General features: G+C 42.0%; 1 protein-coding gene and 2 long non-coding RNA genes across 3 annotated transcripts; 1 reads left to right on the top strand and 2 right to left on the bottom strand.

The window, feature by feature from the left end:
- Window positions 1–32,174: 32,174 nt before the first annotated feature.
- Window positions 32,175–32,591, bottom strand: LOC113028604 (uncharacterized). The gene is made up of 3 exons (XR_003273248.1): window positions 32,509–32,591; window positions 32,269–32,438; window positions 32,175–32,189 (listed from the first exon to the last, which is right to left on the bottom strand). It is a non-coding gene; the product is annotated as an uncharacterized LOC113028604 (long non-coding RNA).
- Window positions 32,592–37,215: 4,624 nt separating this feature from the next.
- LOC113030172 (GDNF family receptor alpha-4-like) lies at window positions 37,216–118,231 on the top strand. Its single transcript, XM_026181348.1, has 8 exons — window positions 37,216–37,698; window positions 71,766–72,062; window positions 83,646–83,717; window positions 91,406–91,760; window positions 99,236–99,345; window positions 101,976–102,110; window positions 103,176–103,312; window positions 116,346–118,231. Exons 1-8 carry the CDS (start codon window positions 37,635–37,637, stop codon window positions 116,565–116,567), a joined length of 1,392 nt encoding a protein of 463 aa, XP_026037133.1. The 5' UTR covers window positions 37,216–37,634; the 3' UTR covers window positions 116,568–118,231.
- An 18,120-nt stretch (window positions 118,232–136,351) lies between these two features.
- On the bottom strand, window positions 136,352–138,819 carry LOC113028598 (uncharacterized). The gene is made up of 3 exons (XR_003273246.1): window positions 138,303–138,819; window positions 137,829–137,924; window positions 136,352–137,065 (listed from the first exon to the last, which is right to left on the bottom strand). It is a non-coding gene; the product is annotated as an uncharacterized LOC113028598 (long non-coding RNA).
- Between the last annotated feature and the right edge of the window lie 5,360 nt (window positions 138,820–144,179).

Genomic DNA, 144,179 nt, shown 5'->3' with positions numbered 1-144,179 from the left:
CCAGCTTTCATGCTTTATTCATGGTTTATTCATGGTTGCTGTTTTAACAATGCCCAGTTGCAGCTTTGCAGCTCTCAACCACACACATCACCAACTACAACAACAACAACACATGCAGAGCACAGGTTATAAGCTGGCGAGGCGTGATTGTAGATGCACATGTGCATGTGTGTTGAGTTTCCTGTTTTACTTTGAAAGTCTGTGTGTTATGTCAGGGTATTCAGGTTGCGTTCTCCCTGTCTCATCATGCTTATTAGGTTCAGCTGTCTCTCCCTTCTGTGTGCAGTTTCCTTGTTTCCCGTTGTGCTTATACAGTGTGTGTTTTCTCTTGCTCGTCACTGGTCTGTCTGTGCTACCTCCATGCTTCTCTCCCATCTTGTCAACCCCCCGTGTTACCTCTGCTCTAAGTCAGCTCACATTTCAGGTTTGTTGCTTCTGGTTCCTCGTTTCTTAGATTTCCCAGTTTAGGTTTTAGTTTCTGTCCATGCCATCTCCGTTTCTGTTTGTATCCTCACCTTGCAAATAAAGCTCACTCGCATCACAGCCAGTCCCTGCATGTTGGGTCCTTCACTCATTACTCCACACGTTTGCTGCCGCAGCCGTGACAGCAATTCTAAGTGGCTGTATCTGTATCAGGACCAATTTAAAGCTCTGCTGGAGGACATTATGTTGCTTGATGGAAAAAACAAACTGTCTTCTGATTTAACTTTTTAGATTTCAGAACCAACCCATGCAGTTAATGCAGTTTTCTCAATCAAAGAAATTAGCATGATTTCTTTTAACACAGTCAGTTTACATCAGGGATGAGGTGCCGGGTATCATCACTGATTTGATTCTGGTTCGAAAAGTCCCGATTTGATTGAATTCAATTTGGACTCAGAAGTCTTGTAATTATGATCATTTATCAGTACATATCCATATTTTATATAAAACAAAGCTGACACTTGTGAGACTTCATCAGAGGTGTAAGCATCAAAGCAGATGCCTTTGTGTCAAAGTAACTGGATACATTTAAAAATGGAGTTTTCATCTAAAAATGCTCTGCGTCCACACTACCGTTTTCAGTCGTTTCCAAAGAGTTGTTCATCCACACTGCAGATGACACTGCTTACCCCCACAGTAAGAACGACCTCACAAAACTCATAATTACAACAAAATTAAAGGCTATAAGGCTTAAGTACAGACACGCGGTAGACTCCAGATGGAAGAGTAGCATGCCTGTATTTTGAACCTTGCGAATAGCACTTCTCCTTCGCCCTGTAGTTTTTGCTCCAATCTCCTGCTATAGCCAGTCAGGACTAGTCTACAGAGACTCAACACAGACGTGACAGGCTGAATGCAACGTTGTCATCATACAGGCAAGAGAGGCTTAAAAGAAAATTATCAAATGAAGGACAGGTTATTACACTTGCACAGGAAGATCTCAAGCTGAGGAGGCAGACTTTTGAGAGAACGGAGGCTGCAAACAGAGAGTTTTCTGAAAACACTGGCAGACTGACATCAAACATTGAAAAACTTACAAATTCAGTTACAGAGGTATTTCAGCGAATGAGACAATCAATGGCCCAGACTCCATTTGTTGCACCACCAGCACATTACACCTCAACCTCAGCAGCATGGTTACTTCTCTGCTCCAGTTGTTGCCTCTGCCCCCTCTTCAGTAGCAACTACACCGACACCACCACAGCACCATGAAGATGCTGAGTATCTTTACTCTGACAAACAGTAGTCATGTCTTTAATAAGCTAAATTGCTTGTTAAAAAGAACATTTATTTGTTATTGTCAGGGCCCTGGGACTGGGCGACCCAGGATCCCTGAGCAGTCATGTATTGTATTATATTATTATTATTATTATTATTATTATTATTGTTGTTGTGTATTTTGGTGTTGCTCCCCCTTCCCTGTGCTTGTGTATATATGTGTGTGTGGGTGGCTGAGCACTTGTTTATAGGCGGCGTCAGGCCTGGAGGGTGTGGCCCTGCAAGGGGACTGGCCACACCCGAAGCCACACACCTGCTGCTGATCAGGCCTCGTCGGGGGAGCTACTTAAGAGAGTCTTGGAGCTCCCACCGACGTGGGATCATTCCTTGAGACTCCACGTTAGTCGTCCCATTGAACTGAGTTAATGTGTGTAAGTGTATGCCCGCGGTTATTTGTCCTGACGGCTGCGTCTATTGTTTCCCGCAGGAGGAGCGTGGAAGGCACGAAGAGCAGCGAGCACCGGGGGGTGCTGACACGGGAGCGGAGAGCACAGAGACACGAACTATTGACGCAGAGACACGACACGGGAGTCTGGGAGAACACGGGGATTTATTGTTGTTTTTGTTCCACTCTGTAAATAAACACACTGCTTGAACTTTGAGCTCCGCGCCTGGGTCCTCCTCCTTCCCCACATCCCCACGGTCTGCCAGCCAGACCGTGACAGTTATTGTTGGTTTAATTCTTTCCTGTAGCCATGGCTACACCATTAGCCCTGTGTTAAGGTTGTTTTATGGACTTTGGCTCTTTTTTGATGTTGTTTTCTGACAGACATTTAAAGTTCATATAAAAGTGAAAAGTTACTTTTCGAACATTTTTAGTTTCAGCCCGTTCTGGTAAATTCCTGCTGACACTGATTTCATTTTCACTTGTTTGTTTGACAGAGTGGATTTTTCAGCAGTAACACTTCTGCTGCGTATGTTGATGTTCACAAAAAATACATTACACAATAAATGAATGTTTATAAGCAACATATAGTTTGTTTATTTCTTCACTGTAGTGCTTTATACAGTTCTGATATGTAACAGGACTGAATTAACACTTTCCAGTAGCATAACACTCGAGATATTGTTTCATGTTCACAGAAAACTGTAGTTTAATCACACAAGCTCAGTGCCATCCAAACTGGATTTTGCTAGTTATTTGTCTTGAGTATAATGACTGTCACAATCTTTTTTGCATTAACACTTTTCAGCCTAAGCACTTAACAATACATAACATTAAGCTTGTTTGACTGAGCTTGTGTCAGATTGCATTTACAGTAAATGGAAACATATGTGGGTCCCAGGTGAAATGTGATAGCCCTGCACACTTCTCTGATTATTTTTAGACACAGTTTGTCCGGCTAATCCAAATGCGTTCGCCGTTTTCCGCAGTCTGCCTTCATCACTTAAACAGTACAGCGAGCAAGAAAACTTTGTAACAACGTCCACCGGTGATCTTAATCGTGTTGTCTGGCCTTGAATGTAACGTTGTAACAGTTCACTCAGATGATACAGTCTCTCGTCATTCTAAAGTTCTCGCGCCACTCCTCGAGCACAGCAGTCCCACACACAAAGTTATCCCACCACGCACAGCTCCAGATCCAAATAATGCAGAAAATAGAGATCTTTCATGGTAAACTGGTCTTGAAGTGCAGTGAGAGAGAGCTGTGCAGAAAGTGTGATTTTATTGTGATAGAAGCAAAACAGTGAAGGTGAGACAAAATTCATAACAATGTTTTTCAAACGTGAAGCGTCGTTTCGATCTTCTTCTGCTGCTGTTTCAGTGAATTTTTTGTTGGAGTGACGAAACCTGCAGCTTCAGAATCTGTGAGATGTCTAGTGTCAGCACCCAAGGGCATATCCATGTACGTGACTCGAGGGTCAAGCTTTGTGTTTACATCTTTTTGCGAAATCTATCAATCACATCTTAAATGGACTCCAGAACGCCAAGATAATGAGCCGCAGGTGAGTGATGATTTGCAGGCGTGCCGGCCAGAGGCAGGAAACTGCAGTGAGGTCCGCCTCAGCAGGAGAGAGAGAGCAGAAACAAAAACAAACACTGACGTGTCCGAGAGACACCGGAGAGGTACGGGGACCATGACATGGATAATATTATGTATAATATTTTATGTTATAAGGCAAATGGTCCCACCATTTGGTTTCACACCACAGCTCAGGTTTTCAGGGATTCTTAGTGTACTCAACTGAATGGCCAAACACAGCGGTGTTTCATTCAAAGAAACTGACGTGTCTTTGTCATCTAAATAATCTGCTTCTCCTCAGGCTGCACTGCTTGTAGATATGTGCACCAGGTGGTTAGAGAGCTGTCCTGTTTTCTCCTCTGTCACACATGTATGTAAGCATCTCCCACATTCTGTCTTTGTGTTTATCAAGTCTTTCAGATGAATTCTTTATCATCATTTTCAAGTACATATATTTGTACAGGATATGAAAACATCTATGAGCATCTTGGTTTTTTCCCCCTCAGAGTCAAATTAGTTTGTAAAAAATCTGTCAGTCTGTCACTAAGAAGTGAAAGCTGCTTGCTGACAGCAGATCCTCGGCCGCAGGGCCTTGTTTGACACACACACACTCACAGGCCAAAACTGTAAGAAACACACAGAATGTGGCGTGCATAACATCTGTGTGTACATGTTTGCACGGTATGCTTATACTCTGCCACACCCCCTCCACACACAGCTGTGCTCTTTGCTTCCTTCACCTAAACATCAGTGGGGGTGATCTGTCTTCTGTAGTTTTACCTGAGGGTGAGCTGCAAGCGCCAGCAAGCTGTTGGCTGTCACTCCCTATCACTTTTCAATCCTCATTCCCCTCTGATACACACAAACCAAGCCAGGCTGCGCCAACTCTTTAAAGACTTTAAAGTCATCAGACTGCAGTTCAACACCTGCTCCATAACGAATGGATGTTGATGTAAGGATACCTTGCATGTTTTTCATCTTTATTGCCCCTTACTTTATTTTGTAATTGAAGGAAACGGTTTCCAAGGCCTAATCCGTGGATCGGCTTCCTCCGAGGCGTGGACGTCTATCAGCAGAGAATGTCCCTTAGTCTGTAACACAGTCAAATATATTCTCAAGTAATATTCAAGCATGCCATTCAGCGTGTTAGTACGAGCAGCTCGGGAGCAGCTTGGGAGAACAAGAAAACAGAGACTGCTTTAGATTGTCTTCCCAAAGTGACTCAACTTTATTCACAAGTACAACAGTTTATATAGAGGGTAAAATTCATGAGACAGCAGATTATCAGTTTAAACCAGTACAGACCAAGATAAGGCAGCGTCTTCCTGCCCTTGGGTGAAGAAGCATCCTTTGTGTAGTTTATTAGTTCAGCTACAATTGTGATTATCTCAGCGACATATTTTCAAGGCACAAAACGAAGAGTTCTTTCATTAGTGAAATCTGAAACAAACCATTTGGCCTTCAACAGGCGTCTAAAAGATTAAGAAACTAATGTAGCTGAGGGAGTGATCTCTGTGGTATTTCAACCTTGTACCAGCCTGTGATTCTCACACATCAATTCTTGGGTCAAAGAGAAAAATAACTAAAACAAAGGGGCCTTATTGAATGACAGAGTTTTCCTGTATAATGTCACTATAAAACAATATCCAGTAAATGCTCCCATGGTGCTAAAATACCTAACAGTAATTACTTCTCCCTTTTTGTTTTTAATAGGAAAATGTTTCTACTGCAAAACTCCTTAGCCTACCTAACACGACATGTTTCAGAATAATTTAATTTAGTTCAGTTTGATTTTGTTTATATTGTGCCAAATCACAACAAGAGTTGCCTCAAGCTGCTTTATAAATACCCTACAATAATACAAAGGAAACAAAGACAAAACACCCCAGTAATCATAAAACAGCAAGAAATCTCTAGCAGAATCAGGCTCAGCAGCTCTGAACACCACATCCAGAACACTTTGGATTTTGTGGAGAAGGTGAGAGACATCATGGAGGCAGATGAAACCATGGTCTTGTACGATGTCACATCTCTCTTTGCCTGTCTTCCAGTCACTGAAGCAGTGAAGGTAGCTTGTAAGAGGTTACAGGATGACCCCGACCTCAGCAACAGGCCCACTCTCAGCCCAACCCAAGTGTGTTTGCTCTTGGAACTGCGTCTTCATTCCAGATATTTCACATACAAGGGTCAGTACTGCAGGCAGAAACATGAGTGTGCCACGGGCTCCCCAGTTTCACCCACTGTGCCCAGTTTGCACACGGAAAAGGTGGAAAACAGGGCTCTGTTATCCTACCCTAGAAGACCACCATGTATGTGGATGACACCTAGATGAAAATTAATTCTCAGGATGGACCGTAATTCACTGATCACATTAACTTAGTAGACAAACACATCAAGTTCACCAGGGAGGATATAAATAGTGACTAGCCTTTATAGACTGTGAGATTTCCATCAGTAATCGGGTACATTTAAAAGTTGATGTGTACTGTAAACCAACCCATATGGATCAGTATTTAAGGTTTGACGCTCATCATCCACTGGAGCACTAAAACACCATCCCCACAGGCACAGCAGCCAGGGAAGGAGAAGAACATCACATCAAAAGACCCTGAGTAAATGTGGTTATTCCTGCTGGACATTTAAATTCTTAACGGGTCAGAATTTTACTGGCCTGAGGAATACACAGGCCTGTGAAAAAAAATAAAATAAAGACAAACAAACAAAAACACCACTGCTTTAATTTTACATTTTAAAATATTATGTGAGGGCATCCAAAACAGTGTAGAGCAAACCACGGAAGCCCCAGAAAAGTGCAATCAAACGTTGAGTTTATTAAATGGTAAATGGCCTGTATTTATATAGCGCTTTTCTAGTCCCTAAGGACCCCAAAGCGCTTTACATATCCAGTCATCCACCCATTCACTCACACATTCACTCATTGGTGATGGCAGCTACATTGTAGCCACAGCCACCCTGGGGCGCACAGCTCAGCCGGCGAGGCTGCCGGACACTGGCGCCACCGGGCCCTCTGACCACCACCAGTAGGCAACGGGTGAAGTGTCTTGCCCAAGGACACAACGACCGGGACTGTCCAAGCCAGGGCTCGAACCGGCAACCTTCCGCAAGGCAAGGCGAACTCCCAACTCTTGAGCCACGATCGCCCTACACACAGGAGAAAACATCAACATACGTCCTCTGACCAAAATACATGTTGTGGATACTTTTTAATAGCTATAAGCAGACGTAGAACTTCTCTTTTCTATAACACCTTCCATTGCAGTTATCCTTCTATGCACTAGTCCTTTCACAATAGACTGTCTGGACTCGCGCCAGACAGAGCTTGAGACCCTCTGTAGACTGATGCAACAACTCTCAATGAGCACAAATATTTATGCAATGTGTATAAAATACTTCTGGCTGTACCTGTAATAAAAGTAAACATAATAAAAGGATCCTTAAATGAAGATCTTCAATAAACAACTTTAATGCAATCTCAATACTGTGAGAAATATCATTAAATGGAATGATGCTGTAAAGAATGTTATTAATGCAGGTATAATGATGCAGATTATATGGCAGCAATAAAAGAATTTCTGTATCTCCACAATATTGAAGCACTCGGAAAAGATCTCAAGATTCCTGTATTTGGCTAATAACTGGTGTCATAGCCCATCACCACTGTTCAGTGATGGTCATTTGCAGTGGACATAGATAGCCTCCTTTACCGCTCCTATGTCTTCTTGGTCCAGAAAGAGTGTCCTTTGTCTTTTAAGTGCAGGTGTACAGCTGAGTCTTGTCCCGTGAAGGTGGCTCTCTTGTGCTGTGCCATGAACTTTGGCACAGCACAAGGTCTGGGCACTCTGACCAGCCCGAGTATGATAATCCAGTTTAGACTTAAGAACAGCCTTAGACAAAAACTGGTTCATCCCGAGGCCAGAACTCCTAACAGCGTTAGGAGCGTTAGGAAACAGCGTTCCCTTTGCCTCCTTGCATTTTGCACATATGCCCATTATATTTTTATTATAAAAAAGAGTTACTTTTGTTAGTATGAGGTGAACTGGACTAATTTGTAAAAACCTTTCAGAGACCATTCTAACGTGTAAATCAATAATTGTCTTTCTTAGATCTTCATTAAATTCCTCCATTTGTTGTTCTAGTGGTTAATACAATGAGTGCAATGAAAGTCCTGAAATAAATCCAAACTTGTGCACCCAATTCTTTTTCAAAGTGCATACAGATATATAGACAGTATGCTCTACAATAGTCCCACTTTGGACTTTCAATGATTTCTTGAAACAGTTCCTTTTCCAAAGTTACTATGACATTCATGCCCATGTATGTAAGCTTCACAACTGTATACACAATGGATCACACAAAAACTTTTTAAATGAATTATTAACTATATTAATTGAGAAATGTTGTTGCATAGCTGCTTCCCTAAACAGACTCAGCTCCCTTACCGTTTGCCACGACCCCCGTAAGTCCAATATGCCTTCATGTGTCTACCTGCACTGACATGCAAACACCACACAGATGTTGGAGTAAGAGGAAGCCCTTCTTTTGGTGCTTCCTCTTCTGAGGAGCTCCGAGGAATTGATGGGGGAAAACCATTTTATGGGCTGGACACAAACCCTGACATCGAGTCAGTCAAGTGTTTTAAATCATGTGAAGTTGTTGATTTTTTTTATGTTTGTTTTTTGGTAGATTCTGTTTTTTAATTACGATTCAAGATCTCTAAATAGACTAGCCTGTGCCATCAGTTACCACAGGCCAGTCTATGATGAACCTGGCTATTAAGGGCAGTTCACTTGAAGCACCTAACACCTAGCCCATGATTAACCTGTGTTGGGTTCATAATGTGCAACATGAGCAATAGCAAGTCCTCAAAAATACCATGCATCTGTTGCTCTGTGTCATTGTTGTAGGTACATCTGATAGAAGCATGAGAAATCATTTAAAATTAATCTATTTCAAAAAGATCAGAGTCCAGTCACCGAACACATTGGTGAGGCAAGAAAAAATAACCGTTGTTCATCTTATAATGGGTCTTGTTGGAGACTTTCAGTTTATCCAATACAGAGTCTTCAGATTTTTGACTCCTCTTGCCTTCCTCTTAAATTTAATTTCTTACAACTTGCTACCTTTCATTAAAAGAAGGTATGAACAGCAGGTGGATGGGGTGCTTTGATTCAGTTCAGTTACATTCAGTTCTATTTATATAACGGCAATTCACAACAACAGCTGCCTTGAGGTTTTTTAATTGGGTAAGGTAAAGACCTTACAACAATGAGTATGACGGCTGAGAAAGTGCACGTTGGAAAAAGGTTTGAAAACATTGCAAACGTTTGCAATGAAAAATATTTTTTCCCTTTCGCTTCCAAATCCAGGCCTGATTTTAGGGAAATATTACATGCAATACTTAAAAAAAACCACATGAATATATGTGATGTAATACTTCAAAACAATGTTTAAAAAAATACAATAAAAACAGCGGTTCCACTGGCTCCTGGCATACTGATCTAACTAAGAACCCTTCATTGGGTTCTTTTGTTTCTTTGTAATGTACTGTTATGTTAAATCTTTTAAAATACAATTAAGCATCAGGAGCCATGTGCACACCTCGGTGTTCCTCCTCGTTAATGATTTATCAATTTCTTCTGCTGTCATTTGAACAAAAACATATACCTGCTCCCCTTGTGTTTTACTTAAGCTTATTAATCAGTAAAGGTAAACATATGGTATATTGTAAGAATGTGTCTTTATGGTTTCACCATAACAAACTATATTTGTTTCATATTTCTTCATTCTCATCTTCGCCTTTGCCTGCTTGATTTCAGAGATCTTCCTTCCTTCGTTTAGTCATCCGTGCACCGAGTTATTTGTCTCTTACTGAGACACGTCTTGCTCTATTCCATTAGCAACATTAATGAACTCAGTAAATCCACTGAAGGGACTCGTTGTGAATAACAAAACCTTTAACACACTCTGCATTTTGATGTGAATGAAGTTCTTCTTCAACCACATCAACATCAAACTGTGGGGACAATTACTTTTTACTACATCATGCTATGGGACAGTGCAAATTCTGTTTAGGGATGATTTGCCAGTTGTTTTTAACTCCACCTACAATAAAGGAGTATAGGTGTTCCACTAGCTGTTTACCTTATCATGCCAGTGATCGCTGATACTCCTGACAAAGGCTCTAACCATGACCCTAAACTAGATAAGTAGTTATGAAAGTGGGTTGGATGTTAGATTTAAATGCTTCTGTTCCACTGGAAAGATGAAATGATGTAGAAAATGTAACAATGTCCATGTCGATACATGAAACTACTATTTCCAACCTACTTATTTTCAGGGTTTCACTTGTGCTCATTTTGTGTGTGTGCGTGTATTTTGTGTGTGTTGTGTTGTGCTGTGCTGTATGTAGTGCCGACGCGGGACAGTTTCTAATTTCATTGTACTATGACTGTGCAATGACAGTAAAGAGCTATAACAGACAGAGCAATGTTTCGTACGGAGCAACCGATTGAGACAGTGGTCATAAAAAGACAAGGAGCTCAACATAATCAGAACGGTCCTCTGCATGAATGTTGACGTCCCCAACAGTGATGATCTTGCCCAACTTGTCTTCTCCTCCAGAAATCTGAGGTGTTGAGAGAAAAGAACTGTTACGTTTCGGTGTGTCAGTGTTTTGTTTTTGCGTGACTGTTATGTATTTCCTGCTTTACTTTGAAAGTCTGTGTTATTTTAGTGTGTTCAGTTTACGTTTTCCCTGTCTCGTCAGTTCTAATTTGCCCCAGCTGTGTTTCCCTCCTGTGGTCCATTCCCTGATTGCTCCTTCTATGTATTTAAGCCTTGTGTTTCAGTGTGTCATGGTCGCGATCTCCCCCGTGTTGTAAATAGTTTGGTGTTTTGTTGTAAATAAATAGTTTGTTGTAAATACTTTCGTTTCGGGATTTTGGTGGTGAGCTTTAGTGGGGTTTTTGTGTGTGTTTTTTTTCTTTATTTTTACTTTTTTTCGTGTTGCACTCCGGTTGCCTAGGCCGGGGTGTAACAAGAACAGTCTGCAAAATCCAGCTTCTCTGTACAGAACAAGTCATTTCAAATATATAAGACTTGTTTGCAATTGAGTGAGCATTAATTATCACCATTTTAACGTTGAGACCCACTGGGAAAGGTGTCTCAATGTGAAGGGCCTGGAACAGAACCCAGACTGAGGAGCAGGTTGCACAGCAAATCAGAGTTCCTGCTGGGATGAGCACTGGCTTTACAGACTTTCAGATGACAGCCCGGGTGGTAAACACAAGCGGACATGGAGATCAGTCTCAGGCGAATCTACCCGCCAGCAGCCCAGGAATGAAGCTCCTGCAGATCTGTTTCTCTCTGAAGCCAATAAAGCAGTTCAAGAAAACCAGCTCTCCTCCCCTGATTCCTCCGATGAGTGTTTTTTGTTTTTGTGTTGAATTAAAATTAAAAGTTTGATTAAAAAATTAAATAAAAGCAAGAATGCCTGCTTTTGTAACAGAACAAATACACAGGCAGTTATAAGGCTTCTCATAAAAAGGGTTTATCAACACACACAGCATTCATATTTGCCAAGTAAAGCTAAAATATGAGACGATAAATGATAATAAATTAAGAGCCATTTGGGAGTCAAAAGAGCAAGCTCTTCTTTGGGAGCCGTGGCACTAGCTCCCAAAGTGCCAAGAGCTAAACTTCCCATCACTAGTGCCGGGAGGCCCCTGTTTTCACTCTAGCGAGCCTTTACCTCCCGGTCTGCTATCGAGCTGGTGGGGCAGCCGACGTCTCTGAAAACGTCAGAGCACTTTTGCATATGTGATGGCATTCACCAAGGAGCAAATACAGAATTTGGTGCTACTGCTCATTAAGTGTGGCCCACTTATTAACCATTTAAAATGGCAGAAAGTTGTGTCCCAGGTGCAGGGAGCTTCAATGTAGAAATGGTTATTTATTTACTTATTTTTTTATCTTGAATGGCTAGATGATGATGTCATATGACATGAAAGTCCTCTTTTCTAAGTCTTGCTATCTCTGACCCTCCCCAAATGGAAATAAACAACGTTTGACACACAACAGAAGCCACATATATGTCTCTCCTGCCAGCTGCAGCATCTATATTTAAAACTTGTATTCACCCCAGTCTCCACCTCCCTCTGGGGTGTTGTGTGGGTGATCAGTCTGACAGACGGTGGCTAATTCACCAGGTGATAAGACATGTCATTGGGTTTTTGTGCTCCATGGCCGTTGCTACCGTGCATAATCTGACCTCCTGCATGTTGCCATGAGTGCTGCTGGTCAATATTAGCTCTGCAGTCGCTGACTCACAAGGACATGTTTGTTCACCCTACACCCCCCTCCCCACCCCCACCACCACAGAAAACAAATACACATGGTGGTGAGGGTTCTGATAGTAGCGTTGAAACAGTCACTCACAACACCTGTGGAAGCAATAAAACACAGTAGCAGCAGATGTTTGACAAAAGAAAAGTAGTGTTGGAGTCAACTGTCTCTCTCTCTGTCATACATGTGTGTTTGTTGTTATAATGTGTGCATTAAGAAAACAAATTTCATATGAGAATTTAGGAAGCTGGAAGGGGTGGGCTGGGTGAGTGTTTCAGCTCATATCCTGTTTGTGCAGTTCTACAAGGGCAGCAAAGTAGCAGCTCGCTGGCTTTAGATTGTTTGTCATTTGACATCTCAAGTGGAACTAACAAGCCCATAAAACGGTAACAAGAGGAAGATGGAAAGGGGTGGGGGGGCAACCTGGGAATCAGAGGGAGACACTGGTGGAGCTGACACTGGTGGATAGCTGGGTAGAACCAAAAAATATGAGAGAAAATTAGATGTGTAGGTGTGAGATATAAGACGTGGCTGAGTGGGAGTGGGAGGGAGGGAGGAGGAGAAATCTGTTAAATTGTTTTCTGAGATTTAGTAGCAATATCAGCATGAAACAACCAGATATTATTCTGATCATTTTGTCCCTTTCTCTTACCACAGCAGCAATAGAAAACAGATAGAGCAGGTGTGTTGAAATGAACACTGACCACTTAGTGTTTGCTTCAGTAGGGGAGACCGGGGGTAGTTGTAACATTTTTGACATTTCTGTCTTTAAATTGGAGCTCTTTTAAGGTAGTGGATTCAAAATGTAATGTAAAGGATTTACATGTCTCTGCTATTAAATAGTGCAGCTATTTTCTCTGCAGCACAATTACCCATTACATGGTATGGCCTCAAACACAAAGAGTGAAATGTTACAATTAACCCCATAGTCTGGGTTAGTTGTAACATATCCTGGGGTAAAATGTAACACAATGAAATAAGGGTACTAACAAAACATTAACATGTAATCTTTGTTTATTCAACACATGAATGCACTTAGAGCCATTTATGTAGCCGTGTGTGTGTGTGTGTGTGTGTGTGTGTGTGTGTGTGTGTGTGTGTGTGTGTGTGTGTGTGTGTGTGTGTGTGAACATATTCCAACCCCCCCAAAGAAGACAAATTATGGAATTTTCTGCAACTGAATATTTCATTAATTTTGGTTGGTCTTCCTTGAGTTTGGCCTCATTGGCTCAGTGGGCATTATAACCTACAACTCTTGCACCAATTTTGAACATAACAATGAAGCTGAAAAAATGTAGTTGTTCACCAGCATCGCAATTCCATTACTTTTTATCCTGGCTTACCTTGGTGTGGTTTGCAAAGTGCTTCAGAAAGATGAGGAAATCTGTTTCTTGCACCCATCCTGATTTATTTCCACTACCAGTACTTCCTACTGGTCCATCTCTGACACAGTGGTCTGCATAATGTATGTGTGGGAACACAAACAGTGGAGGAATTGTGTTGCCAATGGCATTAACCGCATATACAAAGGTGACCAGTGAACCTCTCTCTGCTGATGTCGTTGCCCCAACTTGTTTAATATAAGTTAAAGTAATAGTGTGGTAAGTTGTAACATCTGCATTATTGTTACAACTAACCCAGACTGTTGCTGTTACAACTGACCCAGACTCCTATAGCCATGAACTAGCTAACATTACAGCCAATGGCTAAACATTAGCACTAAAGACTTACACAGAATATATCCCCATAGGCATACAAATAACATAATTTAAGTTTGATGAGTTTAACTGCAAAGCAGATAATGCTATTAGAAATTGAAATAAAGTAGAAAAACTTACTTTTTGCCATACAAATTACTTTTTTTCATGTTAAATTGTCTGTGTTTGACAAAATGTGCTGATTTTTCACATGTGATAGCAGAACTGAGTTGGGCATGCACAGGATGAGTCACATCATTTGAAACTTAGCCCTGATTGGAGAAATTGGAAGTGTTGCAACTGACCCACGTTACAACTATCCCCGGTCTCCCCTACATCAGCTGTAGTTTTTATGTAGTTCCACAACTTCCATGAAGCCCTGAGACCCTGTGTGGATCACAACTTTACCACGTTCTACCAAAGTGGACATAATAGTGTGAAACACTATTACTAATGCTCTATTAAAAATATTTAAGCAGTAGTTTGATATTAAGAGCATTACATCAGATCCATGCATTTTAAATGGTGGATCCAGGTGTGTGGTTTTGTGCAGGTTTATGCCTCTTGGCACATTGTTTGGATTGCAGTGTATGACTGCATTGAGTCCTGTCTCCCTACAATCGGTGAGATTTCTCTCTAACTCTGAAGGTATGAAGTCTCCAGTGAGCTTAGCTTAACAGTGGTCAAGACTAAACACATATCACTGTGTAATGTGTAAGCTTTCTTTTTCAATGTCAAGTTTATATTATTGTATGCTTAAATACTGGACTTCACAGTTTTGGATGTGTCTGTCCCAAATTACACATCCCGATTAATTTTCACAAGAAAGAAAGTCTGGTGAAAATTCCAAGCAAATATTATCTTTAACAGTTTTTGTGATAATCATGTTCAAACAGTGTGTAAGGAAGAATGGCATGAAAGTGGATGAACTGTGTAGAAAAAACTGAATATCTAAAACCACGTTTGATATATGAAACTTAAATTAACAGTAATTATCATATATTCTATGTTCAAAATTTGGACCACAAAATATTAATGAGCAGAAAAATGTTTTCTTATGATTTTCTGATTTAAGGTGGATAGACTCAGTTGTTGGAAGTTTCCAAGTTATAATTGAAGAACCATCTGGAAACTCCAGAATTTTGTTTTATGTGGGTATGTACTGATATTTCTGTTTTTATGGTTTATGCTTGTCATGTTTACTCAATCCAGCATGTGGCTCCATCGGGCCCCTTCAGGGGGGGGTGCCCTCAACCTCTGGGCCTGGGGTTCGGTCCACTCTGGCACATCTGGCTACCGGCGGAGCTCACGGGCACGTTGCTGCAACCTCCTCTGGCTTCTGCTCCGTGGCTGCTTGGTGACCCTCATCTGGGGCTCTCCTCAGCTCTTTCCGGGAGGGTGGCACAGCTGCCCCTCCGCTGGTCTTCCTTGGACTCTTGTGCTCTGGGGGTCTCTGGATGTCTGGAGCCTAATCTCCTTCATAGCTGCTTCATGGACAGGCTATGGCTCGCACACCCTCTAGCAGATCATTACATGAAGGAACCTTTTTTAAATACAAGCGTGCTCATGCTCACAGGTGTACACACGGGTGCTCACACACACAAACCCTCTAGCAGATCTTCTACCGTGTTACTTATAACAGAGATGCATCTCTGCTTGTGGTGCAGCGGGTTGGGTTACGGTCTGATATTCTTTGGTTTTTCTATAGTCTCAGGTGGAATGGTTGGCTGGCTTCCCTTACTGGGCTCGCCTCAGGTGGTGTCCCCCATGATTTCATCCTTTCTAAACCTGCTTTTTACAGTTGAGTGCTGGGCTGCAGTGGTTCTTTGTCAGATCATTGTTGGCAATGAAATCATGGCAATTGGAAAATCCCTCATCAGGAGCATCTGGCAACTCCCAACCAAGGCTGCTTCTTTCTTCATCCAGCTTGTCAAAGAAAGGATTTCCCCTCCTCACCAGCCTGCACACTCTCTTCTTGGAACTCTCATGGATTTTTAGTGCGCCACCAGCCAGCCACACACTCCCTCCACCCCTTCTGTTGCATGCAAATCAAGTACGACTGACTTTGTAAATTCCATCTCTCTTTGCCAGCACAGTATCTCTACTGGACATCTGTTAATTCTGTTTCTTCTTTGGCAGCGCTCCTATGTCTGCATAACCTCGCCTTTGCTTACCCACTAGTCACTTTCCATTCCCTCATTGTAAATAAACAATGACAGGGGACTTGATCCTTGAGCTGTACCAGTTTTTGGCACAGCGTGTTTTGGGGTTTGAAAGTCACAGAGACACCATGTTTAGTGTTTCCTCATGTGTCAGGAGTATCGGAAGAGCTGAGACTGATTTTCTCTCAAGGTTTTCACTTGGGCAGCAGTTGTCCTTCTCTCCTGGATCGTGCAGAGCTTTTTTTAGGAGCCTTCCCAGCTTTGACAAATGTTCAGCTGGGATCACCACATTTACTCAGGGGTTTCTTGATATGAGCTTCTGTCAAGAAGCCAATATGATAACCTTATGTGGAGGTCCAGCTTTTCAGATCCAATCCAAATCAAATCACTCAAAGAGATCCTGGAAAAGAGTAGGATTCTTAAAACAGAGTTTATTATACAGTGTCATACAGGGCCTTGCAGAGACGTTTAAACGGGCGGGTGCTCAAGCTCCTCTGCAGGTGCCTGGTGTCATATGAACAGCAAAAACAGTACAAACACAGTGAGACAACACATAGCAAGCAAGCATAGCAAAGTGAACCCCGGGGTGTAGAGCCTTTAAGCACAAACAGCAGAGACACATAAAATGACAGCCAGGAAAGTGCCGGTCGGGGCATATCTGACCCTCTTCCTGCTGTTTGGTAACTTTCCATTCCTTGTTTTTTACTTGGACCGTATTCATTTTAAACTAATAAGTATTTTCTCAACTCTACAAATGTCAATATTATCTCAATTATCCATGCAACATGTTTGTCAATACTTTCCCCAATCAGTTATCAATCCTGCTTGCGCTTTGATCCTTTCTTAATCTCCAACACTTGTGCTACTACTCCATAACTTTCCAGGCGCTATTCCCAGCATCCATCATTTTAATTGGGTCCCTTTCACAGTTTTATGGTCAGAGCAACTCCAAGAGTCCGCAAAACTACAGACATCAAACCGACTGCAGAGCAAAAACATTTAATCCCCCTGCCAACTTTGTCAGGTTTGCTCTCAGCGGTCGGCTACTGTATCCGTCAAGGAAGGGTTTTTCACAACTTTTGGCAACGGAGAGCGCCAGGTGCAACCTTCTGGCAGCAAAGACGGGCAGAGAGGCTCCCAGGTGCATCTTAGCAGGGCCACGTTTATTTAACCCTGTGTTTGGACTTGTCACCATTGGCCATAACACAATCAAAGGTTACTTATTATTATCTTACTATTCATCTCTGATTGAAGAAAACAAGAACAACTCTCTTCAGCACTGTAGACAGCTTAAGAAAAGGTCAGAGCTCCGTTGAGCCAAACATTCCTTTAACCTTGAGTAGTAATCTCTTCACAGTGCTTCTGTATCACTATATACATATGAACAAACAGAAAAAATATATGTATCATATGTGTATGAGTTCAGGGTGGTCATGGCTTTTGGGAAGAAAGTGTTCTTGATTCTGCTGTGCCTCCTGAAGTCAACAATCACCTCTTCGGTTTTGTTAGTGTTCAGCACCAGGTTGTTCTCTGAACACCAGGCTGCCAACTTCAGGACCTCCTCTCTGTAGTCTTCCTCGTCTCCCTTTGAGATGAGTCCGAGTACCGTGGTATCATGAGTAAACTTGATGATGAGATTATTGTTGTGGGTCGAACTGCAGTCGTGGGTGTAGAGAGGATACAGGAGGGGGCTCAGCACACAGCCGTGTGGGGAGCCGTGCACAGTGTGCAAGTGGAGGAGAGATGAGGGCCGAGTCTTACAGTCTGGGGCTGGTTTGTGAGAAAGTCCTTTATCCAGGCACATGTGAGAGGGGGGAGGCCAAAAGTGACCAGTTTGGTGATGAGGATGCCCGGAATGATTGTGCTGATGGCTGAGCTGTAGTCCACAAAGAGCATTCGGACGTAGCTTTGCCACTATTCCAGGTGGCTCAGCACAGAGTGGAGGGCTATGGCGATGGCGTCTTGTGTGGATCTGTTCATGCGATATACAAACTGGTGGGGGTCAAGGTCTCGGGGGAGGTAGTCCTTGATGTGCTGGAGGAATAGTCTCTCGAAGCATTTCATGATTACTGGTGTGAGGGCCACAGGGCAGTAATCATTCAGGCTACTGATGGGAGACGTCTTCGGCACTGGGATGATTGTGGCTGATTTTAGACAGGATGGGATGGCTGCCTGATCCAGTGAGAGGTTGAAGATGAGGGTGAGCTGGTGTGTGCATGCTCTTAGTAGCTTGCTAGGTACTCCGTCTGGACTGGAAGCCTTCCTGGGGTATCACACACTGACATCATGTTCTGTTACAGCCATGTACCACAGGCCTTCAAGCTGGCATTAATTAAACCATCACTTAAATAATCAGAATCAGATACTTTATTGATCCCCAGGGGAAATTATGTTGGTTACAGTGCTCCAATACAAACAGTAAGAAAATCAGACAATACAAGAAGTATGAAATAGAACAATATATACATATAAGTCACTTACTAATAAATGTCTGAATATGAAAGAATTACAGTTTACAGTGTGTTAGGTGGATGAGTTGTACAGGGAGATGGCCGTACAGTACAGTGGTGCTTTTTGGCCATCTCCATGGCTAGCCAGCACGTGATGGAGTGGGTGGGAGGTATTATCCAACACTGTCTTTATCCTGGACAACATTCGCCTCTCTGACACCACCCTAAGAGAGTCCAGCTCCGTGATCAAATGATCTTCTAATGTCCTCTGGTCGTGGACTCATCTCTGTGCTTGTCCAGCGTTCGATACTGTTGACTGTTGAAATGGTAAATAAACTGGTTCTTATATAGAGCTTTTCTACTCTATCGGAGAACTCAAAGCTGTTTAATGCAATTTGCCTCATTCACCCTGTTGTGATATTTTGATACCATGGTAGCATTTACAGGATATTGTTTTATAGTGATATTATACAGGAAAACTGTTACTCAATAAGGCCCATTTACTAGTTGTTTTTCTCTTTCTCTGTGACCCAAGAATTAATGTGTAAGAATCACAGGCTGGTACCAAGGTCGAAAATACCACAGAGATCACTTCCTTATTCCCATCCTCCCTTCTTTATCTCTTAGAAAAAGGCTCGTTAAAGGCCAGGTGGTTTGTTTCAGAATTCACTAATGAAAGAACTCTGTATTCTATGTCTAGGAGTGTATTTTGCTGGGATGATCATAAATTGTAGCTGAACTGATAAACTACACAAAGGATACTTCTTTGCTCAGAAGGCAGGAAGACGTTTCCTTATTTGGTCTGTACCGGTTTGAACTGAGAATCTGCTGACACACGAACCTTTTTCCTCTATATAAACTGTTGTCTGATGAATAAACCTTTGAGTTGATTTTGGGAAAGCAACCTGAAGCAGTCTGTGTTTCCTTGTTCTCCCAAGCTACTCCCGACGCTGTAACTAACCTGCTGAACGGCATACTTGAGTGTTACTTTGAATAATTTTGAATCTTATAGGGTAAAGACTGTTAGGATGCCTGGGTCATCGACCCAGGGTTTTTGAGTTTATGATATTATTTATACTGTCTAGTTTTTGGTTTCTTTGAGTTCTGTCTTATGGCTTAGGTCTCTGTCTTCTTTAGTTGCTCTGTCTCCCCTATCACCTGCATCCCCTTGTCTAGTTCGCGTCTATGTGTATCTTAAGTTCCTATATCCCCGTGTTCAGTCAGTGTTTGTGTCTGCCCTGTTCCCACGTCTCTGTTCCCTTTGTAGTGCCTGCATGTGAGTCTGTGTCTTTGTTCAGTCTGTGTTATGTGTTTCCTGTTTTACTTTGAAGGTCTCCGTCTTTTCTCAGTGTGTTCAGTTTACGCTTCTTTGGTCTCGTCAGTTCTGATTTGCCCCAGCTGTGTTTCCCTTCTGTTACTCATTTCCTGATTGCTCCCTCTGTGTATTTAAGCCCTGTGTTTCTTAGTGTCTGTGTCGTGATCTACCGTTTATTTTGCTGTGTGTTTTGTCAAAGTTTATTTTGGACCTTTTTCCCCCAGTTATGTTATGTTTGAGTTCAGCATTAAAGCTGTTTTGGTTTAAGTTCTGTCTCCGGAGTCTGCACCTTGGGTCCTATTCCTGTCTGCACACAGCCACACCTAACAGAAGATCGCGACCAGAACATGGACCCAGCAGACTCCGTGTGGTATCAGCGACCCGCAGTTTCTGCCTTCCTCAAGGAGATCGTGAGGGAGGAAGCTGAGCATGCCTAGGAGCTCCAGTCACCCTTTTATGGGTCACGTTTGGCTTTGGGAGGGCCCCGCAGCCTCCAAACTGCCATGGCTACGGCCGAGCCAGCGTCTATGCCTCGGGCGATCAGGTTGAGCACGTGCTCCTTCTCTCCAGTCGCTACACCTCCGCCTTCACCCCTGGATTACCAGTCCGACAAGAGAGTTAAGCGGCGGAGGAAGAGAGATTATGTGACACCGGACGTTTGACTCACTCCGCTGCAGTCCTTCGCTCTGTTTTTGGGTCTGCCACGTTCTGAGCTTCACAAACTCTCTGCTTCCTCATCGCAGCCCGGTCCTTTGGAGGATTTGCAGCCCAGTTCGCCACCTCCCACTTCCCGGAGGAGGCGATGCTCACACCGTCACCACTCTTTTTCTGCGGAGCAACGCCCGGTGGTGAGTTGTGATTGCTGTCGTTCCTCGGAGCCGGAAAAAAAACAATCATATGAACACTGCTAAGACTGAGACTATTAAGACTGTTAGACGTGGTGGTGGTAGGAAGTTAAAAAACGTTTTAGAAGAGTCTGTGTTTGCTGAGCCTGCTCCTTCGCACCATTGTGTTCCTGCTCCCAGGGCAGCTCAGGCCCAGCATTCCCCTGCACCTGTTTCAGTGCTTCAGGTGAGGGAGGCTGAGGTCCAGCTGGTCCCTGCTCAGGTGTCTAGGCTGGCTGAGCCTCTGCCTGTCGCTGCACCCGTACCAGCTCCTCGGGTGGGGACTGCAGCTGCCCAGCCGTTGACTGTGCCTGTCCCGGCTCCCAGGGTGAGGATGACCGGGAACCAGTTAGCTCCTGCACCCGTACCTTCTCCTCGGGTGGGAGTGGCTGGTGTCCGGCAGGTACTTGCACCTGTTTCTGTCCTCGCTGGAGGCTCGGGTGAGCCCGTCCAGCAGTTTTCCGTAGGCTCGGAAGACATAGCTCAGCTTAGTGCTCATCCACCACCTCACCCACCATTACTACCATCTTTACAACAGTCGATACATATTAGACTTCTCTCCATAGCTCAGACATTAGCTCACCTATCGGCTCAGTCACCTGCTCAGTTACCGCCTCAGTTGTTTGCTCAGCCACCTGTTTCCGCTGGAAGCTCCGAGGAACCGCTTCAGCCGTCTCTTCCTGCTGGAAGATCCGAGGGGCCAGTTCAGCCACCTGTCTCTGCTGGAGGGTCCGAGGGGCCCGGTCAGCCACCTGTCTCCGCTGGAGGGTCCGAGGGGCCCGGTCAGCCACCTGTCTCCGCTGGAGGGCCCGAGGAGCCCGTTCAGCCTCACGCCTCGTCAGCTGGAGGGCCCGAGGAGCCCGTTCAGCCACCACCGGCTCCACCGCCTGGTCCGGCCTCCGAGTCTGCAGCTCCGCCTGGTCCGGCCTCAGCCTCTGCAGCTCCGCCTGGTCCGGCCTCCGAGTGTTCAGCTTCGTCTGCTCCTGAGGTCTCCATGCTGTCTGTTCCTGCACGTCCTGTCCGGCCTGCACGTCCTGTCCGGCCTGCACGTCCTGCACGCACGTCCTGCTCGTCCCGTCCGGCCTGCTCGTCCTGCTCGTCCTGCACGTCCTGCTCGTCCCGTCCGGCCTGCTCATCCTGCACGTCCTGCTCGTCCCGTCCGGCCTGCACGTCCTGCTCGTCCCGTCCGGCCTGCTCGTCCCGCACGTCCTGCACGTCCTGTCCGGCCGATGACTGGACGTCATTGCTGTCATGGCCGGCCTCCTGATCTGCTCGGTCGCCGTCGGTGCCTCCCGCCCGGCCGGCCTCCTGATCTGCTCCGTCGCCACCGGTGCCTCCCACCTGGCCGGCCTCCTGACCTGTTTTCTGGGCTCTTGGACCATCAGCCTCCGGGCTGCCCCCCTGACCTGCCCGGGTTTGGACTGTTGTGCCGTTAGCCTCCGGGCCGGCCCCCCTGAACTTTTTTGAGACTATTGCCTGGGCCTCTGCGCTTTTCGTGAGCTCTTTTGTTTGTTTGCTTTTGGACTATGCCTGGGCCTTGGTGCTGTTGTTTTGGACTTTGTTCCTGTGTTTTCTTCTGTTGCTTTCCAGGCTACGTTGTTTGTTCTTTCTTTTTTTGTTTTGGCTCCTTGTTTTGTTTCCATGCCTCGGCGGAAACCCGGGACGGAGATTTCTTTCCCTTTCACACCTATTTGGACAAGCACTTCTTTCTATGCTCTTTCTATGTAAGTGCTTTCTATCTAAGCGGTATTCATACTCCTATGGTTAGATATGAGAGCCACCTTAGCATCTTGCCCAAGCAGTAGTAAGCGACCTGCTCTACCACCTGAGCTACATCAACCCGTATTGAAGTATTGAAGGTACTGCACTGCAGTGGTTTGAAATGTATCTATCTAAATAGACTCCAGTTAGTGTGTTAGGAGGTGTCTCCATTTACGTTAGTGTCATGGTCCTGTGGCCATGACTGAGTGACTTTATGTTTATGTTCTTTATTGTTATTACTTTCATTATTATTCGTGGCTGTTTTGGGATGGTTTGTGTTTGGGATTTTAGACACTGGGTTCTGGGTTTGTGCTCCCTCTGTTGGTCCCTGGTGTTAGTGTTCCCCTGTCTCGTCAGGTTAATCAGGTCCAGCTGTTTCCCCCACCTGTGTGTGATTTCCCAGTGTCTCTCTGTGTACTTATAGTGTGTGTTTTCCTCTGCTCCTCGTCGCGTCGTCTGTGTTCATACCCTGTGAAATCCCCTGCGTGCTCTCCCTGCTGTTCTCCCTTCATGTTCAGGTTTGCCACTCCTTTGTGTAGTTTATCCCAGTTTAGTTCGTCCTTAGTTCTGTTTGCCATCTCCACTTTATGTTCAGTATTGTCAATAAATCACCTTCACATCTAAGGAAGCGCTGTGTTTGAGTCCTCCTTTCCACTCTTCACACGGCCGCTGCCCTGAGCCGTGACAGTTAGCGTCATTTATGGAGATCCACAGGTTTCCACGCTAGGATCAATTCTCTTTATATTATACATGCAGGGTATGTATAATATAAACAGGGTATGCATTGATTATGCAGTGTGGGTAGACATAGCATACATTTTCACTGATATGCCCTGTCTACCCAACTTTATCTGTCCATGAAGCCAGGTAACACACACCAGTTAGTTAAACTGCAGACCCGTCTTTGCTGCCAGAAGGTTGCACCTGGCACTCTCCGACCAGGACTTAAAGACCTGGATGACCTCTAATTTTCTACTTCTAAATTCAGATAAGTTACTGTACTCATACCTAAAAATCGTAGAAATATGGTTTTTATCCAAAAGCTTACTCTGGATGAAATCACCTTGTCCTGCAGTAAAATTCTGAGAAAGCTTCAAGTCATTTTTGACCAGGATATGTCCTTCAGTGCACATATTAAACAATTTGTATTCAACATCAAAAACAACAGAGCGATCCTGCAAAAGTACTGACAGGGACTAGAAAGAGAGAGCAGATTTCTCCCAGAATGGTTTCCCGTAATTTGGTTAAATCCAGAATCAAATTTAAAATCCTGCTCCTCACATGCAAGGTCTTGAATGATCAGCCCCCATCTTGTCTTAATGACCTTATAGCACCATATCACCCCATTAGAGCACTTCGCTCTCAGACTGTGGGCTTACTTGTTCTTCCTAGAGTATTTAAAAGTAGAATGGGAGGCAGAGCCTTCAGCTTTCAGGCTTGTCTTCTACAACAGTGTTTCCCAACCACTGTGCCTCGGTGTGCCATGAGATATGATCAGGTGTGCTGTGAGAAATCGAATTGAGCCAATTCCACTATACCTGGTGTGTGGGGAAAATGATCAATATTCTTTTTGTAACATTTTTGTTTGGTTGTGTGCCGTGTAATTTTTCTAATGTTAAATATATGATGTGGCTCCAAAAGGTTGGGAAACACTGGTCTCCATAACCAGCTGCCAGTTTGGATTTAGGAGACAGACACCCTCTCTACGTTTGAGATTAGGCTTAAAATGTTCCTTTTCCCTAAAGCATACAGTTAGGGCTGGACCAGATGGACCTGAACCAGGGTTTGCTGGAGATTTCTTCCTGTTAAAAGGGAGTTTTTCCTTCCCACTGTCACCAGAGCACTTGCTCAAAAGGGGTCATATGATTGTTGGGGGATTGATGGGGTTTGCTCTGTTTGCCTTGTATTATTGTAGGGTTTTTACCTACCAATATAAAGTACCTTGAAGCAACTGTGGTTGTGATTTGGCAATATATAAATACAACTGAATTGAATTAAACCTATCTGAATTAAACTGAAACCAAAAACCATAGAGAAGGTCAGAGTTTCACTGTGTTTGTAGATCTAGAGAAAGCATGTGATAGGGTGCCAAGAGAGGAAATCTGGGTATTGTTCATTAGTGGAGCTGAGTGTCACGGGTGATTTGTGACAGAAGAATAGAAACAAGAGTGAATGAGTAGGCTTTGTAAGATGGTTGTGAGATGTGCTGTAGATGGTGAAACTGACAAGAAGACAGGAAGCGGAGCATGTTCACTTTGTGCAGAGGTGAAGATGAAGATGAAGATTTTCATTGGAATGGAGAAAATAATTTTTCTGCTGCCAACCCTTCCAAAAAAGCCAGACCTGTTCAGCATCTTTCTAACTGCACTGTGTTTTTGCAAATCCTTTGAGCACTCCACAGTGTGACCTGGGGGGAAGTTGCTAAGACGTCCACTCCTGGGAAGATTGTAGCACACAGCTGAATGCTGCAGACCAGGACACAGGCAGAACTTATTGGAAGCAATAAGGATATACTTAGTTTTTTTTTATATATATTATAAATACTACAGTGACTGATGCTTAATTGCCATTATAAATTATTATGTAAGTGTTTAGAGTTTAGCAGTATCAGTACTTTAGTGTTTAGTGATAAACCACTTTAAATGAACATTAACAAGTAGGCCAAAGTGGTTTTGTTATCCCTCGTACCACAGTCAAGTTGATACAGATGAAGTTACAGTAAGATTGTTCTTATCTTAAAAAATAATCCACTATCCAACTAATAATCCACTTCGTGAAACACAGACTCCTCAGAGATTAGTAACACCTGGACTATGGAGTCTTAAACTAAAGCATTTAGGATTAACTTAAAACCACTAGTGCTAGTGTGGTTTAACCAAACTGTGGAATCAAAATAGCTTACATTTCTATGAAACTGGAGAAGAAAATCCAACTGTACCAATGGCAGCAGAAAAGAGACAGCGGTCAAACAACCTCACTGAGGATGAGAAAACTCTTTTGAAGACAAAAGTCTCCAGATTTTGTAGAACAATGTAAAAAATGTGTAAAAAAAGATTGTTGCAGAAGCCAGAAGGAGGGGTTGACAACTGGTGAAGGACCTGCAAACAAGGACTCGGAGCAGTTGGATGAATTTCTGACAGGAATAATGGAGAACCAACCACCAACAACCTTTAGAGAACATATCAGACGATGACCATCTAGACAGTTCAGGCGAGGGATCACGCACACCTGAAGTGAGCATATTAAGCCCTGATTTAGCCTTTCTCTCATTTCAGACTACTGTTTGTCACCAACAGCTCTCCCATGTGTTCATTTGATCATATGAACTGTTCTTGTCTGTAGGTGGAATTCAAATGGACAGAACGGCAGAGTTAGAAGACAGTTTACCCTCCACACCCTCAGAAGCTATGATGTCTGCCAGCACTGCTCACAGGAACAGAAGACTCACAATGAAAAGCTGGCAACTGAATTTCATGAAGCTGAAGTATCTAAAGGACGAGCATGAAATGAAAATTAAGATGCTCAAAGTAGAAAGTAGCAATCAAGATGAAGTAGAGCAAGATGCAACGGTCTCATTATAACAGCAATGAATAAAATCTTTTCAGTACATCATATTGTGTGACTCATTAATATACCAGACACAAATACACTTTAGAATAATTTGATCATGGCTTGTGAAACTGTATATTCCAGTGGAACAATGAAAATGTAAAATGAAAAAATTACACAATGCAAAAGTTTCTCTGTAAGTAAGTCTTCTCTGCGGTTTACATGAGGGAACATCTGGATTGTCATCTTCTAGTATTGGAGGGTCTGGGCATTCATGCTGTTTGAGGTAGTTATGAAGAACAGCTGTTGCATTAATGACAATGCAGCAGCTTCTTGGCGTGAATCGAAGTGTACTCTGAAAAAGTCTCTTCCAAACACCAAACATGTGCTCCACTAGACTCCTAGTGTGCATATGAGCTTGGTTGTAGCACCTTTGCTCAGGTGTAATTGGGTGCAAGTGTGGTGTAAACAAAAAAGCAAACCCACTGTCACCAAGCAATAATCCAGTATGATCTCCTCACACGAGTCACATGAACTGAGCATACAGTGATGAGTTAAGTAAAACCTGTGTGTCAACTTTCAGCATTTACTTTATGCACTCGAGAACCGATGTGGGCAAGACTGTAGCACTTCTGTTTGTGAGTGTGTGTAAAACGGTATTCCTGATTGCGGGTTGTAAGTGAAGCTGTTAAAGCTGTTGATATCTGAAGAAGAGCAGCGTTCTGTCATTGTCTTCTTGGCCTCAACATTCAGTTCAATTGAATTCAATTCAGCTTCATTTACACAGCACCAAATCACAAAAAGATTTGCCTCAAGGTGCTTCATATTGGTATGTAAAGACCCCGTACAATAATACAAAGAAGATAGAGAAACCCCTCTAAGCAAGCGCTTTGTCAAAAACTTTTGAATGAACACTTTGCAGAAGCTTTTCCCTGAAATCAGGGTGCCTCATCAGTTTCTTTCATAAAATCAATTATGGGAATTGCATGTGAAGATATGTAAGCACACATGGTGGCAGACCATCTGCATGCATGTGTACATGAAAATGTCTCCTTTACTTCCCACTACTGAATTAGGAACATAGAACTGTGGTAAGGACCAGAACAGTCACAGCACTCGTCTCTGCACCAGGTAGTCATTTAAATTTAGTGCTGAAACTACAAAAAAACAATATATGTAATAGACAAGCACTAGTCCAGTGCTCAGCTCAGAAATGAACACTTCTCCAAACCCATCGATGTGTTAAACAATTTTTACCATTTATATTATTAACACTTTTCTTCCACTTTTAAACATTTTTTTCCTGCTGTTAAAAAATTTACATGCTTCCTGATTTTTTAGTTTTTGTGCATATTTGTCACACTTCCATATTACAGATGATTAAACAAATTTTTTTATCAGACCGAGATATAGAGTCAAAATGTTTGGAGCCAGAACAGCTACATCTGGTTTTGAAACAAAGAAAAATGGCAATGACAACCAACCATAGATATAAAAAAAATGTGGTCATTGAAAAATTAAATAAGCTGGCCTCTAACTCCGAAGAAAAGTCAGCTAGCTAACACAAGTTATCAAACACGAGTGCAACTAATAAGGTACGAGTGAACTGCTTTAAACCTATATGAATCCTCGTGCTGACGAGCAAGACCGAAGAAAAATCCTTACATGATTTTAAGGACCTCAACCTGAACCTGACATGCACTCCACCAGGTCCTGTGCCCGGTAACGTCCAGATGAGAAAACAGTAGAAAGTCTTCCAGCTCCTTTGAGACTATAATCCAATATATGGCATGATGTGTTTCTTTCTGAGATCTTTTATCCTCGTTCACACTCTCAGACAGGTTCTGACTGGTGACTTCGTGATTCAACAGATGTGACAGTAATCAGGATTGAGTGTGGGCTAGCGACATTGAAATCAGCTTTCCACAGGGGGAGAGGTTATTCCCCCCTAATAATTAAATAATCATGTAACAACAGAGTTTTATATTTACTCAGTTGTGTTTGTGTCTCATTAGAATTTATTTGAAGATCTGAACAGATATGCATATATACGACATGTATACAAAAATTAAATCAGCAACGGAACAAATTTATAATTAATTTATTATATTAATATTAATTTACAGCAGTGTACTTCACAGAACCCTGGACTGAAAGTACATTGCTGGTCAATAAATAAGCCCATAGCTGGTAAGCTCATAATTGAAATCAATTACTTTACAAATTGTAAAACGCATTTTCTAAAATAAAAAAACACGTCATCAGCATTGCCCTTAGATATAATAATTTTGACTGATATTCTGATATCAGAGTACTATTGTAATTTGTAGTTTGACCTGATGATAGCAGTGTTGTCTCATTTAAATTTCCTAAATTCAGATGGACACAATACAGAAACGTATCTATTTTCTTACTGAAAGTGTAATGTGATAATGCTGTATTTAAGTGCAATTTTATTTGGGAACCCAATTTTCCTCTAATTTTCCCATTTGACTCCAATGAAGACCATAATGTAAAAATCCTCATCAGGCCACATATAAGAGGACTTAAAATTAGCAACTGAGATCATAATCTTATCAGGAAAGCATTACTGAGGCACAAGGAAGCAACAATAGAAGTGTGTGTGTGTGTTTATAATAGGGCTGCAACTAAAGATTATTTTGGTTGTCGACTAATCTGCCAGTTTTTCTTTCATTAGTTGATTAGTCTTGTGCCACAGCAAATTAAAATAATGACCCAATAAATAATCAAATGTATTTCAATATTACTCAATAGGACTATCAGAATAAAAATGAAATAAATACAAACATTAAGTAATACCAATTAAAATGCTGGTAGTATTTAAACAAAAAACAATAATGTGAAAATATCAAACTTAAAATGGCTTCTGTCCTTAAATTCAAAATAAATCAAAAAGATTTTATTTTACAATCCAAAATAACAAGTTTCCAAAGTTTACACATGATTCAGTCCATAAATTCACAATTGCAATGGCCATCATTAGCAGCCTTTAGCAGATGATAGAGGTGATATTGTCCCTATAGCGTCCTGTAGTGCATTGCAGTTACAAAAACACATTTACGTGGTATATAACGGGTCGACAATAATGCTCTGCACTGAATTTTTATAGTTGACATCATTGAAAAACAAGCTACAAAGCTACACAGAATAAAAATAGCTTGATCCTACAGAAGGAAGTGCTTGCAACTGAAAACTGCAGTCAGTTATATTGGTTAAGAACGGAGCCATATACTATGAAGGGAATTCAGCATACTCATGGTAGTTTTGAGTTATCTGGATTCACTTATCCAAACACTGGCGATCAGGATAAGCAGTCACATGAAGCTGGTTATCAACTCACCAAGTGAAGCAGGGTTTCTCCTGCACCTTCACACGATAGGGGTGGTGTTGGCAGCATCTGATTAGCCGCAAATAGACATTTCACAGATCATACGACTTTTCTTACACAGAAAATGATTGCTATACTCCAGAGATGCAATCAAATGGTGACAAAAATTGCTGCAGGACCAGCACCTCAGTACAGGAAGTCTGGGTTCGGCTCTCTGTTTAAAAAGTCCTAATCTCTGATACTATGAGTGTTACCCAGCAGACAATGCAGAGTTCAGATGGAGGACTCACCCAGTTCTAATTGCCTCAAGATCCAGGTGTCTTCCCTGATCCCTCTGATAAGAAAAAAGACTGAATGCCTTAGGTCCAATCTCTCATTTCACAGGACAAAACAGAAGAATCCTGCATCACTTCTTCACTTAACTTTTATACCTGCTCAGCCTTTCTTCCCTCTCCATCACTGGAGGTCACATCTTCTGAGATGACATCTGGCCTCACGCGTTGTGACATCCAATCATGTTAACACATTTCTGTGTTGTTCATAACAACAGTCACAGCTGGAGAACTTGGTTTAAATAAGAGATCATTTGTAAGTGATTTGTTGAGCTATGGAATCATTCTTTTATTTGTTTTATTTTATTGTTACAATAAGTGATCGCGTGAAACAACTGGTTTTGGTTACTCCACTTCCTGCTGTGCCTAGCAGGAGGTTTTATTATGAAGATCTACAGGAAGTTGTTCATTAACATTTGTTGTTAGGAGTAACTAAAAACAAAAAACCTCCAAAAACCAAAAATAAGCCTTTTGCTTGATTAGTCTCTGTTACTGAAGCAAAGCTTAATAAAAGTTGTTTAAAACAAACAAACAAACAAACAAACAAACAAACAAACAAACAAACAAACAAACAAACAAACAAACAAACAAACAAACAAACAAACAAACAAACAAACAAACAAACAAACAAACACAATTCCAGACATTATCAGGTGAAGTCACAACAGTGAGATGAATGTTAGGCAGAGCTGCCAAAATCCGGCTAAATTAATGTTGTTCCACGTGTCTCCACTGCAAACTTACCCTCTGTGTAAAATGTTTGCAGCGAGAGTGATTACTTATTGTACTCATGTTCATTTTCTTTATGGGTTATAGATGTTTACTTTTGAGGATGCTAATCACAGTATTTGATGCATAAAATATTGTTTTATTAATTGCTTGCTCATCACGCTAAGTCACAATTTTGTCATGATTTATGTTCAGTGGGTGAGAGTTAGTGTTATGAGAACACAAACATAATTTACTGAAGAGTACTGCACATTATCAGGATGTTTAATAATTCCAAATTGTAGTTGTTGTTTAATTGTTGAATTTTATGATTCACTTGAATGCTTGAAAGGGAATCTAAAATAAAACCTAGAAATGTGTGAGAGTACGGTAATAGTTCAGATACTTCTGAGTTTTAGAATCATTATCTTTTATATTTTCTTTTTTGTTATGTTGGTTAAACTTAGACATACTTATATTTATATACTTGATTATATTTTGATCAGCATTAAGCATAACTGACTGTCAGGAAAATATGAATTATTGTTTTGTGTTCAACACTTGAATGCTTAATATCATTACTCTTATTCAAAATCATGTATAATGATGGGTTGGTGACACATCTTCTCCATCCCTGCACTTTATTTCTTATTTAACATATTAATCAGACTTATATTTTGATTACATGTTTGATTAAGAATAAACACAATTTACTATCAGCAAACAGAAAGAGAAAATTCTTCAGTAAATCTGGTCATTCAGCACACACAATAAACATTTAAACTCCAGTTAAAAGTTTTTGCCCTGAGCAGATTTTGCTGTTTATTTCTAAGGTAATGGCTGCACATTAGAGCTCTGAAACTTTAAACGGGATCTAGTTAAACATTAAAGCTTATTGTCCCATAGGCTAATAAAGGAGACATGGACATTCCTTCAATATTGTTATAAATAAGAGTGAAATTCATTGCATTGATTGAACTGGTATTCCTGGGGTTTGTTCTGTGTTTCTAGCAGAGTAAAAGAGACTTTACAGCAGATTGGTTTTTTGTTTATTTATTTTTTATCTGAAAGTTAATTCAGATCCTCAAAGACTGGTAGCTTTAGTGGGTTAGTTGGTTAGTGCAAAATCTGTTATGGGTCTTGGCCTAGTTATGGCAGCAATACTTGACTCTACAATCATGTACATGCATAAATATATATTTGAATCATACATAATTTATAGGAGCAAATGGTTTGACTTTTATCTTAGGGTGCCTCATTTACCACTGGGTAAATTTATCTATAATAACACAATATTATATGTGATGAACTCCATCCATCCATGCATCCATCCATCCATCCACCCATCCATCCATCCATCCATCCATCCATCCATCCATCCATCCATCCATCTGTCCACCCATCCATACATACATCCATACATCCCCTTATTCAATTCAGGGTTGGGTTTGAAGCAGCAACTTCTGGTCCAGGTTGTTCTTCCCCAAGACACGTGGGAAGGGTCTTCTTTACCTGGGCGTGGCATTGTGGGTCTAGGTGAGATCGGTGGTGATATGGCTGCCTGGAAATCTGAAGGTGTTGATGGATTTCATCCATTCTCCATTTATAATGAGAGAAGAGTGAACCTGTCTGCACCTCCTTATGTCACGGCCCAGCGGCACGAGGGAACAAAGATGGACACAGGTGCAGAAACCAACCCGGAAGCGAGACGGTAGGGAACAAATGATTTATTTCCGCCCACAGGCAAACAAAAGCAAAAGCAAAGCGGCGCCACCACACTCGTGGCGCGTAGGATTATCTACGATAATGAGGGCGACCTAGACACCTCTAGGAGACGGCTGAACAGCAGAGGCAGCGGGGAGGTAGAAACAGGACTAGGTAGGGGCCGGGGCACTGGAATAAGAGGAGATCACGGTCAGTGGGATCCAGCAGACAATCAACGATCCTCCACAGTTGAATTGAGTTGCCTTACTTGGTTTCAGGTGGAGGTGACAGGTGGGGCGGAAGCCCGGAAGCGGTCGAAGCGTGGGGAGGCAGGCAAGTGAGTGGTGGGCCGGCAGGCCACGTCGTGTTAGCAGCAGGCGGCCCAGGTCCAGGAAGGAGGGAGTGAGGGAGACAAGATCTCCACTCCAGGTGCTACCTCTGAGGACAAGAAAAACAAGTAAGACATCACACAGCGTCTGACAGAGTTATGATGCTCCACTCGACTGACATGGGGATAGCAGATACTCAGGCGATGAATGGTTGAGAGCGCAGGTCTGATATACTGCTGGCATGATTGCTCACAGGTGGTCAGCCAGGGAGGAGCAACCGAACTCCGCCCAAAGGAGGAGGGGCCGCTGTCGGAGACCTGCAGGTGCCCACCCAGACCATGACACCTTAAGTCCATGGTGAGTTCTTTTGTTTTGAGGGCATTCAGTTTCAGGTTATTTTCTGAGTGCGACAGTGGGACAGATTCTCTACCTCTGCCCTGTAAGCTGTCTTGTCTCCATCAGAGATGAGACCAGTCAAAGTGGTATCACTGGCATACTTACCGATGATTGATTGATTGATTGATTGGTAATTTTATTTCAACATGTGAACAATATACAAGTACATTTAGATGATGATGGTTGAGTGGGATGGTGTACAGTATGAGAGTGGAGCTGAGAGATGGGTGCCGAGCTTAATGGATTGAGGCCGGTTTGTGAAGAAATCTTTGATCCTTTGAGGCGGTTGCGAGGGGATCTGAAGGTGATCTACAGGGTGGGCCATTTATATGGATACACCGTAATAACATGGGAATGGTTGGTGGTATTAAAGTCCTGTTTGTGGCACATTAGTACACAGCAAATTCAAAAGTGTTAAATTTTTTGGTGTTAATAGTCTTCTTGCAAAAGTAGAGTTAATTTTACTCTAAGCAGAGTCACATTCTTTTAATGTAACTCTGAGGTGTAAAATGATAGTAGTTAAAATCGAGTGTTAAAAATGAGTGTTTCTCTGTCAAATCTGGAGGTGTTACAATGGAAACATTAACTCTTGACCTCTTAACTCTGAACTCCTACAGGGGCTATGACACCAACAGAGTAAATTCACAGACTCCGCCCCCAGCACGGCTCCAATCGAAGCTGAAGTGAAGCCGTTTCGGAACATTTTGCTCTACATATTTGAGTTGTTTGCCATGCTTGGTAAGTCATTTTTTCAAAGATTGTTTCAATTATTATTATTAGCTTATACTTCTGTGGCTCTTTGGAGTTGAGACAAAGCTGTGTGAAAGGCATTAGCCATGTTGCTCGGTGATAGCATAATATTCTGTTTTAGCTAGCTGAAAGGTATTGTTTGCGGGCAAATACCACAGCCTTGAAAAAAGCTTGCATGTGAATTTTCAGTCAAACTTTTGGTCAAATACACCTAAAACAATGTCTAGAATGTGAAATGTTGGTATAATGGTGCTACTTGAAGCCTGAAAACGATCGCCCATAAAAATAAAAAAAAACGAGCAAACAGCAGTAGCAGACGTCCTGACTGGATTCTACGTTAGCATAGATCCCTCCAGAGTTTTGTGCACACGGTTTAGGTAAAAATGAAAAAGTTTTACATTTAGTTCAGTATTACCTGTTGCCTGCGTCCTTGTCTTTTGGGAAAATACTTTACACAAGTAATGGCTCAAAAAGGATTCCTTTTTTTTTTTACTGTGCTGCAATTGTTTACTGGATTATTTGTGCCATTAATTAGTGTCAACTAATTTTTATTCAATCTCCACACAGGATATGCTTGTGAAGATGGAATATGGGGGAGAGCAGAAGTGCGCTGAAGTTCCACAAAGTGATGAATGAAGGACATGCATATTGTATTGAAGAAATAAGTGATGAGATGCTGTTATTTGCATTTACCATGTCAGACCTTTTGATAAACAAAATTCTAATGAAAGTGAGAACATGTATACTGTTACATCTTTCAGAAAATGTTTTGAAATTGTGGTGCACAGTTCAGAATAAATATTTTTCAAAAACCATTGCATCTTTTTAGTAAATGTTTATTTCCAAAAGAAATTTCTAGAAGTTCAGAACAGTAAAATTCCCGCTTTTTAGAATGAATTAGAAGATAACTCTTACGTAGTTAAACTAAAATACTCTTTGAGAGTTAATATATAAACTCTTAACACCAAGTGTTAAATTATCAACTCCAGACAGATTTGGTGTTTAACACTAAATCAGAGTTAACGTACCAACTCTCCAAAAAGAGTTAAATTAACACTCTCTGGTGTGGACCCATATAGACACTTTAATAGTGTTGAAATCAAATCCGACAGTGTTAATTTGGACATGCTGGATTTGCTGTGTATATGTGAGGGGGCAAACTCCTCAAGATGGGCGGTGACCATGGTGGCCATTTAGAAGTCGGCCATCTTGGATACAACTTTTGTTTTTTCAATAGGAAGAGGGTCATGTGACACATCAGACTTATTGGTAATGTCACAAGAACAACAATGGTGTGCTTGGTTTCAACGTAACTTTATTCTTTCATGAGTTATTTGCAAGTTTCTGACCACTTATAAAATGTGTTCAATGTGCTGCCCATTGTGTTGGATTGTCAATGCAACCCTCTACTCCCACTCTTCACACACTGATAGCAACACCGCAGGAGAAATGCCAGCACAGGCATCCAGTATCCGTAGTTTCAGGTGCTTCACACCATAGACAATTGCCTTCAGATGGCCGGTGCAGGCGAAGCTCTGCAGTTAATGGCCCGGAAAATGGCCAGTGATTGTGTGGTGTGGTAGAAAAGTGTGAAGATGCAGACTGTGCAGGCGCGCTGGCCTCTGACCTCTGCCAGAGGTGCGCTGGCGGAAATTGCTGTTAATAAATTTACTAACAGCAATTAGTAAATTTAATAAGTTTTGGTGTGTTGTTTGCCAGTCGTTTGTTTAGTTGTATTGTATCTGCGACGCTCTCTCCAGTTAGCATAGGGGAGTGCCTAGCTGAGCGTAAGCTCCTCCTTCAGGCATTCATTTTTTATTTAACAGAATTGGTAAAAGTACTCACCTGTCCTGGTTGCTTCTTGCAGAATGTGGAGCTAAAGAGTAAGAGCAGCTCAATCACCTGCTTGTGAGCTCCTGGAGCAGACCAGTGTGCCCAGGTTAGGGGAGTATGGTTAAGAAGGGTTTTAATTTACATAGAAATGGCTGAAGCTTATGTTATTGATTTGTTTATAGTATGTGTTGGAAATATGTATATGTTTGTTATGTGCTCTAATGTTGTTGTATGTTTGTTTGTGTGGAGAGTTGTGTTTTCATTTTCATTAGTTAGTCTGGATGCTCACCTGAATAGGTAGAGTATAAAGCTTTTTTTTGCTTTTAGCTGGTGTTGGTGTTTGGGCTGTGTTAACATATATCTTCTTTAATAATGTTTTCTAGTCCATGGATACATTTTATTCCAGTTTTGCGTCATATTATTGGAAGGGACCTATGACCGCTGGCCAAAACTGACACCTGACATTAGACTGACATCTGGGGCTGAAACCAGCATAGGACCACCAGTGTTTCTGCAACTGGCCTTGTGCTGGCCCATGTGTGGGCCACCTCTGGCAAACCAGATCTGGGCCACCAAAGGGCCGTCATTCTTTGCGGTATGTGGGCCATGTGTAAGCACATTGTGTGGGCCAGATCTAGGCCATACCAATTTTGCTATGTGGGAAGTAGAAGCTAAGAACTAAAACACTAGAAATGGACAATAACTTGAACCTGGTATTCAATATCATGACACAATCCACTTCGTATTGGCTCTGTCCTGTTTTTGTTTATCGTACATTTAGTATTGTATAGTTATCATTATAGTATTGTATAGTTAGTCATTAGTACCTTTGTGTCTGTTAATTTTACTGAAATTTGGCATGTTATTTATTTGTAATTTCTAGTTTTATATCTCTTGGAGATATACTTATAAATGCACCATGGGGAGCTTAGGGTGAAACAGAATTCCGGCACATTGTATACTGTGTAAGTGTAAGAATTGAACCGAAACAATAATAATCGAAACAGCACAAATAGTGAAAAAGAACATAAACATAATACAGAATAATACCAAAAAAACTCAACATCCTGGGGCAAAAAGGGCCAGAACCGGGACAAATAAAGGCTAAGAGAAACCCTGAGGGAGGAGGAACTAATATCGCTGAGAACTTAAGAAACAAAGATAACCAGAACCAGAAATAACAAAAGTCAAAAATATGAATTAACCAACAAACGCAAAACACTGGGTCACAGATCCAGTACCATGGCAGGTGTGGATCAAGAACAGCTGGTGGGTGAAGAAGGTTTTTTTATTGCTTGTTTGTTTTGTTTTGTTTACATTTAAATTCTTTTCTTTTAACATTTTCTTTAAAACTGTAAGACCCAGCACTGGCTTTGGCGATTAATTTTCTCTCTCTAGTCTATAGATTGTTGCTACCACGGCACTGAGGCTGTTAGTGTTGTGATGATGTCCTTGTAGTCATTACAGGATGCAAAACCGTTTCCGTGATCTAATTCTACAGAACTAATTCTGATGGTCGAAAGTTGCATCAATTGTCTTTTTTTTTTTTTTTGGTGTGTAGATATTCTAGCATCCAAATTATTAAACGGTCGAATATTTGACTACTTCAGTGATGTTAGTGTAAATGCGCATGTTTGTGATTTTATAATTAGAACTGAGAATAAATGTCGCTGGGCCAAAGTGAGTTGAGGCTGTGCGCAGTGTTTGGTGGTTACAGAAATAGGAAAAGCAGTTTACAGCGTGACTACCCTCTTTACAATGACCTAAGTAAAGGACTGTTTTCATCCGCCAGTTCCTAAAGGTGGTGGTGGTGATGATGATGATGATGATCTCAGGGGGTGTAGGAGGAGGGATATCACCAGTTTATAACCCCAACATCCGCCGTTTGTCAGCATTGTGATCGCAGAATGCACCGGGACCAAACGAAGCCGCGTTATGACTGTCTGTGTGCACAGCTGTAGCCCAGTCACATTTGCTCCATCCAGTTGAATTCTCCGAGCAGAGCTGCGTGAAAGCGAACCTTTGGCACAACAGCAGTCACAATCTCCCTCTCGGAGCGTTCTCGCTGGCGCGTACTTTGCACCGAGACCTTCCTCCGAGGCTTCTCCTTTCTTTTCTCTGGAGACTGAAACTTAAAGGACTTTCTCGTCGCAGGGCAGAGAACAGGGGACGCACGGATAGTGTCAGTGCGGTAAATGTAGCAGCGGGCTGTGTGTCTTACTGAGCGGTGCTGTTGGACTAGCCGAGAACGCACCACGGACTAGCCGAGAACGCACCGCGTCCCGTCCCACATCCTCCTTTTTAATTCCCCCCTCCCCGTCCGCCAATGGGTGGCCCGAACAAGACCACCATGATTCTGAACGGATTTGCGCTCGTTCTTTACCTCTCAGGTAGGTCCAGTGGTTTAATTATTGTCACAAGTGAGAGAACTCTTCAGGGAAACACCTGAAGAAAAACACAACAGTCTTTGTCTAGATGCTCTTTGTCACCAAAGTGAAATGGAGAAGAGAATGGAGAGTGAAAAGTCATTTCATAGCCTCACATTTTGGTTCGGCGAGCCTCTGTTGTTTTGTTTTAATGATTATTATGCATTTGCATAACTTCGATGCGAAGATTTGGGTTCGCTTGGTCAGTTTCATTGTTTTGAACATCAGCGATGGAAAGACTGTCTGAATATGGATGCGGATGCTGCCCACTACTTAATCCTCAATACTAGTTCGCTTTTATCTTTCTTAAAAAACTCAGTTTTTGGCTTTGTTTCTGTTCTCTTAGCTCAAGCAAGAAATTGAAGTTTCATAGAGGCGTTTTGAAAGGCAAAAAATACCTGATAGTCACAGTATTGACCCGTAAACCCACAGACTGATATACATCAGACTCCTATAAGGATCAAATTAGAATGAAATTTATTTATATTATAAGAGATATAGAGGTTCAAATTATAGTGTCATATTAAATCTTATATATGTAAGATTTTAAAGTTGGTCTTTAGTCTTTAGCTTTGGATATTGTGATATACTTTTATCAAAATGAAAAAAGCCATAGATAGCACATAATGAATAATTTAACTACATTTTACACAAATGCATCCAGCAGAAACTATGCGTGTAGGTAAAGTTAAAATCACATGTAGCTAAACAGTAGTTTAGTTTAGGGAAAGCGGAGAAGCCTGCATAGAACAAAGGTGTAAATACACTGGCCTGTCTTCACTGGGTAACAGTGCAGAAGAGCTTTCTAAACACGTTCTATATCATGCTTTTTGTATAGAACTTGGTTGTTGTTTCATCAGATTGTGAAAATGTGAACTTCTGTGAGCACCTCCGTGTGAATGAGCCCATATTTGGCTGTTAGCGGGACAAGATTTGAACAGTTAATTGCTGTAAGATAACACTAAAGGTGGGAAATTCCTGACATCATCTAGAAGGTAACAGGATGACGAATCAGTTTCAGTTAGACGTTAGAGTTCAGTTGAATTTCACCTCACAGTGTAAAATGCTTTAATTGGCTCTATAAATAAAAACTGCTTAAACTGAACTGAGCATTCTGCTGAACTGCTTCAATGAATGAAGGTCCAATATGCACAAATAATTTGAAGCTTTAGTTTGTGTATCTTTCCAGTCACATTTTAAAATTTCTTAACATTTTTTGCAGGATAGTTGCATTTCTGGCTATATGAGTGGTTTCTATTCATATTTTTGTCATAGTAATCCATAGTTTTAAATAGTTGTTGTTTACATAGTTGTTATATATAGTCAATATATATGTCAGAAATGCGCATATGTGTGTGTGCACCCAGATATGTGTGTTTGTGTGCATTTTATTTTTTTTAATAGTAGGAGGGTGTATGACAGGGCCCACATACACTGCTGGTATGTTTTTTCTTGAAGGCATAAACTGATACGGATACTTTTTTTAAATGAAGCTCTCATCAGGAAATACTTGGAGAATTTTTAACCCCTCGATACTGCAGAACAACAGGGCTTTGTGCTGCTTTAGAATATCTTACATTTGTAGGCGGTGCTAGATTACTGCTGTATCAAACGGAAATACTGAATGTTTATAACCTTTTGCACATGGTGTGGACATATAATGATTTTAGTCAACCTCTGTAATGTTATAATCTTTTGTTTTCACAAAGTTTTCACAAAATTCATCAGAATATCTTTGTGGAATATTATCCCTGTAAGACTCAACCCATCAAAAAATAGCTTGAAAATTCAGATTTTTTGGAACTGAGATGTTTATTAACCTTTAATAACAAAATCCACATTTTTTGTTGCTATATTATGTTGTGTATGATATATTTTTATTATATATTTATTATATAATTTGTGTATCGCATTTGATACATTTTGTATTTTTGGCAACTTTTATTTAACAACAATGTTAATTTTAGACAAAAAAAAAAGAGTTTAGTCCATAAAATTTTGAAATGATGGAAAGTATTGATCATGCTGATGAAACAGGTCTCAGAAACTCGTGTATCAAATATGATACTGAGGGTATTATAGGGTTAGAAACACATTTGAGGAGGGTGTCCTTTCAGATATGAGAAATGTCAAGTTATTTTATTTATATCAATTATAAATAAAATTACTTGTTATTATGTCGAGTTATGTTTTTTTTAAATCAGTTTAGTGCAGGAAAGATGAGCGAGCGATGGAGTTATGTAGAGAAAATATATCTCAGTTGTTTTAGGATGAAGTGATTGGTAGTGTACACGTATATACACTAAATGTTTGAACACACCTTCTCATTTAATGGTTTTTCTTTACTTTCATGGCATCATTATAGATTCTCACTGAAGGCATCAAAACTATGAATGGACAAATATGGAATTATGCAGCAAACATAAAAGTGTGAAATAACTTTTATATTTTAGATTCTTCGTAGCAGCCCCCTTTGCTTTGATTGCTGCTTTGCACACTCTTGGCATTTTCTCCATGAGCTTCATGAGGTCGTCACCTGAAATGGCTTTCCAGCAGTCTCGATGGAGTTCCCAGAGATTCTGAGCACTGGTTGGTACTTTTGCCTTCACTCTGTGGTCCATCTCATCCCAAAACTATCTCAGTTGGATTTAAGTCAGGTGACTTTGGAGGTCTGGCCATCTGGTGCAGCACTCCATCACTCTCCTTCTTGATCAAATAGCCCTTACACAGCCTGGAGGTATGTTTGTGACTCTTGGACTTCCTTTCCGGGGGCGGTCCTCATGTGAGCCAGTTTCATTATATCACTTGATGGTGTTTGCGGCTGCACATTCAAAGTTTCAGCAATTTTCCAGACTGACTGACCTTCAGTTCCTAAAGTAACGATGGAGTGTTGTTGTCTTCTTAATAGGGTTGATGCTCCCAATCTCATTAGGAAGGCAAGAAATTCCACAAATGAACCCTGACACCTTCACACCTGTGAAGTGAAACCATTTCAGGTGACTACATCATCAAGCTCATTGAGAGAAGGCCGAGGGTCACTAACAGCACTGTCAACCAAGCAAAGTGTGGCTACTTTCACGAATCTAAAATATAAGACCTACTTACAACTATTTATCATTTTTCTCTGCTACATAATTCCATATTTTTGTAGTATTTTCAGTGTTGTAAGGAACAATACATTATTATTGTTATTTTATTTTTAAAAAATTAAGGATTTCATTAATTTGCATAGGTTATATTTAAAAATCACGAGCTGTAGCACAATCAACATATCACAGATGTTACAGGCCATGGAGAAGAAGGGTTTTAAGAAGAGGTTTAAAAACCGACAAGACTTGTAAAAAGCTCGATTTAATCAGGGCCATGATCTGACTCTCAAACTGAAGTTCAGCGTCCACTTTAACCCCATGGTTTGTGACAGTTGGCTTCATGTACTGAGACCCCAGATCAACAAATGGGGTCTGACTGTTATCACCACACACCATCACCTTTTCTCATCAACATTTAAAACTTAAAAAAACATGGTTTAAATAATAATACTTTCACTGGGTAAACTATTTTCAGTCAGTTATGTGTGAGTTTGATCCACACAATTTGTTAACTCCAGTAGATGACAGTAGGCACTTTCCCAAGCAGAGAGCAGAGAGCAGTGGCAGCTGGCGCAAAACCTAAAGCAATGTACTTCTGTGGCGCCCCGAAGTAACCTAAAAGAGTCATCATGACTTGAGCACTGTATATAAGACATTTTCACTTCTGTCATGGTCCTGGGCCATGCGGGCCCAGTATTCTCAGTTCCTTGTGTTTTTGTATTTCGTTCCTTATTTAGGTCATGTTTCCTGAGTTGTCCTGTTATGTTGTTCCTTATTTGACTTCCCCTTGTGACTCTTATCCCCTGTGTGCCCCTCTATGTATCTGTGAGCCCTCATCTCCCCTCGTGTTTCATTCCATGTTTCCCCAGCCCACTATGCCCGTGCTCTCTCTCTCCTCCTGTTTGCACCTCTGTGTACTTCCTGTTTTACTTTGACAGTCTCCCGTCAGTGTTGTTTACTCCTGCCATGTCTTGTTATGTTTATCTGTGTCAGCTGTGTTCCCATGTGTGGCCACTTCCCCTGATCATCCCTCTTGTGTATTTAGTCTCTGTGTTTCATGTAGTCTGTGTCGCGTCGTCTGTGTTTCCACCCTCTATGTTTCCATGCCCGGTCTATCGTATTCTTAGTCATAGCTTTACCTTAGTTATTCCCAGTTTAGGTTTCTGTTTAGCCACGCTATCCCTGCTGTATTTGTATACCTTGTCATCAGCCACAATAAAGGCTCGCTTTTGTTTAAAGTTCACTCCCGCCTGCTCACCTGTGTTCGCACCTGGGTCCACCATACACACCACCGCACGGTCTGTCACAGCGGACCGTGACAACTTCTTGATCTGCTTCTTTTTAACAAGGAAGTGAAGCTGCTACAGTTCACCAGACTTAATTGACAAAAACACCAACTTTACGTTGCAAAACAGGGGAGTTGTTTCTTTACTGTTGCCTCGTTGGGTTGCTTAGTTTGTGTTATTGGACTGTACAAAAACAAAACAAAACAAACATTCATTAGTTTCTTTCCCTCCTTTAGCTGTCACATCACATAGCACCACTATGGAGGGGCAGGCACACAGCCCCCCCCCCCCCCCCCCACTAGCAGTTAAAGATTTGACCAGTAGTTGATGTTCAGAACACTTAGCAAGACTTTACTGAACTGTCAAAACACCTCATAAAGGCTCATTCCATCTCAGATCACCAGGAGCTCTACTCTACGTACTGAACAAAGGAACCCAGGTTGAGTGTTATCACCAAACACCATCACTTCTGACTTTTTCTCATTAAAATTTAAAAAGTTGAGAGCCATCCAGGCCTTTATGTTTTCAAGACACTTGAGCAGCAATCTAGCAGAATATGCTTCATTCTTTTTAAGAAGGACAAAAATCTGGGTTCATGAAAATAATCAAACTGAGCCCTGAAAAGGAGTGGAGGAGTATTTGTAGTCACCAAGGCGACCACAGAAAGTTCAATCTGCTAAGTCGGATCTAAATAACTCCAGGGCTATGCCCTTGATGTTCATGCACTGGTTCAATTCAATTCAATTTTATTTATACAGCCCAACAAAAACCCAACAATCATATGACCCCCTATGAGCAGCACTTTGGTGACAGTGGGAAGGAAAAACTCCCTTTTAACAGGAAGAAACCTCCAGCAGAACCAGGCTCAGGGAGGGGCGGGGCCATCTGCTGTGATTGGTTGGGGTGAGAGAAGGAAGACAGGATAAAAGACATGCTGTGGAAGAGAGACAGAGGTTAATAACAGATATGATTCAATGCAGAGAGGTCTGTTAATACATAGTGAGTGAAGAAGAAACACCCAGTGCATCATGGGAGTCCCCGGCAGCCTACGTCTATTGCAGCATAACTAAGGGAGGATTCAGGGTCACCTGGTCCAGCCCTAACTATATGCTTTAGCAAAAAGGAAAGTTTGAAGCCTAATCTTGAAAGTAGAGATAGTGTCTGTCTCCTGAATCCAAACTGGAAGCTGGTTCCACAGAAGAGGGGCCTGAAAACTGAAGGCTCTGCCTCCCATTCTACTTTTAAATACTCTAGGAACAACAAGTAGGCCTGCAGAGCGAGAGCGAAGTGCTCTAATAGGGTGATATGGTACTACAAGGTCATTAAGATAAGATGGGGCCTGATTATTTAAGACCTTGTATGTGAGGAGCAGGATTTTGAATTCTGGATTTAACAGGAAGCCAAAACAGGAGAAATCTGCTCTCGCTTTCTAGTCCCTGTCAGGACTCTTGCTGCAGCATTTTGGATTAGCTGAAGGCTTTTCAGGGAGTTTTTAGGACTTCCTGATAATAATGATCTGGTCCCAACAAGAGAGTAAAATTTCAAGATCCACTGTGTCAAATGCAACAGTTAAATTTAAAAGGTTAAGAACAACACAATCGCCAGAGTCAGTAGCAGTTGTTAAAACTCGTAAAAGAGCGGTTTCAGTGCTGTATTAAGTTCTGAAACCAGAGTGGAAAACCTCTAGAATGTTATTCCAAAAAGGCAGACTGCTATTGACCACTGCTAGAACAGACGGCCCTACAGTGGGAAACACCTCTTTAAATAGATAAGAAGGTACAGCATCATTTAATGAACCGAATGGTTTCAAGTGATCATCAATCTCCTGTAAAGAGAACGAAGTCACAGGCTTAAACTTGTTGATAACAACAGGACAGGGGACAGACACTGAGGGGTCATCAGCAGATGATCTGAGTCTTTGTGGAAATGACTTCACCAATAAAAAAAGAGAAGCTTTCACAAACAGCAGGAGAGGATTCAATGCAAACTCTCCGTGAGGCATTCGTCTTAAATAAAACGTGAGGTTTGTCACAGTTTGACAGAATAATAGCAGATAACTATTTTCTTTTGCCATCTTTCACTGGTTGCTGATAATGATTTCAGCAATCCCTTTGAAGTGACACCTGCAGATTGTCCTTTTTGTACTTGCACTCAGCTCTGCGGCACTCGTGTCTGACAGCCAGGGTTCAGATTTAGTTTCAGGCCTCCTGGTTTTCAGCGGAGCCACAGTGTGGCAGTTGGAGTGAAAACATGAGCTAAGCTCCTCAGTGAGATTGCACATAGACAGAGGAATGACACAGTTCTGACTGAAAATGGCAGAAAACTGAGCGGGTTAATAGGGCACCCATTCATCACACCTTTCTGCATTTCTGATTGTTGGCTAACTTCCCCCCCATGCTGTTTTGCTCTTGGCCTCTAGTCTTCTTCTCCATGGAGGGTCCTGCTCTTTGTGGCTGTTCATCCTGTAGCCAACCATGTCAACGACTACTCTTGCCGTGGTGTAGATCAGCTGGTTGGTTGGTTTGATTTTTGCAGTACAGACTGTCTGTAATGCTGCATTCACTAGTAGATTTTCAGCAGTTACTTCACGTAGTATGGTAGTCGTGTATCCAGACTTTGAACACTAATTTTTTTATGCCAAATGGAGGTTTAACAAAAAATCTTCTAAAAATTTGATTTGATGATTTGAGATATCCTAGTGCTTGAAAGCGAAAAATCTGCACATATTTAATAACAATTATTTTCTATTTTCTAATTAGAGTGCCATGTAGAAAGTCCAGAATTTAGTTTTATTTGGATTTGACAATCTATTAATATTTTTCTTGTTATGCAATTTATCCTATATCCTTAATCCAGCATTGAAGTTGAATGAAAATAGCTTTTTCTTTATTTATGTTACTAAGAAATTAATGTTGAAAAGTATTCTACATGCTTTATTTTGCATCATTGTGAAATATAACTACATACAATTGAGAAATTGCCAGTAGCTGTCTTTTCCAATGTGAAATGCGTATTGTTTTTTTTGTAGGAGGGCTTGAAGGATTTCCCCTCATATTTTAACTAGCAAATATGAGGAAAAATAATTCGTATTTGTTTGTTGCACCTGTACCAAATCAATTCGTTAACAATTTCAGGGTTTTAACTAATATTTTGATATACAAAAGAATGATTTGAAAGTGAGTCAACGGACCATTTTTTCAAAAGGAAAAAAAAATCTCTATATATATACAGCACTGTGCAAAATTTTTAGGCAGGTGTGAAAAAATGCTGTAAACAAAGAAAGCTTTCACAAATATAAATGATTGTTTATTGGGCCCAAATGTACGACCCCAAACACACAGCCAAAGTCATTAAGAACTATCTTCAGCATAAAGAAGTACTGGAAGTGATGGTTTGGCTCCCACACAGCCCTGATTTCAACATCATTGAGTGTGTCTGGGATTAAGTGAAGAGACCGAAGGATGTGAGGAAGCCTACATCCACATTCAGGAAAAGGACTAGATGTTGTAGTTCCTGACAATGCTTTGCTTTACATGGTGAGAATCTTGAGGGATGGTTGTTATGAGGAAAGGCAGCCCGGAAACTTTACCAGCAGCGCACATCATGGTGTGCCTCAACGTTGGGTCTTTTACCCAAGCTCATCTGCCATTTTTTGGGGGGATTAGAGATCTGATCTAGGTTATCATATTAACATTTGGGACACATCATCAGTAGTGGACCTTGGATTCATCGGGTGTTTTGGCCATTATCACCAGACACCCTCATCCAAGGAGGCTCTGCCAGGGTTGATCAGGCCCTGGAGTGTGTCACTGGTTTATCTTAGATTGTTATTTCTCTTATTCTTTCTAATCTATTCACTGCAACTGAGAAATAATACTCACCCCTTTAGCATTTATAGAGCCTCACTTCCTCAAAGGGACAGAAAAGGTGACAGAGAGAAGTAAGACAAGAGGGACAAGATAGAAGAGCGCAGAGCCGGAAGGGGGGCGCCCGATCCGGCTTCCCACACCTCCCCCACTGCCTCCCAGAAAAGGGAAGAAGAGCAGAGCAGAGAAGAGCAGAATATTTTCTTTTTTCTCGCGGTTAGCTGACTGCCGTAGCTGCCCAAGTGATGTCAGCCATTTTTAACCATAGCCAGTGACTGGTCCTCTCAGCAGTGTTAGCTAGTTCTCTTATAGCCTGCCGTTGCGCCTGTCCTCTGATCCCATTCTCTCTAAGCAGTTCTGCTGTTGTACTGGCAACAAAGCCCCTGCACCCCACCCTCTGCCAGCCAATTTGAGGCAGAAATTGTTTCCTCCTATGGTACCACCAGCTCAACGACACAGAGGATCTGTGGATAGGACACTTCCACTTTTGAAAGCGTTCTTTGTTTACAGCAGTTTTTCCCCTCACCTGCCTAAAACTTTTGCACACATTTGTTATGTGAAGCTAATATTTTACAGTGCTATTTCACAGCGCTCATATGTACGCTTTTTATGTAGGTCCGAGCAGAAAATGTGCTAAAGATGTTACAAATGGTCTAATTTCAGATGAAACCCCTATTTCAATAGCATTGAAGTTTTAAACAACTATCATAAATGTTAACCTGCCTGTTGAACACGTAACTTTAACCAGTTAGCATTTAGCAACTAAAACGTGCAATTTGTGGAGGAATTGCAGCAGGATTTTTCTACCGACTCGCTGTTGGTGGCAGTAAAAAGTTGCAGGTAAACAGGTTGTTGCTGTAGAGTGAAAACAGGTGTACCTAATAAAGTGTTGACCATTGATGTCTTTATGTTACTCATAATGTTAGTTCATATTGAGAAGAATGTCATGGTACACAAACTGGCGACCTTCAGCAGACAACAGTAACAGATGGTCAGAGTAACTGTGTCACTGAGCCAGTAAATGACACGAAGTAATTGCTTCTAAACCCCCTTAAAAACAATAGAGCCATCACGGAGCATAAACTTTAGACATGTCAAAATTATCCTAAGTTCAGCAATTTCTTCACATGCAACTAAAAAGTGTACTTAATACAATGGCAGAGACTGTGAATGTTACCCATACTGTATGATCATACTGAGAAACAGAGAAAGACAGTAAAAATTATGTGAACATAAGAGTTGAAGCATGTAAGAAACCTAAACCGGCAGCCTGCAGTCTGATTAGGTTCAGCAAAAAGTTTGTTACTGTAGAATGAATACAGCTGTACCTAATGAAGTGGCAGTGCACTGTCACTGTAAGTAACATTACTGTAGTATCATTTCATACAGCACATATCCCAAAAGGTTGATTCTGTTCATCTGGACGTTTTCAGTGGGAGAAACATTTCATCATCATCCAGGTGACGTCTTCAGTCTCAGCTGACTGCAGCTTTCCAACCTTATAAACAGGACATTTGCACAATACCTAAACCTCACCCACCGAATGGACAATGGTCTGGGAGGTCAGTTCCTTGATCATTAATGTGCTGTGTCACTGTAGCAGCAAAAAAAGTGGAAGATTTCAGAAACTGTACAAAATTTAAAAAATCAGAATCAAAGCACAATCAAGATGGTTGTTTTGCCTCGCAGCTGTGGTTCAGAATACCACACTAATATTAATGGAGTAGGTAGGCAGTAAATATTATCATTCCTGCCTGTCTGTAATATTAATAGACAGGGTTAAGAGGATAATACAGTTTTTGTGTATTTTTAAGAGCCCCAGATTGAAGCTGAGTAAGGTCTGCCAGGAAGTAGACAGGAACAGTGAAAGTCAATCTAACACTCTTTTCAGCATGGTCCAAACTCACCAGAAGCTCGGCACTACCTGTTGTTTTAATTTTTGTTGTGCACTACCTTTTTTTGTCCTATGTATACTTTGCAGTTTCTATATTTTTTGCACTGCATCAGACGAGTTAAAATTGTGTTGTGATGTTTAGAAACTGTTGGTGTTAAAGAGAGAGCAACTCCTTTCTTAGTGTCATTTGCACAAATTGTCAGACTTGGTCGTCTGTTGCTGTGCACGCAATTTTAACGTAAAATGAATGTTAAACCTTTAATTATTGTTTATTGTAGAAGCAGCACTGGGTGCTGCACAAGTGAGATATTTCAAATGCTGGTATTGCTGTGCTGTAGACTTCTATAATTTGCACATGTGCACGCACACACTTAGTGTCAGGTGTTTTTCACCTATCGTTGATGATTTCCCAGCACTGCAGGGGTGTGTTCTTTGAGCAACAGGAGTCCTTCCAGTAGGCACAGAGCAAGAGAGAGACACGGAGAGAATTTCTTATCAGTATTGATCTCTAGTGACAGATGATGACGTCTATGAAGAGCAATGAGGCCAGTGAAATGTGCATCGTAAACCTGCTTTGATGATAAGTGTGAAAAAAAAGCAGCTCAGAGCAGGAAGGAAAGGAGATCATCCCAGGTCAGAGGAGGGAGAGAGATGAAGAGGATTAGAAATGTGTGAGGTGAATGAACTTTGTGAAAGAAGTAAGAAAACCCATCTCACTTCTTCTGTCACATTTAATGAAAAATGAGCAACTTACCTGGACTCCATCCGCCTGGTTCCATCTGATCTGGATGCAGAGGTGTGTGTGCAGTGTGCGCATATGTGACTGTGTGTGAGAGTTCTTCTTCTGGTCTATCCAAGGGAATAGTTTGGAGGTCTTCTGTGTGTTTTGTTGATAACTGGGATTTGGAACTCAAACACAGGGGCGGCAGATGGTGTGTTGGCTTCTGCTTGGTTGTGTGTGTGTGTGTGTGTCTGTGCATGAAGTGTGTAAACAGCAGTAGCTTCAGTGCTGTGAATTTGTGTGTGTGTGTGTGTGTGTGTGTGTGGGGGGGGGGGGGGGGGTCCTTACCCAAACTCAATGTCGAACGTGAGTTAGTGCTCCCTGAAGGGATTGCTGCTCTCTGTGGTTGGAGAGCTGGGCTGATCCCAGGTCAGCTACGGTCTGACCTCCAGCCCATCTGCTATCACAATAACAGATGCGTTAGAGCCTGGCTTAAGACCTGTGGATGGACCCACAATCTCTAGTTAGTCTCAGTTAAACACAGTTAGTTTGGTGGAAACACAACTTTTTATCATCTCCACCTTTTTCCTAGCCGCATGAAGCACAAAACCCTAAGACATCAATAGCCCTAAGGCAACTCACAGAATAAACACAGGAAGAATGGGAATAATTCTGCAGTTTACTGTTAATTGGATGAGGCCTTGCAAAGCCAGTCTGCACATACAAGTTTTGCATATGTTAATTCTAAAAGGATATATGTGGAACTGACATTAAATTAAAATTCATTCAGCTAAAATCTGTTTGTGTAAATGTCTGTTTATTATTTGCATCACTGAAACTCACCTACCAGCCTGAGCTTAGCAGCATAACTAAGGGATGGTTCAGGCTCACTGGATCCAATCCTAAGTATATGCTTTATCAAAAAGGAATCTTTCGAGACACACTTGAAAATCAAGTTGCTAAGTTGGTGCAGGCAAAGTTAGCTCAGCCACTGTAAGCTCTCCCTGAGCAAATTGTCCGAGTGCAGATGGTGACTGCAAGGAGGAAGGGGAGCCCTACACAAAAGCCTTTAGAAACATGGTATCTAACCAGATGCTTCCTCTGGCATTACATTGTCATCCAGTAACACTTTGAGGAATCTTGGAATCATTTTTGACCAAGATATGTCCTTCGACATGCAAACTAAACAAATATGTAGGACTGCTTTCTTTCATTTGTACAATACCTCTAAAATTAGAAACATCCTGTCTCAGAGTGATGCTGAAAAATTAGTTCCATGAATGTATTACTTTTATGAAGGACTATTGTATTTTATTTTATTTTTTTTTGGCCTGTCCCGTTTGGCTCTTTTGCCATCAGAATTATTGTCTAAAGGCAAAGAAAGATGCCCAACGGATTTACTTTACCAAATTGATTCACCTTTTATTGTTTATTTTATTTTATTTTATTTTCACTTGTTAGATACGGGCCAGACTTGACTGGGGAAAAGAAAGGGGAGAAAGAAAGAGGGAAAGAAAAACAGCGGGGAAGAGGGACGGGGATAAAGGACAAAAAACAAAAAACAAACAAAATAAGCAGACAAAAAAATCCATCTATCAATCACCTGGATCACCTGTTGAGAAAGAAAAAAAAGAAAACAAGCAGAAGAAAAAAAAGAGCAACATAATAAACAACATCACGATCTATGGGAATATGACAGTAAATACTAAATATTATTGTGCAGCACATAAGATCAACAGAACACACTGTGCTTTGAGGTAGGAGCCAAAAAGGGTGTAGTTTGTGTGTGTGAGCACCCGTGTGTACACCTGTGAGCATGGACGCGCTTGTTTTTAAAACGTTCCTTCATGTAATGATTTGCTAGAGGGTGTGGGGGGGCCACAGCCCCGTCCTCCAGGGTATGAAGCAGGTGTGGAGGAGATCAAAACTCCAGACATCCAGAGGCCCCCAGAACACAAGAGACCAAGGAAGACCAACAGAGGGGCAGCTGCGCCACTGTCCCAGAAAGAGCTGAGGAGAGTCCCAGATGTGGGGTCGCCCACCCCCGAAGTAGCCCGAGCGACCCCCAGGCCAGGGGTGAGGTTGTACCCCCTGATGGTCTTTTGGATTCCGTGTATCGTGCCCACCCCCAAGATCCTATATGTATGTGTTATGAGAGTGTGAGTAATGTGAATGTCTAAGTTGTGGGATAAAATTGAGGCACAGGCAGCCAGAAGGGGACAGGGGGGGGGGTAGCCTCCCCTGCACCCTAGTGACCCCAAGGCCCTGCATGTGTGGGTGATTGTGGTGGAGCGGGAAGAGGGAGGCAGCTGGAGATGGAGAGGGAAGGAAGGGAGGGGCAAGTGACCCCTCCCTGGGGCCAGCTCCCCCGCTGACCCCAGTAGGCACCCCCACACTGCCAGGGAAAGGGGGCCCAGGCCCATCCGGACCGGGGCCCATCATAGCAGCGCCGCCTGGCCCCACAGAGCCCGGGACAGCCCACCCGACCCCACCACAGAGAAAACTGCACCCACCCCACCATCCACTCATCTTCCAGACTACACAAGACAATAGACGCCCAGGCTGAGATTTTCCTCCACCTCTCCTGTATCTCCCCCACCTGCAGAGTGAGTTCCTGAAGAGAGGAGAGCTCCTGCAAGATGTAACAGCCTCCCCCACCAGTTGAAGAGCCCCCCAGGTGGCTCGATGCACTGGCAGCACCCTGCACCAGGGCTGGGCCCCCATACACCCACCCGCCCACAACCTCGGCAACACACCAACCAGGACCCAAGCCCCCGAGGCCCAGCCAGGGCCCCAGCCCAGAGACGGAGCACCCCCAGAACCTCACGCCCGTCCCGGACCCACCCAGGGGCAGCCAGGCTACCAGGTCAGTAACCCACGCAGCCACGAGGAAACAGTCACCTAAGAGCCAACAGAGCCCTTAATAGGCCATGACTGCTACCCCGGGTTGAGCCCTCCAAGGAAGATGCTCCTCGGGAGTATTGTATTTCTTTATTAGGATGCGGTGAAAAACTCCCTGAAAAGCCTTCAGTTGATCCAGAATGTTGCAGTGAGAGCACTGACAGGGACTAGAAGAGAGTCCCCCATGTTGGCTTCTCTTCATTGGCTCCCTGTTAAACCCAGAGTCCAGACAGACTGCCACTTTAATTTTAAGATTGAGCTTAAAACGTTCCTTTTTGATACAGCTTGTTAGGGCTGGACCAGGTGACTCTGAACCCTTCCCTTGGTTAAACTGCAATAAACTACTTCTGAGGTCAACTCAATGCAATGAGGCATTCTTCTTCGCACACCTGTTTTCACTCTCTCTATTTTCATACACCACTCTGCATTTAATCATCATTATTGCTTTCTGGCTCTCTTCCACATTGTTTCTTTTATTCTCTCTTCCTGCTGTCATGAACCAATAGAATGATGGACTCACTTGCAGGACAGTGAGAGACAGTTAGTACACGTCCATTTAAATGGTAAATGGACTGGTTCTTATTTAGCGGTTTTCTACTCTATTTGAGCATATTAAATGGAGCAACTACAGGAATTACAGGAACAGAAACTCCACCCTATGTAGTGACATCTTCACAGACTCCCCAACGCACAAACTCAACAGAATTATCTGATCTGCTGTCTGCCATCATGCTGAGCGAGAGGATGGTGTGTGTAGTGGGCTTCAAAGCCAAGGCTAGGAGAGGGGCGGGGGATGGAGGGGCTTGTGTGGAACATATGTGCACATGTACAGACACATACACTAGGATGGTTTGGCTGAAGGTGAAAACAAACACTGAAAGTTCTTACATTTTAGTCCTTGTCTGATTTCCCAGCTTGAGTATTATAAATCACTCTCAGGCAACTGCTCAGTTTTCAAACATGGAAACATACAGTGGGGCAAAAAAGTATTTAGTCAGCCACCGATTGTGCAAGTTCCCCCACCTAAAATGATGACAGAGGTCAGTAATTTGCACCAGAGGTACACTTCAACTGTGAGAGACAGAATGTGAAAAAAAAAATCCATGAATCCACATGGTAGGATTTGTAAAGAATTTATTGGTAAATCAGGGTGGAAAATAAGTATTTGGTCAATAACAAAAATACAACTCAATACTTTGTAACATAACCTTTGTTGGCAATAACAGAGGTCAAACGTTTACTATAGGTCTTTACCAGGTTTGCACACACAGTAGCTGGTATTTTGGCCCATTCCTCCATGCAGATCTTCTCGAGAGCAGTGATGTTTTGGGGCTGTCACCGAGCAACACGGACTTTCAACTCCCGCCACAGATTTTCTATGGGGTTGAGGTCTGGAGACTGGCTAGGCCACTCCAGGACTTTCAAATGCTTCTTACGGAGCCACTCCTTTGTTGCCCGGGCGGTGTGTTTTGGATCATTGTCATGTTGGAAGACCCAGCCTCGTTTCATCTTCAAAGTTCTCACTGATGGAAGGAGGTTTTGGCTCAAAATCTCACGATACATGGCCCCATTCATTCTGTCCTTAACACGGATCAGTCGTCCTGTCCCCTTGGCAGAAAAACAGCCCCATAGCATGATGTTTCCACCCCCATGCTTCACAGTAGGTATGGTGTTCTTGGGATGCAACTCAGTATTCTTCTTCCTCCAAACACGACGAGTTGAGTTTATACCAAAAAGTTCTACTTTGGTTTCATCTGACCACATGACATTCTCCCAATCCTCTGCTGTATCATCCATGTGCTCTCTGGCAAACTTCAGACGGGCCTGGACATGCACTGGCTTCAGCAGCGGAACACGTCTGGCACTGCGGGATTTGATTCCCTGCCGTTGTAGTGTGTTACTGATGGTGACCTTTGTTACTTTGGTCCCAGCTCTCTGCAGGTCATTCACCAGGTCCCCCCGTGTGGTTCTGGGATCTTTGCTCACCGTTCTCATGATCATTTTGACCCCACGGGATGAGATCTTGCGTGGAGCCCTAGATCGAGGGAGATTATCAGTGGTCTTGTATGTCTTCCATTTTCTGATGATTGCTCCCACAGTTGATTTTTTCACACCAAGCTGCTTGCCTATTGTAGATTCACTCTTCCCAGTCTGGTGCAGGTCTACAATACTTTTCCTGGTGTCCTTCGAAAGCTCTTTGGTCTTGGCCATGGCGGAGTTTGGAGTCTGACTGTTTGAGGCTGTGGACAGGTGTCTTTTATACAGATGATGAGTTCAAACAGGTGCCATTCATACAGGTAACGAGTGGGGGACAGAAAAGCTTCTTACAGAATGGTAAATGGTAAATGGCCTGTATTTTGTATAGCGCTTTTCTAGTCCCTAAGGACCCCAAAGCGCTTTACACAACCTGTCATCCACCCATTCACACACACATTCATACACTGGTGATGGCAAGCTACAATGTAGCCACAGCCACCCTGGGGCGCACTGACAGAGGCGAGGCTGCCGGACACTGGCGCCACCGGGCCCTCTGACCACCACCAGTAGGCAACGGGTGAAGTGTCTTGCCCAAGGACACAACGACCGAGACTGTCCAAGCCGGGGCTCAAACCGGCAACCTTCCGATTACAAGGCGAACTCCCAACTCTTGAGCCACGCCCAGAAGACGTTACAGGTCTGTGAGAGCCAGAGATTTTCCTTGTTTGAGGTGACCAAATACTTATTTTCCACCCTGATTTACGAATAAATTCTTTACAAATCCTACCATGTGGATTCATGGATTTTTTTTCACATTCTGTCTCTCACAGTTGAAGTGTACCTCTGGTGCAAATTACTGACCTCTGTCATCATTTTAAGTGGGGGAACTTGCACAATCGGTGGCTGACTAAATACTTTTTTGCCCCACTGTAGATAGACATAGATAGAAGGCAAGAGCATAAACCAGCCCTGCTCCACTGAGCTATCCAAGCTGTGCTCTCAGTGGCAGGGGAACAATATGAGAACAGCACCACCAAGGCTTGAAATGGAGCAATACTGGAAGAGCATATGTGAGAAGGACCCAACCTATAACGACAATGCTCAGTGGTTAGTGGATCTAAGAGTAGACCACACCAACCTCCCTGAACAGGATCCAGTGAACATCACAGTGGCAAAGATCCGAGAAAGGGTCTCCAGCAGTGAAGAGTTGGACAGCATCAGGCTCTGACATGATTCACACCAACTGGCTGAAGAAGCTGACTGCACTCTGTGAGTGTCTGGCAGCACAAATGAACCAGCTGGTAATGGATGAGACACACCTGGAATGGATAACTGAAGGCTGGACAGTCCTGAGTCCCAAGGATCCCCAAAAGGTATAACCTGCCTCAGTACCACATGGAAGCTCTTGTCAGGCATCGTAGCAGCTAAGAAGAACAGGCACATGACTCAATACATGAGCGTGGTACAGAAAGGAATTGCCAGGAATACCAGAGGAGTTTAACACCAGCAGCTGGCAGACAGAGCAGTCGCCCGAGACTGCAAGACCAATCTGTGGATTGACTACAGGAAGGCCTATGACTCAATGCCCCACACCTGGATCCTGGAATGCCTAGAAGTGTACAAGATCAACAGGACCCTAAGAGCCTTCATCAGGAATTAAATGAAGATGTGGTGAACAATACTAGAGACCAACTTCAAGCCAGTAGCACAAGTCACCATCAAGTGTGGGATCTACCAAGGAGATGTTCTGTCCTCACTGATGTTCAGCATATCCCTGAACACCCTCAGTGACATTACTGACAGGATTAGCTATGTATACTGACTACGAATGGCGCAATTGACATTGGAATGTCATTCGGACTGGAGAAATGTAGTCGGATGCTAGCAAAGGAAGGGAAGGTAGTCAGAACTGAGGTGCTCACAATACCAGAAGGCAACATTGCAGATGTTGAGGACAGCTCAGAATTGTAAGAAAAGTTTAGAAAAAATATTAACTGGTTTTGCATTTGATGGCACCAAAATGTCTCAGAAAAGTTAGGAAAGGGCCCATCTTTCCACTGTAGCATCCCCATCTAACAATTCTCCTTAAACATCTACAAACTGAGGAGACCAGTTGCTGGACTTTTGGAAGAGGAATGTCTCCCATTCTAGTCTCATATAGTCATACTTCCTATATTGTCCTTCATCCAGGTGAAAAGTTTCATTGAGATTTAAATGTCATTAACAAGAGAGACCTGGCCAGGATTCATTTTCAGTTGATTTGTTTTAATGACAGAATAATAGCCCTTGTCCACTACTACCTACCAGGCTTGATTTTCTTTTCCAACTATTTATTTATGAGTGACTTATGTATATATGTATGTATATATATGTATATATTGTACTATTCTTAGTTAGTGTATTGTCTGTCTTGTCTTAATGTTGGTTTAAAATGGAGCACTGTAACAAAAAACAATTTCCCCCAGGGATCAATAAAGTATTCTGATTCTGATTCTGATTCTGATGCAATGCAACCTGGCTTAACTCAACAACTCTTTCAACTCTTTCTCCCACAGATACGATAGATATGTTGACCCACTCTCGTGCTGTAGAACTAATTTTACAAATATGGTAAAGTTTTTGCTTTCTTAAACTGTCAGACTACAGTTATTGGTCTTCAGCTTAAGCTGTTACTAAGGAAGCACAGAACAGGGAGCCAAAGTCCACGCAGCGATTCTTAGATGTTCTCTTATCACAAGCTGAAAACAGTCTTTCTTTGCTCCTTTCCATCTTCCATCAGCTATGACTGGGCCTTTTCGTTATGCATGAGGGAGAACTGATTATTGTTTGAAAGGCTAATAGAGAGTTTTGATTGGTATCATTTTGCCAAAGTCATGGGATGCATCAATATAAGGATATATTTTTAGGTCTTTATTGGTTGCAGTATTTTATTAAAGTGGACCATAATGGAAGATTATGCCAACTTTCATCCATCCATCGTCTTCCATTCATCCGGGGCCTGGTCACGGGGGCAGCAGCCTAAGCAGAGAAGCCCGGACCTCCCTCTCCCCGGTCACCTCCTCCAGCCTTTCCAGGAGGAACACCAAGGCGTTCCCAGGACAGCTGAGAGAGATCATTTCTCCAGCATGTCCTGGGTTTGCCTCAGGGCTTCCTCCTGGTCAAAACACCATATTTTCATTTTTTTTCAGCAGACCTGATTGAAACAAGAGAAAAATAATTTAACTGAAATAGCATATTCCCAACTTTGGGGACAATGCTTCACTTGGTTTTTTGGAAGCTCTAGAAAAGCTGGAAACCTTGAAAGTTGAATTAACACTTTAAGGATGACTAGAAAAAGAACTGTGATATATCACAAGGTTGGAATTTAATTTGAAAAAGTCAAAATGGTTAAGCAAATCAAATTTGGAGAGAACTAAAACTTATTAAAACTTATATACTGAAACCTGCTGCAGAGTTCCTGCTAATAAATTATAAGGCAAGCAGCTGCAATTCTTCGTTAGGACTCTGAGTGGTACCAAAGGAATATATTGCTGTGCAAAAGTCTGAGCCTCTTATAATTTTTTAATATTTTGTTAGGAAAATAGTCAATGGGGCAGCCATTTATTAAATTAAATTAGATACAATTCTAACAAACTTAAAAGTCAATATTAGACACGAGAAACTTTATTGTTTAGCACAACCTAAACTCTCTAATGCAAGCTTTCTTTTAATTCCTTTAAGAATGCTTCAGGAATAGTTCTCTCGTCTTCTTCGAGAACACGCCACAGCTCTTCTTTGGATGTTGGCTGCCTTTTGTTCTATTGTCTGTCAGGATAATTCCATTCTGGTTCAATAATGTGTCGACCGCGGCTCAGGGAGACCAGTCGATCACTGGTAATACCCCACTATGTTTTTTTTCTGCAGGTATTTTATTTGACCTGCATTGGCAGTGGGTTTGGGATCATTGTCATGCTGAAAAATTAAGACAATCAGATGCTTTCCAAATTATTTTCTTCTTTCCCATCCTCCATTCATATCATAATTGTTTTACTTGCTGATAGTCTATCAAAATAGCATGTAAATGTAATGAGTACCACAGGCCTCAGCTGTATCTAAAGATGCTTCTAAAGATAAAGGTCACTCTTTCGAGGATACTAATGTTTACATTTTGGACAGATGATACAGTGAGGCAAGGTCTCGCAATCGTTTTACCTGAAAACAGTGCAGATAAGGACTCACGTCCTTTTTCACATCTTGGCTCGTGTGATGAAGCACATGATCAATAGTGGGTCAATGACTCTCTCTAAAATTTCTGCTTGTGCTTGTTTGTGTTGAGTTAAGAATTATAAATGGCTTCAAGCGCATATTCAAGCCTGTGAAATGCATTTAGACACTGAGCCATGGCTCTGTGCTACATACAGACATTTCTGCATCTCTGCCAATCAAAGACACTTTGTATGTACAGTGGTCCCTCATTTATCGCAGGAGTTACGTTCTAAAATTAATCGGCGAAGTAGCCAACTTTATTTTTTACAGTCATTATAGATGTTTTAAGGCTGTAAAACCCCATCACTACACACTTTACACACTTTTGTCAGACAGGCATGAACATTTTCACACTTTTCTCTCTTGTTTAAACACCCTCAAACTTCAAACCTTCGTAGAAGTCCAGTATTATAGAATGAAACCAACGGTCAAACCCTGTTTTCGGGTCCAGAATCAATGGTACAGCAGTAAAAGAAGCAAGAAGAATGAGTTGAGTAAAGTTTGACTTATCTGACTGTTTTGTTTCACTTAATGCGCCTTATAATCTGAAAAATATGCTAACTTCTACCTTACTTTAGCCTGTCCAGAAGTCCAACTTTTTGTGCGGTGGTTATCATCTTCCTCTGCCTTTTGGGTGCAACCACAGGTGCCTTTGACAGTGCAAAAGGTTTCGTCGACATTGTTGTGTTTGTTGGAGGAATCTTACAAACATACAGTGCAGCACTTCAGAGTCACACTGCTAGCGATTGAAGATTTATGTAAATTTGACAAGATGAACGCATTCGGTACTAAACAGGAAACACGGCACGAGATTGATTGACAATGGTCTACAGCCAATCAGGATGCAGAACACAATGGGCTATAAACAAACAAAAAAAAGCATGCAAAAAAGAAAAGTGAAGAAAAGTGAAGCGTGTTATAGCGAGGGCCCCACAAAGACTTTAGAAGACCACCGACTCCCCGCCTCTCTGCACACCTGACCTGCACCACTACATTTGCTGTCTTTGGAACATCTGTCCCCTTCATTCTTTCACATAACAATGTGAGCCCAGTCTGTATTTTAATGTGATTGACCACATAGTGGGCCCATCAAAACACCTCTGCCTGCATGAATTCTCAGCAGGGCTAAAGATTGATGTCCCACATACTGGAGGGGCCATTAATAACTGACGCATGAAATTATCTCACAGGCTGGATATAATTGCATCTGGTCTACATGATACAGAGAAAGCTGCTGCTAAGAGAGAAATTTGTCAGCACGACTCTTTGGACTCTTTGGAATTGTAAGAAAAGTGTCCTGCTTGACCTCGTCTATACCATGTTGCCAAAAGTAATTATTCACATTCACTTACATTATTGAATCTAGGTGTTCAAATCATATCCATGAACACAGGTGTATAAAATCAACAACCTAGGCATGCAGACTGCTCCTACAAACATTTGTGAAAGAATGGGTTTCACAGATGGTGCAAAATGCAGCTACTTGCATTTTAACAAGAACTAGAAAATTTGAGCACAATACCCATGCACTGAGATCTCTTCATTGGCTACCTTGTCAGGTTCAAGCAGATTTTAAGGTCCTGCTGCTCACCTACAAGGCTTTAAACGGCACCTTCATACCTCTCCAACCTTTTACACCTTTATGTTCCATCCTGTGCTCTACGATCTCAGGACTCTGGCCTTCTAAAGGTTCCTAGGTCAGAAAAAAAGACAAATGGAGAGCGTGCTTTTTCTTTTTGTGTCTGTGGAACAACCTCCCTCAAGATATTAGGCAGGCATGCTCTGCGGAGGTTTTTAAAACTAAGTTGAAGACACAGTTGTTCACCCCATCCTACATGTCTTAATTCTATGGCTCTTAGTTTTTAAATTTTTACCATTTTTAAATTGTATTGTGTTTTTTACTTGTATTGCTATGTATCACTTTTATTTTATTTATCTCTTTAGGTTCAAATAGTTGTACAGCACTTTGTTTGAAGGCGCTTTATAAATAAAGTTATTATTATTAGTAGTAGTAGTTTTATTATTATTAAGGAGCTCAGTGAATTTCAGCATGGTGCCGATAGGATACCATCTGTGCAACAATGCCTTTCCTCACTACTAAATATTCCCCAATCAATTGTTAGTGGTATTATAACAATGTGGATCAAGTGGGAATGACAATTAGTCAGCACAAAGCGGTAGCTAACCTAATATTACAGAAAAGGATCAGCAGATGCTGAGGTACGTAGTGCACAGAGGCACCAACTTTCAGTCAATATTTACATGCCTAAAAACTGCATGTGGCCTAAGTGTTATTAACTCAATAACACTGATAGAGAACTTCATGGGATTTAGTTTCATGGCTGAACATCTGCATCCCAGCCCTTATTTGCTTCAGGGGTAGCTGTAGCTCAGGTGGTAGAGCAGTTGATCCCAGACGGCATCCTTGGGCATCCTGGGCAAATATCCTAGGGCACGATGCTAACACTATGTTGCTCTCTGATGCAGGCATTGGTGTGTGAATGTTAAATTGGAAGCATTTAGAAATAGTGTATATGAAAGTGCTTGTGTGAATGTACAAGTTGTGTAAAGCACTTTCCAGCAGTGCAATTTGAGTTCTAAGCATCTCAGAAACTCTTCAGAAAAGCATAAAGTCAAACATGAATTTTAAAAACACCAGTACAGGCTTATAAGGCCCTGAAGTAAAAAAAAAAAAAAAAACCCTACATTTTCCACAAAATGACATCACTTCCTGTTTTGGCCAGGAAAATATGCGATAGTTCGCGCTGACGTCTATTCCAACGTAGGACGTGTTTTGAACAGCTGATCGGATCGGCAAAGCGTGTTTCTGGAATATTATGTTTTTGTTGCTGCAAGCGCGATATTTTTGCAAAGTTTTATGTGGAAGGAAACTGTGACCTAGGGCAAGCTGATGGCACAAGATGTAAGTACGACTCCTCCGGTTTCATATGCAAAAAAAAATTATTGCATAAGTGATTCCGGTTCTACGGGGACTTAAAAATAGTTACGCAAAACGGAGCGTGCCCGCTCCGACTGGCTTTAAAGAGTTGAATAATTCATTTAATGTTTCATTAATTAATTAAAATTGGAATTAATTAAAGAAATATATCAATATTTAAATGCCCACTCATTTTATTTAAAACATTTATAAAATTATTTATTTCCTGTTTTATTTAAATAATGACACATTTAATAAATTAATTATTTATTTAATAAATTACTTATTGACACATTTAGCTAGTTATTTAATGACCTTTTATTTAATTCATTTTGGCACTCCTGGCCTCGGGGCTGTGTTCATGAATTAATTTTATTTGTCAGTCTCAGTCATCAAAGCCAGGGAGCAGGGCTAGCGATGATCGAGTCAAAACCATTGCTTTGGCCTGATGGCCATTCTTTCATTGGGTATTTCTCAGCACCAACAATAGAAATGTTGAAACTAACTAAGCTGTAGTTCGAAATATACCCTGTTTGTGTGTCACTAAATGCACTTAATGGAGTGGTTGAATCTTCAAATATGTGTTTGGTTTTTAAAATAAAGCCTATTTGCAAAAGTGCTTTGATGATTTTGGAGATGTCTTTTTTTTTTCTTTTTTTTTTTTTGCCTGTCCCGTTTGGCTCTTTTGCCATCAGAATTGTTGTCTAAAGGCAAAGAAAGATGCCCAACGGATTTACTTTACCAAACTGACCATCCCAGCCTTGCCATAATGGTCCATTTGATTCACCTTTTATTGTTTATTTTATTTTCACTTACTGAATATGGGACAGACTTGACTGGGGGAAAGAAGGGGAGAAAGAAAGAGGGAAAGAGAAACAGCTGAGAAGAGGGACGGGGGAGAAGGGCAAAAACCAAAAACCAACAGAACGGGCAGAGAAAAAAAAATGCATATATCAATCACCTGGATCACCTGCTGAGAAAGAAAAAAGAAAACAAGCAGAAGAGAACAAGAGTAATAGAATAAACAACATCACAATGATATATGGGAATATGACAGTAAATACTAAATGTTAAACATTATTGTGCAGCACATAAGATCAACAGAACACAGTGTGCTTTGAGGTAGGAGCCAAAAAGGGTGTAGTTTGTGGGTATGATCACCCGTGTGTACACCTGTGAGCATGGACGCGCTTGTTTTTTGTTTTTTAAAAGGTTCCTTCATGTAATGATCTGCTAGAGGGTGTGGGGGGGGCCACAGCCCCGTCCTCCAGGGCGTGAAGTAGGTGTGGAGGAGATCAAAACTCCAGACATCCAGAGGCCCCCAGAACACAAGAGACCAAGGAAGACCAACAGAGGGGCAGCTGCGCCACTGTCCCAGAAAGAGCTGAGGAGAGTCCCAGATGAGGGCTCACTCAGCAGCCGCGGAGCAGAAGCCAGGGGGAGTTGCAGTGACGCGCCCGTGATCTCCGCCGGCAGCCAGCCGTGCCTGAGTGACCGAGCCCCAGGCCGAGAGGCTGGGGGCACCCCACCCCCGAAGTGGCCCGAGCGAGCCCCAGGCTCCAGGCCCCGATAAGCGGCCGCCAAGGAGTGAGCCGGTGTGTACCTGGACGCCCATCCCCGGACACAAAGAACCACCAACGCACCGATGTCTGAGGGAGTCCGCCACTGGCAGGGGAAGTGGTGGTAGGGGGAGATAGGCCTCCAAACCTTGGAGGGCCTGAGATGTCCCCAGAGAGGTGGCGTCTGACACCCAACCTGACATATAGACACAGACATACAGGCACACACAGATACAAACATCCATTCCCACCCTCATGCTCTCATATGCACTTACTCCACACTCAACCAACGTGGAGACAGACATAAAGAGACGTTGTACACACGATCACACTCCCCAAGCGTACTCTACGAACCGGGTCTAGGTACCCTTGCCCCTGGAGGGGGGAACTGCACCCAGACCCAGGTGGTGTTACCCTTTTCCCTGCGGTGGGGAGAGGCAGACTGCCCCGACTCCGCAGCAGCAGGGACGCCCCACACTCCGGACCGCAGTCGGACGGCCAACTCCTCCTCCTAGCCCCCCCGCTCCAGCAGGTCGCAGAGAATGGGGGTGAGAGAAGACTCCAAACCTCCCTCCACCCGCTCATTGTAATGTTGATGCATGTGTGTTCTAAGGTGCATTTAAAACCCAGGAGGGCATGGAGCTACCTGCCAGAGAGCAGCAGGTAAGCGCATGGTCCCTCCTGCTAGCCCTCAATGTCTACGTGTATTTAACATTGAGAGGTGGGCAACGACGCCGGGGGTGAGGTGTACACCCTGATGGTAATTTGGACTCCGTGCATCGTGCCCACCCCCAAGATCCTATATGTATGTGTAATGAGAGTGTGAATAATGTGAATGTCTAAGTTGCGGGATAAAATTGAGGCACAGGCAGCCAGAAGGGGACGGGGGGGGGGGGGGGGGGGGTAGCCTCCTCTTCACCCTGGTGACATACCCCTACTCCAAGGCCCTGCATGTGTGGGTGGTTGTGGTGGAGCGGGAAGAGGGAGGCAACTGGAGATGGGGAGGGAAGGAAGGGAGGGGCAAGTGACCCCTCCCTGGGGCCAGCTCCCCCGCTGACCCCAGTAGGCACCCCCATACTCCGCGACCCGACAGGGAAAGGGGGCCCAGGCCCATCCAGCCCATCCAGATTTTGGAGATGTCTGCCCAGCCCAGTATCATAGCAAGCAAGCAGTCGGGCTCAGGTGCAGCCGATAAAGCGTGGGTGCCACCATAACTTGCATAACCTCCGCTGACTTTCACCTCTCAGAGGGCGAACACCAACTTCATTTACCCTCCACCCAGGTGTCATTATGGATGATAACATCGTCCAAGTAGGGGGCAGCAATGCATTGTGTGGCTGCAGCACTCGGCTGGGGCTCTGAACGAGCTGAACGCAAGTGTGACAGATTGGTACAAACCGTGGAGAAGGCTGTTTTTTCCTTGGGTTCTGCAGATAAGGGACTCTGCCAGTAGCCCTTGGTTAAATCCAGCATTGTGAAAAACCGGGCCATGCCCAACCGGTCCAGGAGTTCTTCGACCCGGGGCATGGGGTAAGCAACAAAATGTGACACTTTATTTATTTTGCGATAGTCCACACAGAACCGTATAGACCCATCTTTCTTCACCACAAGAACTATGGGGCTACCTATCTTCTGCATTTCAGCCAATTCCCTCTGAACAATTTGCCTTTTATGTTCAGGAAGCCTGTCGGGTCATGAACGCACCGTCACTCCAAGCTGCGTTTCAAAATGGTGCTCGATGAGAGTCGTACAGCCAAGCAGGAGGGGGGAACGTCTGGAAAGCGCTGTTGCAATGCAGCAACATCCGCTCTCTGTGCCTGTGTGAGATGGTCATGACAATGGAGGGAGGCGGGAATGCCCCAACTAATGTCTCTCCTTCACCAGGCTCACCAGAGAAGTGGTTTCAGCCTCTCTCCACGCTCGAGGAGGTTGAGGTTATAAACCTGTGTGGCCCCTACCCTATCTGACCCTGCAACCTTACGCTGGCGTAAGAGACTCAGCAGCCGATTAGAATCAACCAGAACAACATTTACTGTATATATTTAATAAATAACCAAATTAATGCACGCATCTTCCTGTGACAATGTGACCGTTTGCTCTTCAGTACAAAGGGCTTCACATGCAGCTCACATAAAAGATTCCCCCATCATATAATCTCTTAACACATGCTTTAAATAAAAGAGTGAGTGAAAATGTGGAGTTTCCAGCCGATTTTTAATCAAAATGATCAAACCTGCTCCGACAGTTTTTTATTCTCTCCGCTGCAGTTTAAAGGTTTGAGAGTAAAGATCAGGTATACAAACAAACTTCAAGCATAGACTCAGCAATTAAAGTGTCTGCGTCCTGTTATAAGAGCATATATGTAAAACTGTTTTCAGCCAACATGAAAAAGGAATAAAGTTGTGTCTGTGATTAATTACTGATGCTCATTAGGGAAACACAAAGACTTGAGGCAGACCTGCTATTTCCATCATCAACATGTTTCCATGTGTTTTGCAGTTTTTCAGCAGGACCCTGCTGTAAGACTAGCTGCACAGCTGATGAACGAAGAAACAAAGCAAAATATAAGAATAGGAATTCAAGAATTATAAGAATAAATATATGTACAGATATAATATAAATAAAATATAATAGAAAGATAATATAATAGGGTGGCACGGTGGTTAGCACTGTTGCCGCACAGCAAGAAGGTCCTGAGTTCAATTCCACCATCAGGCCGGGGTCTTTCTGTGTGGAGTTTGCATGTTCTCCCCGTGTTCGTGTGGGTTCCCTCCGGGTACTCCGGCTTCCTCCCACCGTCCAAAGACATGCACTTAGTGGGGATAGGTTAATTGGTTAATCCAAATTGCCCATAGGTGTGAATGTGCGAGTGAATGTGAGTGTGAATGGTTGTCTGTCCCTGTGTGTTGGCCCTGCGACAGACTGGCGACCTGTCCAGGGTGTACCCCGCCTCTCGCCCCATGACAGCTGAGATAGGCTCCAGCGCCCCCCGCGACCCTGAAAAGGATAAGCGGACGCGAATGAATGGATAATATAATATAAATCTCGGGGTGCTATCAACATTGCTATTAACATGTTCATAAATAAAGGCCGACTTTCTGCCTTTAGTCTTATTCATGAGAATTATTAGTTGTCTTCTAACATCCAGAAGTCTGCACGATGTGTTTCATAGTTTCTAACAAGCCTTGTTAAATAATTGGCCTCCAGCTCGCACTGGAACGGTTCGCAGCCAAGTGGGAAGCGGTAGTATGAGAATCAGCCCCTTCCAATCTGAGGCCATGGTCCTTAGCTGGAAAAGGGTGGAGTACCTACTCTGGGCCAGGGACGAGTTCTTGCCCCAAGTGGAATAATTTAAGTATCTCTTGTTGACGAGTGATGGGAGTAGGGAGCGGGGGGGAGTGAGAAGTTTAGCCATGGGCTCAGGGTAGAGCCGCTGCTCCTCCACATCGAAAGGAGCCAGTTGATGTGGTCCTGGGCGTGTCCCGGGTAAGGTGTGTCACACCGGGAGGAGGCCTCGGGGCAGACCCAGGACACGTTGGAGAGATTATATTTCTCAGCGTGTCTGGGAACGCCTCGGTGTTCCTCTGGACAAGCTGGAGGAGATGGCTGGGGAGAGGGAGGTCTGGGCTTCTCTGCTTAGGCTGCTGCCCCCGTGACCATGCCCCGGATGAGCGGAAGAAGATGGATGGTTGTTTTTTATTTTTATTTTTGTGAACTCTGAAAATTCTAACAGTCAGCTTGTGCTTAGAATACAGTTGAATAAATATTAAGAACCAGATGATGTAATCATTTCTGGACAGGCTGGAGCATGCTGGTTCAGACGCTGCTCCTCCCAGTGGAAACGCACCTTCTGTAGGGCTTTTTATGAGAGAGAAGGCAAATATGCTCCAGTTATAAGTTTTCACAATTTATTATCCAAACAGTTGGAATTTCAAATTAGTTTTACATGGCACCATGGACCTTCTCTCTCTGGCTCAGAGACAAAAGGCTGCCGCACCCAGGAAGTAAACACTCTTTTATTGCATGTCACAAAAACGTGGTATTAATATGATTGGTCAGAACAGTTTAGAGTGGCCTTAGGTGTGATGTCGGCTCAGGTTTCCTCTTCTGCAGCTTTCTAAGCGTCTCCATTACCATGGCAACCATCTCTTGTCGTCCAGTGTAAAGACGGAGCTTGCATTCTGTAAGAGAAGCTTTATGATCGAGGCTCCGTTCCTGTGAGGGGTCTGGTGTCTGTTACTATTAGGGTAGCAGTCTACTTCCAAACTCTCTACAATTCACTGTGTGCAGTAAAAAATAAAACACAAATATGTTATTCTATTTATGAGACATTAGTTTTATAGATAAACATAAATCCCAACACTTCTCTTTCCTCCTTGTATAAAAAAGATTGTTAATGCTAGTTTTGATTCAAAATTCAATTCCGTTAAAAAAAAATCCAACACATATGAACACCAAATAATAAAGAACAGCAAATGGTTCAGTTTAAACGTCTAACAGCAGTTATGAGACTTAACTTTAATCTGAGCCAAACTGATTTTCTAAGTTGTAAATACAGTAAACGCCCCCCGTCAGACAGTGTTTAACCTCCACTGAGTCAGCAGGTCTTAAAAGTTGTCAGTGTTGGGCAAGTAATTAGTTATAGTTACTAGCTACTTCTTCAAGCAATTGAGTTAGTAACTGAGTTACAATATTATACAAGTTACTAATTACTACGAAAAGTAACTATTGCGTTACTTTAAAAAATGTTTATCCGTTTACACTGCTGTCTGCTTATGGTGGCTTTTTGGCAGCGATTGCAGCAGTTACCTCATTGTTCTGACACACAACACAAAACTATCCACAACACTACACACTAACTACACAAGACAAAACATTAACTACACACTCCAAACACGCTAAACGTCACAAATCTCTCACATCTCAAAACTCCCTCCCTCTCTCGCTCTGTCTCTTGCTGCCACCCTTCCTAAAACTTCCCTCAACAAAAGAATAATAAAAAAAATCTTCCTGAACAACCAATGCCATGTTGCCATGTCGTTTTTTTTTTGATTGGTCAACACGGTACATTTTTCCACCAATAGGAAAGGGTTTATTGGCTTTTGTTTTTGCTTTTGAGGGCTTTCTTTAGACAACGCAGTTTCTTCCCGTAGTCATTTTTGCTATGTCACTTTAAATTGGTCATGTGATTGGTTTGCCATGATTACTTATTTCTTCCTCAGCCAATCAGCAGCACTTGTGCAATTGTTTTGCCCTCTGGCTCCCAGTAAGCTGAAGACAGCTTCAATCGTATGTGTGTTGAAAAATAGTAACGCATCTGCATCGCATTTTCTTGTCAGTAACGGTAACGGCATTGTAACGATAGAAAGTAATTAGAATTAGATAGTAATGTGTTAGATTACTAATTACTGAAAAAAGTACTGTGTATGTGATAAGTCTCTCATTACGGCTGTTTATGCTGTCCCAACCACAATATTCTTACTCAAAGGTATGTGTGCATGAGTGTGTGTGTTGTAAACCCTCCCCTGTGGTTATACAATATTGTGTTCTCCCATGCATGCGCGTGTGCCTGTGGTGCTGCTGATTGTGCTTCATGCTGTGCACGTGTCCAACCCATCAAGGTTCACACTGGTATGCTCGCTCACAATCTTCTACATCCTTTGCTCTCTGCACTGCCATCTCTTCCTTTTTCTATCTCTGCATTCCCCCTTCCACCTCCCCATATGACATTTCTGCCATCATTATAGGATGGCAGAGGGTCGCACTTCCCATGTGTCAGTTATTGGATTTTAGCAGTGGATCATCAAGGCTTTTGTTTTTGTTTATTTTATTTTTTTTGCTATTGCAAATTGAAGCAATCTTACTTCAGAAAGCAACAATTTCTTTCTGGAAAAACTTTGGATTCAACAGAATTTAAGAGCAATTTGAAAATAATACATAAAGGAAAGACTGACTTTGGAGAGCATCCATTCCTACCTACATTTATTGTACACTTCTTCAAGTAGGTAAGAAAACAAAAGAGGGGGTGGAATGTTGCAATGACAGAAAAATCTATTCTTTAGTTATTAAAAGTCAGATGAGTGAAATTGTCACTGTGTGCTTAGTCCATGACAACTGGCATCATGCCTATTACACAAATGCAGACCAAACAACCACACAGAGAATTCTTCTCAGCACGCTTTCAGTTTGACTGTGGTGTGGTTTGTCTTAGATGTTAAAGCACAGCAGACAGAATTTGTGCTAGTTCACTTTTAGACTGCATTCCAAAGCCAAAATTATTATGCAGAATTTTCTTTACCCACGTGGAGCACCCAGAAAAGCAGTCAACTCAGAAATAAAAGCCTCAAACGTTGCAACAACATTAATATAAAAAACAAACCAAAAACTAGAAACTAAACTGGGCACTGGAACCTGGAGACTAAGAAACTTGAGGAAGGAAACCAACCAGGACCAGGAGCTAGAATATTTTCAGGAACATGAGAGGAGAAAACATAGCACGATGCAACAAGCAGGGGAAGACTGAGGACTAAAATACACAGGTAGGATCACGGGAGCATGGGGAACAGCAGGAAACACAGCTGGGACAAATCAAACATAATGAGATGAGGGAAGGCAAAACTAGATACACTGACCAAGCGCACAAGACTGTCAAAGTGAAACAGGAAATACGACATGTACGCACAGACACAGACTCAGAGACATCAGAAACACTATGACATAGCTGACATGGTGACAGAGGGAACATACACCAAGTTCCAAATTATTATGTAAGTGATATTTTCCTCTGATTTTCCTAAATAGTCGATTCAAATGACAGTCAGCATAATTTTTGAGTCATCAACCATTAGAGTATAATTCAAATGTTACTGAACAAACCTCCCAATGATAACAGTGTTTTTCACAAATAAAAATCGTAAAACGCACTGTTCCAAATTATAACGCACAACAGAGTTTCAAAACATTTTATAGGTTGTAGAGAATTGAAAATGGTCATTTGTTGAATTTGCAGCATCAGAAGATCATATTTACTGAAATCAAAAGCTATTTCAATCAAAAACATCTTAACAGGTCAAGTTACATATTAATATAGAACCGCTTATTTGATAGCAGTTTCACAATTCTTCCACAATGCTTCCCCGTGTTTTTAACACTGCAGGCGTGATTGCGGATGCCATGCAGGTGCGTCCACACGGCACTGCCGACCACGCCTCACCACATCTGTCTTCCTCCAACAGTCCAACGAAATGCATGTGGTCAGGTTAATTGGTCATTTTAAATTGCTGGCAAGTGTGAGTCTTAGCCCAGACTGGCAACCGGTCCTAAATTTGTAAAAGTTTTATCACTACCAATACTAGTGCAGAATTAATGTACAACATATATGTTAAAGGGTTAACTAGGCAACTGGAACCCGGAATTTCCACGACTGACCAACTATCAGCTTAAAATAACCAAATTGCTTCCAGTTTTTGTGGTGTATAGGTTTTATACTTATTTTTGTATAGTAATTCATATTTTCTTTGTTTCCTGGGTTCTAAAACTTTGGAGGAGAGTGGCATAAAAATGGCTAGGGTCAGCCTTTTCAATATTGAAATAATCAATACTGAAATATTCCTACCTGGCAGCATGGTGCAAACAGTAAGAAGGTTCTGAGTTCGACCCTGCCATCTTGCTGTGGCTATCTGCATCTCTGGTATTCTGGCTTCCTCCCACAGTCCAAAGACATGCAGTTACTAGGGTTACAATTGCATTTGTCCCTAACCATCGGGAACCCCCACGTTAACTTTTATCGAGTGGAAAAAAGCTGGCGTTCATCCTCCAGCTTCACTGTGTTGATGTTATGCTAACATAGCTGCATTGCTAGTGATCACGTCGACATCATTTTATACCAGCTAGCCCAACTTCAGTAACCCTACAAACGTCATGCTGTTTAGTTTCCTGTCTTCATTTATGTTGGAAGTGATAGCAGAGCTGTACGTTTGAATTTTTCGGAAAACTCTCAGTCAGAACATGCTATATCATGTTTAGGTGGAAGCTAGCGAGCTAACTTCTTGCTAACTCCTAACTCCGTTAAATTTAATAAATTCTGTCTACATGGTTGCCTGGATGTTAAACTTAATTGTTACAACTGGTAAAGCAGGAACGCTGATCATTTTATTAAAGATGAAAGAATTTAGACAGTTTTTAACTCTCAGTGATGCTGCAGTGTTCGTTTGATGTTGAGACCTGAGGTGAACGGAGTTTAGGACCCAGATTACTCAGCAAGACCCATGACTACAGTAGCTGTAATGCTCCAGCAATCCATGAAGCGATGCGGCTTTGTAGCTTACCAAAGTCGTACTAAAACATTTTTGACAGATTTTTGAGCACCGTGTACCACATAAAATTGGTTCAAGGTCAGTAAGCCAGTGTTGCCAACTTAGCGACTTTGTCGCTATATTTAGCGAGTTTTCAGACCCCTTTAGCGACTTTTTTTCTAAAAAGCGACTAGCGACAATTCTGGCGACTTTTTCTGGTGTTATTGGAGACTTATTTATGACGACTTTTGACGTGAAAGCGGGTATCGCTCTTACTCTCAACAAGCAGCGGGTGCTGCCGTGGGTACCTCGCCCGTTCCAAAGTGCTCACGGGCGGAGGATAGTCCACCCCCAGCTGCTGTCAGGGCAGAAGATGTTCACACCTATGCGTCCGAACTGCAAATGAATCGCACATGAGCGAAGCCGCTGCTCCCGCACTGACTGTAGCGCAGTCAGTTCTTCTTTTACTGTTGTGCTGTTTTGTGGATCACGAGGTTTAAAACTACTTATAAACACACACACACAAAGTAACTCCACCAGAGTGCCAATTTCGGGTTACTTTTACCGGTCCATGCCCAGATAAGGAGCAGGGTTGGAATTGTGACATTAAAAAACAATAATTGCTAAAATAAATTTAATTTGTAGTTCTAAATAAATTCTAAATGCATTTAGGACGTTTTTTACTCACTTTATGTCTCTTCCACGATGTTATTTCTCTCTCCAACAACATAGGTTACAATTAGATTAGCATGACCAATTATGCAAATGACGTCATTTAGCGACTTCTAGCGACTTTTAGGACAGCCAATAGCGATTTTCCTTACTGAGGAGTTGGCAACACTGCAGTAAGCACAACCAGAATTCATACACAAGGCGCACTGGATTATAAGGCGCACTGATGCACTAATATGAAAGTGAAAGCATACGCCTTATAGTGCGGAAAATACAGTTCTAACTTGAGAGTATGAACCTATGAGGGTGCAGAAAGCCAGTGACTGAGTCCAGAAGAAGGTGCTGTTGCTTATTAGCTGTGGTGCGCCACTCAACATTTTATTCTCTATCAGAAAAAATTGTGCTCCACAAAAGAGTAAACATATAACAGTGCAAACAGTAAAGCTAACATTTAGCTTATCTTATCTTAGCTGCAATAGTTTGCTGGCTATTCAAGTCACTATATGTATACGCTGTAAGTATTTTCTCTAAGACCTTGTCACGGCATAGTAATGCAGTGTATCTGATGTTAACTTTTTTGCTTTCCTAGGTGTGTTGCCATCCTCAGCATCCATCTTTAACTTCCCTGCCCCCACCATCGACTGTGTTGAAGCTCATCGTGTGTGCTCCGTTGAACCCACGTGCGAGGCATTGTATCGAGGCTTGGAGCTATGTGCAGAAGATGCAGCGGTGTCCCCGCAGGCAGAACAGTTGGCATCTGAGTGCGTGGAGAGGCGGGATGCCCTGCTAGCCAAACACCCCTCTCTACTGACCTGCAAATGTCAGCGTGGTTTCCGTAAGGAGGAGCTGTGCCTGCGCATATACTGGAGGGTTCGTCTGCTGCCAGGTCAGTGTGGTTGGATCGTGTTGGAGGTGTATATCTAAAGCTCAACTAAACTCTTTGGATAGCATAAGGTTTAAAATTAGGGGTGTGGTCATTTCAGTTTAACAGTATGCTGACTAATCCAGCTGAAGCTGATAGTGTTGAGTGACACTACGTTTTTTGGTATCAATAGCAAGTAAATACAGGACCAGTACTGCAGATACCAACAGCGATACTTATAGTTCTAACTGTTTAGAGGAGAAGATTTATGAGATGAATCATTACCACTTAATTTAAAATTTAATGACCTGAATGTATTTTAAATAATTTAAAAAATACCTTTTAGATTTTCAAATATTTTGGGTTTTTCTGAGACCTGGAACTTAAAATTACTTGGTATTATACCAGTTTAAATGTATTTTATAAATAAGATAAACAATCAACATAAAGGGTTAATATATTCAGACATGATTCATGGTTCATATTTGAGGTATATATTTTCAAATCCAATAAATTAATTTTATTAGATTTAATAAAAAATATAAGGAGCAGGCTGAGGTGGTTCGGGTATCTCACAAGGATACCTCCTGGGCTCCTCTTGGGTGAGGTTTTCCGGGCATGTCCCACTGGGAGGAGGCCCTAGGGCAGACCCAAGACACGCTGGAATAAAGTAACTTATTTAACACAATTCAGTGGGCTGAATATATAATTTAAATGTCTCAATATAGGGCACCATGGTGGTGTAGTGTTTAGCACTGTTGCTCACAGCAATGGTCCTGAGTTTGACTCCAGGCCTTTTTACATGTCCTCCCTGTGTTTATGTGGGTTCTCTCCTGGTACTCTGCCTTCCTCCTACAATCCAAAGACATGCAGTTAATGGGGTTAGGCTATTTGGTGATTCTATATTATCCGCTGGGGTAGGCTTCAGCCCCCCCATGACCCTGATAAGGACAAGTGGAAACGAATAGATGGATGGGTCTGTGAATATAGTCTAAATCAGTTATCAGTTTGTTAAAGTAACAGCTGTGATGATCAGTGACACTAAGTAATGTTGAAAGAACAACCTGAATCATGACTAATGTCCCAGCAGTGCCCTCAGATGAGTTAATGGGATGGCTGTAGCTCAGGAGGTAGAGCAGGTCATCTACTGATTGGAAGGTTGGTGGTTTGATCCCTGACTCCCCCAGTCTGCATGGGGGAGCCAGGGATCCTTGGAGAGGGCATTAACCCCAAGGTGCTCTTTGATGCATCCATCGGAATGCTTCAGAAATGAATGTGTGTGAATGTTAGCTAGTAAGCCCTTAAAGCATAGAAGAAAGCGCTTGTGTGAGTGTGGCATGTCGTATAAAGCGTGACAAGTGCTCTGGGAGAGTAGAAAAGTGCTATAAAAGCATCAGTTCATTTACTAAGAGATTACTTTGACCACTATATGAGCTACCTGGATATTCTTTGCATTTCTGGAAGGACTGGAACAGTGGCATCTGTCTCTACGCTGGCGGTCGGGGTCTGTCTGTGGAATTTCTTGTTATTGTTTCTTTTCCTGCTGTTTCCAAGAAAAAGCTTTTATTTTTTTTTCTGGCCTTTCATGTATTTATATAGGTTTGTTTTGTTGCCACAGTAGAGAATTGCCTCTGCATGCACATTACTGTTTGCAACGTTTCCATTCACATTCATAAAATATAGTATGTACTGTTTTGAAGGCTATCTTTATACTTCAAAAGTCTCAAGTACATTTAAAGCTTGTGCTTTATTATTTTTGTATGACATATATATTAGGTATAGTGGAGGCATGCCAGTGTGGAAGGTAAATGTGATATAGAAGCTACTATTATATCACATTCGCTACACATTTTGTATGTAATGATTGAATCTACATTGTAGGTATAATTGTCAGATATTACAGTGTTTTCAATATATCTGTGTGTGAGTCTACTCATCAACATCATGCCTCAAGATTTTATGCTCACTAACCAAATAACAGCACCTACATCCTTGTTTCTGACAGGTTACATAGAAGATCATTAGCAGCAGTATTTTGACACACTGTTGATACTTTTTTTTTCTTTTTTTACTCAGGCAACCATATGCATCGATGTACTTTCTTATGTTATAAAAAGACTTTCTAGCGACTACTCTATATTCAGTCATTGCTAATTTTAGCCCTTTTATTCAAGACAGAATCTCTTTTTTAACCAACAAACTTGTCATAATCCCAAACCAGTCTTGTGTACAAATGAAGCCCTGCTAAAGACTCCTCAGTCTGAACACACAGACTCACAGGAGTCTATCTTCTATGCTGGTGGGATTTGTGCATCAGTAAGTGAGCTAACACAAGCCTACAGACTCCACCTCCCCTGTGGCCTATTAGTCAGTGGAGCATTAGTGTAATTACACACTCTTCAGTTCCCTATGCTACTAGGCTGCTCTAGCATGTCATTACCATAAATATATAGCCTGGAAAAGGATTTACATACATAAACACTTTACATGCCATTACATTTTTGATTGAACTTGTACTTTGGAATGCGCTTAAATAATTTGCAGGAACAAGCGCCTGGTCCACTAGTCAATTACAGCTCTGCTAATGGCTTTTACAAGTGGACAGAAGTAGCTTTTAATAACATGGGCTCATGATCACTTTGGATGTGGTATCCTGTCGGTCATATCTTGTCATTTATTTTGTCCATATTGATGAGATTTTATATGACAGAGGGATGTGTTATTGGCTGATTTCAATAAAAGGTTAAGTGTACAATATGATTTGCAATTCAGTACAAGAAACATCAAGAAGACCTAAAGAGCAGTAATATGATGAAGGGAAATGACTTTCATGGTTGTGCTTCTATAGTCGTTAAAATAATGGATGCATAGACCACACATGTTGAGTGATGTGTTGTATGTGGGGTAAGATGAGAACACCAATTAGTATATGTGTCAACCCTAAAGAGACATCTGAGGTGTCATCACTAAATTTGCTGGTGACTCTGACTGCTCAGCAGGGCACACAGTCTCCTTGGGCTTGCACAGTTCCTGTAGAGGAACCATTCAAAGTCTCTGAGCTTCCATAGCAAAGTAGGTAGAGGGTCAGCAGATGTGACCACTCAAAACAAACACACAAACAAAAAAACCCAACTAAGAATTTTACCTCAGTTACCTTCAATGTTAATGTCAAATCATTTCAAGTTTCCACAATATTCAAATTTCTCAATGAACAAACTATGTCTTCATAAAATATTATAATTAATTTGAAATTATATACATCACATTGCATTATATTATATAATCTTTCACCACCTGTTGTGTTTGTGGCCACAGGAATTATTCCATTTTAGTTTTATTTATACAGCGCCAAATCACAACAACAGTCGCCTCAAGGTGCTTTATATTGTAAGGTAGAGCCTACATACAGAGAAAAGCCCAACAACCATAGCACTAGCCCTAGCACTTTGGCGACAGTGGGAAGGAAAAACTCCCTTTTAACAGGAAGAAACCTCCGGCAGAACCAGGCTCAGGGAGGGGCGGGGCCATCTGCTGTGATTGGTTGGGGTGAGAGAAGGAAGACAGATGGAACCAGTCTTTATATTAACAGGCTGAAAATTCACTTTTTATATCTGCTGCTCGGGAAAGTAAATGGACTGGTTCTTATTTAGCGCTTTTCTACTCTGACCACTCAAAGCACTTTACTTGTACATTCACCCATGGATGACTGAAGTATGTCCAAAGTACGCTGTTTCTAAGTGGTGTCATGGTCCTGGGTCTTTTGACCCAGCGTTTTAAGTTTGAGTTTATTTTGTTCATTAGGTTATCTAAGTTCATTTGGTTATTAGACTCCTTGTGTTTTCTTCCCCTGTATTTAAGCTTCCCCTCACCCTTCGTGTTTCATGCTGCGTGTCTTATGTTATCAAGTTTGTATTATTATGCCTAAGTGTTTCTAGTTATTATTTTCCCCTCGTGTTTCCAACCATGTTAAATCTCCCCTGCTCTTCGTGCGTTTCATGTCTGTGTCTTACGTTGTCAAGTTCGGGTTGTCATGTCTATGTCTCATTATGTTTCCTGTTTTATTGTGAAGAGGTCTGGTGTTCTGTGTTCATCATGTTCAGTTTTACTCTCCCACTGTGACGTCATTATGTTCATGTGTGCCAGCTGTTTCCTCATGTGTCTCCACTTCCCCTAATCACCTCCTGTGTATTTAAGTCCTCTGTTTTCAGTGTGTGATTGTCAGGTCGTCTGTTGTCCACGCCATGTTTCCTATGCCATGCTTCCAAGTTTCTTGTCTAGGTTTTTCTTATTGTTTGTTTAGATTTCCCAGTTTAGGTTTGTGTTAATTTTGCTTCAGTTTGCCTTGCCCTTTGTTTGTACCTTTTTTACCAGCCATATTAAACGGCTCGCTTTTTGTTAACATTCAAGTTTTGTTCCCTGTTCCTTGGAGTCTGCATTTTGGGTCCTTTTTCAATTCATACAGTCTGCCCTCGCCAGACTGTGACAGAACGACCTGACCAGAATGGACCCAGCAGACATCTTTGAGGATTTTTGGGAGTTCAGCACTCGTGTGACCATTCTCCATGGACAGTGGAAAATCTATTCTGCGTGCAGACAGGAGAGTGAGAAGGAGTCAGTTAGAGTTCAGCTGTACCGGATTCTGTCTGCATACCCGGCTTACATGGAGGGATTGTCGGAGGATTTGCACGGCTTCATCCGCACCGTGTTGCCAAAGCAGCCCCCCAGCATGCAGACTGAATTACTCCAGCCCCTCTGTGACGCAGCCCTCCCTATGCCAGCTATAGGAGCTAAAGTTGGCGTGTTGAGTCTCCCGCCTGTCTCCATGTCCATGTCGCCACTGCAGCAGACAAGTGCTGCGTTTCCCTCACCTCAACCGGTGGCTGCTTCCAGCGCTACATTCATCTCAGCCGTAGCGGCGCCGGCCTCCACGACCACGGCTTCCAGGAGGAGGCGGCGTCCAGGTCGTCACCACGGCTCACAGCAACATGAGGTGGATGATTGTATTCTGAATCCACGCGTTTTTTCTAAGGACAATATTGGAACAAACACTGCCTTAAAGGTTCATGGGCATGTTTATGAAATGACTAAGACTGAAAAATCACCAGCCAAGTCTTCCACGGAATATCTTATCCCTCTGCACAATTACCTAGCATCCCAGTGTATTGATCATGCTATGAACTTTGCTTCCAAGAAGCCAAATTATAAGACTGTTTGCACTGGAAGTGCTAGCCATGAGGCTCAGCTAAGCTACTGTGGGACCGAGATCCAGGCCAGGTTGGAGCCAGGGGCTAAGTTGGAGTTTGTGCAGCCTTTTCCTGTGTCTGCTGGAGGGCCCGAGGAGCCCGTCCAGCACCATGCCGCGTCGGCTGGGGGGCCCGAGGAGCCCGTCCAGCCTCACGCCTCGTCAGCTGGAGGGCCCGAGGAGCCCGTCCAGCCTCACGCCTCGTCAGCTGGCGGGCCCGAGGAGCCCGTCCAGCCTCATGCTTCGTCAGCTGGCGGGCCCGAGGAGCCCGTCCAGCCTCATGCTTCGTCAGCTGGAGGGCCCGAGGAGCCCATTCAGCCTCATGCTTCGTCAGCTGGAGGGCCTGAGGAGCCCGTCTGGCCACCTTCTGCTTCACCACCTGTGGCTGCAGCGCAACCTCCTGCGGCTCCCATGCCGCCGCCTGCAGGACCACCACCTGCTGCGCTACTGCTTGCTGCTTCTACGCCTCAGCCTGAGGACGACGCCTCACCTGGTTCTGCCACACCTCAGTCTGAGAACTCATACGAACTCATTTCACCCACTATAGACTGTGTGTTGCTGCAACTTGAAAAGCAACCTGCCTCGTCAGCTGGAGGGCCCGAGGAGCCCGTCCAGCCTCATGCCTCGTCAGCTGGAGGGTCCGAGGGGACCGTTCAGCCGCCACCTGCGGCCGCCTCGTCGTCACCTGGTCCAGCTTCGTCAGAGTCTTCAGCCTCGTCTGGTCCAGCTTCGTCAGAGTCTTCAGCCTTGCCTGGTCCGGCCTCTGCTGCGTCTGGCCCTGCCTCGCCTGGTCCTGTTGTGCCAGCTGGAGGTTCAGCCATATTAAACGGCTCGCTTTTTGTTAACATTCAAGTTTTGTTCCCTGTTCCTTGGAGTCTGCATTTTGGGTCCTTTTTCAATTCATACAGTCTGCCCTCGCCAGACTGTGACAAGTGGTTCCTATCTAAGATTCACATGCATTCATACTCTGATGGATGCATTGGAGAGTAGCATGGTTAGTATTTTACCCAAGGACACTTGGCATGTAGACTGGAGCATACTGGGATCGAACCACCAAGCTTACTGAAGACTCATAAACAGAAAACTCAGCATCATTAGCACCTTGATGTCCTCAGACTTAGGTGAAGAGGCAGGTTCTGACCAGGGTGAGAAGCAGAGAGACAGTAGCCCTCTTCCGCCTGAAAAGGCGAAATAGCAAAGGATTGGCGATGTCCCGTCTGCATCAGGATGCAGATGATTGGCTGGGTAGCAAAGTGTCTGTGAGCCCCAGAGCCAGGTCCAAAATGTGGTGAGAAGCATACTGTGGTGATAGGGCTTAGAAGCAGGTCTGCTGATACAGCAACAGGAACATTAGAGGCATGTCTTTGAGTGTGAACTGTGACCAATGAGGAAATTCAGATTTCAATTTCTTTAGCTGCATTTCCATGACAGTTTTTCAGTGACATATGTCCAAAATTGTTGGGGACAAGCATTTCTAGAATTTTGCCTTCTGGTATGTTTCTCAGAGACGTTTCACCTTCATCCTAGAAGGCTCTTAAGTTTTAAAACCAATCGATCATACATGTGAAGCACATAGTCAATCACAATACACAAAAATGAATAATAAACAGAACTATCATCTATCATGTATCATATAGTCTGAATGCTGTCAGGACGCGATAGCACTGTGGCTCTAACAGTCTCGTGCCAGGAGTTAGAGGTGTTGTCCATAATGCACGTTAGCTCGGCTAACATCCTCCTCCACACATCTGCTATTTAGAGTTTTGGGAGCTGGCCAGACAGAGCTGCCCTTCTGCACCAATCTTCTTCTCTCAGTCAGGAGCCGCACAAGCCTTTTCCTTTACCCCTCTGTGCTGCCACTTGCCCAGCAGGCAACCATCAAAGTCTCTTGGGGTGTGCAAGACATTACTGAAGACTTGTTACGACACAGTGAACTGCCCATGGGTGTCATGTGACCAGTGCCGTTCACTGTTAAGGTGAACACCCAGGAATTCATACCTGTTCATGACCTTGATGTCCAAACCAGGGATGTTAACCAGTGCGATAGGTGTTGGTTTTCTCTGGAGGTTAACCACTTCTCTGAATCAAATCATTGTTGTCCTGGGCACCTGTCCCTAATTCCCTCTCCAGACATCCCTGCTTTTGTTCTGAGATTGAGTCTAATTCACTGTCAGATGATCTCTATAGACTCTAGAGTGTTTCTTTAGGCTCTTCTTGTTTGTGTTCTTCTTTTTCTTCAACCAAAATAAAAAACATCATTTTGGTAAAATTTGGTAAAATTAAACCATGTGGATTGGTCTCCACATGTCCTCTGCCAGAATGTCTGAACAATTACAGTATTTTGATAAACGTTCTTAGAATAAAATAATAAAGTTTCTGTCTTCAATAACATATCCTAGATTTTTTTATCCTCTTTGTTTGTTTTATGATACAAATGTCAGATGTTTGTCTGTCTTACTACACTGTATTGCCAAAAGTATTCGCTCGTCTACCTTTACATGCATATGAACTCAAGTTAACCTATTCTTGGAAAAATGGAAATGGAAACGTCTCTTTTTTTAAACTTGTTTTATTAGGTTTAATCTTTTAACTTTTTGCATCAAGCAAATATTAAATTATATGCAATATTCTCTGACTTGAATAAATTAGTTTAACATTTAAACCTATTTTCTGCACATTCCAGCTCATAAAATAAAATATTTTTTGTGTTTACACTCAGTCTTTCAAATAGATGCAAGTAAAACACAGCAGAAAATAAATAAAGTCAAAGACTCAGCGGTCCTGTTGCTCTATTTTCACCTGTAAAGCAGGAGTGGGGTAGGCGGAGGTTTACCCTGGTGCAGGTGAGCCGCAGCAGTCAGTGGAAGAATCCGCGAGTTTCTCTGTGAGTTTCCCATTACGTCGTAGCTACTCGGTGCTTGTTTGGAAGTTTAGGGGTTTTTTCGCTGTAAAAAGAAGTTTTCTTCCCACGCACAGCGGACACTAATGTTTTTGTCACTTTTTATGGAATCAAACTCAAAGTAAGGTCAGTACTTCCACGCTTTAAACGCTGCACGCTCATACTCTCTCTGCACTCGATATATGATCCATTGTTGATCTGCACACAGCTGTTGTCACGAACGTCGCACTCGCTTACGTCACTGTCATGAGACATTCTCGCAAAAAAAATCACAGTTTTAGTAACGCAGTAATGTAGCGTTCTTACGGGAAAGTAACAGTAATCTAATTACCTTTTTTGCAATAGTAATCCCTTACTTTACTCGATACTTGAATAAAGTTATCAGATTACAGTAACGCGTTACTGCCCATCTCTGGTTGTGATACCCGTTATTTTCAGCTGGGGTATTAGCTTTTATCAGGCAGGACTCGCATGTCTTGCCTCCTCGTGATGATAGCGTGTACTTCTATGCTTGCAACTCTGTAACAGTCCACCAAAAGTTCTTTATAGTTGAGCCCATGGAGCAGACAAGCAATCTGTGCTAGCTGCTTAGGTCTCACCTGGAAACAGTTCTCCACTGCAGTACGGTTCTCTGAAGTGGGACTTAACCAGTGTTGGGAAGGTTACTTTTAAAATGTATTCCATTACAGAATACAGATTACATGCCCCAAAATGTATTCTGTAACGTATTCCGTTACGTTACTCAATGAGAGTGACGTATTCTGAATACTTTGGATTACTTAATATATTATCATGCTTTTTACAACTACATGAATGTACTATTGCTGTGTGATTTATTACTATTACTGAAGGTCCGCGACTCCGAACTGTAGTAAAGGGACCTCTGACTAATACGGCGGGGTCCCTGTCGGCTCGTAGCCGAAAACTAGCTTTACTTTGTTGTGTGGGTCAACTTTTTTTTTTTTGTGATCAACATTTTATTGATTTAAAACGGGGTTGGGGGGGGGGGGGGGTACAGACATATACAGCACAACTGTAAACTGCAGTAGCAAAACAAACATTAGCAAACAAGGCATAGGGACAGCAAAGAAAAGACACAAAAACACAAAGTTAAAACCAATTATTGCCTCTTCCAGGAGATAACTCTGGATGAGAAGATTTTCCAAGCGTCAACAGTTGTGGGTCGAGCTTTATTTAATTTTGCTGTGGTATGTTCAAAACCAATAACACGGATAAGACATCGTCTCCAGAATGATTCCATACAAATGTCAGGACAGAACCATTGCTTTGTAATAGTCTTCTTTGCGGATGTAAATCCAGCGAACAACATTTTGCATTGCATTTGTTTTAAAGAGATTTGTGTGGGTCAACTTTTCTTGCGAAAGAGAGAGAGAGGCGTTGAAAGACTGCTCCAACTAAACTTATTGTTTTCGGAGGAAAACAGGAACACGGTGTACAGTCGAGTCTTAATAGCTTACTTACAACTGGGCTCGTCAGGCTCTCTTCTTGGCTGCAGTGGTTATTATTATATTTACATGCTTCCAGCTCCCGTTTTTGCTGGATGACAACTCGTACCTTTCCACTCGCCTTTTTCTCCCTCCTCGCGCTCACAGACCCATAACGTGTATGGCAGTCCATTCTCCCTGCAACACGGACTACACTGCCCATGATGCTACATTCTTTAGAGCTATGCTTGTAGCATTCTGCCTGTTAGCTTAGCACAACAACAACAACAACGAAAAGGCGCTCTCTCACCCAGGAAACACACAGTCACAGAGAGAGAGAGAGCGTCGCCCTGTAACCATGACAACCGTAACGCTGCCGCCTGGAACAACAGAACGTAGCTGTCAAACAAACCCAAACAGTCCTGACCCGCGACAAAATGAAACAGGAAAGTACCGCAGTGTAATCCATTTATTTCAACAAAGTAACTGTATTCTGAATACCACCTTTTTAAACGGTAACTGTAACGGAATACAGTTACTCATATTTTGTATTTTAAATACGTAACGGCGGCACATGTATTCCGTTACTCCCCAACACTGGACTTAACAAACATTCACACACATTGATAATTGTTATTAATCTCTCTGTTATAAGTTACCCCTCTTAAACCAAGCGAATTGTTGCAACATCTTCAGAAGCTGTTGTGTTCTTCTTCCCTTCCTTCCTATTCATTTCCCCCCTCACATCCCAGCCAATTGCAACAGGGAGACCAACAGTCTAAAAAAAGCCCTTCAGTGTTACTTAATATGAAACCGTCATTTTGTATTTCTTAAGTGAACCATCTACATCCTCATGAAACATTATAATGCATATTATATGTACATTACATTACACCACATTATGTCATATTGCCTTTCATTGCCTTGTGTTACCATTCTGTTTGTGTCAAATATGTTTATTTCATCCCCATATTATCATCAGGCCTACAATTGTTAATATCAACCAGCTGCCTGATACAGAGTAAACTGGCTTCCATCCTGGAACCAGGCCTGGTGAGGGAGTACGTGGGAAAGCGCCCAATGGCTCGTTCTTTTGGCCGAGCCTGAAAAGGAAAAATGGGCCTGCCCTCCTGCAGGCTCACAGTAGGTGCCACAGGGGTTGGCTGTGATGTGCGTTAGACAGCAGTCAAAGGTGGAGGCCCTGGTGGCCCACACCCTGGCTTTTCAGACTTTGCCATTAGGAGTCCATGTGTAGACTCATGACAAACCGGTCAGATCTCTCAGCTGGCATGAGAATAATGAATTGGATGGATGAGCGTGAGCTGGAGAAGGTGGCTGGAGAGGGCGAGTCTAGGTTTTTCTGCTTCTGTGACCTGGCCCTGGATAAACATCATGGTTATTGGTGTTCCCAGTTCAGTGGGTGTCTTTTTTACTTAGGACTTTTTCTAAGTGAATTAGAAGTAAAGGTGTAGGACTGTGGCACTTCAGTTAAACTGAACAACCTCAGAGTTAACCTAAAACCAATCAGTAAGCATGAGCCAATTTCTTTCCTCGGGAATCTGTAATTAATTAAATCCTTTAATAATGAAAACAGATGTATGAATATAAGTGGGGAATTCCGATATCATTTCCATGCATTACCTAAGTTTTTCTTTTAACCTCCTAAGACCCCAACTCTTCCACAGCAGCATTTTTAATTTCTCTCTGATATTTGGGCTGATTGGGGCCCGATGAATGTAAAAACAAAGAATTACCAGATTTTTACCCAATTTTTGTTTCTAAGAAAAATGAGAGCCACAAATGAGGATATTCGTTTAAAATTTTGATAGAACAGTGGTAGTATAATGTCCTCGTAAGTGGACATCAGGCCCTTGTAGAGCAAAATTGAGTATTTGGGTCTAAATAAACAAAAATGTGATGTCCACATATGTGGACGCCAGGTCCTAGGAGGTTAAATATGTTTGCCTTATCATAAACAGACAGATAGGTTTGCTAATGTTTGTGTGTTCCTTTGTCTCCAGGGGAGGAGGAGCTGGAAACATCTCCATATGACGACATGCTTGTGGATACACACATGGCTTCGTTAGTGGCAGGTAAAACACACACTGATAAGCACATGGTCACTTGTGCAGTCTTTTTTTCACGATTAACCACATTGAGTTTGTGGACTTGCACATTGAGTTTTTAATGACATAGATGTCTATAGCAGTGAAGCAGATCAATGGCTCACTAAGCCTCAGAGATGTTGTTAAGTATATATCAATCAATATCATGTAGTGACACTGATCTTTTACTGTTTTTTTCTAATCTCTGCTTTTCTAAGTCCATTTACATCAACAATATTTTCACCATCAGGGTTTTCAGTGTGCACTCACATTAGTGGTGTTAGGTCGGTTTCCTTTGTTCAGCTGCATATTTTCTTTTATCCAGAAATGTCCCAGCATCTACTTATCTGAATGGAACAGACATGCAACAGGCATTTATTGTTATGAAAAACATATCCTAAAAAAACTGGTGATTACTTTTGGACATATCCAAAAGAGCATAAACTGTCAAATGTCTCAAGCTAATAGGTAGCTATAACACTGATAAGAAACATACTCAGGGGAGGAATCCCAGCCTACTCCGGGTAAAATAAGTATTGAACATGTTCCAAGTAAATATATTTCTAAAGGTGCTATGAAATCTGATGTTGGTAACAGCCCATCCAATCCACACATTCAAAGAAATCAAACCATAGAGGTCCATAAATTAAATGAAGTGCTATAGTGAGAAATGAACATGCTTACGGAGAGTTGTTTAATACTCCGTACAAAAGCCTTTATTGGTAATCAATTCAAGACGCCTTTTATATGGGGAAACTAGGTGCAAACATTGCTCAGGTCTGAGTTTGGCCCATTCTTCCACCTTAACAGTCTCCAAAGCCTGAAAGTTCGGTGGGTCCCTTCTATGACCTCAGTTCTTCAGTTCTTTCCATAGATTTTGAATTGGATTCAGGTCATATGTTTGGCTGGGCCATTCTAGGAGCTTTATCTTCTTTCTCTGAAACCAATTGAAACCACATTTTTCATCTTCATGGTAGATGGCATCAGATTTTTTATCAAGAATGTCTTGGTACATTTTTACATTCATCTTTCCTTCACTTATATGAAGTGTCAGGTGGTGGAAAACAGCCCCACACTTTGATGTACCTACTTCCAAACATCACTGTTCATATGGTGTTATAAAGTGCCTTTTGACCAGCAAGTGCCTCAGATATGGTGTATTTTATGGCATTCAAAGAGTTAAATTTAAAACTTAAAAAAAGGTTCAATATGCTTTTTTCAGAAAGTGAGTCTTGTGTGGTGACACCCTGGAGGTTTACCTGTTTTCTTTGAGATTATTGGACCTGCCGATTCCAAGTCTTTCTGTAGCTTTCTACAAGTGGTCCTTGGATCTTGGACAACTCTTCTGATAATTCTTTTCTCTCTGTCTGAAATCTTGCTAGGAGCGCCAGGTTGTGGTTGGTTTTTGGTGAAATTATGTTCTTTCCACATCTGGATTATGGCCCCAAGAATGCTTACTGGAAGCTTCATTAGTTTAGAAATTATTTTATAACCAATGCCATCAGTATATTTTAGAACGATAAGGTTGCGAAGGTCTTGAAATCAATCAGTCTTGAAATTTTTCTGTTTTTTCTGTTTTCTTTGTGTTAGTGTAGGTCTTTATTTACTTTGTTATCGACATCTGATGAGAATTTCATGTCAGTAGTATCGTTAGAAATATATTATTAACTATATTATGTTATTTATCTACTTATTTTACCTGCTGTAGATTCAGAGGGTCATTTTTTTAAAGAGTACTAGTACTCGGTGAGAAGAATTACTGTGATTAATTTTACACCTTTAAAAAAAAAAAACTGTATCCCATAATTTACAGCATAGGACAATCTTATATACATGACAAATGAGTAATACTTACCCCACATTTGGGAAATTCTTTTGCTACAGTAGTTGTAAATACACCAACTTACACAGAACACATTACACATCGTTTAGCTGCACACACTGAAGCACCTGCTTAACCCCTTTTGTGTACAGCCTCTCTGTTGTTCTTCCAGTTCAGCCTGTGGATACAAGCTGTTTGTTTGTGACAGAGCTTAAGATAAACTTTATTGTTCAACTTGCCATGTAGATCAGTAAGAGACCAAACCGCTACTCCTGAATGATTGATGTCGTTCACATTCTCACTTCACAAAATCTTTCCCCAGATTTCCCCCAAATATATTTATTTCTCATCTGAACTAGCTAAATTAAATTTCCCTCATCACAAAAATGAACTTTGGGCCAGTTTTCCTCCATAAAAACAACATACTACTTAGAAATTTCTGCAGCGACCGAGCATCGCAAAAGAGAAACAACAGGTTAGACTGAAATGTTGTAAATGTTCCCAAGCAGCATTACGCTGCATGCTGATATCGACCCATTCAAAAGTCCATATCCTGTATCCAAACCAAAAATGTTACCAGAAAATTGAAGAACTTTGGATCACAGGCAAGATTCGTGCCAATAACAGATGTTATAGTGTTCTCTAGCTGTAAATGTAATTTTATTTTTATTTATTAATTTTAGATACCACTTCATTCATTTGAATCAAATTAGAAAAACTTTAATGTAGAAAAGTAATAAGTATTATTTATATGGTATGAGTATATATATAGGGTATTATCATTTATTTTGTGTATATGCAGGAGTTAAAATAACCCAGAATGATCTAGATTGGGATTCAGGCACCTTCATTTAATGAGCAATTAAATCTGACTGGCAGTTTAATACAAAATATTGTCAAGCAATTTTAATTTTTATGAGCTCCATTCTCATTTTCTTTGTCTCTGATACCACAGAGACAGTTAAGCCACCACACGATCCTGCCTGCAATTGTGTTTTCATCACATATGATATGTTCAGATATGAAGTTGTGCTTAAGGTATTTCAGCATCTAGATAGTTTTACAGAAGTGGAGCATATTCACAGTAACCTTTAAACAAATTAATGTGTGCATTCTTTGAAGATTATTTTCTAAGTTAAAGACTGCTCAGCAAGTTTGATAAGCTAAACATTTGAAGCTTATATATAATGTTCTAATCTATCCAAGGTTTTAAATCGGATATTGGATATGTACATGAGATGTTGCTGAATTTATCTGGATGTTTCTTATTCTAAAATGTCTTCAAAAGCACATTAGATGAGAATAATTTAAGGTTTATATTAGACAACAGTTATATTACAAACTGGGTAGTTTGCTGTACTGAAATTGTAGTATGTTTAACTGGTGAAGAGCAGAATGTGGTACCCTTGGTCGCTTCTAGCTTAGCTCCTGACAAACTTGCTGCAGATGGGTTCCCCCATCTGCTAAATCTCAGAATTCAAGACATGGTGAAGACACATTGAAACACCACGACTCGGATGAACTCGGATCAACTGGTTTTCCATTACAACCCAGAGTGAATGCTTGTTGTCATAGCCTGGGTGCCTCGTGATTTAATTAATATGCAACACGAACGGTACAACAAAGGTGGCACGAATGAGGCAAGAATGTGCCTGCTGCTTGTTCTGTGGCTTTTCCTCCAATTCCTCAGGTAATCACTGCGATTTTTCTGTAGCCATTTCCCTCGTTCCCAGGTTTCAAAAATGGCGTTTTTAATTATTGTGAACGAGACGCTCTCATGACTCATCGAGTGACCAGGAAATCGTTGGCATTAGGGATGGGTATCGAAAACCGGTTCTTGTTGAGAACCGGTTCCCACTGTTTCAATTCCTTGGAATCGTTTGCCATTTTTGCAAACGATTCCCTTATCGATTCCAGTCGCCCCGAATGACGTCACCACGTTGCGGAGCGTCATTTACCTGGCAGGAAACATGGCGCCTAAGCGGCTCAAACGCTCAAAAGTTTGATTATACTTTATGAGAACCGATGACAACAGGGCAACTTGCAAAGTAGATATTTCATTTAAGGGAGGAAACACTACGAATATGCAAAAGCATTTGCTCACAAAACACGCGATGACACGCGTTTTTAATTCCGCTCCGGACTCGTGACTCTCAACCCAGCAGCAGCGCTAACATTTGCACGTCCTCTCCCGTTAATGCGGCAGGTAAATAATCAACTAACAGTGCATATTATGTTAGCGCAATCTGCCTTATTACAAGACCTGCCATTACTGTACATGTAGGTGACCATGATGAGAGAGACAGACAGAGTCTGGCTGGCGCTCGCTGGCAGTTCTCGCTGCAGTCTACCGGTAGCGTCTCCTTTCAGGCCAGGATAGACTAATGTCACAGAGCAGTGTCTAAGTTTGTGGTCAAAGGCTTGCACCCATTTGCCACAGCAGATGCCCCCGATTTTTGGTAAGTGAATGTGTTTAATTGTGGGCAGGGACATTACTGGATATTCTTGTGTAATTGCCACAGAACAATTTATGTTATACTTTGTTATTGCTACAGAAGAATGTTGCAGCTTTAAGGCAGGGATGACTCCTGGAGTTGCTTTCTCACTGCATATGCTTTATTTCACAATCAGATCGATTCGATAACAAAAACATACAGCAGCTCCTCTCCTACTCCTAGTAGTGATGGGATTTCTGGCTCTTTTTAGAGAGCCGGCTCTTTCGGTTCGGCTCACTAAAAAGAGCCGGCTCTTTCGGCTCCGAACCGGCTCTTCAGGTTGTTTTGTTGCTTTAATTAATTTATTATTAACAATAATATAAAATTATGCACAAAAGGAATTACTAACATAAAAACAAGTGGTTTTATTTATATATGTTTATACATAAATATATGCGGTGGCCCCTAGAGACAAAACACGTACAAACTCCAAAACACATTTCTAGCATGAACTGAACTTCCAAAGCCGAGCTACTAGATCACTTAAATTACACAATTGAAGGCATGTGTGTATTGTTTGTGTATTTATACACAGGCACTCATATATATATTCAAATAATTTAAAAAAAAGTTCATTTACCTGTTATTACCACACACCAAATCCGGTCGTTGGTACTTGCTGGCTTGTGTAGCCACAAGATAACAAAGGCTCAACACTGCGCCCAGCATCCTGGAACACTTCTGTTGTCTTTTGTACGTGTTTTGAGTTTTTATGTGCTTCTGAGTTTTTACGTGCTTCGGAGTTTGTACGTGTTTTTACGTGTTTTGGAGTTTGTACATGCTTCAGAGTTCGTACGTGATTTGAAGTTTGTATGTGCTTTGTCTCTAGGGGCCACCGTAAATATACTTTTATTTATTCACTCCACATAAAATGTAATAAATAAATCATATAATACAAAAATCAACTATTCACATTTCAAGTTTTAACTATTTAAATTTTCAGCTTTTTCCTTTCACAAATTTAAAGTGAAAAGAACACAAAACACTGCAAACCACAACACAATTAAATATAAATTATAATATGAAAACTAAAAGAACATGCATATTCTCTGTCATATGGAACTGCATGAATAAACTTTCTCAATCCTTTATCATCTGCAACTGAAAATAGTTGTGGATGATTACTATACCTTTCTAATGTTGTTGTCCCTGCCTCTCTTTCTCTCTCTCTGGCTCTGTTCCTGTGCTACTGAGTGTAACTACCGCCCCTCCCCCCTCTGCCCAGCATAAAGCACAAGGCCCGCGTGCAGAGTGAAGCGGAAAAAAAGTGCGAGAGAGGCTGAGAGAAAGAAAAAAAAAAAAAGAAAACCCACGTGACGGCTCGCGATAAGGAGCCGGCTCGCGTCGTTCACGTCAAAGAGCCGGCTCTAAGAGCCATTTCGTTCGCGAACGACCCATCACTAACTCCTAGCCCTTCGCTGCGGTGGAAAAAAGAACGACTTCAATCCCCTTCAAGGAACATACGTACAAAATAGTTTTCCTGATACACCAATGGGGCGTTCAATGCCATCTTGTAAATATGAGTACTCTGGCAGAGTAACAGTTCAAATGAAAAATACACCAGAACAAACAAGCAAACAAAAAAAGAAGTGTGGGGTACCTTTGAACCAATGAACAAAGTATAACAATTTATACTTTTTAACATAACCCGACCCCGTCAATATGTGATATGTCTCACAAGAATATTTATTTTATTATTTTACATTTACAATTTTTTTTCCTGGGGACCCTGTGACACCCCATTGAAGAGCCGTAGGCTGGATCTCTCAAGATCTCACTGTTGGGTTTGTAAGGCCATGTTACTCCTAAATTTCTATCTTGTTCAAAGAGAAGATATAAAACAAAGCTCTGAGCTAATCGACCTTAGTGTTCTCCTTTTTAAAAAAAAAAAAAAAAGAATCGATAAGAGAATCGATAAAGAATCGAATCGTTAAACAGAATCGAAAATGGAATCGGAATCGTTAAAATCTTATCAATACCCATCCCTAGTTGGCATGCAGCGTGGCCATGTCACATTTTAGTTCCTGGTTGGATTGCTTGGAACCCCGGCCGAGCAGGTACTAAAAATGTACCTGGTACCAGGTAATATGACATAAAGGAAAACCCTGGCGAGTCAATCTGAGTAGTTACGAATGGAAAAGGGGCTTAACTGCAAGTTTTTGGACTGTGGGTGGAAGCCGGAGTACCCGGAGAGAACCCACGCAATCACAGGGAGACCATGCAAACTCCACACAGAAAGGCGAACACTGAATATAGGACCTTCTTACTGTGAGGCAACAGTGTGCCACAGTGCTTTCTATTATTATTATTATTATTATTATTATTATTATTATTATTATTATTATTATTATTATTAAAGTCTTGAACACATGAAGAAAGGGAGGTATAAAAAGGCATGGAAAGTCATGACACAGCTGAAATCTGTCAGCAAACAGAGAACAAAACAATGGCTCTCTCAAGGCCTACAGAAGGACTTCTAAACTCCTGAAGGTTCCAGCAAGCAGTCTTGGACCATATCCCAGACGTGGAAAGAACATAATTTCACCATAAACTGGTCACAACCAGTAGCCAAGGTTTTAGACAGAAGAGTGAAAAGAATTATCAAAAGAATTGTTCACGAGCCAAGGACCACTTGTGGAGAGGTACAGAAAAATCTGGAATCACCAGTTACAATTGTTTTAAAGAAAACAATAAGTAATGTATTCAACTGCCATGGCCTGGATGCACACTTACCATGCAAAATTCCATTCATTCATTTCATTTCATTTCATTTCATTCCTGAGCAATGAAAACACTTTCACTTTGAAAATTGATAACATGTTCAATATGCATTTTACCCACTGTATTATTTCATTTTGTAATGTCAATCTAAAACTGCTATTTTTTTCCTTTCCCCACTTTACTTTTAAGTGTTTTACCATCACATATGATTAAGCAAAAGCAACATGCATGCACCAGTTGCTGCTATTAACAAGCCTGGCCAATGCAGACATGCTGACTGTTTCAATGGGGAACCGCCTATAAAATTCAGCTCAGTAGCACACAAAACTTTGAGAATGTCTGAGAATGGCCTAAATGTGTGATCACTAATGGCCGGGCTTGGATTATAGTTTCAGGTAATGGTTTTGCTTCTGTACTGAATCAAGCTTGTTAAAACTGTGCAGGACTCTGATATTTGTTCTCTAATAGAAATGATATAGCCTTCATGTTTTTGCAAAAAGTGCTTGGAAGCCAGATCCAATTACATGCTGATTTAAAATCCCAGGTATGAACTGATGTGTTGAGGAATGTAGTCAAAGAGTATGCTAATCCTAGGAATGAATATCTTCTCTTGGTCTATTCTTCTGACACCCCCCCAGCCTCATCTTTCATGCAACTGGGTGGTGAGAACCAGTGCTTGAAGGCAGCACAAGACTGTGGCTTGTACGAAAAGTGTGGTAACCTACGATCAGAATATGTGCTAGCCTGCACAAAGCCGATGCCTGGTACCAACAGATGTAACCAACACAAATGCCACCGATCATTACGTCGCTTTCTGGAGCGGGTGCCAGAAGAGTACAGCCTGGGTGTCCTGTTCTGCCGCTGCACTGATACCTTGTGTGGTGAGAGGAGAAGGAAAACCATTGTACCCTCCTGCTCCTACCACGACAAAGAAGGTCTGCAACTGAACTGCCTCCACCAGCAAAGCTTCTGTCGCCGAGACGACCTTTGCAGGTTAGACATAAAGTGTAGAGGCAGATGAACAGTACTGTGAGCCATCCCTACTTTCTTTATATTTTGCTTTCAGTGAGCCAGAATATTTTGTAATTTTTAAAGTGATCTTGAGCAATATTTCCCCAGGCTTTCTGAAGCTTTTCTTTGGACATCCATTGATGTATTTGCATATTTCTGTCCAGTACTTGAACCTGACCATTTTCAGAGGAAAGTATTTTTCAGTTTTTGCCACTTAATGCTAACCTCTGTATTTTTCAAACAAAAACAGTCACCAAAGAAAAGGAACGAGCCAGTGATGTCTATACATAACAAATGATTACCAAAGAAACATTTTAGTTAGTGTCTTTGAGCACTTCAATACATTTCTTCACCAACTAAATGATTCCCAAAGCGCTATTAGCCCAAAACTCAGTGTATCTTAGCACAGTGTGCAGATTGACGTTAATAAAATCTGAGGAACCTTGACAAGTAGAGGACAAAAACAGCAGCAGATGTAAAACAACCTATCTAGAGTAGATAGGCAGTATATGAAATGTCCTTAGGAAAAAAAAAGGGGGGGGGGGGGGGAATCCTGCAAAGATCTGACATAGGACCTGAGAGATGCATCTGGGTCTTAAGTTGATCTGTCTACTCTCGGATCCAACCTCGTCAGTAATGCTCTCAGTGGAAGAGTTGCAGTTAATAAGCCATTCTTAAGGAAAGAAACCCAAAAGAAATACCAAATTACATACGATTTCAACGTAAAGAGTTAAACCAAAAAACAAAAACTTGGGATTGAAGACCTGTTGCCAATTTTATCAGTATATCAGTATGAAGTATATGAAGTAGGTCAGGAGAGGTTTAACAGTGAGCGCTTACAGTTATCTGTAAAACTTGATGGAGGCTTTGTTTGGGGCTATATTTCAGCCAATGAAATATTTTGCTTCCAGTGCCAAACACTTTATTCAGCAATTGACTCTTGTTTCATTTTGTTTAATGGTTTGGATAATTTAAATCTGAAGGAGCAAGACATACTAGCAGTTTAACAAATTATGATCCCTGTGTCCTCCTTCTATAAATTGACTCCTTATTGCAATAGAGTGGTTGGTGTGTCCCATTGATCCCAGGAGTTATGTTGTCAGGGCCCCTGGTAGGGTCTCCGTGGCAGATCCTGGGTGAGCAGTGATTCATACAATCTCTATGCAGCATAACAATTCAAGGGTTCTGCAAACTTTGTCCAGAATGGGGTGGCAGTCATAGGTGGTGATGTTGGTGCTTCAATCCCCAGCTTCCAAAACTGACTTGTGTTACACGGAATGCCATCTCGCTGGTGGGGAAGGAGGCTGAGCGAGGTTCGGAGAAACCAATTAGATATAGTCTGGCTTACCTGATCTGGAACCAGTTTTCTAGAGAGGGGTTGGACTCTGTTCCACTCTGGAGTTACCCTTAGCGAGAGGTGGCAGGCAGCAGTGGGTATACTTGTATGTATAAAGACAAGTGGGTTGCTTTGGGTCTGGGAACAGGTCTTGTCTGTCATCTTCATCTAGTCACTGAAGTTAGGGTTCTAGTAGAGCAGAACAGCTGCTGATTTTATAATCGTATCATCAGATCTGCCGCCGCATGTTTTGGATACTTGGGTGAAGAGAGGTGCTGAGCTGTCAACTGATCACTACCTGATAGTGAGTTGGATCAGGTGGTGGGAGGAAATGTTGGACAGACCTGGTGTACCAGTGCACTGGGAATGTCTGCCACAGTCATCAAGATCTTCTGTTTTCATCTCTGGCTTCAATTGCATTTCAAGGGAGGCCGGCAACATTAAGTCTGAGTGGACCATGTTCTGCACCTCCACTGCTAAGGCTGCTGCAAACAGCTGCAACTGAAAGATTGTTGGTTGTTAGTGTCCGTGACAGCAATCCCAGAACCAGATGGTCGATATCAGAGGTGAAGGGAGCCATCAGGTTGAAGGAATTTTATTGGGCTTAAAGACTGTGACTGTGTTAGACTGTGGGACTCCAGTGGTAGCTGACAGGTACTGGCAGGCCAACGGAGTGCGGCACTGATGCAGAGGAGGAGGGGGACAACTCGCTAATCACTGGGGTGAAGTCACTCACGTAGTTAAACAACTGCATAGTGGCAGGCCCCCTGGAGTGGATGAAAGTTCTTGAAGAGTGTTGATGTAGGGCTGTCCTAGCTGACACATCTTTGCATTGTCATGTGGAGGTCTCAAATGGTTCCTCTGAATATGCAGGCTCAGGTGGTGGCTCCTATCTTTAAGAAGGGGGGCTGGAGGGTGTGCTCCAACTACAGTGGGATTCTTTGGCCTTCTTGAGAAGGTTTATGCAAGAGTAATGAAAAGGCAAGTCCATCTGTTAGTTGAGCCTTGGATTCAGAGGGAACAATGCTGTTTTCATCCTGGTCGTGGAACACAGGACCAACTCTTTATCCTCTTAAGGATATTAGAAGGGTTTATGTTTGCCCAAGTGGTCTATATGCATTTTGTGGACTTAGAAAAGGCATTTGCCCAGGTCCCTTGTGGGGGGTGCTTTGGGAGTATGGGGTGTAAGTAGGACTCATTTCCGGTGATTGCTGGACTCCCCCTGAGCTGCCCTTTGTCACTGATTTTGTTCAAAGTTTTTATGGATAGAACAGCATGTAAAGGGCAGCCAAGTAGTGGAGTTTCTCCACTTTGGTGGCCTGAGAATTTAGAATTAGCACCCCCAAGTCTGATCTGGAAAAAGTTGGCATACACACTCTGGATCAGGGACAACTTACTGGCCTAAGTGGAGGGGTTCGAGTATCTCGGGGTCTTGTTCATGAGTTAGAGTGGAACATAAGGCAGATGGATCGGGGAGGTGTCTGCACTGATGCAGGTGCTGTACTAATCTGTTGTGGTGAAGTGAAAGCTGAGTGTTAAAGCATAGCTATTCATTCACCAGATAATCTAGGCTCCTACCCTCACCTATGGTCATGAGCTCTGATTAGTGACTGAAAGAATGAGGTTGTGAATACAAGTGTAGAAAGAGAGCCCAGCCACAGCCCAGCCAAAGGGTGAGGAGCTCAGTCATTCAAGAGGGACTGAGTAGCTGCTGCTCGTCTACGCAGTTGAGGTGATTCAGGAATCTAACTAAAATGTCTTCTGTACACCTTCTAGGTGAGGTGTTCTGGGCATGTTGCACCAGGAGGGGGGCCCAGGACAGACCCAAGACTTCCTGGAGAGATATTATCTCTCAGCTGTCTTGAGAATGTCCGTATTACCTGAAAAGGGTGGCTGGGTGAGGGATGTCATGGCTTCTGTGCTGAGACTGCTGCCTGAACTCAGATAAGCATCAGGAAATGGATGGCTGATGGATGGAACAAACAGGGGCCTCAGTAGCATGTGAAAAAACCATAGACAATGACAACAGCCTGGCACTTCTAATGCTCAACTCCTCCTGGTCCCCAACTTGGTTACACATGGTTCTGTTTGAAGACATGTGAAGCTAGAGAGACCAACACCCATAGTGAATTGTCTTCCAGGGGCCAGAGCAGGGGACATTAAGGGAAATTTAAAACTGCTGGCTGAGGGTAAAATTAAATTCCAGAAAATTATAATTCATGTCAGCAGTAATGACACCTGGTCATGTCAATCAAAGTTGACTGAAATTAATCTTGGATCGTGTGTAACTTTAGCAAAACAATTTCAGACACTGTAGTTTTCTTATGCGTACCTTATGCTGTCCGATAACGACTGACACATTTAGCTGCATGTTCTCCTTATATTGCTGGATGTCTGAGTGGTGTTCAAAAAAGGATGTGGGCATTATAGCTAATTGGTAAACTTTCTGGGGGAAATCTGGGGCCCGTTCTTCGTACCTCGCTAAGTAGGTTAGCCGGATTAGATTGTTGACGATTTCGCGTGATCCTGGATCAGTCGGTTCCCCGAAGCTCATCCGGGACTTGCTGTCATAGCAACAGAGCCGTAAGCGTAAACCTGCTCCCGAGCAGGTTCACTTTATGTAAACAGGATTAGATCGCGGCCACGCAGGTATGTCCGCTTCATTTATACGAAAGCAACAGCGATATTCCACCACTGTTTCACCATAAATAAATATTATCAATGTAACTAAAGACAATGCAGCACCTGATCCATTTATTGATTTCACACAGATACATACAGGTCATTTCCTAAAAAAGGGAAATGTACTATTAACATTCTATTACATGTATGTGATTATTACAGATGTAATTCATATTTCAGAGTAGTAATTGTAAATTACTTCGTGTAATCAAGATGAGAGACCACGGCTATAAAAGCGAAGGTGGATTTGGGAAGTCTGTCGCAGCCATGTCCTGTCCGTATACGCGAGCAGCCCATTGCGGAAGGTGCAAGATTGATAAGGAGAGTCCTCAGAATTCAGCGTATATTGTGGGATAGACAGGATCCTTTAGCTCAGCGCGACAGTGTGCTCATAGAGAGATATCGATTTTCCCGTGAGGGTATTATTTACTTAACCAACTTGTTGACGAGGGGGTGCAGGACCACCACCTGTCTTTTTTTCCTCTGCCCTTTTCTTGGTTGCTGTTATGAACAAACTAACAGAGTATTACAGGCCAGTATTACCTTGCCAAGAGACGCAAAGCAATCTAAGAGATAAATATTACCATTCTGTAGAATACTCCTGTATTCCACTTTTACTTGTTCCCATGTTCTTGTGGGTCCTGTTGTGGCTCTAATGTGAAAGGGGATATAATATAACATATTATAATATAATATAATGCCATATGATATTGGACAATATAGTGTCATATGATAGATCTACCCTACCGCCTACTGGTGTTGGCCAGAGGGGCCGATGGCGCGATATGGCAGCCTGGCTACAACCGTAGCTGCCTCCACCAGTGTGTGAATGTGGGAGTGAATGAATAGTGGTATCGTAAAGCGCTTTGGGTGCCTTGGAAAGCGCTATATAAATCCAATCCATTATTATTATTATTATTAAATTACCTACGAGTTTGATTTGTCAGCAACTTTCTGCCAGCCCTCTCTCCTTGCTTTTGCAGCCTTTGCAGTGTTCTCTTGCGTTTTAATTAAACTCTGAAACTCCTGAAATCCCTCACTCAAGAGTTCTTGCTCTGCTGCCGGAAAATACCGAGCACGCCCCTTCGACATTTTCGCCGACCAATCAGCAGGTTGCCGATCAATGTTTCTACTATCGATGCGTAGCCCCTTTTACGACGCCCAGTGATGTCACATTCCTGCGTCCAGCTGTAGTAATCGTCAACAGCAGGTGTGTTCGGGGAACCGGATTAGCGAGCTCACGGTTAGCGCGATGATTTGATCTTGGATGTGTCATTTGATCTTGGATGTAGTAAGCGACGTATGAAGAACGGGCCCCTGGTCTGTTTAGGAGAGATGGCATCCATCCACTTTGGAGCAACTTGCATTTCTAGGAAGATTAAATGTAATTGTCACAGGACGGGGGTGCAGAAGTTTTGCACTCCAGCTTGTTAATCAAGCAAAGACCCAGACAGTTTACATTCATTCATTTATTCCTAATGTTTAGCCTTGTCCACCCTAGCTGGAAAACTTAAAAAGCAATTTCATTTGTTGTCACCACCTGAGCCTTATTCAGAGTTTTTGTCTGAATTCAAACTTTTTATCTGATTTAATGCTCATTTCAGATAAAACAATTATTGTGGGTGGTTTCAACCTCCTTATAGAGACTAAAACTAGCAGCTGCGCAAAGAAGTCCTACTATTGATTAATGCTTCAGTCTTAAACATGATCAGCCTCTCTTTTAATCAGCTATGTACAACAGGCATAACAGCTTATAGCTAATTATAGGCCAATCTCCAACCTTCCTTTCATATCAAAAATCCTTGAAAGAGTAGTTGTCAAACAGCTAACAGATCATCTGCAGAGGAATGGCTTATTTGAAGAGTTTCAGTCAGGTTTCAGAGCTCATCACAGCACAGAAACAGCTTTAGTGAAGGTTACAAATGATCTTCTTCTGGCCTCTGACAGTGGACTCATCTCTGTGCTTGTCCTGCTAGACCTCAGTGCAGCGTTCGATACTGTCGACCATAATATCCTATTAGAGCGATTAGAGCATGCTGTAGGTATTACAGGTACTGCACTGCAGTGGTTTGTATCATATCTATCTAATAGACTCAAATTTGTGCATGTAAATGGAGAGTCCTCTTCACACACTGAGGTTCCACAGGGTTCAGTGCTAGGACCAATTCTGTTTAGATTATACATGCTTCCCTTAGGGACTATCATCAGAAGGCATAGCATACATTTTCACTGCTATGCATCCAATGATTGAAACCCTTGTTTTTCTTTAGTGAGGGAGATGCACTATTACACTGCCTGCACCAACAGTGGTTACTATATTGTTCCAGCAGTCAATATAGCATTCTCTGCATCGTCTCTGCCATTGGCAGAATCTGGACTCATCATGCCACATAAAATTTCTCCACATGTTCACTTTCCAGTGCGCACGTTGCCAACACCAGCACAAATTGTGTGCGTGTTAGTCCCCATAGGGAAATTGCTCCTCTGCATTTAACCCATTCACCCAGTGAAGCAGTGGGCAGCCACCAATGCAGCGCCCGGGGAGCAGTGTGTAGGGACGGTACCTTGCTCAGGGGTACCTCAGGGTAACCGTTCAGTGGAGTCGAACCCCCGACCTTCCGATCATGGGGCCACCACTCCACCTACTGAACTATCCCTGCCTTGTGAAGGTCAATCAGCAGGCCTCCTGGCACCCTTTTGAAATCACAGATTGGCTGTGTGCAATTAGAGAGAAATCAGTCATGTTGTCCTGCAAACCTTGACTGTAAATCTGTAGAAGGTCCTAGGTGGTGAGAGTTGACAATCTTGGCTTTGTCTTCTTGGGAGTGGCCCACTTTGCAGCGTGTCTCTGACATCCCCCATATATATGGACGTGAAACTTCTATTTGGAGATGGTATTAGGGCTCACTCCAAATAAAATTGAAGCTTGGTGTTGTGGAACACCTGCTTGAAATTGCCCTACGCATGGGCCCTGTCCACGTCTATCAAACATGGCATGTTTGAAGGAGACACCAACTGACTGCTGTAGCAGGGTCCACGTTCAGAGGTGCTATTACTGAGGTGCCAATCAAACACCTGATCATCAGCTGGTGTCTACAGTAACAGAGGATCAAAACAAGAGTCAATAACAGAATAAGCTGTTTAGTATTTGGCAGATAATATTTGGCAAACTTTTCATGGGTGCAACCCATATACTCAACTGCTCAAACCATAAATGCATTTTCTTTACAAATGTGACGCCATTTAATGGGAAATGAACAAGCTTCCTAAAGACAGATGATTTTTTGCTAAGAAGTATTGCTACAGCAAAGAAATAATCAGCCAAAGAAAAATTTTCTTATTTTTTGTGCTAAGTTTATTATACATAAGAAGGTGTTGTGTAAGTTAGTCTTGCCTGCTTTTAATGTTGATATTGACTGTTTGTTTGTGTTGTTGCCAGGTCCAGACTGGCTGATTTCCTCAATAACTGCCAGCCGTCTCATCTGACAGCCAGCGGCTGCCTGAAAGATTCAGCAGGCCTCTGTCTCCGAGCCTATGCCGGACTCATAGGTACTAAACACACGGGGAAGGAGGGAAAAAAGACGAAAAAGCCTACTGCCTTACCAAAAAATAGAAGGCTGCAAGTGTCGGATTTGGCTCGTTTGTCATTTTTATTACAGTTTCAGAGAAATTTAGAAAACATAGAGCCCTTAGTTACTTTTGAAGTGTAACAAACAAGAATCATGAAACACACAGTATGGACAAAACAATGAAAAAGAGGAAAAAGAAAAGGTAACGAGTCTGAGTGTGAGTGTTTTAACCTGTCCCATCCGACACTTTAAAAACATGTGCATTCTACAGTCCCTCTCTTGATGTTGTAATCTATCTCATCAATAGTGTTTGAAACATTAAAATTTACAGACATTTATTTACTTGCTTATCCATGCCGGATCACAGGGCAGCAGCTGCACAGAAGCTTAGACCTCCCTCTCCACAGCCACCTTCTTCAGCTTATCCGGGGGAAGCATCAAGGCCGTCCCATCCCAGCTGAGACATGTAATCTCTCCAGCATGTTCTAGGTCTTCCCATGGGCCTCCTTCCAGTGGGACATGCCCAGAACACCACATCCAGGAGGCACCTTGTAGGCATCTTTGTCAGATGCCCAAACCACATCAACTGGCTCCTTTCGATACGGAGGAATAGCAGCTCTACCCTGAGCCCCTCTCAAATGTCTCAACTCCTCACTCTAACCAGCCACCCTTAGAAACCTCATCTGCTGCAATCTCATTCTTTCAGTCACTACCATAAGCTTGTGACCATAGGTGAGGTTGATGGCGTAGATTGATCGGTAAATCGAGATCTTCGCTTTTACAGTAAGCTCTCTCTTCACCACAACAGAGTAGTACAGTGTCCCCATCACTTCTCAACCCGTCTGTCAATCTGTTGCCACCATATTCCATCACATGTGACCCCGAGATACCTAAGCTCCTCCAACTGGGGCGCCAACCTGTCCCCAATCCAAAGTGGGATCTTCATCCTTTTCTAGCTGAGGACCATGGCTTCAGATTTGGAGGTCCTGATTCACATTCCCGCTGCTTCAAACTTGGCTGCAAACTGCTCCAGTGTGAGCTGGAGGTCACCCCCAGATAAAGACAACATAACCACATCATCTGCAAAAAGCAGAGATGAAAATCTGGGACCATTAAAGTTGAAGCATTTTACATATTTAAATTGGACACTGGCGCAGGCTGTCATGCATGTTTCTCACGTAGTACAATGGTGTTGTCAGCTTCCTCGTCGTTGCTATTGGTTGCAACCAATCTGGTTCTCCTGGGCTTTGTTATGATGTTTGTGTTCTGGTGATTTGGGCGAGCTTGATGGGGGCAGAGATGTTCTTACAGCACAAATTATCACACAACCTGGTGTTATCTACGCTAGTGTACTCACCGTTGCTTGAAAGTTCGGTTTCCGGGTCTCATCATCACTTTTAGGGGTTTGGTTATTATGCTGATTAGTAGCACAACGTCACAAATGTGCATGTTGTTAAATACCCCAACTCTTTCATCTTTGGACTGAAGGAAGAACAACACTCGGCATTTAATGCTCAATCAACAATCTCTTTAATCAATATTCCATACAATACAGTGTCTGACTGTTTCTCACATTCTTATAGCTTCGGCCTCCCTCCAAACTAAGCATTCACATTCTTTCTCTCTCAGTAAGCCTAAGTTATGACCTTGGCTTCCTGTTCAGTAGGTTTTGTTCTTTCTAATCAGAGAAATAAGGCCATGATTCTACATAAACAGCAGTCCCAGGCACAAACACATACAAAGAGCTCACTCTTTAATCCTTTTCTGACACATCAGTACTATGGCCATGCTGGCTTGAACAGACACTAGTTTATGATCGTTCTCAAAGTCTCATGGCACAAACCGAGCTAGCCTGCCAGCGGTACAAACCCACACTTACAGATTGGTTTCCTTTAAAAAGAAGATATACATCGAAAGAGCAGTATCAAATAAGTTACATTTGTTATTAATCTTACAGTATTGTGCCAGTTTTAACATGATCCCAGAAAACTACATCTGAATCGTAGACACGTGTTACAATATTTGTTCACGTGTCTGTAGTGAAAACCTTATTGTATTCTAAACTGAGGGATGGATACTAGCTTCTGTTATTTCTATCCATGTTCTATTCCAAAGTAGTTTATATTTGCCTGTTAAGTAACTTACACGAGGGCTCCAAAAATGTTGATATTAAATGTATTAAGATATCTATCAGAACAAATGGAAAGTAATGTATCAAATGTTGAAATGTTCTTTGTGTGTGTGTTTTGCACTGAGTTGTGTTTTTTACTGCCTGTTAAAGTGCTAGCTAACTTCCAAAATGCAAAATTGTGGCTTAAAAATTGACAAGGTAGTGCCAGAAAACTCTAGGATCTGCAGAACTTCAATATCCCTTGGTCCTTTAAATGAAGGTCATTAAGTGGTTGTTATGTTGTTCTGCAGAAGACAAAACCAGTTTCAATTTCGTGCTCAATCGTTCTAAGTAAAACTTTATGTAGAAGCCAATAAATGCATGAAGTATCTTAGAACATAGTCTCAAAGATTGATAATCATTAAAATGTAAAATCCAGAACCTTTGATCTGCCCACAGCGAAGTTTCTGTGACAACACCTTGACCTTTTAAAACCACAGGTACCATCATGACGCCCAACTACATCAGTAACAGCTCTGCAGATGTGTCGCTGTGGTGCAACTGTGAAGGCAGTGGCAACCAGTGGCAGGAATGTCTGAAACTGCAGCGCATCTTCACCCACAACAGCTGCCTGCGTGAGTCTACAGTACATACGTTTCATATACAGCAGTCATTTTTCATTCCAAATAGCAGGATGTAACAAGTTTGACTAACTTGTTTGTTACCCCTCGTCTAAACTGTTTACAATATAATTCTTTAATTTTTGTTTTTAAAATGTTTGACAGCCATGATACATAAATTAAATATTTTACATGAAATAAAATGAAAATGCAACAGCAAAAAATGCTGTTTATCAAATAAATGAATGAAAACTAGGCCAGTCCAATGCATACCTACTTGTCAGAAAGAAAACGACTGCTTTGATGAATCTTACTTTAAAAACATTTCCTCATGAGGTAGCATAAGCTACACTTTGCAGCCAATTTTTCTAATGTAGCCTAAAAATATATAAAAAGTAACAGCTTATGGTTTAATGGTGTCCCATGATGCTCTGCATGCAAATGCAGATGTCTTTTACACTAAATCATGCAAGTGTTTATATTTCTGGGATGGTTTGAAAATAGACACACTTTAAAGACTTGACACACAATTTATTTTGATAATGTCTGCTTTAAATAATGCATCTGAGGAATTGTGAAAACAGCATTAATGTGTGTTACTATCAAAGATATATCAAGATTCAGATCAAAGGAAATAAAGGGAAAAATGACTGTGACACTGTCTGCTGGATCAGTCTGGGTGGTTGTCTCCAGCAGTGGCTTACTCAGCATGAACTGAGCTCTACCTTTTTTAAAAAGGCAGCTACATGCTGCAACCTTAGCAGTCAGGAGAGTTTTACAGATTGTCTCTGCAGGTTTGTAGGGTGTGAAAAGCCCCTTCAGCTGTCATTCAATCACAAGAACTCTCAATAATGGTGTCCATACACAATGGCCATAAACATCTAAACACTAAAGCCTGGATCTATAAATCAATGTATTGTCCTTAAATCATTGTAATTTATCTATCTGCCAACTGCTCTAACAATAAAGCTGCCAAATAGATGTTTTTTCATGCCTACACAGATGGAGTGTTGCAGACCTGTGCACGCGCACACACACACACACAAACAGAGGGAGTGATGTGCTTGTTTCTCCAAGCAGGTAACTCCATCAGCTGGATGGGGAGCCTCGGCTTGCTGCCTGCAGACATCACCCAACCTCCTGCGCCTAGACCCTCCCCGCTGGTTCAGAAGGATGAGCTGCTGAAGAATAACCACCTGCCTGAGCACAACAACATTGTGAGTACGCTAAAGCTCATCACCGCTCATCACTGCTGCCACATTTTAAATTACCTTTCAGACTTATCCTAAAGCCTTCTTGCTATCTTTGGTCTAAGCCCATCAAATCACTGTCACGCTTTTATTTATTATGTGGTTATCTCTGTTGCTGGGCTTTTATACCTCAGTTATTGTGTTAGTCCTCCATTTTTACTGGTTTAAAACTATTGGCCTGTAAAAATCAAGCTAATATCCTTTCAGTATTTATTAAATCTTTCAATTTAGCACAAGAAAAACCATCATGGGGGTCCTCAAAATGGGTGAGCTACACTGTTGTGCCACTTGTATCTCAAATAATACTCTCACACGTATCTATATATAAATATATTTAGATATCTATAGAAATCTTGGCTCATGAGGTCAAATGTGTCTTTGAGATATTGGAAGCTTATGAGTAATTGTGCTGTAATCCCCTTTAGTGCCAACCATTTAAGCTGGAGTCTAATTTTCCTGGTATGAATGTGTTGTCGTATAATATCCATTTTAATAGTAATAAATCCATTTCCAGCTTTAGAAGTTTTACTACCGTGTACCATTTTTCTAGAGTAAATCTGACTATAGGATTAGAATTTTCTTCTATTGAAACTTTGATCTTACTCTCCCCAATACTTCTTTGGATTGGAAAATTGAATATGGAGGTCTCTATTTCTATTTGGTGTATTCTGTATTACATTAATATACCAGAATGTGTAACTGAGCTGCATCAAAATAGTTTTTTAAATAGGGAAGAGCCATCCCTCCTTCAGTCTTAGTTAGCAGTGATGTTGTAATGAATCCTGGGTTTCCTTCCTTCCCAAATAAATCTAGAAATTTATCCCATCTATGAAAATGTGCTTGTGGTGCTTGGCATGGTTAAACATAAATATAATAATTGTGCTGCTAGATTCACAGGATATGTATTCCACCTATCAAGATCTTTTTGTATGTCTGAGTCAATTGGAACGTAGTTGGTATAAGGACGCTAAGTTTTCAGTTATGTTTATAACTAAAAACTTAGATATTGTTTGTTTGCATTCCAGTTTATTTTCAATTCTTGGAGCTTTTGGTCTTGGATACAATTGAATAATAGAAGTTGAATCTTTTTAATATTTATCTTCTAACCTGAGTATTTTCCTAATGTGTTTAATGCTTGCCTTAATTTAAAAAAGGAATTAACTGGGTCTGTTAAACATATCATGATATTGTCTGTGAATAAACTAATAGTACTTGGTTATTGATTTTGATCCCTGAGTTATCTTGCCTAATCATCTGAGCCAGTGGTTTAATATATAGGGATGGAAACTGATAAGACTTTAGTAATTCCAATTCCATTATCGATATCAATTATTGATTTGATTCCTTATCGATTCTCATTGGCTCCACTTTGAGAGTCACCACCATTTCTAAGCAGCATATCAAAGACATTACATTCATGCAAATTAATTACATGCTGTGTGGTCAAATGTTTGTGCATGTTGGAGGTGTTTCCCCTCTTTGTTATGGTCAGTGTGGTCATTACTCAAGAAAGTAATTGCACATATTACACATATTACACAGAATACATGTCTTAAAACTTTTCACTTTTCTTGCAGTACGTTACTTAATTACACCCCGAAAAAAGACATCCGTTATACTACTCGTTATGTTACTCTCATGTTACTCTGTAAAATTATCTGAAACACACTATTGAGGACACTCAGGATTTTTCACTTAGTATTTAGATATGAACACAAAGCCGACAGCACACAGGAAAGATGGAAACCAGCACAAAGACACTTTAGAGTGATAGTCACGGTGATTCTGCTTTAGAAACATGAACAGGCAGGAGGCTGCGGCCTGACTCCTCATCAGCATGTTACCTGTTGAAGTTCAGCACTTTGTCACGATGCTGGGTTTGGGGTCTGCGTTTACTCTGCATTCTTGGCTAGCTTAGCGTTAGCATGCTGTCTGTGCCAGTGTTTGCGAAGAGCTTGTGAAGTTGCATTAATAGCATAATGCAGTTGTTCCTGACCTGGAGCAGTCTCCACTTTACCAGCGCACTTTCATTCTTTTGTGCAATAAAAATAAAAGTAATGTCCATATCCTCGCTGGATAGTGCTCCACTATTTTCCTCCTCCAGCACACAAACTGAAATCAGCTGTTTGTAGCGAGCGTGCGAGAACTGATAAGTGGGACTGATACCCAGGCAGACTAACAATGCCGGAGAATTGGGCTGCTGGAACCGGTTCTCGACTCCCTTCCCTATTACAGGTGAAACTTGAAAAATTGAGAATATCATGCAAAAGTCCATTTATTTCAACTTAAAAGGTGAAACTAATATATGATATAGACTCATTACATGCAACACTAGATATTTCAACCCTTTATTTGTTATAATTTTGTTCATCATGGCTTACAGCTTTTGTAAACCTCAACTTCAAAAGCTCAGAAAATTACAATATTACAAGAAATCAATAAAACAACGATGTTAAATGTCGGACCTCTGAAAAGTGCAATCATGCATATGTACTCAGTACTTGGTTTGGGCCCCTTTTGCATGAATTACTGCCTCAATGCAGCGTGGCATGGATGCTATCAGCCTGTGGCACTGCTGAGGTGTTATGGAAGACCAGGATACTTCGATAGCGGCCTTCAGCACTTCTGTTCGGTCTCATGTCTCGCCTCTTCCTCTTGGCAATGCCCCATAGATTCTTTATGGGGCTCAGGTCAGGAGAGTTTGCTGGCCAATCAAGCACAGTAATCCCGTGGTCACTGAACCAGGTTTTGGTACTTTTGGCGGTGTGGGCAGGTGCCAAGTCCTGCTATAAAAGTCTGCATCTCCATAAAGCTTGTCTACAGAAGGAAACATGAAGTGCTCCAAAATGTGCTGGTAGACGGCTGTGTTGACTCTGGACTTAATAAAGCACAGTCGACCAACACCAGCAGATGACATGACTCCCCAAATCAGCACAGACTGTGGAAACTGGACTTCAAGTGTCTTGGATTATGCGCCTCTCCATTCTTCCTCCAGACTCTGAGACCTTGGTTTACAAATGAGATGCAAAATTTGCTCTCATTGGAAAAGAGGACATTGAGTCAGTGAGCAACAGTCCAGTTATTTTTTTCTTCTTTAGATTTGTGTCGAAGTTGATAATGTGGTGTTGTTAATGTTGTTAATTGCCAGTAGTTTTGTGGCTTTTGGTCCTAATTTATCATCATCATCATCATTTTCTTCTACATATTGTTTTATCTCCCCCTTGATTTCTTTAAATATCTCTGGATTGTTCAATATTCTGACATCAACCCTCCAAATTGTATTTCTGTTTGCACTTTTCAACCTAAGCTTTAAGCACATGGTACTATGATTTGAATCATCCGATACCCCGATGACGCACTCTCGAATTTTATCCCTATTCTGTCTTTGTGTAAAAAAGTAGTCTATTCTAGAATTAACAGAAGGGGTTACTAAGTAGTGGGTGTAATTCTTTTGGAGAGGGTGGCAATTTCTCCACCCATCGATAAATCATTTCTTCCTGTCATGCTGACTGAACGCACTCCAGTGTAGATGGAAAGATTCAACTTAACAGTCTCTTGTTTTTAAGCAGCACGGTGGCACGGTGGTTGGCACTGTTGCTGCACAACAATTCCTGAGTTCAATTCCACCATCTGTTCTGTGTGGAGTTTGCATGTTCTCCCCGTGTTTGCGTGGGTTCTCGCCGGGTACTCCGGCTTCCTCTCACAGTCCAAAGACATGCAGTTAGTGGGGACAGGTTAACTGGAAACTCTAAATTGCCCATTGGTTTGATTGTGAATGTTTGTCTGTCTCTCTGTGTTAGCCCTGCCACAGACTGGCGACATGTCCAGGCTGTACCCTGCCTCTTGCCATATGACAGCTCGCGACGCTGAAAAGGATAAGCAGAAGCAGATGGATGGAGTGTTTTATTTACAAACACCAAATGAACTATATACAAAGTGTTGGGAGTGAATTGGGACTCCGGGGATCCGAGGGTAGGGAGGAAAGGGGGCTCTGCACTCTTGCTCTGCTCACGTACTCCAACACGCTCCATGCAACACTCGCCACACTGCCAGGGAAATACTCCAGGGAATAAAGGAAATGCCCAAGAGACAGGTCTAGGGAAATCTGTTTACAGACAGACGAAGTAGAATCAACACTAAATAACGCTTGGAAAACACAAGAGAAACTCAAATCAAATCAAATCAAAATTTATTTATATAGCACATATTAAAACAACAGTGTTGACCATAGTGCTTCACAGTCAATAAAAACATGAGATAGTTAAAACAAACAATAAAAGAGGACAACAAACAATAGGTAACAACACAACAAGCTAAAACAGCCAACTAGACAGAATCAAAAACCAAAGTAAAAAAATAAGTTCTAAGACGTGATTTAAAAGACTGGATCGACTCGGCAGTGCGAATATGAACGGGGAGGTTATTCCAGAGTCTGGGTGCCACGGATGCAAAGGCTCGGTCGCCTCTCGACTTCATTCGAGTCCTAGGTTGTGCTAGGAGCCTGTGATTGGACGATCTAAGTGCTCTGTTGGGATTGTATGAATGGAGTAAATCAGAAAGATAACTGGGCGCTAAATTATTCAAAATATTAAAAGTGAACAAAAGCATTTTAAAATCTATACGATATTTAACAGGGAGCCAATGTAATTTGGCTAAAATTGGAGTTATGTGTTCATGAATTCTCGTACCTGTTAAAAGACGCGCAGCTGCATTTTGAATTAACTGAAGCCGGCAAAGAGAGGAGTGTTGGAGGCCCGAGTAGAGGGAGTTACAGTAGTCCGATCTGGATGTAATAAATGCGTGGACAAGCTTTTCAAGGTCCTTTAAAGGAAGGAACGGCTTTGCTTTGGAAATCTGACGCAACTGGTAAAAGCTGTTTTTTACCACAGTGGAGACGTGTTTCTCGAGTTTAAAAGAGCCATCCAGGAACACTCCGAGGTTTCTTACAGTGGACGAAAGATGGCTAGCGAGAGGGCCTAGGGCATCAGCTAACTGGTCTAGCGGAGTGTGACTACCAAAGACTATGATTTCGGTCTTATTCTTGTTCAATGTAAGAAAATTATGTGATAACCAAATTTTAACTTCATGCAAACAGTTGAACAGAGGTTGCAAAGAAGCAGTCACATCGGATTTCAGAGGTGAATAAATCTGGATATCATCGGCATAACAGTGAAAGGAGATGTTGTATTTACTAAAAATGAATCCCAAGGGCAACATGTACAAAGAGAAAAGAGCAGGACCGAGCACGGACCCTTGAGGCACACCACAATAAATAGGGGTGGAAGCCGAGGAGTGTTGCCCCATAGCAACAGAGAACGGCCTCTCTGAGAGGTAGGATTTAAACCAAGATAAAACCGTACCTTTGAGACCAACAACATGTTCCTGTCTTGATAGAAGAATGTTGTGGTTAACCGTGTCAAAAGCAGCAGACAAGTCAAGTAAAACTACGACCACAGAATATCCAGAGTCAACAGTTAAAAGAAGATCATTAAAAACTCTAAGTAAGGCTGTCTCTGTGCTGGGGCGAGGTTTCAAACCAGACTGAAACTTGTCATTAATACCATTTGCATCTAAAAAGGCCTGAAGTTGTTTTAGAACTACCTTTTCCAATATTTTGGAAATAAAAGGGAGTTTGGAGATCGGCCTGTAGTTAGTGAGACCATTAGGGTCAAGATTTTTCTTTTTCATAATAGGTTGCACAACAGCATGCTTAAAGACAGACGGTACACAACCTGATGACAATGATGCATTCAGCAGAGATAAGATACAAGGACCAATAACATGTAAAGCTTCCTTAAAGAAACGAGAAGGAAGAATATCGTGCGGGAAACCAGAGATTTTGAGATGATCAATTATATCTTTTAAAGCAGAATAAGACACTGGGTCAAACTGTTGAAAGACAGTCAAGCATTCAGAAGCTGGAACTGGGTCTAAAACTGATGATGGATGAGATGGATGAGAAGCCCTTAGAGCTGAGATTTTATCAGAGAAATACTTTAAGAATTTATCACAAAGAGCAGGGGAAGCATCCCTATAAGTGGTAGTGCAAGGGTTTATCACAGAGTTAAAAGTATTAAAAAGAGCTCGGGGGTTGTGGCTATTAGTCATAATAATGCTAGACAAAAAGGCAGATTTGGCAGCTTTAACAGACTTTTGATACTTAGATAGACAATTATGGAGGATGTCCAGAGAGACGTGGAGTTTGTCTTTCCTCCATTTCCTTTCAGCACGACGACATTCACGCCTGAGGGCGCGAGTAGCATCATTTAGCCAGGGTTGTGAGGATTTGGCACGTTTAATCCTCAGAGGTGCCACAGAGTTAAGGATGTCAGCGCATGTAGTATAAAAGAGGTTAGCAAGCTCATCCGCTGATAAAACCCAGGGTTACACTAACGTGAGTCTTTACAACAGTCCAGCGACGAGAAACTCTGAGCCACCACCTTAAGTAGTGGCCAGGAAACTGCTGGATAATGAGCCTCAGGTGTGTAATTGCCTGCAGGTGCGTGGGCCAAAGGCGAGAGCCCGTGGTGAGCTCTGCCCAGGCAGAGGTAGAGAGAGCGTGAGCAAAAACGAAAGCGAAAACACACGAAGCCTTGCAGAGTGAGCCGGACAGCCACAGGGACCACGACCATCACCACACATTTCTAATTAATTTAGCAACAGGTTCCTGTAGCTAGTTGTGTCCATATTACTATTCATTATTACGTTCAGATCCCCCACATATACAGATTCCTTCATTTTCCACTGATACAGCGTCAAACAGAGATTTAAAAGATTCTGTCCACTTTCAGGTGGTGCATACACGTTCACCAGTGTAACAATGTTTGGTCCATCAGTCCTTTAACTATGAAGTATCTGCCTTCATCGTGTTTAATTTCCTTTCCACACACAAAATGAATAGTATTAGAGATTAATATTGCTTCTCCTCTTTTACGTGAATTTCTATGTGAACAATAAAAAGTATTATTGAAGACAAATCTTTTGGGTTTTTCATCTTCCACAATCAACAGATGGGTTTCTCCATCTGTGCCTTTTCCTTTTTACGTTTGGTAATTATTCTAGATCTTTTCACTGGAATTCCCAGAACATTTACATTAAGGAACATAATTCTAACATTTCCTTTGTTTTATGTTCACAATGGTTAAATGCCACGGTTGGCAGAAGAGCTTTAGTGAGACATATTTAAATAACAAAGAAGTGTATTTAGAACTGCTGACTTCCACCCAGACAGGTCAGCTACACACCTGTCAAGTGCTGGCCCCTTCATGCTTTGAGCTGGGACACCTCTCGTAAAGAGGGGACGCCACTCTGGTGTTGATTCCCAACCCTTTGTGGGTTAATTCATCATTACCTTCCCCCATCAACATGTATAGGTATTTTTGTCACCAGCTAAAACTCATGACTCCCTTAAGATATCTCTCTTTCTGTCGTGTTTTGCAGCTTACTTAGTTTGACTCAAGTGTGGGACTTCGGCAAGACAGCGAGATGCAGAATAAACTTTGTGATACTTTTTTCACTTTAACACAAAACTGAGGAAAATAATGATTGCTTAAATATGTGCAAAAGGAAACTAAGGGTAACTCAGAACATAGACGTTGGTGGACCGAGAGAACTGGTACTTCTCCAAGGCTGGGATCAGGGGTGGTTCATAGCCAAAAGCAACCTCAACAGGGGAAATACCAGTGGCTGAGGAGGTTAGTGTATTCTTATGGTCAGTCAGTACAACAAATGGATGTTTGGCTCCCTCATTAGCAAACACCAAGAATCACTGAAGCTGCTTTCAGGTGGTGTGAGTGGGCCAATCCGCCATGGTTTTTACTCTTTCCAGATAAGTCTTCATCCTGAAACACGAAGCCAAGGAAAGATACTGTAGTTACATGAAACTCACATTTTTCTGCTTTCACATACAATCTGTTCTCAAGGAGCCGATGCAAAACTTGATGCACATGGACCTGGTGCTCCCCCATACTCTTAGAAAAAATAAGAATTTCTTCTAAATAAACAAACAAGTTTAAGAAATCCCGGAGTACATCATTGATAAGTGCCTGGAAGACAGCTGGGGCATTAGTAAGGCCGGACGGCATCACTAAAGACTTGAAGTGACCGAGGCGTGTATTAAATGCCATTTTCCATTCATCTCCCTCACGAATTCGAACCACATGGTAAGGATTTCGTAGGTTCAGTTTAGTGAAGACGGAGGCCCCCTGGAGGAGTTTGAAGACAGAATTACTGGGGTGAAGAGGATATTTAATTTTCACTGTGATCTGATTAAGTCCACGGTACTCAGTGAGGGTCTTATCTTTCTCGGCCACAAAAAACAACCCAGCCCTTATGTGGGAGGCAGATGGTCAAATTATCCCAGCGGTGAGGGAATCCATAATGTATTTCTCCATAGACTCCCTCTCAGGGCGGGAGAGATTGTATAATTTGCTGGTAGGTAATGGAGCTCAGGACAAGGCCTGTGCAGCTGTCTTATAGCCTGTAGGGAGGTAGTGAAGGAGCCATCTCCTTACTGAAGACTGTCGTGATAGACCCTAGGAAGTTGAGTCAAATCGGGAGAACACGGGGTGACAACTCGGGGAGTCATGTTTACCGTTTACCATTCTAAAATAATATCCCGGAGTCTGGATGGCCGCACTGGTCTGGATGGCTGCACTGGTCCTTAAGTATTACAGTTGATTAAAGATGAGCAGCAGGTGAACAGATTAGGAGAGAAGGATGCTTTGCCCAGGTAAGGCAGGGAGGACGACTGCCTTTTACCCACAGATCAAGGCTTCCTATAACACTTTCCCTGGTTTAAGAGTACCAACATTTATTTACAATAATTAAGCCTAGCAATTACATGAAAAATATAATAGTACTGTGTGCATATACATATATACTCACACCCACTTACACACTCAGGTGCATCTCTACTCAAATCAAACATTTCAAACAGTTTGGTAAACTGGAACATATTAAACTAAACTCTTTCAGGGAAAACATTAAAGCTGTTCATCATCTAGGCTTTTTCTGTCAAGTGCCATTTGTAGTTCAAGTAAATAATAATGGATTGGTTTTATATAGCGCTTTTCAAGGCACCCAAAGCGCTTTACAATGCCACTATTCATTCACTCTCACATTCACACACTGGTGGAGGCAGCTACAGTTGTAGCCACAGCTGCCCTGGGGCAGACTGACAGAAGCCAGGCTGCCATATCGCGCCATCGGCCCCTCTGGCCATCACCAGTAGGCGGTAGGTGAAGTGTCTTGCCCAAGGACACAACGACCAGGACAGAGAGCCCGGGGATCAAACCGGCAACTTTCCGGTTACAGATACGCTTCCCAACCCCCTGAGCCACGGTCAGGGGGTTACACAATTACACAAACCAAAAAGTAATTTGGTTTGTGTTCACCCATTGATGTTAGCCTGCTGTTGGAACTCCAGCAGTCGTCCTCGGGCTCATGCAAGTTGCCCCAATCCTGTTATTTCTGCCTGCTTCCCAATTCACAGTTCTGGTGTTCTTCTGCAGCTTCTTGATGAGGGCTTGATGAGCACTTAAAGTACTTTCTACAACTACTAAGCCTTTTCACCCAATGTTTCTTTTATGCTGTGGCAGGCAAGATGTAGGACCCAAATGCAGGACTTGAAACACAAGAGGGGTGAACTGAGAGAGGCAGCTTGTGGCAACAACTCAGACATCTCAAACATGGAAAAACAAAACCTAAACTGGAAACTAGGAAGCTAGGGACACAGAATTAATAAAATAGAAAATGGGAAAAAAAGAAGCTAGGAGTTACAAGGAGACTTGAGGAGAACAGAGATAACACACAGGACATAGAGGTAGTTAACGACACAACAATGGACAAACGAAATCACAGGGCTTAAATACACAAGGGAGTAATGGAGGGCGACATATATGAACCTAATCTGACATGATGAAACAAAGGGGAAGCAAAAGTGAAAACACTGAACGAAGGACATGAGACTATCAAAGTAAAACAGGAAACACAAGACAGGCACGGTGACGTAGACTTGACAAGGAGATACGGCTGAAACAGAGACAAGACTATCAAACAACGACACGGAGACATAACTGACTGGGGAGACACAGGAGATACACAAATATAGAGACCGGGAAAGAACAGACAACAAAACAGAACTGATTTGACGTGACACACAGAACAAAACCTGAGATCTAAAAATCACTGAAATATAACCAGAAACTAACTGAAACAACGAATATTAATAATCAAAACACTGAGTCACCAGGCTCAGGAACATGACACTTTATCCAGCATTCACACCACGTTGGGGGCAACTCAAACTTTGTACACTACCCTAAACCCAATACAGTTAATCTGGATTGGCTCTCTATTTAAAGAGTCTATTCTCTGATCCAATGAGTATGGCCCAGTCAGCAGTGCAGAGCTAGAATGTAAGCGAGGAACAGGGGACTGAGGGAACCGCCGCTATTCTCCGGATGTCTACCCTGCCTATACTGATGAAAAACTGGTGGCCCCGAGTAGCCCTGCAGGCGTCATCTACCACACCAGTTCCAGCAGGTCCGCTCTAGATTTAGTTTAGTGGCCTGAACAGTGAGCCCCGGAGGTATGTTACTGTTAAAAGGCTGGAGTGATCTGTAAGAGCTATTTATGAGATGTAACGCACCTATTTCTTCTGTGTAGGTATAACTCAATAGGAGAGGAGCCAAGTCCAATAGGAAACAATGAAAATCTTCTAACACAGGAAAAAACGAGCAGAGAAAAGTCAGATATAACAAATCCCATTTCTGGGTCCAGAAGTGATACATGAAGTCAGACATCTAAACATTTGCTTTCTTTCTAACCAAGCACTAAAGGCCTCAGACAAGACCTGGGCTGTGCGCCATGTTTGCATTCTCCACTGCTACAAATAATCCGCACAGAAGCACACACACTCCAACACACACACACACACACAGTTGGCCAAGGTGTTGACCAAGAGGACAATAATCTACAGTGCGGACCACTGACGTTTATTTACTCGCTAATGCTTTGTTTCCACACAAAGTACTTATTGTAACTGACCTCAGAGCCAGCACACGCTGCTCGCCCATCATTTTTCTATCCACAGTGCTCATGTGCAAACCGTGAGAAAAAAAGTGCCGCCCCGTCAGAATATATGCTTGTAAAATGGGTTTCATCTGTTTGAGACGAAATTACACAGATTGCATTACCTACTTACTGCTTCATTTTAATTTATGTCTATTTTTAGATTTGACCAAACACTGTTTACCTTCCTTGTCCTGACAGATTGTTACTGACACACTATTTCTGTCACTAAACACACACACACACACACACACACACACACACACACACACACACACGCACACACCCTCCCCCCCCCCACCCCACACATACACATGCACATGCACACACACACACACACACACACCCTCCCCCACCCACCCCACACATACACATGCACACACATAAACACACTCTCTGAAATGTGGTGAGAACACATCTTTTGAGAACCATGGTTCCCGGCTGCTCTTGTCCGTCACTGACCAATAAATGTGGTCCAAGCCAATTGTGGCCCTGCCTAATGTAACCTTGGAAAGGCCACAATCTGCCACGGCTGTGGCTCTCTAGCTTCCAGCATGCATCTACTGCCAGAGATAATCTGGGCCAGTGGACAAGAGGGGATTCCAACTCTCTCTCTCTCTGTCTTGGTTGTCCTCCTCTGCTCGCTCGCTCTCTGTGTTTGCCTGTCTCTCTTCCAGTGAACAGATTAGTTGAGGTGTTGGTTGGAAGCAGTGCATCGCTTAGGCTTTATTAGCATGAATTTATTCATGCTCTGTGTCTTCCCCTTCCTACTTCTTCCCCCAAATCCTCTTCCTTTCCTCCTCCTTTTTTCTTTGTGTCCTTTCATCATTTCCTCTACTCACTAATATGTTATTTGTCTTATTTCATCACATCTTGTCGCTCCTCGGCTCATTCCGTCTTGCATCCTCAAAGCATTACAGCACCCACCTTAACTAGAGCTGTTCGATATAACGATATATATCGGATGACGATATAAAAACATCTATCGTTTCCTATCATGCTATCATTTGTTTCGTGGTGTCGTGAAATTGAAACTGTTTACAGCAATATTTTTTCATGGTTTTGATGTCACTGTAGTGGCTATATTCATTTCTTAAAGTTCTCTCTTTCTCTTATGTTTAATATCACCACACTACTGATGGACAAGTGTCTGTTTTTATGTGTTGTCATTAGCAACAATGATGGTAAAACCATTGCGTGGCTCGTTTCACAATAAAGCTCAAGATCCTGTTGAGGCTTTTCAAAATAAACTGAATCACGTGAAAAAGTATGCGGAGAGTTTAGGGATGAGAAGCAAAAAGAGCCGTCAGGTGCTAAAAAAATAAACCTTAGACTCAAACGTTAGAACAGGCTCGCACAGCCCTAACCTTAACTCACCTTAACTCACTTCATTTCTCTCAGTTTATACCTGCTGCACATCTCAGCCCTATTTGGAGCTTCTGATTTTCACACTAGATAATCAAATGTTAAAAAAGACTCAAACAATCCCAGTCAGATATATATAAATACATACAACAGGCCAGGATCAGTAGCAGTTTCATCTGAAGGCTCGTGGCATATTATGAGTAAAGCAACTTTACATAGGTCTTAGATTTAACCAGCAGCACTAGCACCCATATCACTGCAATGACTCAGGGCGCTGCTCAAAAGACGTTTTTGGTTGCACATGGCAAAAAACAAACAAACAAAACAGAACAACACACAATGTAATTAGGCATGTGCTAATAGCTTAAATAATTAATATAGATTCAGTTCTTGAGTTTCAAATTCTATTTTCGTACCTCAAGAGAACACATAAAAGCTTTGACACGTTCCCCTCCTCACCAGGACCCAGAGAGTGGCACTGTTTTCAACACTGTGAAATGTGAAAATGTCCAAGCAGAAAAAATGCAACAATAACTTTCACTCACACTTTGTTCCCCGACAGGTGTTGGACAGTAAGGAAGAGGAGGAATTGACACAAACAGAAGATGAGCAGGAGGGTGCAGATGGTGGCCAGTTTGATGTCATCCCGCTCTACTCAGAGAGGGCTACTGTCTCCAACCTAGGCTCTTCTGGGACTGGGGGGTCCACATCTCTGACCACTGGCCCATCTAAAGCCATGCTACTCCTGCTTCTTCTCCTGTCATTTTCCCTCAGCTGGCTGTAAAACAGAGGATGGAAAGAAATTACATACACACAACTATTTTAGATTCATTGCTGTAAAATTATAATTCCAAAATTGAAAAAATTGACTTTGCCATTTGTCTGTAGAACCCCTCGATCCCCACGCTCTGCCCTCTAACCTAAACATGCCTCTTTTTTCTTTCTGAATGTGACTGAAGGTAAAAGGTCTGACGAGCACAGAAATCCCAGTTGTGGTAGGGTGTTCATATAATGCATTTATTAATACGCATAATAAAGCTGTTCATATCACCGGTCTAGAGAAAAATTGAAAGTGGCTTGTTGTAGTCTCAGCAAATACTTTCTGGCAGCGGTTTTTCGTCCTTTTGTACACACCCAATTGTAAAGTTTAGACAATATTTTGAACTGGTATATAAAAGGCATACTTAGTACATACCAAAATGCCTGAAACAAAATTCTTAGCCCACAATCACCACTCCACCCCCACCTCATAAAATGTAACATTTTGTCCAAATTTTCCCAAGTGCTTTTTTAACAGAGCAATGGAATTTCAACATAGCATTCCTTACTAGTTTTCTTTAGAAAGCATAAAGTATTTCTTTTTGCATATAATAACATAATTACTACCGGAAAAAATCAAGTTAATATTGAGGATTATCTGCAAATGTATATGTTGTACTTTAACAAGAGTTGTCACTTGAGAAATTATGATACCAAAACCAAAAAACAATTCACTTTAGACTGTTGATGCCCATAAAGCATGAGATGGATATGCAGAGTTTTGAGTGCTTGACAGTGTTGAGAACTGTACTGAAAAGTGTAATGAAGAAATTTAAAGAGAGCCACACGGTACAGAATAAGCCTGTCAATTAAGCAAAAGATTTCAAAGACTCTAGAAAGAAAACTAGTGAGAGATGCGTCTAAAACAACTTATTGTAGTCTCAAAGTAGACAATCACTAGAACACTGCAGAAGAATGGAGCGCAAGGTTAGAGGCCAAGAAAAACTTCACTACTACAGAACACACAGTTACAAGCAAGACTGACGTATGCTAAAGATCATGCATGCTGGAATTGTGCCCAGAGAGACGCTGCTTATGTTTGGAAAAAGAAGGGAGTGGCTTACAACCCAAAGAACAGTCTCTGCAGTATGTTGCTGTGGGAATGCTTCAGTGCTTCTGGATCTGGGGAATTTTGTGACAGTGGAAATAATTATGAAGAAAGAAGGATTTATGAAGATTCTGAAAACTTCAAGCTGTCAGCAGTAAAACGGGAACTGGTTCATACATCATCTCATTCTTCCAACAAAACAAAGACCCAAAACTGGCCTGTGCAAAGCCCTGACCTGAATCCCATTGATACTCCTATAGGGTGGACCTAAGGCCCAGGTCCATACCAGAAGAACATCAAATCTGGAGGACCCCAAGCGATCTGCCAAAGGAGAATGGGTTGGGATTGCTCATAGATGTTTGTGAGATCAGTTCAAAACTACTACTAAGGAATGGTTGCAGGCTCTTATCCAGCAAAAAGGACACACAACTGACTATTAGCATCAGAAGGGTTAATAATTTTGTCCCTGGTAAAAAACAAAGAAACCAAAAAATGTTGAAAAATGATTTTGTAAAATACTTTTGTTTCTGTGTCCAAAGTAAAATAATGTAAGCATCCAAAATAAACGAGGATGTTTTGAACAGCTGTGTTAAAAATTCCTTGCTTGGTTTAACAGTGCTTGGGAAATACTCTTCACAGGGGCTCTAATAGTTCTCCCCTTATGTAAGAAAACTGTTAAAAATATTAATTTAATATGCTACACAAATATTACTAAAATATTTACTTCTAAATTACAGCAGGTCATAAATCAATTAATTATATTTTTATCATGATAACATCTGTTTTGTTGTTGTCACTTGTTTAGTTTTTTAACTTTATGAATAATGATTAGTGTCACTGGTTGTGGCTTACCTGTCTAAGGGTCATCCTGACAATGACTGAAGGGAAAAGAGGTCTTCATATACAACTCACAAGTCAAACTTTATCACAGTGATGAATGGAGCCTTCCCAGTAGCTCTGCCACTGTCTCTGCTTTCCAGCCATAGTGAATGATAAATTACACGCTTGTCTCTCAGTTCAAGTGCCAAGTATGTGTGTGTTTGTGCATACAAGTGCAGGGATCAAGCAAGGACTGCATTTTGTCAAAAATTGTCATTATACTTTGACAATTGCACTGTAATGTTGCCACCCTCATCAGCACAGCCTTGGATGCTTGGACAGACGTCCCCCCCCAATTTGCACACATGCTGCCTGCCATATATCAAGACCACGCAGCTCTCTCTTTCTTTATCGCTCCATCCCCTTTGCCCTGCCACAGGCAGTAATATGAATAAAGCAGTGCTAATAAAAACAACACACCAGAAACAATATGATCTCTAAAACAGCAGAACAAATCAAAAAGCTCCCTGGCAGGTTCATGAACACGGACAAACATGAAGAGAGTGGGAAAGAGAGAAATGTATGTTAGAGAAATAAGGCCGAGTCCCCGTGTGGTCTTTGTGTTTGATGTTTGTCTTGTTTTTAGTTGCTGATGATCAGTTTGCAACAACATCTTTTTATCATCTGACCTCCTGGGGAGGAGCTGTGTGTGTGTGTGTGTGTGTGTGTGTGTGTGTGTGTGTGTGTGTGTGTGCGTGTGTGCGTGTGTGTGTGTGTGTGTGTGTCCTATCACTGCTACCAGGCAGTGATAGCTAAATCACTGGCCCTGGAGCACAAACATGGTAGAGAATTGCCAGCTCTCGATTTTCTGTGTCTTATAAATCTCTTGCTGACACGACTTTTTTCCTCTCTCATTTCCTATTTTTGTGGAACATGTAAAATTAGCTTCCATCTGCAGGGGCGCCACTGATGGGGCAGAGCTAAGAAAGGAGACAGTGGAAGGAGAGGGGGAAAGATGGTTGGGAAGATGGAGACAAGATGAGAGAAAGAAAAAAGAAGGAAGAAGTAATGAAAGAAACAGTAAGTTTGAAGAAAAGAAAAAACAAGGAAGAAGAATAGACGTCAAAGAAGTAAAGGCAATAAAAAGGAAACAGCTAAAGGGAAGACAAGAGGAGTGGAAGGAAGAGGAAACAAAAGAGATAAAGACAGTCTAAAGGAAGGAAGGAAAAAAGGGAGAGGGAAGGATTAAAAACAGAAAAGGACACTAAAAGAGAATCACAGAGAAGGAAGAGCAAAGAATAAAGTCCATGAAAGATGCTAGATGGAATTGAAAAGAGAGACGTGGAATGGGGAAGAGGGGAAGGAAAAAAATGAAGTAGGATAAAAAAGCCAAAAGTAGGGAGATAAAAATCAGAAGGATAAACTAGGAGAATAAAGGAAAATTGAGGACAGACAAAAGAATAAGACTCAACAGGAAATGAAGGGAAAGAGAAATAAGAAAAGAAAGAAAAGAGCAACTGGAATAAAGCGGGAAAAGAATAAGACAGGAATCAAGAATTCTATATAATAAAGTAAACAGGAGAAGGGTAATGCAAGAGCAGAAAACAAGAGCTTTTCTTGTTTTCTTCTTCTGCAGAATGTTAAAGGAAACACAGAGAAGAGGAGGAGGAAGAGGTTTGTTTTGTAAAGTCGCCAAGGAAACAGACTACAAAGAGAATGACGGGTTTAGGGCAGACATAGTGAGAGGTGACAGGTCTGCGGGGTACTGTAACCTCTCCGTTTCCTCAGGCACTGCTGTTAGATGCAACTGTTAGGAATCATACACACAATCTCAAAGGCCTAATGAAGGTCTTAGACAAAGCATGTGTCAATCAGTGAAATATGATAAGAGACTGAGTAAAGCTCTTATCTTTAAATACTGAGGAGGTCTGCACAGCAACTACTGATGTTCTGTGAGAAGGCAATAAAAACAGCAATACAGGAGAGGATGCCATACACATATACAAGCTTGACAAAGACAATGTGCCACTCATTTTGGACATTTTTGAAGCGTTATTGTTAATGATGTTGGGTTCACGTTTTCAGGCCTGCAGTTTGGTGGATACTAAAAGTAATAAAACATTTATCCTCCCAGTCACTGTCTCAGTTATGCATTTTCATGAAGCTTTAACACAGGTTTGCTGTGTCACTGCAGAGTATAAAGACAACTTGGCACGTTGTACCACTGAAATGTTCACAAGGTGTCCTTTTATAGAGTAAAACATCTCTGTCATCTAGTAATCAAAATGTTCTGTATGAATATTAGATAGAAAACACAGGTGCTTATATGCATGTCGGTGAAGGAGGCATGCTGTACGGCGTGCTTGAATAGAAAAGTGCAATGTAAGAAACAGTCCATCATAAAGTATGTTAGAGTTAAATTAATAAGGAAAAGTGATGGGATTATTGTTAATTAACTTCTCAAACACTCACAGCCTGGTCAGTCTTTCTCATGAAGCTGCTGTGTCAGCTGTACAGGGAGTGCAGAATTATTAGGCAAGTTGTATTTTTGAGGACTAATTTTATTATTGAACAACAACCATGTTCTCAATGAACCCAAAAAACTCATTAATATCAAAGCTGAATGTTTTTGGAAGTAGTTTTTAGTTTTAGTTACATTTCTGACATTCAAAAACAAAAGAAAAACAAATCAGCGACCAATATAGCCACCTTTCTTTGCAAGGACACTCAAAAGCCTGCCATCCATGGATTCTGTCAGTGTTTTGATCTGTTCACCATCAACATTGCGTGCAGCAGCAACCACAGCCTCCCAGACACTGTTCAGAGAGGTGTACTGTTTTCCCTCCTTGTAAATCTCACATTTGATGATGGACCACAGGTTCTCAATGGGGTTCAGATCAGGTGAACAAGGAGGCCATGTCATTAGTTTTTCTTCTTTTATACCCTTTCTTGCCAGCCACGCTGTGGAGTACTTGGACGCGTGTGATGGAGCATTGTCCTGCATGGAAATCATGTTTTTCTTGAAGGATGCAGACTTCTTCCTGTACCACTGCTTGAAGAAGGTGTCTTCCAGAAACTGGCAGTAGGACTGGGAGTTGAGTTAGTTCATGGGCAGTTATTTTGCGCCTTGGTTTTTCCACACGCTTCTTGCGACCCTGTTGACTATTTTGAATGAAACGCTTGATTGTTCGATGATCACGCTTCAGAAGCTTTGCAATTTTGAGACTGCTGCATCCCTCTGCAAGATATCTCACTATTTTTGACTTTTCTGAGCCTGTCAAGTCCTTCTTTTGACCCATTTTGCCAAAGGAAAGGACGTTGCCTAATAATTATGCACACCTGATATAGGGTGTTGATGTCATTAGACCACACCCCTTCTCATTACAGAGATGCACATCACCTAATATGCTTAATTGGTAGTAGGCTTTCGAGCCTATACAGCGTGGAGTAAGACAACATGCATGAAGAGGATGATGTGGACAAAATACTCATTTGCCTAATAATTCTGCACTCCCTGTATATATACTGTTCTGACTCAAATATGGATTCATCCACACCCTAACAAATGCTAAAATTACCTAATTAAACATTAAAAGCTCCCCAGGTGATTAGACAAAAACATTCAATAAAAGTTTGACCATGTTAGATTTAAAATAAAGAAAAATGACAGTGTAAATTTGAGGCTGGAATTTCAGAATTTATATGCTCAGTAAGAGTTTATTCTCCAAGATGAGTAACAGGCCAGCATCAGCTTTCTGCTTAAACTGAATCTGCTGTGATATAAATGAACAATTCACAGCACATTTTCCTTTTTTCATGTGTAGTCTCAGCAAGTTCTTAAGTTGAAATCACTATAGAAGACGCAGAATTTGTTACCTGTATGTGATGATTTTTAGCAAACATTGTTTCGAATTTACAGCTTAAGCACTGAGAATATAACAAATCTGCAACCTTTGTAAGTTGTCAATGCTACCTTGGTCAAAAGGTTTAATGTAGAAGGGGTGTTTTTACAGTTAACTCTGATGGGGTCCTTCCTTGTCTTCGGCCTCCAGGCTGTTCAACACTTTAAACGTTTCCCTTAAACAACTGGCTTATTTGAAGTGTAATTGTTCAGGTGAGGGAACTGATAGAAACCTTTGTGGGGGTCAAAAACAGACCAGCCCATTAATTTTGTTTGATGTGGGTTCAGATGTGTGAGTCAAAATGTAGACTCAAAAAATTAAAATTTCTTCATGTGAGACATCAGATCTAACATATAATGTAATATAGAAGCTGGCTAATATAAAATCAGTGTCTTGAGATCAAATACTGGGAATGGACTGAAGCAAATCATTTTTATGTAAAGATGACATTTAAACCAACACATGGAGAGAATGACAAGCAACAAAAAACAGAAAAAAAATCCATCTGACCTGACAACTTAGCAAGGTTAATTTCTTTCTAAGTTAGCTTAAATAGTCATTTGGCTACTATATAGTTCAGTAACACATTACTTAAGCAACGTCCACACTGGCAAGGAGACCTGTGAGCTACTACCGGTGAAATAATCACTGACAGTGCAAAGTGGATGGGCCCCAAGAAAAACTTTGCTGAACTTTGAGGTAAATGCCTGAAATGAGAGTGGAGGATATCAGTGACTGACATATAGCTTAGGGGTAAATACATTAGGTAACTCAGGTAACAGGAACCTAAAATTTCTGGTATTATCAGCTGTCATCTTTAAGATGATGTGTGACGACCACAGCCTTTTTATCTCACTGAGTTTTTTTAATCTTACTCAGTTATATCTTAGCTCCTCATCTGTGCTTTCCATTAACAGAACAGTCTGATAAATATTTGAATCCTAGATCAACTGTTTGATTTCCCAAAAAAGGCGAATGCAATATTGCTCAAACCCTCTGTTCTTAGCTAACTTGCTCACATCAGCCACCGGTAGCAGCTAGTTTTCTTTGGCGTTAAACCTGTAAAGCTAAGTAAGCAGTAAACGTTACATTACTTGTTCAGAAATAAGTAACAAGCAGTTGTTTCCAGGGTGGACTTGGTAAAATGATAAAAGAAAAAAAAAGTCTCATAGCAAAATTTGTAATGATCACACAAAGCATTTATTCACTCATCAAAAAACTGTTGTTTGACTGTATTTTTAATTGCAGTCAACACAACTTTAAATTTAACCATTTAAACATGATTTGTTTCATGTGTGCAGACTTAACATGTATTTTGTATGCCTTTACAGAAGCACACATTTCCCTAGTAACCAATTCAAGTATAATTTACATGTAATTCACAATAACAGCTAATTCAATGTGTTTAATATTTTAAGGTAAAGACCCTACAATATTATTAAGAAACCCCAATAATAACATGATGAGCAATCACAAAAAAATTAAGATTTGAAAAATGTGCCAATTGTTGTGATTTAATACAAACAATCCTCTTGTTTAAGCCTTTTTATTGCCTAAATGTCACAGGGTAGTTTTTTCTAGTCCTAACCAAGAAGTTGTCCAGAAGCACCGATGAATAGATACAATTCTGTTACAGTTTCATAAATTGTTGTGAGACTATGTTCTTACTTTGGAGTGGTAAAAGAGCCCTAATGGCAAATACTCTCTTGTCCTGAACGCCTCCACAACCAAAGGTCTGCTGCTCTACTATTGTGATTCTACAGAAAATCATCGATATGGCAGTGCAGTTGAGCTGTCAGTGTTCTGTTCACTCCATGTATCTGCCACCTGAAAACACTGCTGCTCCTATTTCCATGGGTGGATGTCTCATTTCCCACTCCCTGCTGCGCTGAGCTTGATGTTTCTTTCTTGGGGCTGGGTAGCAAAAATAACTTCTCCAAACACCAAATTTCTTCCACATGGGTTTAAAAATACTAGAAGAGGATATTGTTGCCTTGGTCAAAGACAACATCAGTCTTTGATTACACTTACCAGATGTTCCTTTTCAAATTGACAACACTGAGCATGTGGTTTAAAGCAAATTACTTCAAAAGTCAATGAACTGTCTCCTTTGACCTCACAGCCACTCCACTCCATTTTCCTCTGCATTACCTGATAGCAGGGGTTAATTGAGATCAGCTTGGGGGGGAGCAGGTGTCTGAATTATGTGGCTAGCAGAGGCTGGAGCAGTATCCTTTTACTGGAACCCATTGTTCATTTTAATTGTTGTTCCGGCTGTTTGTTGTGAAGATAGATACCTGATGATGGAATGACAAGAGGGAGAAAGAGAGGCAGAGGATGGACTGGACACTGGTGATTTACAATAATATGTACTAAACAAGCAGAGAAGTCATGCGTTAAATCACCTTTGAGAGGAAGAGAGAGAGCAATACGACACAAGCCTCCAGGGTGAGAGAGGACTAGAGGAGGATGTGTTCATGGAAAGGAGCGCTTTTTTTTATTGTTCTATTACCAAGCAGTAGATTTGCATGGACAAATGTGTGTGCACACACAGACACACACCATGTCAGATTTGAGTTTCTAGTGTGCCTGCTTTCTCTCTTCAGTATTTTAGTATTCTAATCCATCATTGGCCTGACATGGGGATGCTGTCTCTCTCTCTCTCTTTCTCTCTCTTCATTTATGCCTCTCTCTCTCTCTCTCTCTTTCTCTGCTTCTGCAAATACACAGCATTCAAATGAAAGATAAAGGCAGAGCAGAGAGCAAAACAAACTCCAGAGCAGAGAAAGCTTTATCCAGTGAGATAAAGCGGTGGCATAAAGTGGGTGAAAAAGAGATACAGTGGAAGTGCAAAAGACGAAAGGAACGAAGGTAAGGGGAAGAAGGAGCAGAAAAACGATGAGGAGGAGTGGAATATGATGAAGGCAGACAGGGAGAAAAACGTGAGTGAGAGATGGGACTGGCAAGGTGTGCCTGTGCGTGACTGTCAAGCCTGAACCCTCCTGTTTCACTTAACACACACATGCATCAGAGCACTCAAACACACACACGCTTCTTGCATTTCTCAGTCACACACACACACACACACACATAAACAAAGATGCATCAACACAGTAACACCCTAACTGAGATTCCTTTTGCCCACAGTTCTTCCTCTTTTTAATATCTGTTACACTGACTTCAGGAGTGCCCTGAAAAACAGAAGTCACTTTGGAGATTTCACATAGAGCATCTTTCCAGAGGTGATATTTTTCAACAGCTAGCTGTGGTTAGGGTTTGGGATTCTTGTCTCTTGAAGATCTCATGTTAAAACCAGTTATGCTGCAATGAAAACAGAATGTTGATTCTTAGACACTGGAAAACTTGAAAATGAAAATGGTAAACCCACACACACAAAAGATTCATTAAGTTGTTGTTTTTTTTATTTAGGCCACCTTAGTCAAAATGTGTTGAAGTGAGAAACATTTTAGCTTAATCTAGCAAAACCTGAAAGACCATCAGCAAAAAGCTGTGTTATTCAATCTATAAATGTAATGTAAATACATGTAAAACTCATTGTGCTCTTTGGAGCAGTGAGCAATAATATGTGGCAATAGTAAGTTCAACTTCTCAGCCATATGTTCTGCGTAACTAGATTACCAGATTGCTTGAATCGACGTAAATGCTCAGACATGTTTAGTGAATGTCATTAAATCCAGTTCTCTATAGTGTACCCAATGAGAAAAAATATTATTATCACATTTACATACAAAGTCCTCCCATAGGAGTAAATTTAATCAAATTAACCAAATCATCGCAAAAACGTTTCTTCATGCAGTGGAAGTCTCAGATTCTTATGCAAACTGTGGAAACATACACAGATGCCACTGACAATCACAAACAGCTAAAGTTTCTTTGTTTTTACTGCTAAGCTGTATTCACAGCCTGGTTCAAAAAGTTAAACATTAAATAATCACAAACTCTTGAATTCTTACCATCCACCAGGTCACCAGTGATGTCAGGGGTAGCGTTAGGTTTGCCACTATGGTGTTTTTTAGCCCTTGGTATTTCTCGAGCTTCTCGTGTTCCTTCTTCCTGATGTTGCTGTCATTCGGTATCACTACATCGATCACTACGGCCATCTACTTCTGCTTGTCTACCACCACCATGTTCGGTTGGTTAGCCACCACCATTTTGTCCGTCTGTATCTGGAAGTCCCACAGGATCTTAGCTCGGTCATTCTCCACCATCTTTGGGGGCGTCTCCCATTTTGACCTCGGGACTTCCAGGTTATACTCGGCACAGATGTTTCTGTACACTATGCCGGCCACTTGGTTATGGCGTTCCATGTATGCCTTGCCTGCTAGCATCTTGCACCCTGCTGTTATGTGCTGGATTGTCTCATCTTTACACAGCCTGCACCTGGGGTCTAGCCTGGTGTGATAGAACCCAGCCTCTATCAATGTCATGCTTAGAGCTTGTTCTTGTGCTGCCATGATTAGTGCCTCTGTGCTGTCTTTCAGTCCAGCTTTGTTCAGCCACTGGTAGGATTTCTGGATATCAGCGACCTCCTCTATCTGCTGGTGGTACATACCATGCAGGGGCCTATCCTGCCATGATGATTCCTTCTCTTTTCTTGGTTTCTGCTGCCTGAGGTATTCACTGAGCATGCGGTCGGTTGAGGCCATCTTCCTAATGTATTCTTGGATGTTCCTTGTCTCATCCTGGACTATGGTGCTGACACTCACCAGTCCATGGCCTCCTTCCTTCCGCTTAGCGTACAGCCTCAGGGTGCTGGACTTGGGGTGAAACCCTCCATGCATGGTAAGGAGCTTCCTTGTCTTGATGTCAGTGGCTTCTATCTCCTCCTTTGGCCATCTTATTATCCCAGCAGGGTACCTGATCATGGGCAGGGCGTACATGTTGATGGCCCGAATCTTGTTCTTAGCGTTCAGCTGACTCCTCAGGACTTGCCTGACCCTCTGCAGGTACTTGGTGGTTGCAGCCTTTCCTGGCAGCCTCTTCATGGTTTCCCATTTGCCTGCGGGATCCCCAGGTACTTGTAACTGTCCTCTATGTCTGCAATGTTGCCTTCTGGTAGTTTGATCCCCTCAGTTCAGACTACCTTCCCTCTCTTTGTTATCATCCGACTACATTTCTCCAGTCCGAATGACATTCCGATGTCATTGCTGTATAGCCTGGTAGTGTGGATCAGTGAATCGATGTCTCGTTCACTCTTGGCATACAGCTTGATGTCATCCATGTACAGGAGGTGGCTGACAACTGCTCCATTCCGTAGTCGGTATCCGTAGCCAGTCTTGTTAATGATCTCACTGAGGGGGTTCAGGCCTATGCAGAACAGCAGTGGGGACAGAGCATCTCCTTGGTAGATCCCACACTTGATGGTGACTTGTGCTATGGGCTTGGAGTTGGCCTCTAGTGTTGTACGCCACATCCCCATTGAGTACCTGATGAAGGCTCTTAGGGTCCTGTTGATCTTGTATAGTTCTAGGCATTCCAGGATACAGCTGTGGGGCATTGAGTCATAGGCCTTTTTGTAATCAATCCAGGCAGTGCACAGGTTGGTCACTCTGGTCTTGCAGTCTCAGCTGACTGCTCGGTCTACCAGTAGGTGGTGTTTTGCCCCTCTGGTATTCTTGCCAGTTGCTTTCAGGGCCCCACTCATGTATTGAGTGAAGATGAACAAGGCCACCCATGTGCCTGTTCATCTTAGCCTCTATGATGCCTGACAGGAGCGTCCATTTGGTACTGAGGCAGGTTATTGGCCCATAGTTGGATAGGACCAATCCCTTCTGGGTGTCCTCGGGGACCAGGACTGTCTGGCCTTCAGTTAGCCATTCTGGGTGTCTCTCATCGACTAGTAGCTGGTTCATTTGTGCTGCTAGTAGGAACCATGTCAGCACTCTTCATACTGGAGACCCTTTCTTGGGTGTCTGCCACTGTGATGGTTACTGGACCCTGTTCAGGGAGGTTGCTGTGGTCTGCTCTTACATCCACTAGCCACTGAGCATTGCCATTATGGTTTGTGTCCTTCTCCTGTATTGCTCTGTCTCCAGCCTTGGTGGTGCTGTTCTCATATTGTTCCCCTGCCACTGAGAGTACACCTTTGCTGGTTCTGTGCAGAACAGATGGTTTATTGTCCTGCCTTCTATCTCTGTGGTGTACCTCTTCAAGCGGCTGGTCAAGGCTGTGAGTCTTTGCTTGGCATTTTCCAAGGCCTCAGGTATGGACAGCTTGCTGTACTTTTTAGGCACCTTCTGCATTGCACCTTTCTGCAGCTTCGATATTTGGCTAACCTCCCTCTGTGCTACCTTGATTTTGGCCTCTAGTCTCCTTCTCCGTGGAGGGTACTACTCCTTGTGGCTGTTCAACTTGTAGCCAAGCATCTCAGTGATCACTGCTGCCGTGGTGTAGATCAGCTTGTTAGTCTCAGTAATGGTGGCGGTAGGTGGCCTGGAAATAAGTCAGTTGGATATTCAAGTGTTAAAATGTGTTGAGTGTTGGCATGTTCCCAGCAACACATCCACTTTTGTGTAAAGGTTGGAGGTTTATATGGTCTTATTTCCATCATCTCAACTATGATTATTTCCTAAACCAAGCCAAATAGTTGAAATGCTTTAACCTTTAAATGCAAATTAAAGTACAAATTACTTGCCTAAACCTTACCAAATCAAGACTGATCACTCATGGATCACTCAGATCCTCAATAAAAGACATACTAGTTAGTATCCTTGAAGTAAGAGTAGGTTACTTATTTCTTAATAATATGGACCAATGTTAAAAAGCTAAAAATGAACTCTGCTAAAGTAGCCGTATCCACTCATACTGCACAATATGGTTTCAGCAAAACCACTAAGCATTTAGGGTATGTTCTATTGCAGCGGTCCCCAACCCCCGGGCCTCGGACCTGTACCGGTCCGTGAGTCGTTTGGTACCGGGCCGTGAGAGTTGAGGGTCAGGTGTGAAATGTCTGGTTTTCAGGGTTTTTATCGGTTTTCAGCGTTATTTTGTTATCGTTTTTATCGTTAACTCGGTTTTCCTGGGTCTTTTCACGTGTGTTATGAATAAATTTTCTTTTTTTCGGTACCGGTACTAGTTTTATTTTGTTGTATTTATCCGCGACACCTAAAAGGCCGGTCCGTGAAAATATTGTCGGGCATAAACCGGTCCGTGGCACAAAAAAGTTTGGGGACTGCTGTTCTATTGTCTTGTGTAACCCAACTTACGAATTATTATTAAGAATGACCGAACTCCCACTAGACAATATCAGATAATCTAGGATCGACCAAGGTATAAACACCAATAAAGAGAGACCACACCACAGTAGACTGTTCACAAATTTGTTATATTTGACACACAGCAGCTGCAACAAATGTAATGAAAGCAATGAAATAAAATACAAAATATTTCCCCCCAAAATAACAAACTAAATAAAAGTGCGCGCATACAGCTTTCTCTGAGTCAAATGTATGAGTGAATAATGTCTGGTAACTGATGGATCGTTGGGGCCCGTTCAGTTTGTTTAATGTTTGTCCTACCACACTCCGATGAAGGAAGAAAGTTCGTAGTCCTGCAGGTATCTGAAGCTTCAATGGGAACGAAACTTTGGCTTGAAATAAAACCTCAGCAAATCCTGTTCACTTTTGGGTTGGCTCGCCATCCAATTAACTGGAACTGTGGAATCGCTGCTCCTCAATGAGGGCTTGCTTCAGACTGGTTCCGTCTGTCGAGTCATCCTTTTACCAGATAACAAAAAAACCTGTCCTATAAACAGGTCACAGGTCCATATAGGCACATACACCGTTGTGAAACTTCCCTGCATCACAGATAAATTGATGTTTGTGATGTTTTCTGTAGTGGTATTGTCTCTTAAGCATGATGTTTATTTTCCCATTCAACACAGCTGCACAATCTGGTCACTGTCTGCAATGTGTTGCCATGGCTACTGCAGTTTCTGCACCCTGGGTGACTTCAAGGGGTAAATTTAGCTGAATGAATTTTTGGAAGTTTGATCCTTTTCAGTATACCAACACCTGGTGAGGGTGGGGTGGCCATTTTGATGCTTTTTTTCCCTGGTTGACTGACTGAACTCCTCCACACTCACCTCTTATCCTGGCAGGTGCCTAGCTGAATAGGATATCATTGTCATGGAGATTGAGGCGATGATGCTCACATGCACGCACACACACGCACACACACACGCACACGCGCACGCACGCACACACGCACGCACGCACGCGCACGCACGCACGCACACACACACACACACACACACACACACAGTGACAACCCTAAGTTGTCACTCCGAGAAGAGGCAGCAGCATGAAGGCAATCAGAATCAGAATCAGAATACTTTATTGATCCCTGGGGGAAATTATTTTTTGTTACAGTGCTCCATTTTAAACCAAATTAGATGGATCGGTCTTTCTCTCTCATTTTGTCAAATGTAAACCTTTTCTGTGGATAATTCCAAACTAAAGCTTGGACCCTGGAGGTGAGCAGGTAGTGATAAACATACTTTATTTAAAGAACATCGATGAGGGCTAAGAACACTCCACACAAACTGACATTTCCTCCCTACCTAAAGTAAAGTGCCAGAATAAAGGAGGTGCATTACCACAGGGCTTTCCCAACTCTCAAGCATTTTAGTGTTGATCGTCCTGATACTTCCTGTGCTTTTCAAATGTTTGGACTGTTACTGACCGTTTCATAGGCACATGAATTCCAAGCAGGCTTTCCTGCATACAGATAAGAAAAAGGCAAATAAACAGAAGTAAACACCAGTTTATAGAGATCTATAGACTGATAGTGACAGAAGTTTCAAACTGTGTTGGTGAAAAAGTGTTTCTGACCTGGGGCATTTATGTGTCCCTGCATGAAGGATTTCTATTTCTGATTAGTCACTGACATTTTGCCTTGCTGAATGTGCCGAATGTGTGGTATGAACTCCTCCACGCCTCTGCTGTGTTCACCTGTGAATAATAAATAAACAACATGACATTTCCTTATCTTGACTGCCAATGTGTCCGGTCTTTCATAATGACTTCTAATAGAATTCTGGTTCAATTCAATTTTACTTATGTAGCACCAAATCACAACAACAGTTGCCTCAATGTGTTTTATATTGCAAGGCAAAGATCCTACAATGATACAAAAAACCCCAGAGAAAATCCCAATAATTAAATTATCCCCTCTGAGCAAGTGCTTTGGTGACAGCGGGAAAAACTTCCTTTTAATAGAGATTGAAAATGTGACGTCACTCAGGGGTAAAACCGCAAAGAATTCTGGGAACTCGTGGCAAGAGGTACTAGCGCACGCAGGCTTTCAATTGAAATCAGTTATACAGCAATAAAAAGAAACACAAAAATGACAAGAAGCTGTTGTATTGTTGTAACTGTGGAAGCCGACGGGTAAAGAGATCGGTTGTTATCGGATTACGTCGTTGAAGAGAAATTGTTCGAGCCATGTTTCCGAAGTAACAAAGACGGCCTGGATCCATCTTCAACCCGAAAAGGCCCCACAAGCTCATCTTTGATGATACCAGCCCAAACCAGTACTCCACCTCCACCTTGCTGGCGTCTGAGTGGGACTGGAGCTCTCTGCCCTTTACCAATCCAGCCACGGGCCCATCCATCTGGCCCATCAAGACTCACTCTCATTTCATCAGTCCATAAAACCTTAGAAAAACCAGTCTTGAGATATTTCTTGGCCCAGTCTTGACGTTTCAGCTTGTGTGTCTTGTTCAGTGGTGGTCGTCTTTCAGCCTTTCTTACCTTGGCCATGTCTCTGAGTATTGCACACCTTGTGCTTTTGGGCACTCCAGTGATGTTGCAGCTCTGAAATATGGCCAAACTGGTGGCAAGTGGAATCTTGGCAGCTGTACGCTTGACTTTTCTCAGTTCATGGGCAGTTATTTTGCGCCTTGGTTTTTCCACACGCTTCTTGCGACCCTGTTGACTGTTTTGAATGAAACGCTTGATTGTTCGATGATCACGCTTCAGAAGCTTTGCAATTTTGAGACTGCTGCATCCCTCTGCAAGATATCTCACTATTTTTGACTTTTCTGAGCCTGTCAAGTCCTTCTTTTGACCCATTTTGCCAAAGGAAAGGAAGTTGCCTAATAATTATGCACACCTGATATAGGGTGTTGATGTCATTAGACCACACCCCTTCTCATTACAGAGATGCACATCACCTAATTGGTAGTAGGCTTTCAAGCCTAAACAGCTTGGAGTAAGACAACATGCATGAAGAGGATGATGTGGACAAAATACTCATTTGCCTAATAATTCTGCACTCCCTGTAGTTATGCAAGGTGGCACGGTGGTTAGCACTGTTGCCGCACAGCAAGAAGGTCCTGAGTTCAATTCCACCATCAGGCTGGGGTCTTTCTGTGTGGAGTTTGCATGTTCTCCCCATGTTTGCGTGGGTTCTCTCCGGGTACTCCGGCTTCCTCCCACTGTCCAAAGACATGCACCTTGTGGGGATAGGTTAAGTGGATAATCCAAATTGTCAATAGGTGTGAATGGTTGTCTGTCCCTGTATGTTAGCCCTGCGACAGACTGGCGACCTGTCCAGGGTGTACCCCGCCTCTTGCCCTATGACAGCTAGGCTCCAGCGACCCTGAAAAGGATAAGCGGGTGGATGGATAATAATAATAATACATTTTATTTAAAAGCGCCTTTCAGGACACTCAAGGACACTGTACAGAGCAAAGTAGTAAAAATAGGCATAAGAGCAGGGATTATACACAATAATGAGAAACATAATAGAAGGAACAGGGTTTTTTCAATTTTTGTTTTTGTTTTTTAGGTTTTGTTTTGTTTTTTATTTACTTTTTTTTTTTTTTTACTTACATGAACCGTTGCTATCAGAACTGTTCACTGGTGACAGAATAATTGTTGATCTATCACTTGAGTCTGGATCATAATTTCCTCCTTGGTTAATTGGTGAGAACCTGATGTGTGGTCTTTTGTTTGAACAGCCCCGCCCTGATGTGGGCCCCTGCCTCTTTCATGGGGACTTAACATTCAGCATCCTCTGATAACTGCACGCACTTATCTACAGTGTATAAAAAAACAAACAGCAACTGAAAGAAGCCGGACTAAGGGCCTGGCAGAGCCTTAAAAAGGTGGAAACCCAGCATTTGGTGATGTCCATGAGTTCAAGATTTCAGGTTGTCATTGCCAGCAAATGGCTTTCAGCCAAATATTAGGAATGAACATTTTCTTTTGAGTTATTTAATTTGTCCAATTACTTTTAGCCCCTGAAATGGAGGAGGGATTGAGTTAAAAATGTTTTAGTTCCATGCACTTTTGGGGCCTGATTATTTAAGATCTGCTACTGTATGTGAGGAGCATAATTTAACTCAGGATTTAACAGGGAGCCAGTAAAGAGAAGCCAGTATAGGAGAAACATGCTCCCCCTTTCTAGTCCCCATAAGTACTCTTGAAAAAAACATTGCTTTTATGATTTTTTTTCCATGCGTTTTTACCACGTTACAGTATAACTCAAAGAAGATTTGGATCTTCATTGTTTCCTACCAGAGTTGACTCCTTTCCGATTGGGTTGTACCTAAACCAGCAGATGTGCATCTTCAGGCCTGGATGTGCCCGTTCTCCTCTCCAATCTCTGTAACACTGTAACAATCCAAAGACTACAACCAATATTTGGTTCTCACTCTGAGCAAATGCTAAGTAAAATTTAGGTGACTTGATTATTATGATGCGATTATTAATATTTGATTATGCTTTTTCTTTGCTCCTGTTAAACTGCTTTAATAACATATCCTGCATTAAAGAAGTTTAAATTCAGGATATTCCTTTTTTGCCCTTTACGAAAAGTTAAAAACCTTTTAAAAGTGTTAATCCATTTTAGTGTGAATAGCTCTTGCTTCGGGAGAATAAAAAACATTATATAAGAATGAGTCCTACTTACTGGGTAAGACTCAGGATCAGAGGTTAGGACTTTTTAAACAGAGAGCTGATTTAGACTTCCTGTACTAGGGTCCTGACCTGAAAATCTGGTAGAATTTTGTGTGTCCTCTCAGGTGCAGTGGTTTGCCTCAGCCTGAGTGTCAGTTTGAGGTAACAAACCCAGGAGGTGAAGCTTCCTCTCCCACTAAACTGTGAGGAGCAGAAACAGAAGCCAGCACACCCTGATGGAGAACTCAGTTGCCTAACTAACTGATCACTCTTCCCTTACACAGAAGGTGCCACAAGAGGGTCTGAGAAGTCCACGACTCAAGCTGACAAAAACTGTGGCAAGAAGTGACAGTGAAGGCTTCTGTTGAAGAGGGAACCCTCTCAAAAGACAGGAGATAAGTTCCGTTTGAGGATCAGAATAAAGAAACATGGCAACCTCCACAGAATCAAAACGGACGAGCAGGACCCATCAATCGTCACACAGAGTTACTAAACAGAAGGAGGAGTGCAGCAGCTGGGATTCCCTCACATCTGACACCTACTCACACCTATTCAGAAAAGTGCTTTTTTCTATGCTCCTCTAAGTAAGTGCTTTCTATCTAACATGCACACGCATTCATACTCCAATGCATTGGAGAGGAACTTGGGGTTAGTATCTTGCCCAAGGATATTTGGCTTGCAAAGACTGGAGAGATTGAATCACCAACCTTCTGATTAGCAGAGAGCAACTTGAGTTAGTATCCTGGATATTTGACATGGATCAAACCACCAACCTTCTGATTAGTAAATGATCTGCTCTAGCTCCTGAGCTACAGCTACAGCAGTGATGTGGGTGTTGTAGCTGCTCCAATTGCTCCATAGCCTTGTTTCGTTCCTGGGAGCTTAAATTGAGCTTTCCAGCTCTGGATGTGGGAATCACGTAGAATCATTGCTAACTGCTGTTTTTACATCACTTTGAGTCAATAAATCGATAATCAGTCTTAGGTAGGAGCTTATTAGTTTAGTTAGGGCAGGGTAAATTAGACATTTAGAGAGAGAACAATGTTTATTTATTATTATTGAATTGAATTAAATGTTTCCTTATTATTTCTTCATTGCCTTACAACTAACTAAGGCAAGAAACTTCGCGATCGTGGCTCAAGAGTTGGCAGTTTGTCTTATAATTGGAAGGTTCCCGGTTTGAGCCCCGGCTCCGACAGTCTCGGTTGTTGTGTCGTCGGGCAAGACACTTCACCCTCTGCCTACTGGTGGTGGTCAGAGGGCCCGGTGGCGTCAGTGTCCAGCACCCTCGCCTCTGTCAGTGCGCCCCAGGGCAGCTGTGGCTACAATGTAGCTGCCATCACCAGTGCGTGAATGTGTGTGTGACTGAATCTAGTGTTCCTTAGGGAACCCCAAAGCGCTTTACAAATACAGGCCATTTTAAACTCCCATAAGTTGATTCTGTTCATCTGTGGGAGAAACGTTTCATCACTCATCCAAGTGACTTCTTCTTCTTGGATGAGTGACAAAATGTTTCTACTACTCAAAATGCTGTAGAGAGTTCTGGGATTTTCTTAGCTGGAGGGCTGAGCATGCCTCAAGATATCTGTAATGCTGTGATTCTGTGTGTGATAGCTACACTGCCAGGTAATGTTATTATGCTGCAGATGTTTTAAAAACTCTTCTTCAGCTACACTGTAAACCCGAACAAGTTGACTGAACTTAAAACTTTTGTGGAAACTGATTACCTCAAAAGATTTAAGTACAAAAACTCATATCTTCTAAGTATGGGGTACTCAAAATTTGTATTTATTGTTAACCTAAAATTTTTAAATTATATTTTATATTTTATTAATTGAGCTTTACTCAAAGACTGTATACTTTAATTTCAATATTTTTGTGTTTCTTGTAGTTTATTATTTTGATGCAACACAATGCAATTATATTACAACCTAAACTCAAATTATCTGATTATTAATTAAAAGATATTTATGTTTCAATGTTGTGAGTGTAGACTACTAAAAAAAAAAAAGTACGGAAATTCAGTTACTTTACATTTTGTTTATTTAACATTTTTTCATGAAAATTTAAAAACATCACAAATGTTTTTATAAAACAACTAACATGGACATCGGCACCATAAAGTGAGCATTATAAATTCTGTGTAGAACATTTATCTTTTTATAAACTCACAAAGGACGACATCAGTCCTAATTGCATCTTTCTCAAAATACACAAAAATGCAAAACAAAAAGTCAAATACTAATCACTTTTTTTTAAATAGAAATGAAAAACAATTTTTTAAAATGGGTACAAAGACGATCAGCTTCCAAATAACCAGATAAGGCAGTCAAGTATAGGAAAATTAGGTAAACTGATGGAGTTAAATCCACCCAAAGCCTGTAGTAAACTTAAAGTGCTTAAAGTGCTTCAAACAAAGTGCTCAGTAACAGAGTGCGTGTCCTAACAAACATTGCCTTATATTCCTTAAGAGCACGTAGGCAGGGGTTTCAGGGGTTTGCCGTCATCAAGCCCCATGAAGATATTTTGGACTAAGGCAAATGTGTGAACCAGCTTCCTGGGGTAGTCTAAATGCAGAGCATAGATCAAGCCAAACAATAAAGCAAATGCATTTGCAAATCTGGGAATATCACGCATCACCTAGTCGCCTTTCACCAAAACAGCCATGCTTGAGGAAGTAAAATGGACTGGACTGGGAAGCGCCGTCGGTAACCACTGTGAGAAGGGCAACTGGAGTGTCAATGAGGGTCGACTCATCCAATGCGTCCGCCTGGAATAGACACAGTATCAATGGTAAATGGCCTGTATTTGTATAGCGCTTTACACATTCAGTCATCCACACATTCACACACACATCCACACACTGGTGATGGCAGCTACATTGTAGCCACAGCCACCCTGGGGCGCACTGACAGAGGCGAGGCTGCCGGACACTGGCACCAGCGGGCCCTCTGACCACCACCAGTAGGCAACGGGTGAAGTGTCTTGCCCAAGGACACAACGACCGAGACTGTCGGAGCCAGGGCTCGAACCGGCAACCTTCTGATTACAAGGCGAACTCCCAACTCTTGAGCCACGATCGCCCCAATTAAATAAGTAAGGTTGGTTTGAGAGAATGTGACAAGCATGACCTGTAATCTAGCAAAACATTCAGCAGTGTAGTGGGTTACTTTGTAACGAGTTAGGGTACTCTACTTTTTTTGAAAAATGTACATTAACGTGTTAGCTTCTTGCATTACATAATTTGTATTTTTATTATTTTTCTAAAAAAAAAATAATTTTTTATTTCATGACTTTATCTCAAAAAGAAACTAAATCTTGACTTCAGCCTGGTTTTTGGGCCACCTGCAGCATAGCCATAGTGCTGTGATACGCCTGTGCCCTGCTCCTGACCTGTGTGTGTGTGGGTTTTCTACAGAGAGGGTATTTTGTTTGTACAATTTGGTAGCTGCTAGGGTATTAAATTGTATTTAAAAAAATCCATAGCATTTTATCTTACTGGCAGAATTTAAGTAATGCAAAAATACACTTACATTACATGTCTAAAAGAATTCTGGGTCCTCCTCCCGCAGGTATACAGGAAGGGCACGAAGTACTGCAGTGCGTTTCACGTTGATATCAGGCGCCTCCTAAAAAGGGAAAAGAAAAGTTAATTTAACGCAAAGTTTTCAGGTGTCATTCTTTGGGGAGAATACATGTTTATGAAACTGCATGACATCAGACTCCACTAAATTTTGGAGACTTTTCTTTTAAGATACAACCTTTCTGTCTCTTGTGACAGAGAGTCTGTTTCTTAATCATTTGACAAAAACCCTACACAGTATTTTAAAATAGTGTTCTCCAGATCAGAGCTGTGATCTATATAGAACATGGGGTTCAAAGCAAGGAAAAATTGTGTGTTTATCAGTGAAACTTTTAAGTTGTGTTAATTTTATCATTATCAATATATGAAATCTTCACCTTAAGGGACTTAATGAATGGTTTCTTCAATAGATCTTTCAACTCACCTGTGTTTACTGTCTCCACCTGAAATTAATTGCAGTCTGAATTTTTTTTTCTTCTGTCTTTTTGTCTTTGGCCTTCAGCCTTGGAAGAAAAAATAAAAATATTGAAAACCTTATCAGCACACTAAATATACAACACCTTGCTATATTTCAATTGTTTTAGATAGAAGTTGCCACTGCTAGCTAAGTCACTTTTGAATGATGCTAATGAGAAGAAAAAAAAAACAAAACCTGCCGAACAGTGAGGCTGCTGTTGTAAAAACGCCAACTTTCTTGCGTTGGCAAGGGGTCGTTAAAATATCACTAAGACCCTTTCTTTATGTGTGATTCTTCGTAAAACTGTGTTTTAATCGGTTAAAACTGTAAAACTGACGACATAATCTATGTTTGAAAAAGAGCGCGAACAACCACGAACAACTATTCACCACCTGGGTCTGTGCTTTTTAACACAACAGCGCATTCGAAAACAAGTTATTGGCTGCAACATATTAATATACTTGCTTTTTTACGGAAAAAAAAAGTCAGGTAGACTGTTGGGGTTTACAGTGTATAATTAACTAACAATTATGCTAGACATAGATTATTCTGTAAGAACCGTCGACAGTCAGGCCTGTGTTTGCACCTGAAATGCGCCACACAGATTTTTTGTCATTCATCCTTGCTGTTTTCTCATAAAGGAGGGGCTGTGGGTACAGCTTGTTTGGTGTTAGAGTAGGTTTGGCAGTGTGGGAGCATTAAAATGAAAGTGAATGTATGTGTCACACTTTATCAGGTTAAACTTAAACTCCCAGAGAGCAGCCATTTGGCAACATTGATTTATGTTTAAAGTGTCTAGCATCACGTAAAATGAGCTCACAGTGTTGTTAGTTGTTTTTTGCCATAATTTGCAGCTGAGTTATGTCAAAGAACATCGCAGCACTGAAATATGTCATTCAGCATGGATGACATGAGGTGCTTTATCTCAGCATTAACAGCTGAAGAGTGTTTGACAATAGAAGTACGAGCTTTGGAAATGAAACAAACTGCATGTGATTTCAGTGTTTTCAGGTTCAGAAATCGTACAGTGTAAATATATTACGTCTGAAAATGCTTAATGATGTGGCGACATGAGGATTTCAGTGAACATGGGCAATACATAACCCCTGGGGGATAAAAAGATTGACAACCACACTAACTTGCAAAATGTGAGGCTACATGCAGAGCATACAGATGGATGATGATGAAATAACATTTTTATGCATCTGAAAAAATGCGCATTGATCAAAACTCCAAACGAAGAGTGATACAAAGTTGCTAGTTGGCACATTTGCTCAGCCATATGGCCACAGTAATAAGAATGCACATACATTATGATGCACAAGCGCAGCATGCGGGGATTGCTGTTATTTCAATCGACTTTAGATGCATCTAGATTTTCCTTCAGGCTATAGTTTTAAGTACAGGACAGATTGCAGCCACCACAAATGGCCTGATACAGCAAGCTCCAAACCTCAGTTACAATACCTTTATTAGGGCATTCAACTAACTGAAATATTGTCTTCACCAACAATGAGAGACACTGCTGAGCTCAACCCAAAGCTGTGAATGATTTGTACTGAAGCTGCTATTTACAAGCTAAGATTTTACATGTTTATATGGCTTTGATGCAGCAAGTAACTACATTTTTTTTCTTCAGTAGAAAAAAAGACATTAAAATGTTTAAATTAAGTTGTGTCTGCATTCCATCTCTTCATCCTGCATGCCACGGAAATTACTCCTGTCAAACTGTGATCAGAATGAATCCAAGGGTGTTTTTAATAGAAGCTGTCAGTGTGGGACTGATGAAAACACTCGTCTGTCTAAAAACTCATTTGAGCTCGGCATAAATGAAAACAAGCACATATGCAAACACTGAAAGTAATATAGTAGTATTGTTATACTCGCACCGACTTTCCAAGGATCACATGAAGTCTCTTATTCTTTAACTATGCCTTCAAAACAATAGTCTGTGTAAAACTGGGCGTAGCCACCATGACATAATTTTATTTTTCTTCCTCCTTTTTAAATCCCGTCTTGTCTGACAGCTTTTGAAAAACACTTTTTGCTTTTTTCAGATGAGCTCTATAAATTCTCTGTAGACTCCCCTTGACTCTTGTGTCTTTATTTTATTAATTTCTATTAGTGTTATTTCAGTTATTACAGTATATCTGTAGTGTGACAATACTAAGCTGATGGGCAGGGGGAAAAAGTTAGGGGGAGGAAAAAGGATGATGTATCGCCAACTGCTGCACAAAGAAAAAAAAAGAGTACTGGGAACAGAAAAATATGAAAATGCAGAGATGGATAAATCAATCTTCATCTGCTCTGTGTGTGTGTGTGTGTGTGTGTGTGTGTGTGTGTGTGTGTGTGTGTGTGTGTGTGTGTGTGTGTGTAAGTGTCTGTTTATGTGTCTTTCTCACAAAATATACTTGATAATGAAAGTGAGAAGCTGTATTGATGCCCCCTCAGGGATAGACCCAGGAGATCCGGGCCATCCAATCCACAACAGCATTGAAGATGTGAGACCACACATCATGGTGACAACTGTGTGTCCATCCCAGCAGGAAAAAGGAGAAAGGCCCCAGATGGGGTGCCCACGGCCAAAGGACGAGAGTCCTAGGAAAGCAGAGGCGACGGGCATCTGGCCCCGCCAGAGGCCGGTCACCCTGGGACGAGCTGAGAACAGGGACCTAGGCACCCAAGAACCGCCTGGCACCCAGCAGAGCCAGGAAACGCTGGAGCGTTTACATGGGAGCCTGGAGTGACTATTTGTTCAAAACCATCGTGTATAATATACCTTGATTTTTTTTTAGAAGAAATAAATGATACTTTCTTTCAGAGCAATAACTCCATAAGAAGGAAGATCAAAAATTATTGCATATAATACATAGCAGATGTCAGTCAAGCTTGGAGCCGGGCAAAAATCTGCTCTCACAGACATAGTTGAGGAGGAGGGCAACAGCAGCCCCCAACTCAACAAACCACAGCCACCTCACTCCTGTAAGATTTCAGTGAGGCTAAATCTGTCTCATTAAAAATAATCATTCTGATATGAATAAAAAGAAAGAAAGAAAGAACTTTTAAGACGTGATAGTGACATCACTCATATATTCAGGAAGCCACATACCTATATGTATATGGTGTAAATTACTTTCATCCACAATACACTCTCATTAAATGTACAGAGTCAAATATAATTCATTCACCTCCTACATCGTTCCCTCGCTCACCTGGAGACCGCTGGAAGCACTGTGAGAATCATGTTCTTTGATTTCTCCAGTGCCTTCAACACCATTCTTCCCTCGGTTCTAAAGGACAAGCTGGTGAACTCTGGAGTGGACCATCACCTCACTACCTGGATCCTGGACTACCTCACCGACCGACCACAGTATGTGAGGACTCAGGGCTGAGTGTCGGACAGGGTCGTCTGCAGTACGGGGGGCCCCACAGGGAACGGTTCTGGCTCCGTTCCTCTTCACCATCTACACTGCAGACTTCTCCCACAATTCCACCCAGTGCTTCCTGCAGAAGTTCTCTGATGACTCTGCAATAGTCGGCCTCATCACTGATGGGGACGACAAGGAGTACAGAGGTCTGACCCAAGACTTTGTGGACTGGTGCCAGCTGAACTACCTCCAGATCAACGCCAGTAAAACCAAGGAACTGGTGGTAGACTTCCGCAGGCACAAGCATTCTCCACTGCAACCACTGAACATCCAGGGTATGGACATTGAGGCTGTGGACAGCTACAGGTACCTTGGTGTTCATCTGAACAATAGACTGGACTGGACTCATAACTCAGACGCCCTCTACAGGAAAGGGCAGAGCAGGCTGTACCTGCTGCGGAGACTCAGGTCGTTTGGAGTGGAGGGCCCACTCCTGAAGACCTTCTATGACTCTGTGGTGGCTTCTGCTATCTTTTATGGTGTGGTCTGCTGGGGCGGCAACATCTCTGCTGGGGACAGGAAGAGACTGAACAGGGTGATCCGAAGGGCCAGCTCTGTTCTAGGATGCCCTCTGGACCCAGTGGAGGTGGTGAGTGACAGGAGAACGGCGGCTAAGCTGTCATCCCTGATGGACAACATCTCCCACCCCATGCAGCAGACTGTGACAGCACTGAGCAGCTCCTTCAGTGGGAGACTGCGGCACCCACGGTGTGGGACGGAGAGATTTCGCAGGTCTTTCCTCCCCACTGCTGTCAGACTCCATAATAAAGACTTTAACTGATCAAGCACACACATCCATACATGTGCAATAACACTAAGTGCAATAATCCTTTCTGTCATCGTTGTATTTTTACTCAGTTGTATATAGTATTTGTATTTGTATTCTATTTTTATCTTATTGTATATTTATTTTATTTTATTCTACTGTATATAGTATTTTATTCTATTCTGTACAGTTGTGTACGGTATTTATTCTTATTGTATTCTAATTTTTGCCTCATAACTTTTGCACTGTCCACTTCCTGCTGTGACAAAACAAATTTCCCACGTGTGGGACTAATAAAGGTTATCTTATCTTATCTTATCTTATCTTATAAAAGATAATTAAATGTCTTTAATGCACTCGGACGATGTCAGGTAGCTTCATTTTTAAGTTGTGTGGTGATGACCAGTCGTATCATCACTTTCTCCCGCCTATAAAAGCAAAACCCATCAATGCATTATCACTGCATCTCATGCTGTTTGCAACACTGTGCACCTCAGGTCATAAAAATGACCACAAATCACTTGCCATGCCCTGTGCGTCTGTGCCATGCGCCATTGATTCACAACGATAGAACCCCAGGTGTTTGGAAGAGGAAATATAAAAGCTTTCATAAAGTGGGTTTCAGCTGAATAAATACTGTCTTGTAGTCATTTGTGATACAAAGTAGAAAAGTGAGCATTTATTTGTGTCATGGGTGGTTAACTTAACTTTCAGCCCTAAACACCCAAACAAGCTTTTGAACATCAAACTAATAAGTTGCCGTTTGTCTGGGTCAGAAACATAAGCAGTCCTTACACCAATACAACTACCAGAACAAACACACAAAGCTCCGTGTCCATTGTTAGGCTTATTAAATAATCAGGTGGGTTTCTTTGCTGAGGAGCAGCCAGTCGGTTCTGATTTTTGCTAGTGACAAGCTGCTGACAGAAAGACTGGACTCTGAACACAGGCAAGATTCTTTATATGTTAGTGAGTAGGAGACTCAAATACAGACCTCTAATCTTGTTTGTCTGCATGTGCATGCATGCGTGTATGTCATGTCTGCTCCAAAGTTGTCATTCTGAGCAGCAGCTCTAGAATTAGTGCTGAGTATTTTCAGCCTCCATGGCTCATCTCTCACCAATGACCCTGTTTGAATTCAAGCCTCAGCTTCTCTTTACATCCAAATCCACCTCCATCAGTTCCTCCCCCCTTTCCCTATAGACACATAGAAACCTATTTCTATCACTGCCTGTTGGCCCTCTCCACACACACACACACACACACACACACACACACACACACACACACACACACACACACACACACACACACTACACTTTGAAATGGTTTTGCCTTCCAGTAAAATTTCCAGAGTGGAGATCTTTACACTAAGGTCACCATTAAATGTTTGCTCCTTGGACACTGGAATAACTTCTGTGTACATGTAATAAACATTACAGAAAAAAGGCTGATTCGAATGGCAAAAAGAAATGTAAAAGGAGTGTCATTTAAACTGTGCATTTTTAGTCTTATTAACCTTTCAAACAATGTGTGTAAAGAGGAGTTTAACTGTCAGCTGATTATCACCTTTCGTGGTGGTAATCCTAAAACCAAATGATGGACACTAGGCAGGCCACATGGAGCATGACTTTTGCCTTCCTGTATACA

The sequence above is a fragment of the Astatotilapia calliptera genome, chromosome 2 (assembly GCF_900246225.1).
Source record: "Astatotilapia calliptera chromosome 2, fAstCal1.2, whole genome shotgun sequence".
NCBI classification, from domain to species: Eukaryota; Metazoa; Chordata; class Actinopteri; order Cichliformes; family Cichlidae; genus Astatotilapia; species Astatotilapia calliptera.
This window is presented reverse-complemented; position numbering and strand designations above follow the sequence as displayed.

Excerpts from the sequence above, each read along its gene's own strand:
- LOC113030172 (XM_026181348.1), top strand. The coding sequence starts at position 37,635 with ATGGGTGGCCCGAACAAGACCACCATGATTCTGAACGGATTTGCGCTC. Across the intron at positions 37,699-71,765 it reads GCTCGTTCTTTACCTCTCAG|GTGTGTTGCCATCCTCAGCA; the intron begins GTAGGTCCAGTG and ends TTGCTTTCCTAG. Across the intron at positions 83,718-91,405 it reads CATGGCTTCGTTAGTGGCAG|CCTCATCTTTCATGCAACTG; the intron begins GTAAAACACACA and ends ACACCCCCCCAG.